Below are 122,414 nucleotides of genomic sequence, written 5' to 3' on the forward strand. Positions count from 1 at the left end.
TTGACAGTAGTGTAGCCCAGAGCTTTAACCATTGCTGTGTTTACTATTCAGCCTGCTGTTCCTTTGAGTGGCTCAGTAAACCGACTTATAATGTAAGACTAAATAGGCTCGGGCAAGTTTGCTAGATATGCCTCAAGCAAATCATAAAGTTGTTTTTGAGATGAACTCAGGACGGTTCTTTTGTCTTATTGTCATTTATTTTATTTTCTACTAAATTTATATTAAAGAAAAATATTAAATGTTATAGGGAATGGGTTTCTTAAGTGAGTAGCTATAATCAGTTTGTAAATTATCCTGACTCGGATCGAATTATTTGCTTTATTGAAAAAAGATTCAACCTAAGTACTAGTAACAGTAATATGAGATGATTCGAGTTCGTCTCACTTTGTTTCAAAAGTTTCTATTTACCGGTACACATTAAAAGTGAGTTTAGAGAACTAGTTTTGAACAAAAGTGTGAGAATGAAACTGATTAAATTTCCCCTTGCACAACACAAGTGATCATAGCGAAATGAAGTACATCAAACATTGAAAAAAACATTTGATTTGTGTTTATAAAACGTAATAATTTCAGGAGTAATTTTTTGAAGTTGTACTGACTGGTCAGGTTGTACACTGAGAAAGTCTCCTGTCACACTCAGATAAACACATCCATCACCGGCTGTCGGTGGAAGAAGTGACATCACCGGGCTGGTCGGCTGATCGGCTCCTGCAGGACGGTGTACAGTGTCACCGCACCAAAACATGCAGCTCACACAATACATATGTATACATATATATATATATACGTGTGTGTGTGTGTGTGTGTGTATATATATATATAAATATACAGACGGGATCTGCACCATGGAGACAGATCCGATCTGCCACAACTTCATCAAAATGCTAAATAATTGTAGCTCTTCGTTCACCACGTCATCGGACAGATCTTTAATTAAATGCAGTTTGAAGTGGAGTTAGATGAAGTCACCGAGGAAGTCTTCACCAGAGAACGTGACTTGAAACTGAAACCTTGGGTTTTAGTTTGCAGGACGTTCCCTGTCTTTACTATACTTTCCTCCTGTGCATCCCCAGTGACAGATCGAATGGCCGCAATTCACTGGCAACTGACACAGAAATTCCGTTCCACTGCTGAGGAGGACGATTAATAGAAAAATAATTTCCAGGTGGACTTTTTGGAGGGGGTGCATAATAACTTATCTTTTTCTTTTTTTACTTGTAATTAAGATAGTGATGAAGGCATCTGATTGGTACTTATATATTATATGTTTGTAAATTTGATCAAGTTAAAGATGCAATCATTGGGATAAGTGTAAATCTTTTATACTTAATGTTTTCAGTAAAGTCTTGTAAGTGATGGAGTGATTTTTCACATTGAATCAAAGATGTGTTATCTAAGTATTTCATCTCAAACTGGAGAAAATCAAGTTCATCTTGAGTTGTTCAGAAGAGAAATGTCATCAGGTGTGGAGGCCTTTCCTGGATTTTTTTTTTCATCAACCATCTACTAAGGTGCAAAAATGACTTGTGTTATATAATAATATAATATATCCTGGTTGACTTAGTTACTGAGGGTCTTTCTTCTCTGTATTTAAAGCTTCATTCTATTCTAGTGGTTGACAGTGGTCATGGGGGTTGTTTTCTGTGTGTGTGTGTGTGTGTGTGTGTGTGTGTGTGTGTGTGTGTGTGTGTGTGTGTGTGTGTGTGTGTGTGTGTACACGGGGAGAGCTTGTTTTTCTGTGGCTTTGTTCTAAAACCTGAATAAAAACATTAAACACAAAAAATGTTGTGATTCTATTCATTCTGTTTTTATTGTCTAAAATTTTCATATTCGCATCTGATACTTTTCCACAGATTACGTTGCATTTATATTCAGCCGGAATTCTCTTTGGATTTGCATTTGTTGTACTTTCCTTACCACTTCCAGGGATTTTTTTAAGTCTGTGATTATTTCCATGGAGCCCTATTACCAGGCTTTTTTCTGTGAGCCGGACCCATCACTCCCAGAACATACATAAATTATATGCAGTTTCTACAATGCATATTTTAACTTGTCCCCCATATAAACTTGTGAATTTAACTCAATCAAAGGTGCATCTTAAGAAAAAAAAATATCAGTTTAAAGAGGGAACTCTTATGAGTATTTTTCTTTTTCCTCTCTGACAGATTTCAGATTCTACCAAGAATACATTTGGAGACAATGGCTGCATTTCAATTGTATTTGCACATGATATTATTCACCTGTGAGCAATGAAAATGAGCCTTTATTAATCTCTATTATGTTCAGTACAGCAATGACTTGAGTTATTACCAGCTACATAAAGCGTGTGATCAGGCAAGGCAAGGCAAGGCAAATTTATTTATAGAGCACCATTCAAACACAGGGCAATTCACAGTGCTTTACAAAGAAATAAAAGAAATGAGAACAATACAGAAAAAACGTTACAAAGACATAAGACATATATTGATAAAAGAAATACATTAGAGCTTTAGAAGAAATGAAATAAATGCATTAAAATGAATAATGAAGAAAAGCAGATGAAATAAGGTAAAAGATTAGTCAGCATATAAGTGTGTAACAATGAGTCGATATTACACTGGCATGCATCTCTGCAGGCCAATGAGCCGGGATTATCGAGCAATATCGTCAATGTCTTTTCTTCACACGACAGTTCTACAATTCTGAATTTTGCTCGTATGAGTTGTTCAAAAATCTTTATGGATTTATTGTTGTTTTCTGAATCAGTTTATTTTTTAATTATTAGATTCTTCTTGATGCCATTTTTATTTTATTTTTTTAGGAAATACTTACTTCAGAAGTCTGGATTGTTTCTGTTGACACTAAGGTGTATAATGAATAGAAAGAAATATATTTTCTGACACTGTCACTCCCCTCAAATCCTGTTTTTCAAGCAGAGTCTTGGACGGTTCCCTTCACTTCTCACCTGCGACACAAACTCAACTCTTGCAAAGACGTTTTGCAAAGTTCCTACGGCACGACAGAAGTAGAAATGGGTTTTTCTTTTGTGTGTTGGTTCCTCATCAGCCACGAGACAGTATGGGCCCTCAGCAGTAACCTATAAGGGGTACTGTTACAGATCAAGTGACAACTCGGGGTTGTGCGTATGAAGTGGGCGGCGCCGTGACATGGAACAGGCCGTATAAAGGAGGTTGACAGTCAAGCCATCAAGGATCACTTTGCCTGACAAGGTGTGTTGGCCGAGGCTATGAAAAGTTCCTACACGGCTGTTCACGGCAAGCCGGACTGGTGGCCGGGTTTGAACTGGAGCAAATCTGGACTACCGGGAGCCAACCGGAGTTGGGAATCGAACATCCAAATGATTACCAGACCAATGCGGTCATTGTCTCAACTCCAAGCTTCTGCAACATTTGACCACTCCGCAAGGTTCAAGAATGCCATGGGTCAGTCCAAGCCGGACCAGGCGGGCTTGAGCATCTCTCTGCCGCCGATAGGTCAAACGAGGACAATCTATGGGAAGGTAGAACCCCCTCGACCGGTGAAGCGAAAGGTGTCAGTCAGACAGAAAGGAAACGGTCCAAACTTACCAGCTTGCCACAAAAACACAGCGCTCCGTGAGTTCAATCATGCACAATGTGGGAAAACGCACCGGAAGAAAATCAGTGTTGCTCCTGCAGCAAGACTCAAAGAGCCCGTCAAGGGTTCGGAGACTTGCAGCAGACTGATTAACCGGGCCTTTGAGGATCAGCCGGCTGCAGCAGTGACTTTAGAACCGGTGGACCCTTGGGAAAAACAAAAGAAGAATGACGCCACTGATTCCGGTGCCGGCGACGGCCGTGCGATGATGCCAGTCAGGGTTGAACATGATGCCAGTCTCTGCGAAGGGACACAACAAAGAGCTTTCTGCTCCGATGACTCGGAGATTGAAACAGTATCTGAGGACTCTGAAGGTTATCCGGAAAGGCTGAGAGACGACAGCGACGAGGAGTTCTACACCGACCAGAGGATCGCGGAGTGGGTCCTCGCAGTCAACTCAAGCTTCTTCTCCACGGAAAATATTGACGTCCAGAGCGTGAAGCCCGCAGGGGAGCCAAATGTGGTGGCGATAAGGATCATCTATAGTGGGGAATGATCTAATCTGTTTATCTCATACGGGACACTATTTTCACTTCTTGCTGTAGCTCCTGTGTGCAAAATCTGTAGTTGTAGCTGTTTTGTGTATAAGCTGCATTCAAACAAGTATCTCAACAATATTTGAGTTATTATTTGCACTCAATCTGAAACAAAGATGTGTTTTATGTCACAAATATATGGGTTTTATTTTTCTTTGTAAAGCACAATCAATAATGCGGAAGATTTTCTTTTTTTAATATTCTCCCAACATGGGTTCAAAATGTGACACAGGTTCACCCAATGCAACAGTACGGTGGAGAAAGGTCGGCGTGGGAAACCTGGCTTCTTTTGTGACAATCTGATACCTAAAATCTCAAGTCAAGGCAGGTTGAATACTCGAATTAAAGCAATGAATTTCTATCGTACGTATAGGAATCTTTACAACTGTCATTGTCACCACTGTATGGTTTAGTTTCACCTATATATCTTACATTTTCTGTATTTAGTCCACCATCATCCAGGGAGCGAGCCTCACACAAACGAACTTGACCTCAAATGAACACGTGAGCTGAAACATGATTTGTGTGTGTGTGTGTGTGTGCGCGCGTGTGTGTGTAGACCAGTGCTTGATAACTTTGCTGCCCCCTTGTGGACACTTTTCTATTTGTGGTTCTGAACTCCTGCTGAGAGTCACGTTATCTCTCCTGGCGGTAAGAACTGACATGAACTTACACCAGGTCATAATCACTGGATGAAAGATATAGTCACGGTAAATATCAACCTCACCAAAGGCCTCCCTCCTCCTCCTCCTCCTCCTCTGCCTCATCTTCCTCCATTAGTAAATTGAATATATTGCATCAGGTTGGTGTCAATCAGACCAAGAAGGTCACGTTTGCAGACCCGCGGTGTATTCCCACCATGATCTTGATTCATCATGAGCTGATTGGCCTGTTTGCGCACCACTGAGTAGATCATACAGGAATTAAAATAAAGACAACAGCGAGAGACCTAAACAACACACTTGTATCTATTGAGTGACGTTAAAACATATAGAAAAATGGGTATTATTCTGTAGTGGAAGTCACTGCCCGGGTCAAGGAGCACTGATTAGTTCATCGCTGCACCTCGATTTGCATCCATCAATCCATTTTCTCCTGCTTATCCTTTTCCGGGTCGCGGGGGTGGCAGTCTGAGCACTGTCTATAAACAAAATATATAAAGGATTGTGAATATATAAGCATAATTTCGACTGTTTTCTTATTTTTATGGGTGTTGATGATATTAGTTGTCATTAATCTGCCAGTGTTTTTGGGGTGAACCTCTCATCTGTTAATTTGTTTACATTTTTTACTGTCATTAGAACACTCCCAAATGGGAAATTTACTAATTGGTAGCTTTTCATGTTCACAAGAGAAATTCCCACTTTATCTGCAGGAAGGTTAACTTCAGAGAGAAAAGGAATATCACTAATTATGGTATTTTATATTGAATGTTCTTAAGATCTTTCTTTTGATTTTGTCATTTGTTTATAAGTTGCACATATTAGGATCGGTATCAACAAGCCACTGGCTTCAGCCTATTCATGCTCTCATGAACAGTATTTGTTGGTGTTCATATTTTCATTCAGTGTGTTAAATAAGATAAAATAAGATAAGATATCCCTTTATTTATATTCATCCAGGGTTCATTCCACCCTTTAGCAAAACGAAGCTTTATTTGTGAAAGCAAATTAAAAGACATCAAATATTTTTAATACAAATAATTTTTTTTCCTCCTTCAAAATCCATGCAGGCAATATAAATGCATTTCTTTTAATGACAGTTTGGGAGAACATAGACTTTTTTTTTTTTTTTTTTGCCTTGTGAGATGCCTTCTTAAAGGAGCACTGACTGACCAGACAATACTGGATGATCATCTGCACAGAGGTCACCTCACTCTTATCCGGGGCTGTCACAACATACCAGACCTGCGGCCGAGGCCCCAAATCTTATTAGTTTTGGAGGACATTTAACACTTAAAGGACACGAGTACACACACACGTACACACACACACACACCCACACACACGCATGCACACACTCCAGCCGTCCTCCAGAGGTGCAGCAGCAGCGGCAGCGGCAGCAGCAGCAGCAGCAGCCCGCACACCACCACCTCCACCTCCACAACACAGTTTCTATGTATGCGCCGTCACAGTGCAGACGGAGGTTGTAAACATGGCGGCGGACGGGATGGTCCTCACCAACCACGACCATCAGACCAGAGTGGGGATACTGACGGGTAAGGCGACCGCCTGACTAAATGCGGCAAAACGCCCGCCGACGGTGCGGGCTCGGTGGCGTTTTGTCGTCGGTTGTTCTGCCGCCGCGTCCGTGTCACGATACCGAGCCGTCTCCGCTGCGGAGCTAGCTGGCGGCTAGCCGCTCCGCTAACCGGCGCTGCTCGCGCCGAGGTGCGGGCAAGAGCGAGGCAGCCGTGACAGGTCGGACAGGTGTGAAGATCACGTCCGAACGCACGTGTGTGCACATATATGTTCATGTTTGACGCTTTTGCATTCTCACACGGGGCACAGCTGTCATAGCCAGGTTGTACTTGTTAGCTATAGGACAGTATAGTGAGATTTTGTTGGACGTCAAGTCAGAGTCGACGGAAGAGGTACCCCGGCGGAGACTTTCAAAATAAGCGTCGAGCCGCACGCCGGTGGCGGAGCTTTCTTGGGATTCGGTGCCACTATTGTGAAAGAAACACCGCCGCGTTTCCGGTCTGGCTTTGCCGCGTTCGCGCGAGCCTGACGCGAAGTTGAACGTTGTATTTTCCAGCAATGTAGCGTTACCGAGCCTACATGAGCTGCATTATTCATTTCCCTTTGCAGGTCCTATATGTTGCCCGCCGTTTCACGGTGTTTCCCGTTACATCGTCTCCCCGAAATGCCCTTAACGGCGGCCGCGTCGTTTCACGCTGAACGCCCCTTGCTCCCGTTTACCGCACATATCAGCATTTATTAATCCTAAATCGTGCGTTTGGTCGCCTCTTTAAAGACATAGAGAGAGAGAGAGAGAGAGAGAGGCGGCAAGGCGCAGCGCCACAGGGCCAGATGATGAAGGGAGCTGTGCGGTTTGTGGGAGCTGCTCCTCGGATTAGCTCGGCTGATGTTTGTCGGTTGAGTCGTGCAGAGGAAGAGGAGGAGGAGGAGGAGGAGGAGGACTGGGACCAGTGTGGCAGCCACCAGTTAGCTCTGCTGTCTTTTTTTTTATTTTTTATTATTTATTTATTTATTTTTCTACCAAAGCAAGGAGGGGAAGACGTGAGGATAATGCTAAAAAGGACCGGAGCCAGCAGCTGGCTGAGCATCCGAGCTGAGAGCAGCTTGACCCCGCAGTCCGTCCAGCAGACAGCAGCGCTCCTGTCTGTCACATGCAAACACACGATACTAATCCATTCATGTGCTGCTGGGATCATCTCTCACACGGACGTCATTTGAGGTCGAGCCAAAGCAACTTTAACCGAAAATTATTGAAGCAATTGAAGCAAGAGGTCCCCCCCCCCCCTACCCCCCTCTCCCAAAAAAACCCAACCAAAAACAATGTTACTGACTAAGATGTTCTTGTCAGTCCAGGTCCCTTGAACATTTGGCGTGAAGTTTCCCCCTCTTCCAATATTAAAGCTTTCATTTTGAATATTGTCAGAATTATGGATGCAGCTAAATGGTTGACCATACGTCCCCTCGACAGTCTGGACCAGAAACATTAGTTGGATAGTGGTTCATCTAAATCAAGGGTGTCATACATGAGGCCAAACCGGCCTGCAAGAGGCTCCTGTGTGGTCTGCCAAACCACCAAGCAAATGGTAAATGGATTTCATAAATATAGCTCTTTTCAACTGCTCGAGCGGTCCCAAAACCCCTCTGTACACCAATGGAGGCGGCCGCCACGCAAGGCCTAATCCATCCATTGGGATCAGTGTCTTGCTCAACTTTGACATGTGGACAAGCAGAAATTGGAATTGAACCTACAACCTTCCGATTGTTGCTCTACTGCTGCTCTACCAACTGATTCCGACTTCAAGAAATCATTAATTTCTTTTTTTCAGATAGATAAATGATAGATAATGCTTTATTGTCAAGCAATTCATAGGCCTGCATACAAGAACGAAATGTTTCTGCTCGAGGATCAAAACTGGGCTTTTTAAAAAATGTCTAAAAAAAACAGGAACTGTAAAAGTATAAATACACACTAAAAGGTATAAAAAAACACAGATTTATGGTTTAAAACACATTTCTTAAGCATAGCGGACATAAAACAATACAAACACATATTGGAAAGCTATCTATCTCGCCTCAAAGCCATGCTGTCGGCGTCGGTTTGTGAAAACATCCATAATGCAACGCCTATAGACGTTTTTAGGACATTTCACTGTGTTCTTCACCAGAATGTATAATCAAAATTGGCTTCATGTTGAGATTGTAGTCATTATTGATAGTTATTTTTGGGTTTTGCGAAAATGTAGACATTAATGTCGCGTATACAACAAAGAAAAACATTTAAATGTTACTTTAACAGTTATTATGGCACTATTTTACATTCAAGATGTAATTGAGCCGTATTTGGCCCTTGAAATTCTGTTGTAAGCAATAGTGGTACCAGATATTATTGCAGGGCTTCATCAGTTGGTCCTTATATGAATAAAGGAAAATATTGGGTTTCTCTACCCTGGTAACTTGGGTATATGTCTTGAAATGATTATAACCCATATTCATCAGTACCTGTCTCTTGAATACACACACACACACACACACACACACACACACACACACACACACACACACACACACACACACACACACACACACACACACACACACACACACACACACACACACACACACACACACACACACACACACACACACACACACAAATTATGGCCTGTGGGCCAACTCATGAACATTTAAGTAAAAATGCATACTTTTTTTTTTGCGTAAGAAAAGTTTTGCGTTTACCTTACAACATTTTGAAAACTAAGTCTGTTTTAACAGAAACGGCAGCAACTCTTAAAACAATGTAGTTAGCCTGTAGGGCCACGAGTGGTTTTCTTTTGATCATACAACCACACACACAGGCAGAGAACCATACACTATAAACATTAAAAATAGCTACTACAGGGACATTTGCATAGACAGATGTTTTGGATCGCTGTTACGGGTGACTCAATTGTAAAACTAACAAGTCCCAGGAGACGATGGACTGGGAGTCATGACACTGGAGGCAAACATTGTTGTTATTGTCCATCTACTTACACATGTGCAGAAGAACTATTTACTGGTGCGCATGCGCAGTAGCGGCTTTTTCGAAAAGTTGCATTTTCAGTGGCTCCAACGACTCCAAAGTTTTCTGTTTTCACTTGAAAACATTTTTAATAAAGATATTGGGGATAGCTGTTGACCTCTGTGAGGTGGCTCATAAACCAATCCGCAGAACTGAACCGTTAAAACCAAATTCTTGTGACACCAACATGCACAATATACATACAGCAAAAAATTGTGTTCATGTGTATTTGTGCTTTGTTTGTCATCCTATTTGGCCCATCAGATGGCGCCCTGCTGCCCGAGATGCCCCCCCCCCTCACCCCCCACCCCCACCCCCACTGGGTAGATGGTGAAGAGAGCTTAGTGAGTGATGTGATTGCAGGAAATGCGGATGCAAGAGAAAGAGCACTGTATTAATGAGAACCAATCTCAAAGCGAGAAGTCATTAACATCATATTTACTACAAGTTATATCACAATTACAATTATGATTTCAGACCGCGCTTTCACTTAATGTCATGCAGCCTGGTAACCCTGGTTGTAATCTGATTAGACTCGATGCCAGATTCCTTCTCGCTTTCATAGCGTCGTGCGTATGTCCCTTCTGCAACGTCGCGCACCTTTTTGAAAAATGGCGACGGCAAAACTTGAGCAGTCGTTTCATAAGGCGATGCTTTTCTTAAAATCAGACGTAACAAGGAGAATGTTTCGCTGCGTTCCATTTCCTGTGTCAGGTTACGTCCCTGCGAGTGCCTGCGGCCGAGTTGTCGAGATGGGAGGTGATGAGATTTTTACGATTCTGATTTCACTTTTGATTCTGCTCAACGGTTTGGTTCTTTAACGATTTTCATTTGGGAAAACAAAGGGGAAACAAACAGGTCAAGTTTGCATCAACTTTGTTTTAGTTTAGAAGTACCATAACGGTACAAACCCAACAGTGAGGCCCACAGCCCGGGGCTGCTCTAAGAGGACGTGGTAATATTGCGCCTTTCTGCAAACAGTCTTGTCTCAAAGAGATTGAGATGGTTCATTCAGGAAATACCAAATCTTTATCGGCCCGAGCGCCTGTCACATGTGGAGGAAAACCAAGGCTTTACAGCGATGGCGTTGCATTAATGAAGAAAGATAGTGACTTATTTTAAGCCTACCTACTTTCACTTTTCAGCAGATATCAGTAAGACTAAATTGATTTTCCATGTCTTATTATCTTGTTCTTGTACAAAATGGCTTTAAAATGGGTAGAAATTGTGTAAAAACCTTCAAGACCCCCCAGAACCTTTAGCTGTGGCCATCCCTGGGTTGTACCCCGCAAGTTTCTGGACTTAAATTGCCGTGGTGGTAAGATGTTGGTTAAATCCAGAGGATACCGTCAGAGTTCGGTCTGGTGTGAAGTGTTGGAGGTGCTCCTTTGGTAGGAATAAGATGGGAATCCCAATACATGTGCTGTTGGTAAATAAGAACTTTCAGGAGTACAGTACTGTCTGAAAATATTCTGGAAGTAGTCTTATTTTTCCAACTACAAATTGTCCCAATACTCACCATGCTTGTCTGTTTGTGGTGCATTGGTGTAAATGGAGAGAGCAACGGACATTTACCCAGATACCAAAGTTCACAGTCGAGAGTGATTGTTCAGTGTTTGTGTCCTTGAGCTCAGTGTACCAGGGTTTACCCAACAAACAAAAAACAAACTGTTTGGAGATTCTTTTGTCACAGCTTAAACAGGCTACAAAATGTTTTACAGAAGTGTGATTTTTAGTTTTGACATCGATTATTAGAACGCAACCGTTTCAATCACTTTCAAATGCACTTTTGTATTTCAGCCTTCTAATCGACACACAACTCAACAGAAACCAGCCTAATTCAATAATTCCATCTTTCTTTCAGTGTTTTCATGTGCCTGGCTAAAAAGCAACTGATGACTTAATCAGAGGAGATTAAACTGTGGACGGAAATCTGTAATGATTAGAAAAGAAAAAGCATGGGAATCTATACAGTATCTTTAAAAGTACCAAATATCCGTGCACCCCAAAAGGCTAATGGAATTAGCCACAATGAACTGCGTAACGGCTGTTTTGGATAATTAAAAGCTTTTTTGAGTCTTTTTCATTCTAAAGTTCTGATTCCCGTTTCATGAATTGTGACTCCTCTGGTTGCTGGAGTCAGTCACGATAACAAACTGTTTATTTTTGTTGAGAGTGGTGGGCTTCAAATAGAATTGTAGCCTTTAATCTCAGGATTGTTAGAACATTTTATTTATTTATTTATTTAAATATGTAATCAAATGCGTCACTTTTTCTCGTCTGCTAACCGGGACCTCTGCCCTCCTCTCAGTCAGTGACAGCTGCTTCAAGAACTTGGCTGAGGACAGAAGTGGCGTCAACCTGAAGGATCTCGTCCACGATCCTTCACTGTGAGTCCGCGGGGAAAGATCAGAGCCTCCACAATGATTCGTACTTCTGAAGGTCTGATCTGGATTAACCGTGACTCTGGACTCTCTTTTGCAGACTAGGAGGGGTCATATCTGCCTACAAGATCGTTCCGGATGAGATCGATGAAATCAAGGTACCCCTTTCTTGGCTTCGGTGGGTCAAGGCACCTGATAGAACGCTGCAGGAACAGTTCAGACTTTTACACACCGTCCCACTGGGCCGAGAAAATCTCCTGTGAAAATCCGAGTCGTGTTGTTTTGACCTATAAATAATAAAACCTTCCCCGGTTAATCAATCTCAAAATAGCTGGCAGCAACCAGTCAACTGTTAGTGAAGAACTGTTCTTTCTTCTTTTTGGTCGTTGTGGAGAGATCAGCTGGAGTTTACATGCAGACGTTTGCCGTTCATCTCGTGAGCTAATGGAACTGAATGTGCTGGTGTGTGCGCAGGAAACACTTTTGGAGTGGTGTGACGAGCAGGAGCTGAATCTCATTCTGACCACTGGAGGAACTGGCTTCGCACCGCGAGATGTGACACCTGAGGTACACGCCTACAATTTCTGGGCTGGACTTAAAGGGGAGCCATTATTCTTTATGATGCACAGTACAAATCAATCTAATGTCTTTTTATATCGCCGCTTAAGTTTACCTTGTTGTTCACGTGTAGGAAGCCATTTTAGCTCCTGTGTTTTAATGGAAAACCCGCTCACCAGATCTCCCGCCTCTTCAAACAGCACTGAGCCTGCTAATCTGCAACATTTCAGCCTTGTAATTTGACATCAACCTCATTGTCTTAAGTGCTACACTCTGTGCGATAATAACAATGTTATAAGTTCGCAGCTTGCCGCGCTTTACGACAGGAATTTGATAAACTTGGGCCACGACGTGGAGTTTGTTGTGTGCAGACTGCACGATGAAAATGCACGTTGAGTCGCGGCCCACGACGACGTGAGTCGACGTGATTGCGCAAGAATAACATGAGACATGAACAGAATCCTCGCCGTTGTGGCATTTATGTGTTTGGAGAGAAATCGCCCAAAAAAAACAGGACTAGAGGGAGAATGTGGTAATGGGCTCGGAAAGAGAGGCCAACTTGGGATCCTAATTTTGGAAAGTGAAGTTAAACTATGTACTAGTTAGCATCTACTCGCAATTTACTGTTTTGGTCTTTCATTTTCCAACAAAACACACTACATGTAAACGTAAGAAACAGGCCGTAGATCTCGGCAGCAGTCACGGTGACCCTAAATTTCTGATGCAGAATTTTATCGCAGGTTGTCTTTAGTCGCAGGAGCATGATGGCGGCCGTCCTTGAATCAATCTGACATTGTGACGTAGAACTGCTGATTTAGAGCCAAGACCAAAGATTGTTATCTTTCCTCTGAGACGGCGTGTATCGCCCTTTACAAGTTGCTGCCGTTGTTGACTTAAGCAAGAAGCTCTCTTAGCAGCTGTGAATCCCCAGCTCTCTCCTCAGTAAACATCCAGCAACGTACACGTGTCATCAGATTAAAAGAAAACAAAAAAAACATGATATGTCCTCTTTTAATCATAGCGAAAGAACATTTTCTCAATCAAAACCACAGCTCTTTGGGACAAACATGTTGGTACATGGTGTTAATCGGCCGGTGATTGTGTCGCAGGCCACCAGAGAGGTGATAGAGCGGGAGGCTCCGGGGATGGCTCTGGCCATGTTGATGGGATCACTCAACGTTACACCGCTCGGCATGCTGTCCAGGTGAGCCCCGGATAATCTCACTGTTCTGTCGGGCTTGAGCCGCAGTGTTAATCCCCTGTTTTCTCACCAGATTAGTGCGTGTGATATCCGCTCCTCTAATCTGCTTTCTCCTCTGTTGTTTCCAGGCCAGTTTGTGGCATTCGCGGGAAAACTCTGATCATCAACCTTCCAGGGAGCAAGAAGGGTTCCCAGGTACAAGTCTTTGACGTTACAGCTGCACTGGTGTGTCCACCAGTGATTCTTAAAGTTAAAGTGATGTAGAAAATAAGTATATATACAGTATTGAGGTACAATACAGTTTTGTTCCTGCTTTCGACAAAGTTGTAACTGAAAAAACAAATGAAAGGTAAGTTCAATTCAAAAGAAAATTCTTTAGTTTTTTCTATTTTATGACACATTATTGGTTACATTTCAGAAACTAAATGACAATAATTATAAATACTGTGCCTCATTGAAGTTACTTTTTTTTTTTAAATATGTATTAGGTTTTTATTACTTTTACATGTCTTTGATATAAAAAACATACATAAACCACTCAATTGAAAGATATGTTGGAAATATTGAATCTGTATAACCAACAACTTGTATGAAACCATTAAAAAGTGGAGTTTAAAGATGAATTGTATTGTGCAGGAGTGTCATCCTTGTTGATGAACTGCCGAAGTTTGATGCGCAGGAGAACCACAGAATATTAGATAAAGTTTAGCAGGAGTAGTCAGCGGTAAGGTAAAGTGACTTTGGGTTAAAAAACCCACGAAAGTCAAGTGTTTGGGTGTCAACGCACTATGATAGTCATGGTTACTGTGAGTACAGAAGTTAGACGACAGTTGAATAAACTTAAACATAGCCATTAAGTGTGGGACTGAGAAATTTGATGTGATCCAAGTCCTTTGTTTGGTGATCCTTTACACCCACGTTGGTGATTGGTGCTTGATTTAAGGAAGTTGGAACAAATCAGTGCTTTTTACGGATCATGTTTCCCGCTTCAAAGTGTTCCTGAACGTGTTTGTTTGTCTCGCAGGAGTGTTTCCAGTTCATTCTGCCCGCCCTGCCTCACGCCATCGACCTGCTGCGCGAGGCCACCGTCAGGATCAAGTCCACGCACGCCGCCCTGGAGCAGCTGCCCTCTCCCACCCCTCTGCTGGCCAACACGCACGCCAACACGCACGCCAACATGCACGCCAACACGCACAGCAACGCGCACACCATGGAGCGTGGCACCCAGTGCGAGGAAGAGGAGGAGGAGGAGGAGGAGGAAGAGGAGGAGGACCGGAGACGAGGGCGACACGCTCACAACCACCACCATCACCACCACCACCAGCATGGCTCTTCCCACATCACTGCAGCCGCCATCGCTGCCAAGGTAACCGGTCCACGGGACGGGCGAACGCCGGCGCCGCTGCCGCCTGAAAGTTAACAGATGAAATTTTAATGATCACTGTGGGGAAAATGGGTCATTGCAGCAGCAGGCTACTGTACTACACACGAGTGCTGCTGCAGGACTCGATACACATGGTGGTAGTAACTGCAAGAAGAGTGGGGGATTTACAGAAAGTAGGGATTTTATCTTCTTTTTTTTTTTTTTAATATGTGAAATAAACAGCGTACGGCAGAGAAGCAACGCACAGCGCGTGTAGTCAGATCAGGGCGGTTAGCGTCCAGATTTACTCTTCGTAATCTATCTGTATTTTGACATGGAACACTTTGCCGACGTAACATGATCAGATAGTTTTGCTTGCACTATTTTAAAGGTCAAGTCAAGTGCATGTGTATTTTTAGACGACCCATCATGTTTGTAGTTTAGAAACAACAAGTCATAATTCACAACTGAAAGAATGTTGAAATCTTTTTTTTTTTTTTTTTTTGTGTAGTTGGTTCTTTGATCACCGCTTAAATTCACTTTTAAGTCTGAAACAAGCCGTTTCTGCTGCAGTATCCTTAACCCTCCTCAGCTGAAAGTCTTCTCTCTAATTGTTGGCAAACTTCCAGATGTTGTTAACCTTCTCACCATGTAGCGTCAGATGCTTGTAATTTGACCCCAGTGTCATGCTCTTCCATTGTAATTTGACACGGTCCTTGCCATTTCATGTTTGTCTCACTGCTGCAAATCAAGGCGATTAAAGTGGTGTCAAATTACAAGGCAACGTGATAACGCTGAAATCAAACTACAATGAGGCATGTGTAGATTTCCAAGGCACCACAGAGAGGCTGGTGTCTAATTACAATTCAAGACGGGAGAGCCTGCTAAAACGCTGCCTAAAAATAGACTTGGAAGCTTGCCAATCAGATGAAATTGGACTTTGAAGCTTGGAAGGCATTAAAGCAGCTTTCAGGCGTCAGATTATTAACTTTAACTCGATGTTTTTTGTAAGTATAAAAAATACTTTTAAATTACCCTTGAATATGAGAAAAATGTTAAGGCAACTTATTCATACCTCTCAGAATACAGTAATCAGATGTGTGTGTATCATAATATGTGCAAAAGTACTGCTCTTTTCTGGCATGGGGATGAAAACACTGGGCATCTAGGATTTCTTTGGAATGTCTTCCTTTTGTGACCTCAAACCATTTCATGACATTTCATGTCTGTGTCAACCTGTCAACGTGTGTGTGTGTGTGTGTGTGTGTGTGTGTGTGTGTGTGTGTGTGTGTGTGTGTGTGTGTGTGTGTGTGTGTGTGTGTGTGTGTGTGTGTGTGTGTGTGTGTGTGTGTGTGTGTGTGTGTGTGTGTGTGTGTGTGTGTGTGTGTGTGTGTGTGTGTGTGTGTGTGTGTGTGTGTGTGTGTGTGTGTGTGTGTGTGTGCATGCCTGCATGCTTGTATCCGTGTCCCATCAGACGAGCCATGCTGTGGTCATGGCTAAGGGCGCCCCCTACCTGCCCGGCAACACGCCCGCCCCTCCCACTCATTTCACCTGCTCCTGTACTCATGACCAGCAGGTGAGGCACTCGCACATACACCCGCCCGTCTCCGCCTCCTTTCATCGGCCAGTTCATCACATCCGTCAGTCACACGCCACTCTGCCTTCGCTCCTCATACTCTGGGATTACCTGATTTTGCAGTTTTGTGGAGAGTTAAGTCGGCTTTTGAGTATTGAGACTGACACTGGTTCTTACATAAATCTCCCTTTAGAGTGGGACGTGAACAGGTTGAATGTTAATCAAACCCATGCTGAAAAAATACACCGGAAACTCTCGAGAAATACTGAAACACATCCTGCTTTAAAGGGAGAGACACCCTCATGTCGCATGCAAATGTGTAGCAGCCCTTTTTAATACAGCTTCCTGGATGAAGTCATTTCAAGATCTACTTTAAGGTTTAGATTTTATAATATGAAACACTTTACCGAAATCTAAATTAGAATATAGATTTTGCACAACATTAATTGTACAGTAAACTTCAACGTATGAATATAAAGTTTTTTATTTGCTTAAAGATTTAGTTAGGCGTCCCAGTTTTCCTCCTACTTCCCACGTATTCATTGTTCATAATCGGCTTGTTTCAGTGGAGCAGGTTGGTGAGGCAAGGTTTGTACTTTTGTCGTGATCTTTCTGGGCGACCATACATTAGTAAAGTTATTAATTCGTGGGCTATTTTAATTGGTTAAACCTACGTACAGGCCTTAACCGCTTAACCAGCAGTATTGCTGAGGATTGAGAGCAGCAGTTTACATATATGATGGGATCTGAGTTTGAAACATACCATCTATGGTTTTCAACACCCTTCCATCTTCTACACCACTTCATTCAATTCACGGTCTCTGGGGGCTTCAGTTACGCCCAGCTGACTATAGCCAGTCCATCACAGCCAATATACACTTACAATCACACCTATGGGGAAATTACAGTGGTCATTTAACCTCAAACTGATGTTTTTTGACTGTGAAGGGAGAACATGCAAACTTCACTCAGAAAGGCCCCCAAAGCTGTGAAGGGACAGTACTCATGACTACTCATGTAGTCATATTTGGAAATGTGAAATCACATAACGAGGGACGAATTGGTTATAATTTAACCCAGTTTCTTTTTCACCGATGGCTTATACGTGTCAAATATTTTCCACATTTGTTTGCTGATTTCGACCTAAAACTTGCTGGAAGCTGATCTTTTAAGCCCGGTTCACATGGGACTAGTGAGATTGATTTCCGTTAAATCCTACCTTAACGTTTCACTGTATGTATGTATGCTGTGTGTCTGCTATACCCGTTCCCGACACAGAGGTTTAAGCTCTTCTCATTTCTGTTTCTTGTTTCGATAATAGGCTGCGGCGAAATCCAATAATGAAAACTTTGATAGTATTTTTTTTTTTTTTTGGGGGGGGTGCCATTGAAAGACCCATTGAAAGAAAGAGAGATCAAATCGTAGCCGGAGATAATCCCTTGGTCGGGGATTTGCTCGGTAAATTTGAGCAAAACACGGGCTTTGTTTACCCCAATGTGAATGTGCCACACACTGATGTGGGGGTGAATTCCTAAATCACATGAAGTCCTTAGTTCCTGGTGTCTGATCTGATGCTTACAAAAGCCATTGTACACACTGTTACTTTGCCTTCACGCCCACCGTAACACATGCTGGTGTCATTCCGGGTCAAGTCAAGCGAGTTGGAAAACTCTTTTCCCCTCACCCAATCTCCTTGGAAGTGCAAAATGTTTTGCTGGAAATAATCTAAACGTCTCCTACAGGTAGTGTGTAAAAATGTCTCTGTAGTGTTTAAAAAAAATGTTAGATTTTTTTTTTAGATGTCTTAATGTATGTCCTTTCTAACTTTCTAAAGTGTGTGGTTTCTAGAAGATGGTGAGGGTGAAGATGCCTTGTTTGCATCAGGTCAGAGGAGAATGCTCGGACTGCTTGGAGACGACAGAAAGTCCACAAACAGCCACTAGTGCAACCAGGATCTGCAGAATACTATCGCTGAATCGCTCATTATGTCGTTGCCATTATATGCCATCAATTATATAAAACTCCATGCATTGGTATAAAGAACTAAAACTCTAAAGTTGAACGTAATATCATGCTTCTTAGTACATTTTTCAAATAGAGTCACACACTCCCTGAAAATATTATTCCTCAAACATGAATTCAAGTATAAACTCATTTTGCAGCCATAAGTGTTATGTGAACTTTCCCAATAGCTTGAGGATATACTGCAATAGGTTGATATCACCTGATAATACTTCTGCTATTATATATATAATTTCTTTTCAGCAACGTTTTTTTTACAGGCCACTCTTTAAAACGTCGGTAGTGTGTAAACCAATGTCCCGTCTGATTTATTCCCGATTTCCTAAAGAAAAACAACAGTGACATTTTCAAGTTGTACACAAACAAAACGAGAATTCTTTGACAAGCATTAAAGTGTGTGTGTGTTGTGTGTGTATGTGTGTGTGTGTGTGTAGATCCCGGACTCGATCATTTCTCGAGGCGTTCAGGTGCTTCCTCGAGACTCTGCCTCTTTAAGCTCCACCCCTTCCGAGTCACCACGGGCAACACAGGCGACATCCCGCCTTTCCACCGCCTCATGCCCGACACCCAAGGTACACACGAACTTTCACGCACGCACAAACAAAATCAGAACCAGCTTGAAATTCGGGCGCCTCTCTGCCAACAAGAATCGATCCAGAAACAAGTGTCACTTCGCTGAAGGGTAACGGTTTCCTCTGTCTACTTTCCAAGATTGATCAAGCATGCCATCGTAAATGTAAGTTCACTGCTAATAGGCATAGACAGCTGCCCCAACAGTTCGCCATCAGTCACATTGGTAATGGACAGTTCCTGCATAATTCGAGTTCCTCCTCTGCTCAGGAGTCCTCCTCCTTTCACCGTCGGTTGTTTTATGCATTTGTAACGTACTCCCAGCGACAAAAAGGCTGCAAATTTGAATTCTCAATGCAAAAAAAAAGCAAGATGTCATCCACTTCCTTGTGAGAGAGCATCGTTGTTACTATACCGATGAGTACGTCAACAATAAAGCATACCTCCCAGTCCTGTCTCAATTCAGCTGTCAAATTCAAGCCCTCAAAGTTTCTAGATGGATGTAGTCATCCTGACTCGGCTTTTCAATACTTAACAGCTGTGTCCCTCCAAGTCACGTTCGAGGTTTACAGTCTCGGGACTTGTGTGTTGTTTGGAATTGAATGGGAGTGAATGGGACTGTGAGATTTGGCGCAAACGTCACAGAACTATCCTCAGTTGTGGTACATTCACAATTAAAGTGGTCCCAACCAAACGTGGACGGTGGGATTCAAAGTGGAAAGTACTCAAATTATGCTGGAATTGTTTTTTTTTTTTTTGTTGGTTTTTTATTAAAAAAATTTTGTGTGTGTGTTCACAGATGGAAGGTTTGGTAGGATTAAGAAAGTCTTTGGCGTGACCAGGTGAAATACAGGTTTTGGTCCAGCACCTGCCACAGCCTGTGAGAGGACAGTTAAGACTTACTGATATGGCTCGGTTAAAGACACAATGCAGAGCAATCGCACCGATTTTCTTTTCGTCAAACCTTGCAAGTGTGAACACAAGAATTTTAATTTGAAGTCTCTCAGAGGGAGTTAGAAAATGTAAAAACTGTATTTCCGAGTTCTGGCTGTCACATAACTGTGTCACTCTGATAAGATGGTCGTGTTGGTTGTTATTGAAAAATCTGCCCCTCTCTGCTCTGGGCCAGCTGTGATTTCTATGATATCGATTTTCCTTTCAATTTGAGGCAACCAGACTCAGGAGTGAATGATTATTCAAAAGTGAACATATGTGATGTATGGAAGATGGTTAGCACACATCAACATCCGAAGCATGTTGGTTAGTTTGAGCTTAACCATTTAAAATAACCTTCCCCCAAAATCAACCATTTTCCTCTGGAATCAGATGAGTAGCCGCTAAAATCCATGTTGTTGTTTTCATCTCTTGCGTATGAGACACTATCACGACTTGAAATAAGGCGCCGGGCTGTCCTGTTGCGAAGGAGCGCCGATTGAATCAACTCCGTACATGCGTTTCCATCGAACGATGACCAAATGCAGAACATGTGTCTGTCTCTCTGCAGGTTCAGTCACGATGTGGCAGTAATGAGAACATTCTGAGAGCCAGTAAGTTCTCTGTGTCTGTTTGTGTCTCATTAACATGCCAAGCTTTTACAAAAAGGCAGTTTGCATCACTGAGGAAAGTGTAGAAGACGCTGTGCGTGTTGTTCACTCAAGTGCATGTCTTCACCGTCTGTCCACTCACGCCCGTCCCTTTCTCGATTGTTTTTTGCCTGTCCAGGCCACAGCGCGGTCGACATCAGCAAAGTGGCGCGTCGTCATCGCATGTCCCCGTTCCCGCTGACGTCAATGGACAAAGCCTTCATCACCGTTCTCGAGATGACGCCTATTCTGGGAATCGAAGTCATTAACTACAGAGGTGAGTCTTCAGAGCAGGACACTGTGTGACTCATGTTTTATTTGATTTATTTTTTTATTCATTTCTTTCATTTGAACAATTGAGAAACATCACTGGTCTGAAGCCGTCTGATGCTTAAAGGTATGATAGGGTGCTTTCACACGTATGTTTAATAGGTAGCGTCACGTTTACATGTTTCGCTTAAGAAGAGTTTTTAGGTTTATAGTGGTGCTAGACACAATGTTTTACATGCAATCCATTACTTTTTTCGCTCAAACTTTTGGATTATGCACGCTATCGGAGTGTAACTGGAATTTGCCGTTAGTGGCTGGTTTGTTATTGTCTTAAATAGTTTATAAATACAAAGTTTGTAAACATGAGAAGTACTAGACCAACTTGAAGAAGCATTAGCAGTTAAGACATAAAGGCTAGAAAGTGATACCGTAATTTTCAGACTATTAAGCGCACATGAATATAAGCTGCACCCACAAAATTTAAAGAGTTGTGATGCACTTGAACACGTCAGCCATGCATCTGTGGCATGAAGCTCGTTAACCCGTAAAAATCCATAAATTAGCCGCGTCACGGTTCAAAGCGGCTTTTAGTCCGGAAATTAAGGTAATCTACTTTAGTGGTATAATGGACCTCTGTTGATTCCCTGCTCCCCCTCAAAGGTTCAGCCACAGACTTTAATTATTTATTTTTTTATTCACCCTTAAAGTAATAAATTCTTAAATCAGAAATTTGAACTTTGGTGAAAGCAGCTACCAGAGACAGTCATAGATCATCAGTCAACTCCTGTGATCCTCGGTTTTTCCTCACTCAACCTGAGCGATGAGTTTCGACTTTGACTTTGTTACACCACTATTATTATATCATTACACGTACGTCACATGTCCATCCATATTTCACAGCTTTCATAACTGTTTTTTTGGCTGGAAACAAAAACTGCTTCATTAAAACTGAAAATTGACACCATGAAGTTCATCATGCACATTAAAGACACGTCTGGATTTGTCCGGTTCCTAATATTGTTCCAGTTTGGTTGATGGATAATAAGCAGGCTGAGACTGAATCATATCTTATAAATGAGCAAAAGTGGCCATATAATGTATTTTTCTGGCACTTTCTCTCCAGCAATATTTAATATTTGGCACAAAACTATTTTAAAATGATAAGCCCCGGTAGAGTAAGTCGCTCTTATAACTCATCAGACCAGAACTTTTTTTTGTTAGAAGGGCATTAAATGAAATTGACAAGCAGCTGTCAAAAGTAGTAATTGAAAAAATGTTGACTCCTTCAGGATCAGCAAAATGCCGGGATTCAGAGAAATGTCACGTATTGCACCTTCTGTTGAGTTGCTGAAAGCTTCAAACATTATTTACAGTTTCTTTTGCAGTGTCATTAATAGCAACTATTGTTTTGTTTGTTTGTTTTTTCCTCATTGGAGCAAGAACATGAAAAACACCATCTTGTAGTGCAAAGTGGTATCACATGGCAGAGCACCATGAGACTAACTGTTAAGCTGTTCCACAGTTCTTTGCAGTCATTTTTTTTAAATTTTTTTTTTTAACCATTGTATATTCCAATGAGATACAGAAGCTCTAAATTGAATTGGTCAGTGCTGCTCTCTGCAGATGGTTTGGGTCGAGTGCTCGCTCAGGACATCTATGCCAAAGACAACCTTCCTCCGTTCCCAGCCTCCGTTAAAGATGGCTACGCTGTACGAGGTGAGATTACCGTTTCCTACGTGAAACTGGGACCCACGACATTAACATCAAACATTTGCTTTCACCTGTTATGAATTCATGGGTTTGCTGGTAAATATTCACAGATGAAACTCGTCACGGAATTCACTACATTAAACGTGTTCTTTGGCGGTCCTTAAACAATTTGAACTGGACCATCGTGATCTAATTTTCATAATTAACACAAACACCATCTCTGTCATTGACCTGTAGCTGCTGACGGCCCAGGGGATCGCTTCATCATGGGAGAGTCCCAGGCTGGACAACAGGTCAGCTCTAATAAACTAACACTGTTAACAACACTGTCAATACCTCAAGTTGTCTTAATTTAACCACTGGTCATCACACTGCTGCCTAAATACTGTGGATCTACGAGCTACGATCAATTCCAATGCTTCTATTAAAAATGCCACTTTTTAATGGTTTGATCAGTATGTGTGCAGAGTGAGAGCTCTTGAATGCACAGTTTCATGCAAGGATCAGAGGGTCACATCTGGATATCATTGATCAGCCATAATTTAGCCATGCTCCATCATATACTTCCTTGCTGTATTCCAGCTATCGGCCACAAAATTGACACACATCGTTTGGACTTAATGTTCAACAGCCCTCATGTTTTGCTTGATAATAACAAAAAAAGAGGAAAGTTTTGAAGTAAATATTGATTTTCCATTGAAACAGCAAACTAAAGAACTTTGTCTTATATTTTCAGAGTGGTGCAAACCAGTATTTTACATAAAAAGACATAAATTCAGGTTCGATTTGATCTCAAGCCAATAAGAAATTTGATAAACCCCCGTAAATATATTTCATGTTGTATAAAGAAGCTGTGGCTAAACACTGAATTGCTAATTGTTCATAGATAATTTGTAAATGAGTAACAAGCTGATCATTCGACAGTCCTTGATGTCTTTACACATAAACCTTGTTGTTTTTTTTTTTGAATGGGTGCTTTCACACATAATGTGACTATTATGTCACTGAGATTTTTTTTCCCCAGCTATTCTGAGCTTTCACACTACAAATCAACACATAACCCAGTCACAGTGAGCAAACAGAAAGACTCGTGACAACAACGATGGGCAACCTGCTCATGGTCCCTGTGTGTCTCCCTCTTCATTTTAACCCAGTGAGCACTTTGCATGTTTGTGTGCACGTACACCTGCAGCCCACCCACACAGTGATGCCGGGTCAAGTGATGAGGGTGACGACCGGGGCTCCGATCCCCTGTGGAGCCGACGCCGTGGTCCAAGTAGAAGATACAGAGCTGCTGAGGGAGTCCGAGGATGTAAGAACACCACGCAGGAAGTCAATGTGTCTTGTTCTAGTTCTTCCTCCACTCACTGACGGGGTTCTTCCGTCACTGCTTTGTGAGGACAGGATGTGTTGTGTTTACAGCTGGGGTTACTTTGAAGGCTTGTTTATTGCAGGGCACGGAGGAACTGGAGGTGAGGATCATGGTCCAGGCCAGGCCCGGCCAGGACATCAGGTACAGGACTAAGTGGCGAATTAACGTTTCAAAGAATGTATTAGAAGGAAAGCCTTCAGTTAAAAAGTGTAATATCTTTGTGTACTTGCACAGGCCGATCGGTCACGACATCCGGCGAGGCGAGTGTGTGTTGGCCAAAGGAACACACATGGGCCCGTCGGAGATCGGCCTGCTGGCCACAGTGGGAGTGACTGAGGTCAGCGTGCACAAGTTCCCCGTGGTGGCCGTCATGTCCACTGGCAACGAGGTAAACGAATGCAAACACATGCAAACTACTTTTGAAACTTTTTGGGGTTACTACTGAATCCATAAACCAGCCACATTTTTAAAGGTTTTGAGTTGGGATTAAATCAGGCGACGTTGACATTATTGTGTTTGTTTGTTTGCCCCTGTGTGTTCACGTGTGTAGCTGTTAAATCCAGAGGACGATCTCCACCCAGGGAAGATCAGAGACTCCAACCGCTCCACCCTTCTAGCCACCATCCAGGAGCATGGATACCCCACCATCAACTTGGGCATTGTGGGAGACAAGTGAGAAACCTCTTTATGGAAAGCGTGGTTTTTGTTTTGGCAGAGGTGTTCCCTCATTTTACTGTCTCTACCTATCACTGGATCAATGCAAAAAAAAAAAAAGGCATAGACCTGTAAAAAAACTAAATTCCTGCAGGATTTAAATTGTCTTGACAGGAAATTACAGGACACAGACCCGCAAAAGTACCATTAATAAGTTTATGCCAATGATTCGCTTTTAGGGCACAAGAACTACAATCCCAGACATTCCAATGCCCAATGAGGAGTCATGATTTAAGGACTCGTCAACATTTGTGTTGCTTCACGTTAGACGATATCCAACAGTAAGTTCTCGCTGTCGCATCGACGGTTGCCGTTTCTCCGAACTCTTTCACTCGTTAGTATTGATCGAGCGTCTTCCCTGTTGAACAGAAACAACTAATCACACAAAAGCAGTCTGTCTGAGCGTACTGCAGACTCAAATATCTTCATTAACAAATAAACTGACACGGAGTGGCTCCTGCAAGTCGATGCACTGCCACTTTGTTTAGATCTCAGTGACCAGAGTTGAACTTCAAAGTGCAAAAAAACAAAAAAGACACTGAATCCTTCACACTTCAGAATGTGTCTGAACACATTATCCATCAACAATGTCCACTTAATATTGTAATTATGATGACATAATGGCTACGGAGACAAAGTGACCTCCTCGGATGTGACCAGTGTCCTTCACAGCCAACAAGGAATTCAAACAGATTGCTTCACTGTGTTGTGTTGCAGCCCCGATGACCTGCTGTCGGCTCTCCATGAGGGAATCAGCCGCGCCGACGTCATCATCACCTCAGGGGGCGTGTCCATGGGAGAGAAGGTAAGCTTCCACTTGCGGCCTCTCACAGCTGACATGTCGAGCTCATGAACTCATTTTCTAATGAGGATTCTTGACATTAGTTCATCAGTACGGGCTTCGTCAGACACGTCGAGCTTTAAAGTGTATTTCCCTGTGTGCTTTTTGCTCATCAGGACTACCTGAAACAGGTGCTGGATATTGACCTTCATGCTCAAATCCACTTTGGACGAGTTTTCATGAAACCAGGGTGAGATGCGGGAGGGAGGCAGCGTCTCCCGACGCTCATGTGCTGCAAGTGTAACTGACGCCAATAGTGCATCCGATACATTATGAAATATTAACTGAGTGATATGGTGGCCGTTACGGTTTCCAAAGCTTGATAGTGGAATCGCGTTTTAAACTGACCTCTTTATGAAAGTAGTTACCCATAATTTTAATATATTGAGTTGAATAAAATGTTGTTGATTTATCATAGTAAGTAAAATCACAATTAATATTATAGTTATTTCTACCATAAAAATATTTGCACTTTGTATATTGAAACCAACAAATAGTTTGTATATATTTGAAATTTTTGCTCCAACATCGTTGCTGTTTTTATTTCTCTATGCCAGTCTATCTTTTTCATGTGTCATGTCATTTGTATGATTGTGTATTTGTGTGCTTTATTTAGTAGTTTTGTTTAGATTTGACTAGTTTTCAACATCAAACAACTTGGTTGAAATCTCTGCTGTTCCCACTGTAAATGTTGTTGCTGCTGAGAAAGTTGTTGGGGTTGCTTGGCGACTACCGAAGCTGCCCGTAACACTGTGAACACTGTGACTCACGACCTCCCCGTCTTTCTGTCTCTCAGTCTTCCTACTACCTTTGCCACTGTCGACATTGATGGGACGCGGAAACTCATCTTTGCTCTGCCAGGTGCTTATGTTTCTGCCCGTGGAGGAGGGGAGATGCAGACTTTAAAAAGACGAGCGCCCCCCGCTCTATTGGGACTTTGACGCCAGACAGTTTTTGTTTGTGTCGTCGGTGGTTTGGAATGTCGATCAAGATGCATTTCCTCACTACGCACAAATGATCACCTCAAATATTTTCACACAGATTTCAGCTGCTAACACACTTTCACACACGCCAGACTTGGATTAGATTCAAGTGTACATTTACAATCTACTAATCTTGAAATTGAATTTTCAGCCGTCAGCTTTCCTTCATACGAGCCCCGTGCTGTGTGGTTTTCCAGGTAACCCCGTGTCTGCAGTGGTGACATGTAACCTGTTTGTGATTCCTGCTCTGAGGAAAATGCAAGGCATTCTGGATCCTAGACCTACAATTATTAAAGCTAGGGTAAGAGATGCACACACTCATGAACACACACGCAATGCTGACTGTTTGCTGGCCACCAACAAATTTCATGAAAAGATTGAAGATTGGTGACAAAAGGCTTGAGAAGTCTCCCAAGCTCTGGTTTACTAAATCAAAATTTGGAGTTTGAATTAGAAATCATCAGTGGTATGTGTACAGCATCTCTTCAAATAAATCCTGTTGTTTCTCTTTGTGTCTTGGTATAGATTTAATGTTAGTGGGTCTTTTTTATTCTTTTTTAATAATACACATATTGTGTGTCTGCGTATTTCAGCTTTCCTGTGATGTTAAGCTGGACCCCAGACCAGAGTACCACCGCTGTATTCTCACCTGGCATCATCAGGAACCACTGCCCTGGGCACAAAGCACAGGTACAAACATGTATTCATTGACATGATGCATTCCCCCACTCTAACCTCCTCTGAGTGAGTATTCTGACCCTTTACCCGGCGATGAAGCATCACAACTAACGGCATTTCATTGTATCCTTACAACTAAAACTGGATACAGGCGTGTGACGGAGGCTTGGCTCAACAAATATGCATTTTAATTGACTTGCACTTGCACGACGCTCCGTTTCCTGTCTTTTCAGGCAACCAGGTATCCAGCAGGCTAATGTCAATGCGTAGCGCCAACGGCCTGCTGATGTTACCTCCCAAAACGGAGCAGTACGTGGAGCTGCACAAGGGAGAGGTGGTGGACGTCATGGTCATCGGACGGCTATGATGCAGGTGTGTTTTGCCGCAGTGTCGCTCCGTCGGCCACGCACAGTTTGGGCTTTACTCACTCGCGTCTGCTTCTCCCTTCCCAGACTTCAATGTCACTCGCTACCGATTAACCGTGGCAGTGCCAGGACTTCTTGTCTGGACAAGGAAAACGGGCGAGGGCAGGAAGTGGTGCATGTCTACCTGGTCGCCATTAGCTGTGATGTCATATGCAACAGCCAATCGGAGCCAGCGCAGGCTGAGTCCTCATTGGTCTGCTCTGAGGAGATCACTGTATTTCAATGAAGAAAAAAAAAACGATGTGAAAAAAATATATAAAATATGAGATTTATTCTGTAATATTATTATTATTATTATCCTGATGATAATGATTATTAATATTCTTAATTAATATTCTATTTATTATTATTATCATGGTTCTGATTGAATATTCTCATCTTAGTAGTATCCATGCCCTCTTCTCTCCTGTTCATTTGCTTTGTGCGTTTGACATTTTTCCCTGGTAGATATAGAAAAATAGAGACTTGCCCCATCCTTCCCCCTCTCCTCCCGACCTTTTTTAGCCCTTTCTTGTCCTCCTCCTCCTCCTTCTTCTTCTTTTTCTACTTCTACCTTTACTGCTACTCTGTTCTGGCGTCGTCTATCCAGATATAGAAAGTCCTTGATAACCCGTCCCTGTCGTATCAGTACTCCCTTTCTCAGATACCACATACCGACCCCTGACATAAGTAGAGACTGAAGGAAAAAAAAAAAAAAGAAAAATAAGCGTTGGGGGAAGGCATTGAAGCTGCTCATATAGTTTGTGCCAGTACAGTCAATATTGCCACATAAAAAAAAAAAGAAAAAAATACAAGGATTATTTGTATTTACTACTTTAAGTTTAGTCTTCACGTATGATGCTTTTAAACCACACTAAATCTCATCATGACTCTCAATGAAAGCCATGAATTTCTTCTTCCTAGCTGGGTCAGCGGGTCACGTTTAGGGAAAAAAAGAAAGCAACAGCTTCATTAGTCCGATATTGAATCAAAAGGAAATACACAAGACTTTTGGGATTGTTTTGTACTGCTGCCAATATTGGTTTAACCCTGCATTCAAGTGGTGTTTTACCTACAAGTCTCAAGTTTACACCATGAAACGACTTTGAAAACACAGTCGAAATATTTAGACTTTGATGAAGGGAAGGTGAGAGTAATGTCCTCTTAGCAGACCACTGGTTCTCCCAGAAAACGACAGTTACTTTAAAAGAAATCATGTGAGATTTCAACAAGTTGCATTTCCGTTGTGGAGCTGAATGATGAGATTAATGTCTCCTGTCTGTGTCTTTAGGGAGACCGAAGAGAGTTACAGAGGCTGTGTCCAAAACTAACCAAATGAAATATTAAAACTGTTTGTTTTACTCGTTTAGTTCCAGATCTGACGTGAATCAGAAAAACTTCAGGTGGACTTTCTTACTGCCAGACAGATATTAACAAAGACTGTTTCATATTGATGTCACAGTGGCATCGATATAAGAAAGTGCTGACTCAAAGCTGTGAAATGTTAATAAACAGTTTACATGTTTAACTGAGTTTTGCGACCAGTTCAAGTAAATTCAAATACGGGCGAGAGTTTTTGTTACGGACTACGACATTAAACTTATGATGATGTAACTACAAATGAAATTTTGAAAATAAAGCAAAAATCTCAACTATAAATCTTGAAAATGTTAATAAATATTGTCGATCAAAGTACAAGAAAAGTTTAAAAATGTGAGCTGTTGAGCTCAAAGTAAAAGCTTTCGATGGACATAATATTTCTGACAAGAAAAAAAAAAATCTTCAGGGAGAAAATGATTGAATTGAAAAATGGCTAAAAGGTTTGGAATATGACAAAAATGTAGAAAAGACCGAAGAACATTACAAATAAAACTGTTTACAGTAAATACAACATGCAAAAACTCATGAGTACAGTTGGGGAAAAATACGCTGGCTAAAATCAGAATGGTCACAAACATTTCAAATCACAACAAAAAGTAATGAATGATAAAGAAAACAACAATGTTTAGATATTAAAATTTAAAAATTCAAGATGTAAATGTGGTCAAGAAACGTGTTGACAATTTAGGCAAAATCAGCTTTTAACTTGAAAGTCATTCTTCAAACTGCAATTCAGTTTTAATCTCAACATTTTTGCACTAAATCATCAAGGAAAGGAACAAAAAATCTGAATAGAATTTCCACCGATAATTGGCTCTCACATGCAACCACATCAATAAAGTCTAACTAACATGTCGAAACGACTAAACCCCCCATTTATGTTGGGATCTTTCCAGCTCTTGATCCATATTTGGTGCTTCAGTGAATATTTCTGGTGACTGGATGGTGTGTGTTGAAGACAAACAAACAAACAAAAAAAAAAAAAATCTAGACTGTCTTAATCTGTTAAGGAGCCAAAGATTATTGTAGTTAGTTTTGAAGGCTAGCTTCTGTTTGGCCAGTCATTGGCCTCCATCTCATTTATTGATTTAAATATTTTTTTTCTTTTTCAATCATAAAACTGCTCCAATCATCCAAGAGTTGTGACATACCTGATTCCCAACTCCAAGGAAGCTCTTGACCCGGCATCACTTGAAAGCAGGGTGTCACATTCAGGTGCTCGTAAAACTGCGCTTATTAGCCACCAACGGCGGTGTTAAGGTGCTCGATCAAAGTCAAAAAGAATCAACACAGTTCAAGGCCGTCGATCAAGGCGTCATGCGACCGCTCGTCTCTCTATGTACTGTACCTAGTCTGAGCGTATAGGAAATCTCGTTTGATATTCAGCCCGCTGCGACTCCAAAGTTTCCTCCCGGCGCGAAGTGAAAACCTGTTTACCGATCAACAGAGGCCATTGGGATGCATTGCGCGCGGTCGCAATGCACCGTGTTAATTCCTCTCATTGCTGTGGTCTCGACACGACTTACTCAACACGGTCAAAGGTCGGATGCTGCGTTCAGGTCGTATCAGATGAAACTGCCACATAAAAATCTCTTTTTTTTTTTCTTTTTTTTAAATTAAATTATACTAAATGAATTATACTAAAAAGACATGAAGATGATAATACCTATATGTTTGATAAATCTCTGACGGTCGTCTTTTGACCGGCAGAGATACGAAGTGGACCGTGTACTCTGCTCACTATCTTCCTCCATGACTTGAACGCAGCATCAGTCAGTAGTTTCGAGCTTTGACCGCTCTCCTGACCGGCCGACACACTCTATACCGCCCCGCCCTTCCTCTTCTTCCTCATTGTCCTCTTTTCCTTCCTCCCCTCTTCTCACTTGCATGCCCATAAAGGGGGGCGTGTCTTCCTCTTTGGGCAGGTGTTATTCTGGACCAGGCTTCCGGATCTGACTTAAAACCTTACGTAATGGAAATGCGATTACCAGTGCCAACAGTTTTTTTTTTTTGTTGTTATTTCTTCATTTTGTTAGGTTCTTAGAAACCAAAAAGAAACCGGTATTTCATCATTGGCTCATGCTGCGTTCATGTGAAGAAAGACTGGAGTAGAAAAAAAAAAACCAGAGTGATATTTTGTAGAGGCAGTCGTTAATGCTGTGAATACCATTAGATTTAAATTAAGAGTATTAAAACATTTCCATCTTCATAGTTTTTTTTTTCTCCCTTCCAAATTTGACAGCTCACATCAGCGATATAACTCGAACGCAGCATCAGAGCGCGTCCCGGCACCTGCCCAAGGAGGACCAATCAAACCCAGATAGATTCATTTGAGTAAGAAGAAGCAGGTTATTGTTAAACTGCCTTTGTACTGAGTGATTCGTAACACTGGACTGAACTCAGTGTCACACTGCACACACTATAAACTATGACCAGCACTTGTAATGAAGCAATGACACAGCATTCTACTACTACTGTATAAATATAATGAAGAGGATGTTTTTTCTGTAATGATATTATTGAAACTGAAGATGAATTAATAAAAATAATCCTGATTATTCTGTAACTCGTGGTTGAGTCTCATTCTTTGTGGCCTTTGTCATGTATGTCATTAGGGCTTCAAAAGTATGAGCAACACTTAAACTACAACAATGTGAGTTTATTCCAGAGTTCATCAAACACAATACGTCTCCTCAAGCTTTTAGAGTTTGCAGTCATTCAGTTTTGTTTTTTTACCCACTTGGAACTCGTAACTTTCCCACTTCCCACTTACTCATTATTACAGCATCAGTACATCTGAAATAGAGGATTACACTATATTATGTATTATAAGTGAGAAATTCAGTTATCACAGCAGCTTCTTTTTGCATTATAATATGAAGAAATAAGAATTTTTAAGAATATATATTGAAATTATGAAATATTTAACATTTTGAAAATGTGTTAATATTAGAAGATAAAAGATTATGGACCATGTACATAGTATAATAAAAACAAGAAAGCAATACAATAATAAGAAATTGCAATAAAAACATGTTCATATTTAGTTGATGATCATCAGGATTGACACTAGAAACATTTTCAAACGGCAAGAAATACATATTTAGGGTAAATTAGAGTATATTATGTTTAGTTTGACAAATATACCCACAAAATAACCAAATGTAGTGTGCTTGTTTTCTACAGGTGTGTATTATTCACTCTGAAGTATATGTAAGCAACATTTGATTGGTGTGTTTTTTTATTTTTTTTATTTGATGTAAAATTTGTAAGACTATCACTGACACACTTGTACACATACAAACCACTCTCTTTTTTTTCTAATATTAATGCAGTCAGATTTGATTTAATTAGATTTTCCTAACCTAAAGTAACTTTAGTAGTCCTTCCAATATACAATTTTTTTTCCAGAACACTTGTGGAATTTACTTTAACAAATGTAAAGTTGTGGTAAAAATGTGGATTTTACTGACATTTATATTTTTTCAAAATCCTAAACATGTTTTTGTTTTTTTGTTGTTTTTTTGCATCTTTTACACGAATTCGCTATCAAACGAACAAATAGTGCCCTCACGTGCACCGTCCCTTGTAGCGACGTCCCCAATTGGCTCAGAGCAGATTCCTTTCACGGCCTCGTCCAATCAGCTGCGGCGTTGCATGGCGCTTGCGGGGCACGCGCTCTCCTCCCCTTGGTGTGGAGCTGGAAGTGACAGTCTGAGCGGAGCGGCCGGAGGAGGAGGAGGGAGAGCTCTCCCGAACGAGCAACAACGTCTGTTCCAGCCAAACTGTGAATTACTCTCCGATTTACGCCTGCTGGGACTAAACTGGGACGCCTCCGTGTGCGCTCCCGGGCGGATGTAGCAGCGCAAGAGGGGCAGGCGGTGAGTCAGTTGTGGGGTTCTCTCGCTCTCTCTGTCTGTCTCTCTCTCTCTCTCTCAGTCTCTCTGAAGTGGCTTTGTCATCAACAGGTGCCGCAGCTAGCAGTTAGCCGCTAACGATAAGAAGCACTCAAATGTGTTTTCCAAACTAAGAGCGTCTTTTTTTGTGCCTTAGATGGGCTGGTATTCATAGAGGGGGACTACTCGCCTGCAGAAGAAGCAGTGGGGTTAGTTGAGTAGTTTATAGCGGCTCAGTTGTTGCTCTTAATGGGACCAAAACAGTCATCATTCCTGTGAGCTAGGCTAGCTCGCTGTCACTCCACCCTGAAACTGCAGCACACTAAACCTCGGGTCAATTTTTAACTATTCCTCATGTTAATAGTTGACGGAGGCTGTGCTTGAAATTCTCTCACGTATCTTGGGTTGAGGTTTTCTTTACTGAAAACTTCCTATGGTTTGGCTGATTGTGTTTTCCTTCATTCCAGCTGTTACGTGAGTTGCTGGATTTTGTTTATTGATAAGTTGACCGTGCCCAGGATCTGCTGCTTAACTCCACGTAAATGAGACATTAAACGTGGTTTCTGTGGTTATTGGAAAAGATTAAAGTATTGTGGTGCTCTCTGTGGTCGGCATGAAGCGGATTAAACATGTTGGACACTAAAGGATCGTTTTTCGTTTCACTTTGTTGCAGACAAACGTTGTAAAAAAGCAAATATGTGCTTGTTATCTCGGTAGAAAATGTGCCCACTTCAGATAACTTCAGAGGTATTGTTGATGGATTGTGTTGTGCCCTGATTTCTGTTTTAAGCTCATTCCTGATTGACAATGTCATTTCAGATTAGTCACAACTTTAAGATAATCTGATGATCCCAGACAGTTTTTTTTTCTTTTCTGGTGTTATCATGGCAGTTTGGTTATAATCAGCAGCTTTTTTTTAATCTAGTTTCTGATGATCAAAAGTAGGATTTGTAGTTGTTTCTGACTTTATTTCGATTTGTTGAATAGGTGTGTGTTTACTGATTCACTCATAATCCCAAATTATACTAAACTAAAACAATACCAGTAAAAATAACTAGCTAGATACAGCTTTATTGTTATTCTTACATGCACACCATAGGCGCATACAAGAATGAAAAATTACTGCGAAAGGCTCAACTTAGGCTTTTAAAAGTGTCTAAAAACAATACAAGTATAAAACCACACAGTAAAATATATAAAATCACACATTTAAAACAGTGATAAAGCTCCAATGATGTGTCACAAAAACTGGAGTTGCACTGAGAAATTATTGCACTGGGTTTATGATCCATTTTATAGATTCTTTCACTAGATTGATAGGTGAAGCTTCAACTCTATATGGTACTCATTGAAGTCCCAAGAAGATCCCATTGAACGCAGTTATTCCAAACTGTAAAGCCAGTGAGGATAAACACCATTATGTGCTATTTTTATATCATGAAGAGTGTTTACAAAAATCATTTGGGCCTTAAAAATTCAAAAGGTTTGTTACGTACTTTTGAATGCTACTGTTCTTCCATGAGTTGTCTTTATTTATAGAGCTAAAGACCATTTTTAGAAACGTCATTTATCATCAAAGTTAATGTTTGTGAATTGTTTAATTTGATGGACAAAGATGTGCAGCTCTTCACATGGATATTAGCGAAATGTTAAGTGTCGGCACATTTCATTGGCCAAGCTTAACTCTGAATTCACTGTGCACCGTGTGTGTTTCACACATAAACAAATAGAGAATGAGGAGTCAGACGGCAAACATGCAGCGCATCGAGAGGTGTGTTGATCTTTACCGATACCGTCGCTGAGATCAGCTCATATCAGGAAATGCGACGTCATGCAGTGTGCCTCAGGCTGTCAGGATAATACTGAACCATGCTGCTGTGGCAGTTTCTTCAACATGTGGTTATACTGTAACTTTTCTTTTTTGAATTTCACCGTATGACAGTGTCAGCAAATGAGATCCCTCAAGGTGAAAAAAAACAACAATCATATGCTAATGCTGACACCATTTTTTTTTTGTTTTGTTGCTGATGATGGGTGAGGGTGGTGCTTTAATGACAGTGGAAAAAATGTGACGACGAGTGAAATTAGTGTGCTAAAGATCGGCCCCTGCAGATTCTCTCTGTTGCTCATGAAGCCAACAAACTAAATGACGAGGTCGAGTAAGTCTATGATGGAAGAGGACGACCGAGAGCTTCAAAGAGTTACTCTGACTTTATTAGATACTGCCAAGCTGGTTCGCTTGCTTATTTGATGTTTTGCTGAACCCCAGCTTTTCGAAAGTCTACTTAAATAAAATGTATTGTTATATCATTGCTATAATCATGCTAATACACGTTGCCCTCTTTGGATAACTTAGTCATTCCAGTATTTGTTTATATTTTGCTTCTGGACGTATTTTGTTGTGACGATGAATACAAATCGTATATCTGCCATTAACAAGTTTGTACCTGACATATTTTTGAGTTTATTTTGATTTAAACGACAGCTGGGGCGAATAATTTATGTAACAGGATTTTGGAGTGAGCATATTCCCCCCCTGATGTATGTGACAATATGAAACAAGCGTGCGAGGAGGATGAAACTAGCCATCTGTAGGTGTACTGAGCTGAGCCATTGAAGCTGCAGGTGCATGCATTTGATTTTAACCCTTTATATGACATTCGCTGTGGATGTTTTAAGACTTAAAGCCAGTTAAACATTGTTTTAGGTGCCATTTGCATAGAGTAGAATTGAAGTACTTTAGTAATCCCAGAAGTAAATTCTTTAAATTGAAATCTTGATATACTTATTTATTATGATATTAGTTGAAAAATAGTATATTAAAATCACATATATTTCACCATTCCTAGCTTCAAAAAGTCTTTGGATAAATTTTTCACTGCGTTTTCCTATAGAATGTTTCCTTAATGACTAATGATGCATCAAAGGGCTAAAACATCATTTAATATGAGTATTATATGATCATCAGCATTGATATTTGAGAATTGCAGGTTTTAGCAGATAAAGGGTTAAAACTGTACTGTATATGTGAAGATAGATGGTATCCCCCGAAACTGTCAGCCGACCTTTAAATGGGCTCTGCTGCCAGGTAAGAGGTCGTGTCACCATGACGACGGGGTCAGAGCCGTGCTTTTACGTCCACTCGGAGTGAGCTGGAGGAGCGGAGAGGTGAGGACAGGCACGTTGGGCCACGGGCCAGTGAAATACAGCAGTCCTCTGTTCTCTGGAATGCTCTCTCTCTCTCTCTCTCTCTCTCTCTCTCTCTCTCTCTCTCTCTCTCTCTCATTTGCTCACTCTGGGTCTCTGACCCGGTTGGAAGCCGAAGTTCAGCAGCTGTCAAATCCAAATGCCACAAAGGCAGGGTTTGCTTTCCCCACGGCTGACTTTTTGCACCAGCAGGGTTTCAGCCTCAGCTTTGGTGAAGGGTCTTTCTGTTTAAGCTCCAGGTAAGGAAGAGGAACTGATCCTTTGGAAAAGATAATGCCAAATGATTTGACGGCTTATTGCAGACATCTGTTGCTGATAATCCACTGGCCTCACCTCAGATTGACAAAGTGCAGCCCAGTCCCGATAATGTGTCGGAGCGATCACAGGGTCGGCTGGTGGAATCAGGCTGGATGGGATCAATCCAGGTTCCTTGCAGAAACTGTCTTCCATTTTCCCGTTCGTCTTTCATCTCTACCTCACCTCACCTACTTCCATCAGTCTTTTGAGCTCTTTCTCTCCCACATATCCACCACCTTTCCTCGGCACATGTACAAGCCATCCCAGCTTGGCCTGTTAAGCTTCAATTCTTAACTAAACCCAATAATTGACTTCTAAAATGCCACTGTTTCAAAACAATACATAAAAGCATCTCCTACTGTGACACATCCGCCCTGCTACTCACCTCCAAAAGAAGGTTGAAAAGCAAAAAAAATAGCTAATGGTCAAAATAGATAAAACTACAAAAAAATAAATTATTGGGGAAAAATGGTCAAACTAAACTTGCTAGAAAAAAGGCAGAAAATTACGGAAAAGGAAAAACTGCTCCAACCATTTGGAAGCGGACAGCGGCTATAAACTGAAGAGGCTAAAATAGCCAAGATGCATAAAATGACTAAAGCGGGAAAATCCATTAAAAAAACCATCTTTAAACCTCGTTTATATGGAGCTGCACAATATATTGAAAATGTGTCTTGATCCCAATATCCACATGCACAATAAATATACTGCAAAACGCTGACTAGAGCGCTGTAAAATCACAATGACAGAAATTTAAGTATCAAAACAAAGCGTAATTAACTTACAAAAATTGTACAATGAACACATTTTAATTTCAATCAATTAGCAGACATACTCAGATGAAACGAGACAGATGGTTTGGTTTCATCCAGCAGTAACAGATAATCAATGGCTCCCTGGCGTCTTACACTGACGTTGGTAAAAACAACTGCAGAGGCTGGAGTAGCTGCTCAAGCTTTCGTCGTACTGGCCTGTGTAAAATTTAAGAATTCATTTTTAAAATGTTTGTGTGACTTGCAATGTCTTGCTGGTGTATCGCTTGAATTCTTAATGTTGGAAAAAGTCATCATAAGATTTGACACTGAGGATAAAACCCTTGGTTTTGTAAAAGACATGCACATTCTGACGGATTGGTACCTTTGACATCCTGTACCCCTTTTCTTCCATTCGGAAATTCCTTGTTTCTATTAGAGTCCACTTCACAGAAATCTTACTGTCATCTAAAGCATAACATTAGGCCTGCCTCCTCTCATCAATCATAGTTTCTCTCTGCACAGTTTTAAGCCACCCTGTTGAAATACTGTCCCTGTCTACCTAATACAATCAGTGCTGGCTTCCTTTAAGCCACAGGAAACTGTTGCACAAGACCTTATTTCTTTAAAAAATAAAAGACATGCTGCTCCTGAGACTTACCCATTAAATAAATAAAAGTGCTGTTATGAAAGTACCAGCTAATGGGTACACTATGCAGCAGAGCAGGCCTGTGTTTCTGTCTGGCCGGAGGGACAAACATTAAATGTATGTCACTAATCAGTCCTCAGACATGCTCCCATTGTTGTTAATTGCAGCATGACTTCACAGTTGAAGGATTAGGCCTCTTTTCGGGATAACTAACATAAAGACATTGAGGAGCAGCTGCTGACTTCCGCTTTTCTTTCTCTCCTACTCTTTTTCATGCTGTTCCTCGTCGTCTGGTACGGAGCGGTACGGCTTTTTTTAGCTGAGGCATGCATGTGTGTGCACGTTGAGTGTGTGTGTGTGTGTGTGTATGTGTGTGTGTGTGTGTGTCTGAGTGAACTGGTGAACGTAAGATAACAGGCCAGCTCTGCTTCTGCTCCCGATGACCGACTTTTGTTTTTTTAACACTTCTTAAGTAGTAGGCCATTTGTGTCAGATGAGTTTTCGTCCGATGTCGGTGAAATGAGAGAGATCCAGTGTGACAAGCTTGTTTTGATATAAATCAGTGGGTGTTTGACAGTTTGTGGCTGTAGTCGTGCCGGAGCTTTGTGCTCAGGAAAATAAAATGCGTCTTGGCTGCAGACGACGTCCCTTCCACCCAGTTTTTTTCCCCTCGTCCTCACTTTCCACTGAGAGTTATGCTGTTTTCCTCTCGCTGATAATGTTTTAGAGGAGGCAGTTTGTGTAAAATAACCTGAGGTTGTCAACTTTGAAATCGGAGATGTGTTATGGAATACATTTTTCAGATTGGAAAAAAAAAATGTTTATATCCCGTTATAAGGTTGTGAACTGTGTGCTGAATTCTGCAGTTAGATTAGTAAACATCCATCCGTCTATTATACCTCTTAATCCAATTTTCAGTCTTTGTAGATTGTGCTGATGATGTTAAAGTTAGACGCTCTTAAAAGGATGAGTTTAGGATTAGGAGCTACATCTTTAATCAGTGCTGATGGCGACTGAGATCATCTACTTCTTTGGTTTCAGATGGTTTACGCTGCTACAAAGCGTATGAACATGTCGTGCGTGACAACACTATTACATTGGTTTCCCCTGCTGTTATAGCCAAGTTAGGTTTATGTATTAAACACAAAGCGCTGTTTGAGGAAGTGTATAAACCCCTCGGCTCTGGTTACATGTGCTTTTTATTTATTTATTTTTATATATATGCTTTTAGCTTGAGCTTTCTCATCGGTTAGCTTTTCCTCCGTTAGAGTTTGGAAGTGCTTACATGTAGCTGAATAGAGTTGATAGCAGTATTCCCAGTGGAATCAAATCAAACATGACTTCATGCCAACAACAACCTTGTTATGACATGGTTATTGTTATTGGCACACAAATCGACTTTTCTCGTCCTCCGCATGTTGACCTGCTGGGAGATAAGTTTTTAAACGTCCTTGCTGTGACTGCGTCTCTGTTGGTAAGAGTTCATTGTCTTCCAATCGCAGTGTTTGTGGCTCGATTCCTTGTCTGTGCCGTGTCCTTGGCCGAGACACTGAACTCTTAAGTTACCCCAAGTTGAGGCTGCGCGACTTGCATGACAGCCACCTCTACCAGTGTGAACGTGACCGGCTGTGACTCAGTGCTTTGAGGCTGTTAAAGCGATAAAAATGTGCTTCATAAGTGAAGTGCGCTTACCGTTGAAGATGAGCTTGCAGATCAGTTTCACGATATGGGTAGGCTAATGTTGAGACTTTATGGGCTAATCATGTCCATTCAGATTGTTACCGAGTTACAGGAACACATTAAACGCAGGCCAGTCGATGCAGGTTCTGGAAGTTCATGGAGGTGAAGAGCTGGATCACATTTACAAATTATCTTAGGGCGTGTTCACATTCTCTTGTTTGGTCCAGATCGGAGTTGTCTTCAGGGAAAAAACGTTTCATTTGGGTGACGTCAACACACCCACAATCTCTAACAACGCTAACAAGCGATCTCTGGTCCCCTTGAAAACATGGGTCTCGGTTCGTTTACAAATGTTCTTTGTAAAGGGTGGGGTGAGAGGATGTGACGTAGTGTGCAATGCATTCTGGGTGGTAAACAAACAAAGCTAGCTGCGCGAATCGGAAGAAGTAGGTGCAGAATGAAAAGGTTGAAAAATATCAGACGTGGAGTAAAGAGGAAGAAGTACAGAGGAAGAAGTAGTGAGAAAGATTCTCATTCATATCTGGTTTGAAGACTATATATCACGGTTGTTTGTGGCTACCCATTAGCCACAAGCTAACTAGCCAAACCACCACGGGCTAAAGTGGCGGGACTTTCGGTTTCGGTCCGGACCAATCAATGAGCCGTGTTTCTTCTTTACTTCCTCTCTGGACAGTGTCTGTTTCAGGCGACTAACCCAAACCAGCAGCTGTTGCAATTGCGTGACATTTTCCAGGGGGTTTGGTCCAGTCTTAAAAGTGAATTTCAACGCCATCCGAACCAAATTAAGGTGTGAAAATGCCCCCTCCTCTGGAGAACCGAGTCCCAAACTATCCCAATGTGGAAGGCCCCTTAGACTCTCGTCTCACCCAGACACACATGCATGTACACATTCTTGCATACTCAGCAGGAGGTAAGCGACGCTGGCAGATGGTGCTGTTGTGTGTTAGGAGGTTGGGTAGGAAAGGCGGGGGTGTCCCATGTTATGTATGTTAAAGCTCATGAACCCTATCTTGAAGTGCCGTCAAGTAGGTTACATGATAAAAGCTTCTATGCAGAAGTTATTGGTGTGGGGGCAGGGGTCCAGGAGGAAACAGCCGCAGAACTTCATCACCCATCACGCAGGCTTTTCTCGTCTAACTGGGTATCTTAGCGCAACCCCCCTTTTCCACTAACACCGATTTGGGTGCCTCTCGCTCACAAATCTCCACCTATTGTTTCTAGCAAAACTAGTAATGAATACAATCCTTGGACTGAAGCTGTGTACCACAAAGACGACATGGTGCCCTGTTTATCGTTTCTGCTCTGATTTGATTTTCGTGAATTCAAAGCAAATGCGCAGCAGCAGTGTCAGACAGCAGTCTGGCCTGTATCCAGCAGGAGACTCAGACCCAAACCTTTTTATTCCTGAGGCGTGTCATTGGGATGTTAATGTAGAATGTGTTAATTTCTGCTCCTGACCATGTTACTCGGGTAACCGCTCATGAGGACCAACAAATCACGGACAGAAAATCTCTGAAAATCGAGTTTTCGAGTTGGAGAGTCAGGCTTCGATTTGCTTTTGTCTCTCGCACTCTCTGCGTCACAGTTTGTCTTCATGTACAAGTTTGTTGTTTAACGCCAATGGCATTTTTCTCTTATTGATTGGGAAAATTAAGTAAAATGGTTCAGAGTTCTGGCTACATACTCTCCCAGGTGGTACCGAATCCAGATGCCGGTTGTAATGAATCTCCTACGTGAGAGACGAGCAACTGTGTTCTCATTTTAACTGACTAACACTTTGAATGTAGTAAAAGTGTTTTTCTTTTCTTAATATTGACTTGAGTTTTTCTCTTTACTTGAATTTTTTGTTGACCTCCTGGAATACTTGTCTCCCGCCTCGTAATCCGTCAGACTGATTTGAGTTTGGGTGGGTGCCGACTCTCGAGTTGAGACTCATAACATAAGAAAAACAAATGTTCTCCTTGCCAGAGGGCTCAGAGAGAGTTTGAACAGCCTAATTTTGATCCTTGACTCGTCCCGTAAACCTCCCAGTGAAGTTCACAGCTTAAGGCTTGTTGTTGCAGGGGGAACCGGAGCCCTCCAAGGGGCAATCTCCAGCACTTCTCCCCACTCTGTTATGTCTGAGCATCACTGACTAACTGCCGTCTTCATGACTCCACTGAACCCCATGAATGCTTGCTGCACCTTAATATTCATGCTAGATGTCACCTGTTTTGAATGAATGAACAAAAACATTTGTAGAATTTTGTTTGAAATGATGCCTTTTAAATTTGTCTCTGAATTACGACAGGTAAGTTTTCTCTAGTTATAGTTCATGACCATTATTTTCAGAACATGTCCTGGTTCTTACTAGATCGGCATGTGCTGCGTTGACTATCCCTGCTCTAAAACTGGTTTTCCAAGTCTTGACACCAAGACGATTTGCTGTTTTCCACCTTCGTCATGTGATTGATTTGTATTTATCAGCACCTTGTCATTACGTAAGTCTTTGTAATGACTGTGTTTGACCGCAGATCAAATATACCTTTGCGAAGTTCATGTGGTTGGTGATTTACTAACCGGGTGAGTACTATGTTGACCGATCGGTCCTTTATGACACATGACCAGTAAAATGCTTGTGTGTCAGTATACCCGAGTTCAGGAGTGTACAAGTAATTTTGTGATTAGTCAGAAGAAAAACTCTGGCTTGTGACGAGGACTGAACTCAGTTCTTTTTTTAAAAACATAATTTACTCAGTTATTTCTCTCTGCATAAAGTTTTTCCTCCTGTGATTCAAAATGTGATAGATCTATTGCTCCACTCACAGCTGTACCTTTAAATTCAGTTTATCTGCACTTAAATATATCCACAACTTGTCAAAAACCCTGATCTTTCTTTCCCCTCATGAAACTTCATTTTGTCAGTAGTGACTGGTAGCTCTTACTGATAAGCTTGGTAAAGATGTACTATTAGTGTTGGTAGGATTCAACACACGGGGGCTGAACAACCCCCTTATATCTTTCTTGTTCATCAATTGGTCACCTTAATTTGCGTTGCGGCAATTTTTGCGTGCTTTTTTAATGCTTCTCAAAGTTCTTGCAGATGCTCTACACATTTCTGTACCATTCAAGCGTTCAGTGGGCGAACATGACAGCTCCACACTGTGTTGTGTGTGGATCATGACTTCAGACTGATCAGGGAATAAAAAATAAATAAAAAAAAAGGTCTGTGTCGACAATCTAAAAAACACAACCAAACAATTTTCTCTATCATTTCAAAGTGGGTTGGATTTTGTTATTATTCACCATTTTTTAAGGTCAGTGCAGATGAACTGAGAAGGCGAGTGGAGTGTATTTTGATTACACACACACACACACACACACACACACACACACACACACACACACACACACACACACACACACACACACACACACACACACCCTTCCCCCATCAGAGGAATTTTGTTCCCAGGACTGCCTGGCATTCCTCACTGCTGCATCATGGGACCTCTGACTGACTCCGTGTGTGTGTGTGTGTGTGTGTGTGTGTGTGTGTGTGTGTGTGTGTGTGTGTGTGTGTGTGTGTGTGTGTGTGTGTGTGTGTGTGTGTGTGTGTGTGTGTGTGTGTGTGTGTGTGTGTGTGTGTGTGTGTGTGTGTGTGTGTGTGTGTGTGTGTGTGTGTGTGTGTGTGTGTGTGTGTGTGTGTGTGTGTGTGTGTGTGTGTGTGTGTACACATGTTTACAGTCCTGCTGGTAAGAGATAACATATCAAACCTGTTGTTGTTATTGTGGCACCGACAGATAAGACATCCATCCATCTTTATCTCTGTGTTTATTTTTACCTTCTCTCTCTTCCTCTCTCCCTTGCTTGCCATCTCTTGTCCCACCCCCTTTATTTTTTTTTACCCACCTACCACCTTCCTGCACCGCATGCAGGACCACCCGGTTGCTAACAAAGTCGTTGCCATGGTTATGTGTGGCGGGTAGGGGGTATCTGTCATGATGTTGTCTTTCAGCTACTGAAGAGAGAGACGTAAATGCGGGAGGAGGGTTTGATACAACATGACCATGTTGTATTTCACATCTCATCCACCTGTCAACTACACAGACAATCACATGCCTCAGTGATAGTAGGGCGGGTACTGACGCCGTCATTCATGTGAGCTGGAAAGTGGCATTGTAGACGACTGGTTAAACTTTGTCAGGTTTTTTTCCGTAGGGTTGGATGTAGCGGACAGGTGCAGGAGGTTTACCGAAAGTCAAGATAAGATTGTTTATGTCGCCTTGATTTGGATTTCATTGTGTTTCTTTTGAGTTTCAGTTCAGTGCAATACTGAATGAATGGAATTCCTTTTTTTTTTTAGTTCCAGATTAGCATCCCACTGCTGTAGGGATTATGCAATTTTGCAGGCTCGACTTGACCTGAGCATTACTCTGGTTTCTTTTTTTAAGAGCTTTAGGCTTTTTTTTATTTTTATTATCATCAGAGTTAAAAGTAATATCTTGCCACACAGTGTATTTTGTTGAATTAGATGTTTTATTGTATTCTAATGCCTGAAAACGTAACTTTGATAATGTGACTTGTACGGTATTACCAGATACCCACTAATAATACCCAGTATTTACATGCGAATGTCATGGTATAACATAAAATGTGGAAATCTGTCGATTTAGGAGGTGAAAATTCACAAATTGGATAATAAATGCAGTGACGGTGGTAATTGAAACTGAATAACAAAGGTGTAACCATTCATTATACGTCATAGACTAATCTCCAACTTTAAGGTCCTGTGCATATATCTTTACACCAAGTAACAATTGACACAGTAATTTCTGACTAAATTAATGTGGCTAAGCGAAGATGGTGAAAGTAATACATACTTTCCCCTGCACTGCCGTAGGATCTGCTCGGACACCAACACTTCAGTGCACCACGTGTGTGCGGGATGACAACCTCCCATCTGAACGGCCACGTCGCCGGGGAGGGAGGAGCAGATGAAGAGCTGAGGGGAGGACAGCAGCATCGGGAAATGGCCGTGGACTGTCCGGGAGAGCTGGGCAGTCGGACGTTACCTGTCCGAAGATCGGCACAGCTGGAAAGGATACGACAGCACCAGGTTTGTGCATACGCACATTCTTTTGGCTTAAATTCATCCAACTCTGGCCTCTGTTAGCGAGTTAGATCTCAGCTATAGACACGGCAAGGAGAGATAACTTTGGTTTTTGATTTAATAGGATACAGAAATATGTTTATTTGTATAGAATGGGGAGAATTTCATGACACAGACTTGAAATTCAGACAAACAATCAACAGACAAATGGTCTTCACAACAAAGACATGTTAGCTGGTATCCGAAAATCCACGTCTCCAACTATACTACCGTTCTCATGCTCATCCACCTCTGATTAATATCATTGTTTATCTCATTTTATTTGGATTATAAAACTTAAATAACATCACATTATCTTTGACCAGGAAAATGTTGTATTGTGTTAGCAGCTAGATTTGTTGACATTATTGCATCATGCTGTTGCACAGCTCCATGATTCAAATCAGTACATTTCAGTTTCATTCATGGAGCGCCAATACAAACACGGTCTTCTAGTTGCAGCTTCAAATCGCCCCAAAATACAGACTTAAACACAACAGTCCGACATGTGCAAGAATTAGTGATGATGGAAAGGAGGAAAAAGAAACGTATACGAGAAAGAAGGCTCCACTGAATCACACCAGCAGCTTTGAGTCGCACTGGTTTGAATGGAGTCATTCTAGGAGAGAAAATGATCCGCCAGAAGCATATTGGAATAAACAATTAACTGGCGGCAGACCTGATGGCGGCAGGAGACACAGGTCAGGACCAGGTCAATTCCACTGTCTGAGATCCTGCGCAGAGAGGAGCAGCGACAGGAGAGAGACAAATAGTTAGGGGAGTGTGTATTGAAGAAGCTCATCCAGCAATCAAAACATAAAGCAGCTTCACTACAAAGTTGTCCAACGTGACCTGATCCAGCTGTAACAGTAAACTTTATGAAATAGGAATTTTATTAAGCCTGAGCCAGAGCTTATGTTAAAATAAGTATTTTAAATTCTGTTCTAGATGTCACAGGAAGCCACTGAAGAGAAATATCGCTCATGCTAGATCCTGTTGGCATTTAAAAGGTTATTGGGACATCCTGATAAAAGGGAATCCTCATCGTTTAGTGTGGAAATAACAAATGCATGTATTTTTTTTCTTCTTCTTCAACGATACTTTGAGCCAACATGTGTTCCTGACTATACACAGGTGAAAGAAAGCAGTCCTGCAGACTTGTTTAACGTGGGAGGAAAGGAAGGCTAAGTCCTGGTCAAAGAAAACTCTCAAGTTCCTCTCAGTAGTGCTGGAGGTCAAAGTCATACCATCAAGAGTGAATATTTTCTCATGTCTGTTTAGTCTGAATTCAGGACGAGAAAATCTCTTTGGGTTGGTGCATCATCTTTGTAAATATGACTGATGATGTACAGCAGCATCAAGTGGGTCTGACTGCTCCTGGGTTGAAAAATCTTTTGCTGGTTTTGGTGTCTTGCTTTTAAACAGTTTAACCAGCATTTAATGTTTGACAAAAGAAAGAAGTAACAAGTTCTCCGAAATGTCATTAATTGTGATGGTGTTGTTTTTATAATTACTTCATAATGATAGTCACTTCCTAAAGTTGTGGTATTGCATTATATCTGAGGCTGCGTGTCGACGATGCCTTCAATCTGTGTGTGTGTTTTAGGAGGACCTCCGGCGGCGTCGAGAGGAAGAGGGCCGCCAACTGGATCTGAACACCTCACTCAGACTCAGGAAGCTCGCCCAGAACCCTCAAATCGGGATCGACAACCCCACATTCCTGCAAGACACATACATACCGCAGCAGCCAGCGCTTGGCAGCCAGCAAACGCACCCACTGCCGGGTAAAGAGAAACACACACATATCAGACAGTTTGATTTTAGGGGAAAAACAAAAAAGTAAGAGGTTCAAGTGCAGGAGTGGGGGGGGGCTTAAGAAATTCAAGAGGAGGAGACTGAAGAGAGAGTGAAAGTGAGGAGATGAGAAGAGGGAGCAAGGAATGTGAGGAGGACATGTCTCCCATGAGGGAGGGAATTCCTCAGGGAGGGAGAGAAACACACGAGAGGAGGCACTCCTAGGCGACTTAATTAAAGCTCTGTTTGCGGGGGTGGCACTGTTGACACACACAAACAGGAAGACACAGTGTAGCGTGAGGAGGAAATGAAAAGCGGAGAGCGAAGACAGGCGGAGCAGGCTGCCTCCCGCTGTCTCCCTCTGAGCATCTGAAATGATTCCCATTTTGAGCCCATTCACTGACTCCTCCCTGGTGTTTTGTGATTTCCGAGCGTGTCCCTGTTTACTGATGCGGCGTGCGTGTGTCTTTGGCAGAGGTGGAGGAGCTGCTGCTGTCGCTGAAGCAGATCCGTGGCTGCCTGACTGACCAGCAGAGTCAGAATGACATAGAGCTGGTTCTTGCACTACTAAACAAGGTAATTTAGAAGGAATTAGATGGAAAGAGCCTCCAGTCACTCTGTAGTATTTTTTTTTTCCTGAAACTCGCCGACCTCTGGAGGTAGAGAAGACTTAAAAAAACAAAAGGCTTCCATGACAACAGGGGCCTCAGAGGCTGCACAGAAACACTGTATTTCACATATACTATGTTATGATGGTGTGGTGGAGGTGAGGTTGCCTTTGCTTTCAATAATAAAAATGATTTAAACACTCTAACAACCAGATTTAACCCAAGCATTTTGACATTATCCGCCATAAAACGATGGCTGCTCCCAGCAGTGCTAACCAGCCACACACACACTGTGATCCTGATAATGACCTCAGAAGATGTGCTTCTACTTAACATTGAAGATAAACCAGGAAGTCCATATGTTGGGCCTGGTAGAGCTCAGATTCTGAGATTTTGTCTGAAATAAGACCACGAATGAGGAATGTGTTGCTCTGCATTTGGTTTGTCATCAGCGTTATCTAGATCACTTTGAGCTCTCTCATTCCGCCATGTCAAGTCTGGGTCTGTCTTTTACTTTCTTATCACCTCATTGTGAGGGAAATGCTAAAAAAAACCCCAAACAAACTTTTTTTTCCATGTATTTTTGTCTCAGTTGTAGCTGTGACTCGGTAACTTTGAAATCCAAACGTTGGCAGGTGCATTTTTTATTAGTTTTATTGCTCTTTCACCATTTTATTATCTATCTGCGTCCATCAATGTACATTTCTCCTCAGGTGTAGAGGAATGGTAGTAAAGATTAATGCGTCAGTATGCACCAGATATCTGAAAACGGGTAGTTTAGTTTTACCCATAAATACTGATTTTGTGATATAAGTGGGCATAAAAATTCACTATTTAGAAGTGCAAATGTAGACCTCTACATGCCAATACTATGACCGTGTGAACTCGATTTCTCTCTCCCATCTCTAGTCTGACTTCCAGTCGGCGCTGAAGATCCATAATGCCGTGGCTGCCAGCATGCACAGGCCCTCTCCCCCATACCCACACACACAGCAGGCACTTCCTCTGGCCATGGAGGTAAAGCGCATTCCCTTTAATTTCATTTTTTTGTTTGTTTTGTTTTTCCTCCTGTCTTGACAATCTGTTGGGTCTCTTTCTAGTCGTCTGACAGAAGTGCAATACACAGAGTGCAACAGTGTGTTTGAATACAGAGCAGCTCTGTTCAGCATCAATTAGGCCTGAAACACTCGTGATCATAGTAACACACTCAGACTCCACTAAGAGTGTGTGCACAACTTTTGTGCAGTGGAGATTTGTTAAAGTGACTGATTTAAAATGTTTCGAGGCAAAAAAAAAAAAAAAAAAGTTGAATTCTGCTGACTGCCCGATGACGAGTTGTGGAAAATAGGCATTTTCCAGTCAAGCTATCGTCCATGATGCTCGTATGATCAGTGCCGCAATTATATCCCCGCTCCTGTGTGGAGTTGGCGAGCTGTCAGAGCTATTCATGGCTCATTTCAGTGGAATCTCATTATAAGCAGCACATTATTTGTGCCCTGCGTCGGCATCTCCGCCCCCTGCCCTGCATTTGGCTTCAAATAGAGAAAAGCTCTGGGTTCACACTGTACTCCTGGAAACACGTCCCTTTGTCACGCTTAATGAAGTGGAAAAGTAATGAGGAGGAATATAAACTGCCACAACGGGCCGGATTACTCGAGGATCTCTCGGTTGCAGATGCAGCTCGCCGCTGCTTCCATCACACTCGTGTGTTTTTTCAGAACTTTCCGGGCCAGGTACCAATTTCAAGAGGACTGAGATCTAACTTTGAATGAGGGGCGTTTTAAGTGAAAAGCGTATTTTATATCTCTTTATCATATCCATTTCTGACATAACAAGAGCAGAAAGTAGCAGTCTCTCTCAAAAGGCTTTTTGTCTAAATACATTGTCATTGAAATAATTGCTGCAATTTGAAATCCCCTTTTGGGCCTGTTTAAGAGGCAACTACAAAATTGGAGTCATTCAGTTAAAGGGATTGTATGAGACTTTTGGATTTAGTCACAAAACAGCAGCAACAGTATAGTTTGGCATTTCATCGTGGGAACATGTTTTTGAGACTCGGCACGTCAGTGCTGGGTGGAGTACATTCACAGTCAGTGGTGAGATCGATGTCAAACTTCAAGAACCTGCTGCGACATGTTGGCAGACAAAGTGCTGCTAAAATCGCATTTTCTGGATGCGAGGCAATCGGGAGGAAGCAGCGTTTACAGGGAGGGAGGAATAAAGGGACATAAATGGAGTAAATTAGTAAAGATTTTTGTTTGCAGGAAACCCAGATCCCCATGAAATCCAGCATTTAGAGCAGGAATATGTTTTGAAATCTTTCAGAAGATTTTCAGAAGATACTTTTTTTTTCCTAATCTGTTAAGAGTTTTAAGCATTCCAGGTTCAAGTTGAACTTCACGTGGCAGAGTTTAACTGGCAAATGCGACTAAGACAATATGTCATGACTGTAACTGCTCTCCTGTAACACCCGTAATGTCATTTGTTGTTGCCATGGTTTCAGGTCAGGAATATCATCCAATCAAGTCACAATAAAGAAGGACTCGAACTCCACAGCCTGCTGTCAGACACGCACATCCAGGTACACACACGCACGCACGCACGCACGCACACACACACACACACACACACACACACACACCTTTCTGACTAAGGAATCCCAAACGTTACCGTTGATCCCTCAGTGGTTACTAGCACATGATCCTATCTTACAGCTGAGCGGTGTGTGTTTGTGTTTGACAGTCACTGCTCCTGGCCCATGACGGCATAGCAGAGACGGAGATGGAGCCGGAGTCGCTGCCCGCCGAAGGAGAAACACTCGCCCAGTGGGGAGGGGAGACGGTGAAGATCGTCCGCATTGAGAAGGCCCAAGACGTTCCACTGGTGAGTCCAACATGAGACTCTGGTCTGTCAAGGCTTCGCTCCAGGCCTCTTCTTCTCCTTGATACCAAAACTGCGACGTCGTTGGATCTCTGTTTCTGTTTTGTCCTTTCTCTAAATATCGGATTCTAGCTAGAGTTTGCATCAAAACACATCTCAGACACAAGGTCCTGACAGGACACTCTGTATATATCAAAGGTTGCAGTGCCCTGCCAGAGTCGAGCTGCTGATAGTTTCCACATGAATGAAGCGTGTGCGCTTTCGTCGTTTATCCTCAATTATTAATTGTCTTCAAACCATGAAAAGCTATCCACTAAGTCTAACTTTGGCAACGGGTTATGTGCTCATATCAGATCTGCGCTCTTGTGTTTGTCCTGCAGGGGGCGACCGTTCGAAACGAGATGGAGAATGTTGTGATCAGCCGAATAGTCCGAGGGGGAGCAGCCGAGCGGAGTGGACTTTTATCTGAAGGAGACGAAATACTGGAGATAAACGGCATCGAGATCAGAGGGAAAGACGTCAACCAAGTCTTTGATATTCTGGTAAATAGAGGGGCGGTGGTTTGGAGAGCTTAATAGTTTCAGTGCCGCACAAGACTTGAGGGAAGCACCTTACGATCATTATTGAAGACGAGTTTGAGCTTTTTTTCTCCACTGGGACACCATTCAGTGTGATGACATACAATGACTCTTCAAGTAGAGGAAAACGTGGGATTTAGGAATTTTTATTTGCTTGTGAAAAGAAGACGCTTGCTGTTTCCAGTCATATGTAAACTGTAAAAGAGCTTCTCTCTTCCTCTGACCTTCTGTGTGTGTGTGTGTGTGTGTGTTTGTATGGATAGGCGGACATGCACGGCCTCCTGACCTTTGTGTTGATTCCCAGCGCCCAGAGCAAACCCCCTCCCGTCAAAGAGTCTGTGGTGAGCGCTCACTTCTCGGCATGTGTAGAGACGGGATAAACAAAACCGGCTCGGTAAAAGCCTTGTGCCTTGTGTGTGTGTGTGACACCCGGTGACTTAAGAACTTCCTTTTGCCTGTTTGTTGTCAATCACTCTTCAGGTGCACGTCAAAGCACATTTCGACTACGACCCCTCGGATGACCCTTACGTCCCGTGCAGAGAGCTGGGCTTATCCTTCCAGAAAGGAGACATTCTCCACATTATCAGCCAGGCAGACCCCAACTGGTGGCAGGCTTTCAGGGACGGGGATGAGGACAACCAGCCGCTGGCTGGACTGGTACCAGGTACGGCTGCTGTCCAAGCATGTGGGGAAAGCTCAGCCGGTCTCCTGTTGGCTGATCGGTGAGCCGATCAGTGGCTGGATGTCACTCTAGAAACACGCGTGAGGAAACAACTGCTGTCTGTCTTTCCTCGTCAGGGAAGAGTTTCCAGCAGCAGAGAGAAGCCATGAAGCAGACGATAGAAGAAGACAAGGAGCCTGAGAAGTCTGGTCAGTTTCACCTCGTGTCACCGACATCTTCACTTTTAATTTAAAGTTACTCTACCAGAACAGTTAAAAATGTAGGACCCAGTTGTTATGCGTCTCTAATACGTTGTCTAAACCTTTCTGAAGGAAATCCTTCATTACACTCCAGCATTTACATTTCACCGAACATACCCGGGTTTGTTGACATCTTAGCGTAACGGAAACTCCCCAAGTTTCTCGAAGCTTTGCGTCTCGATTCACACTTGAAAAATTATCAGTTTGACGACATTTAGACTGTTCTCGTGGCTTGAAAACTCTTCCTTTGAGAAAATCTGGCTTTTTTTCAGGCTGAATCGGTCAAATGTTGATATTTACGCTTGAACTGCCGCAACGCCATCTTTGATATCCCAGAAACCCTTGCGGCAGGTTTACGAAGATGACGTCAGTCAGTGAAACATAAACACAGTTTGATGGCTCCAAATTCCAGTTTGTTTGTAAACATATCGACTTTGGTCTGATGGATTTGGGCCACTGCGCTTTGGAAACTAGTAGAAACGACTGCTGATGGTCTTCTTTTGGCGTATTGGAAGTAAATTTTAAAGATTTTTTTCTGGTGGATTAAAAAGTATCCCGCGTTTGAGTTCACAAATGAATGTCACTGGTCGTGTTGTGTGCAGGGAAGCTGTGGTGTGCAAAGAAGAACAAGAGGAAGAGAAAGAAGCTGCTGTACAACGCTCACAGAAATGATGGTCCGTCCTGTTTGTGATTCTAGCAAACATTGAAAACTGACGTTGCACTTTTCCCCCCCTCTCCTTCCTCTACGTTTTGCGTTACGTTCTCTTTTAATTTCCCCGGTCTAGATCTGGACAACGAGGAGATCCTCACCTACGAGGAGATGGCTCTGTACCACCAGCCAGCCAATAGGAAGCGTCCCATCGCGCTGATCGGCCCGACCGGCTGCGGGCAGGCGGAGCTTCGACAGAGGCTGCTCAATAACCAATCGGATCGTTTCGCCGGGGCCGTACCTCGTAAGCTCACAGAGACACGCGAGAGGACAGATCATTCTGCGAGCTTGTGCGTGAACTAATGTGTTGTGTCGCAGACACCACGCGGAACCGCCGGGAAGGAGAGCTGAGCAGTCGAGACTATCACTTTGTTTCACGTCAGACGTTTGAGGCGGAGCTGGCCGCTGGTGAGACTCGTCATGTCGCTCTGTGTTTTGTCTCGGAGGAGCAATGCGCTCGCCGAGGGAAATACAAACGTCCTTTTGGTTTTGCTGCGTTCCTCTCAGGGAAGCTGATCGAGTCTGGAGAGTTCGAGAAGAACCTGTACGGGACCAGCACGGACTCGGTGAGGCAGGTCATCAACACTGGAAAAATCTGCGTGCTCTGCCTGCACACACAGGTCTGTACACACACACACACACACACACACACACACACACACACACACACACACACACACACACACACACACACACACACACACACACACACACACACACACACACACAGAGTGTGATTACAGTTTCTTTATGTGTGTTTTCAGGCTCTGAAGGTGCTGCGGAGTTCAGACCTGAAACCTTACATCATCTTCATCGCGCCACCATCCCAAGAAAGGCTACGAGCTATGTTGGCTAAAGATAACAAGAATCCCAAGGTTCCCCTCTCTGCCCACCTCTCTGTGTGTGCGTGTGTGTGCGTGTGTGTGTGCGTGTGTGTGCGTGTGTGTGCGTGCGTGCGTGCGTGTGTGCGTGTGTGTGTGTGTGTGTGTGTGGAGACGAGTGTATCGATAATGACATTTGACAGCGTATATGTGCATATATTTGTATTAGTATAAGTGAACAATCGGCTCTGCTTTTACAGAGTTTGCTTCATATGAAACTTTGGGTTTTTAGTTGCCCTCATTGTGGACTGGCAGGTTGATATTTATTTATTTGGTTTGTGCTGTGTCTCGTCAGGTCTACAACCTTTTTTACCACTGGGTAGTAACTGTTACATGCAAAGTATAATAGAACACATAAGCTTGAATGATGTGAGCCTGTGAGTCCAAACTGAGGTTAAACAAGCCCTGCCGTTACGCCTATACCTGCCTCATAGCGAGAGAGTAAATTCACTTTTAGAGATCAGACATTTAACGGAGCACGCACACATTCTGACATGCAGCAACACGTGCAAATCTTTGTGAATATAAATTTTAGGTGAGCACACACAAAGCCCATCATATCTGAAGTGTATATAAATGTGACTACAGACAAAACAAGTCTCACGACAGACACATAAGTGTAGACCCACGCACAGAGATATCAGTTACAAACAAATTATCTCTGCAGACACATAAACATCTATTCACACACATCCATGTATAATTATAGACACACTATAATTAAGCGCCTACACACAATCATACTCACTCTCTTCATTGTTAAACAAAATAGATATCGGAGGCGTTTACGTTGATGTCACTGATGAGTGTGCGTGTTTCTGTGCAGCCCGAAGAGTTGCGTGACATCATCGAGAAGGCGCGGGAGATGGAACAGAGCTGCGGTCACCTGTTCGACTCCGTCATCGTAAACATGGACCAGGACAAAGCCTTCAACGAGCTGCTGCGGCTCATCAACAAACTGGACACTGAGCCTCAGTGGGTTCCCTCCTCCTGGCTGCGCTGAACGTGCCCGACGCACAGTCGCACGCAGCAGCGGTAGAGTAGAGCGACAGAGACCCCGCCCACCCACAGCGAGCACGCCCCTCCACAGGTTAGAGAACCCAGGCGACGAGTCGCAGGTCACAACTGGGAAGGAAAAACGTTCCGATTTTTCAGTATTATTACTAAAAAGATGGAATGTTACGCCTCGTCCTCTGAGAGAAGTATCACAGAATCACAAGAGGATCCAATTTTCTGCAGTAAAGAAGCAGTTTTAATGGAAATGCCTCCAGAATGTCAAGCCGTGAACATTCATTACAATTCTAATATAAAAGAAACCATTGTGGATTCACATCACAGTTGAAAAACGAGTGCTGTCATACGCCTCTGTGACAAAAAAGTAGATTATTATGACCGAGCTTTACTCGTCACTTGGAAAAAAATATACTGAGAGATTCATTATTAACTGGTCTGATCCTGTGACCTTTGACCTTTCTCCTCTGAGTCCACAGTTTGATCGACCTCCCGCCTCAAAACACGTCCGTCAGTTCACTCACACCAGCTTATCGCTTTCATTCCACTAAACTCAAAAATGGCAACTATGCATCCACTTCTTGTGTTTTTAGTTCTCGAAATATGACATCATTTAAAATATATATATATATATTTATCTCTAAGCGTTTGACTTATTTCAATCACAGGATGCAACATTTCATTCCTTGACAAAATGATCAGTTTGATTCACCGTGATTTCTCTCTGAATATTATACTAGAATTACACAAGACGGCCCCGGTTCATCCATGTTGCACTGTGCTTGGTAATTAGACGCCAGGCTCATCGACTCACCCGTTTGCTCGGATGATGTCGCTTGAAGATGATTAAAAACAAACGGACAGAACTTGTGTGAATTACCTCGAGAGAGAGAGAGAAAAAACTTTTAAGACTTTTCTGTGAACAAAAAACTAAAAAAAATCTAGACTCTGTGTCTTACAAATCCACCTTGACTCTCCTTCCATCACTTCCTAAAGTCTCAGAAGTTACACAAACGTGTGTTGTCTTGTCACACACTCCTGTGTCGTGTTCCCACCTGGTGGCGCTGTGCTCGATGACTGTGTGCTCTGTGCCGGATCCTCACGAACAGTGCCCGACTGACCTGTGTCGTTTTAATGTAGCTGTCGGCGTCACAGCTGCGACATTTGGACCTGGATTACTCATCTTTTTCTGTTTTGTTTTTTTTGTTTGTTTGTTTGTTGGTTGTTTTTTTTGAAAGAGTTGTCAGTGACTTTGGGCCTTTTGGGTTTTTAACCCTCTGATCATTTCAACCGTTAGGATTCAATTCTCTTAAAGTTGTTTGCATCTGTGTGGAGCTTTCGTTTAGATCCGGGACTCTTTAATTTAGCTTTTTATGGTGGATCCAACTCCAGTTCCGACTGCATATTCAGACAAACTGGAGCAACACCGAATGCAAAACGCCACAAATAAGAAAAGTCACAACAAGAATCAGCCGCCTTCAGCATTTACCCGTCTGGGCCGCCATGTTTGTCCCAGACGGATGAATTAAAAAAAACAAAAAAAAAGACGTTAGGCCTCTGATGAAGTTAATTCGAGAAGCTCGCACGCTGTATAGTGCACACGTAGATCCACACACACACTGTGCCTGTTTATTCCCATGAACACTCAGTACCACTGTGCTTTAGCAGTAGCCGACTCCCTCCAGCAGGGGGCAGTCTGCTGAAACTACAGACAAATGAACACTACGACAAAGAGAACACCGACCTGCTTCTCTTGGCCGGGCAGGTAAAACACTAGCTGTAGTTTATTATTGTGCTCCTGATGGCCTCTCGATGCTGAATTCATTAAAACTGTGTGAATGGATGTGTGTGTGTTTATGTATGTGTGTAAGTGTGTGTGTGTGTGTGTGTGTGTGTGTGTGTGTGTGTCTTTGAAGACAGCAAAGTATTATTATGACCTGAAGTAGACCTGACACCGTATCACTGTCATCACTGTGTAGAGCATTTATATATTTGTAATATTTAAAATAGATTTATGAAGTCCAGAGTGCACCAATAGAAAGGGGGGAGGGGGATTAACTGCATTGAATGTAAAGTTAATTGATGCCACTTGAAGTCACTTCTTCCTGAGAGAAAACTTCTTTTTGTATGGATATTCACAATGAATAAAGAAATAGATGATTGATAGAAAGTCAGTGACTCTTGTCTTCTGTTTTTGATGAAATGCTGAATATGTGGGAAAAAAAACTCCCAAGAAAAACTTCAAACAATACCATTAAATTGATGCAGGCTTAATGATAATTACATTAAAGATAATCACAATTGATAGTAGAAACATTGAAATATTTTAAATTGCTTCACATCTCTATCGCATGAAATATTGGGAAGAGTTTTGAAAGATTCAGATTTATGATAAATGACAAGAATATTGTCAAATGTCAATAAAAACATCTTATTGCTGAGAATGAGAAATGTGAGGAATAATGACGTATAACAGTAATCATCACAAACTTCCTCCAAATCATTGAGATTAATGAAAGTATATCAGAAATGGCCTAAAATTGTCTTGAATAAAGTTGAAAAAGTTACAGGTGTAACGGATGCCTTTTAAACTGTTTGAGTGTTAAAGTTGAAATGCTTAAAAAAAACCATTGCAATACAGTTTCTACATTTAAATTTTAAATATTCTGGAGAAAAAACAATATACACTTTTGAGAATTAAGATTATTGTGACAAATCTGTTGTATTTCAGGAATGCAGTGTTGGAAGTGAAGTTGAAATTACATTTACTCGGAGGAAATAAAATTTTCCGAAATTACATAAAAATGTTGAATATAAAGGATATTCGCATAGAATATTATTGAACTGTAGAGAATAGAATCAAATTAAAACATTTGCAAATAAAGTCGGAATGTAGCGGATAGATGAGTAAATATAATTCTTATAGTTGCATTATAATGTGAAAAAACACCGTTTATATAAAATTATATGGATTATAAATGTCTCATGTGGATTGGGAATAAGTAAACATAAAATTCATTCATTAAAAAAAAGTCTTTACTTTTTGTTGTGTTCTTGAAGATGTAGTCGGGTAGATGTAGTAACATCCATCAACCACTGAGTGGCGCCCTTCTCCACATTATGAATGCCACATGTGCGATTGAAGAGAAAAGTTTGTACAGTCGTCGTTTTTTTTTTTGTTTGTTTGTTTTGTAGTTTCTTCAAACTTGTGTGTTTAATTGTGATCCTGCAGGTTCGTACCCGTGGAACCTGCGCATGCTGAATCTTTTGCACACTATGGATTTGAAAAGTCAAATAAAGTCATCATTGTTTCAGCACAAACAACGAACTGACACACGTGACGTGGAAAAACGCCACATTTGAACTCCAACTGAATCATGCTTGCGCTTTAAGTGTCAAATGTCCTCTTCATGCCATCAGATCGGTCTCTGCTGCTTTGCATGTGAGCTGATCTTCAGTTTCCCTTTTCAACCTGTTTGAAGAGCGATCAAAGACTATACAGGCGGAGTGAGAGTGTTCCCTGCACCTAACGTCTCTGTTGGCCTTTTTCCAACCACGTTAAGATAACGAGAAAATATGACCCAAAATAATGTTGAGTTTATGTAGAGACGTGAACATCTAGTCACACGCTTATCACAGTTAAATATAAAGCTATCTGTCAACAAAACAGAATTCAAGGGCAGGAATTTCTTAAAACAACTGCCTTGCAATAACCTAGAAATCAACTTTGGCTCGCCTTTAAAGTAATCCCCCATCCCTCCAGCGTTAATGAATAGGAAAAAAAAAAGGTTCATTGCTTTTTAATTTGTCGCTTTATTTTTTGATGAGATATTTGTATTGAACACTATAGAAGGTGTAAGGCCATATAACAAGAAAAAGGCAGCTTGCTCAGATCTTATAGAAAAATAAAGCAACAGTTAAAAGTTATGACTCTTTGTTTATGCTTTGGAAGGTGAAATTGCTCAAATGCAAACATAATTGAGTTAACATTGGGACAAAAACCAAAACATATTACGCTGCACGTGGCAGACTTTCAAGCCACTGAGAATATTGCTGTTGGTGTCATGATCTATCCATGGTTAAACAATTAGGTAGCAATATTTTTGCTTTTTCAAGAAAGTCACTATATTCCAAAATAAAAGCTTTGAAAGAATATGAAAAAAATTTGATTTAATTTAAATTGAGTTATCTGAGCCAAAGTAATAGCTTGTTGGATAAAGTCGTAATCTGAGGGAAACCGAGTATGGCCTTTTGCAGTTTTACTCTTAAGAATTATTCAACCCTTTTCCCACAATTTTGGCCCTAATTTTTAAACATTTTGTCAATATTGTGACTTTATATCTATTTTAAATATGTTTTTGTTTGCCCTACAGTTCATGTTTCAATTTAAACATTCCAAACAGTCAATTTACTTAATATTTTCTAATTTAATATAATTTACTTTAATTTAATCATGGGGATGTCATTATCTTGTCTCTTCTCCCGTCTTTGACTGTCTGTATTTGCACGGTGACGTCACAGGACCCACAGTTCCTGCACCTTGATTGGCCAATTCACATAAAAGGCGGGACCTACGTGTCTGCGGCTCCGGATTGGTCAGTTAATTGTCAGTCATTCGGCTCTTGCACGCCCCCCCCCCCCCCCCCCCCCCCCCCCCTCCCGCCCGCCCGCCCGCCACCACTTCAGTCAGGTTGATGGAGAGCGAAGTAAACGAGGGAGGCGGAGAGACTCTGTGGATGTAACAAATAACGGGCATAACTTTTCTTTTTGGTATATTTTTAATCCCTCTCTGGTGCTTTTTTTTTTTCTTCTTCTCCTGTTTTCTCTTTTTCTTGGCTAATTTCACGGCGGTCTGGCCGCTTTACGGTCCGAGTCGTGTATCCAGTGGCAACACGATCAACTGTCTCTGAGAAGTTTGGATCAAGTGTTGCACCGACAGCCGGAAATTTTCACCGGATATTTACCCGCTTAACTTAACGGAACCGAGTCTGCGGGGGCGAGGCGGCGAATGTGGACGTGATTTTTCTCACTTTAAACTTTTACATTTTTTTTCTTTCCTTCCCACCGGAGTTCACGCCGAGTGGGAAACGGGACAGCGCGAGACAATAGTGGTGCGTGAGGGAGAGCGAGCTCGTGCATAGGAGGAGGAGGAGGAGGAGGAGGAGGAGGGGGGATCGATGCCTCGCGGGGGCTTTGTTCTGTCCCGTGTGGTGACCTCCCGCGAGCCCGCCGCGGATATCCACTCGATCGATTAGATGATCGATTCGTGATCGAGCGGTCCGTCGGAACCTCACAGCATGGACGTGACTGTGTCCGAGTTGCTGGCCTCCTTCATGGAGTCTCCGCTGGTGGTGTGGGTGAGTGCTGGGGGAGGGGGGGGTGGTGTTGGTAGTGTTGGGGGGTGAGGGGGGGGGTGCACACCTCAGGCGCATTAATTCACCTTTCACCCCCCCCCCTGCCCCCCCAAAAAGTTTGATCTCGTGCAGAATGTAAATAAACACTAAATGCAATCATGTGCAAAATATACAAACACCTTCAATGTTGAATCCAGGAAATCACTTATAAAAAATGTTTCCAATTATAAAAATGTAATCCAGCACTAGGGTTGGATTGCAATAAAGACAGACATGCATGTGAAGTGGAATCCACTGCATGGACACAGAAGTACATCGGGAATCCATTGCCAGTGAACACAGTTCATCACAATGTCCACAAGTTCTAAATGCAACTGGAAAGAGAAGCTGTCTGGCCCGGAACATTTTAATATATTTCCACAACGATTCCCATACTTCTTACATACACATTTAATTTACCAAGTTTTTTTTTTTATCCTCTTGACTTCCTAGTAAAGTACGAGGTTGTGAGCATATCATGATATAACATTCTAAAGATCTGATTTGCAGTAAATACAAACACTTGGGTGGGTAATTTCTATTTGTTTTGGGATTTGTTCTTCCAAATAACAGTGTTTTCTATAGTCCGCTGTCACTCTCACTAAGCTCTCCACACACACTGTGACCTCTGACACTCACGTCTGCCTCAGGGGCGGGTATCGACGGCTGATCTCCATCTGATTGGCCAAATATAGAGTTTATTGATCACTGCTCACATGATATCTACAGATAACAGTAGAGAAAATGATTTGTGTTACAACAATAACTTGGGTTCTGTTTTGTGTGTCTAACTGACGGCAGAGTATTACAGTGAAAAGTAGTAGTTATAAAGCGGTTCTAAAGTTAGAAAGCGGCTGCTGCTGTGTCGATTTCAGCCAATCACCTGCTCTTTAGTGCGCATGCAGACAACTCTGGAAAGCCCCGCGAGATTCAACCAGTAACTGGCAACAAGGCCAGAGAACCCGTCTTAATATTTATGTTTACGGTGTGGCTGAAGACGGTTTCACCACGTCTGAAGAAACGTGTCACCGTCACAGATGCCCGCGCCTCCTTATCAGTTCTAACCTTCCCACGACCCGGCGCTGGCGCTCGACGGCTTATCGATCCCGGGCAGCATCCGGTTTCCAGGTGACCTCACATCCCGCGGACCTGAGCAGTTTGGCCTCTCGGGGGCAGCTTTCACTTTTTCTTTTTTTCTTTTTTCTTATTCGTCATTGCGCTTCCAGATCACTCCAAGGTCAGAGGTGCAAAACCTCCGTTGGTCCCTTGAGGCCGATCGGACAAAGCGTCTTGTCTTCGATAAGAGAGGGGGCGGGGGGGGGGGGGTAGAGTTAAGTGCCTTCCAGCCTGTTTGCTGCAGCCGCTGCGGTCGCGCTGGCAGCTTCCAGCTGAGCAGGGCGTTCCTCACCAGAGGAAGAGGGAGAGCACGACTCTCAGAAAAGCCCCTAAGTGGAGGTTAAGGGGAAAAAATAAAATGCTGTCGATGGCATTTTAACTGCAGCATATGTCGAATTTGGCAGGTTTTAATTCGGACTAACGCTCAGTCGAGCATCACAACTGAGCTTCGGTGTCATTAAGACTCGATTCTCAGTCGTGCGACCACGAGCGAGCGTCCCAGCAGACGTGATGTGTTTTTGTCGCTGTGACGGGGAATAAGTAAAATCCGAGGTAGCGGTGAGTGAACCCCTCCCTGGAACACCCACCAGGTACCGGCTCTGAGAGCAAAATATCCGCTGCATTGAAGTGAGGAGTCATCGTCCTCCAGGGTACCTGCTTTTCATCGCTGCTGCCGGATGTTTCTGACTGAAGCTCCACACGGGTTTGAAACCCTAAAGCCCGCCTCTCTCCAAGAACCGGTCCCGCTGCTTTGATCCGCTCATCAGATCCTTTTAGTCTGGCTCGGAGCTCAATGTCACACTGAGTCCGACCAAATGGACCACGACTCTTCTGATTTGTCGTGCAGCGAATCGTTTTTCTCTGAACTAAAGTCTGTTGTTTCTGGAGTGGGGGGGGGGGGGGGGGGGGGGGGGGGGGGGGCTCCTGACATGATCACAGAGGGAGGTCCAAGCTGTTTACTCTTAGAAGAAGCAATTATACCTCAGTTCAGAGTGTCTCTGTTTGTCAAGTCGAACTAGAAGTAGAAATAATCAAATCAAGCATAAGAATTGAAAATAAAGTGACTTTTGTTTCCGTTTCATGCGAGAGGTCATATGGAGATGGTAAGATTGTTTATCGGTGCGTCCGAAAGGAATCAAGCAACCACTTGGTTACAGCCGAGGTCCGTCGGGGGTCAAACTTATTGAAGCTTGAAGCAGATTTCACCTCAGTGGCGGCTGAGATAAGGAAAACTGATGCCACGATATACAGACTCACAAAAAAAAAAAAAACTCTTTGGTCGAAGTTTGGAATTATGTCTCCTGGTGTGGGTTTCTGTTTTCACATTTGTCCCCCGTCCTGGTGAAGACGGGTTTCCGTGCCCCCGGTTCAGAGAAGCGAGGTCACGGTGTGGCTTGTGGGGGGGGCGTGGCCTAGGAATTCGACAGCCTCTTCTCGGAGTCTGAACTCTCCTTTGCTGACGACACAGCCAAACTGTTCTTCCTGTTCTTATGGGTTCTTATGCGAGTCTGCAGGGGGCCTTGAATCTTAACGGGCTTGTTCAGCGTCTTTACACCCGAAAAAACGCTGAAAGTCTGAGGGCATGGACCCACCTCTGCCGTTAACCTGCATGTTGTAACCTTTCTAACCAACAACAGTGGCAGATCGCAGGGTTTTTTGTTCACGCTACAGAAGATAGCGAGGTTCTGCTCCTCTGTCACCAGAGGAACAAGCGGGGACACCAAACGCCCCATGAGAACTCTGTGTTGACTTTCTCTTCATGTCTTCTTCTTCTCTGGTCTTTGGTGTGTTTATAGCTGCGCTACGCCTGCTATAAACACAGCAGAGTTCTCGTCAGACACATTTCTTGACGTGGAGACCCTTTTTCGTCTCGGACTTTCCGGATTGAGTGGAAACGACATGCCAGCATGGATCCATCCTGCAGGATGGATCCATGCTGGCGTGAGGAAGACTTCTGATCAATTTTAAACCCCGCGGCCTCCCCAGTGGTTGTTGTGACTATTTACTACTTCCAGCAGGATGAGTCAGTATGTCAGTGGTGAAGTTAAGGTCGAACGCTACTAGTTACTAGTGTGTTCAGATCACGTCCGACTCCAAAGCAGCCGCTGAATTGCAAGACGGTGACGTTTTGTTGACATCTGCCATTTTGGTTCTGTCTCCAGGTGCGGACGCTGGGCCCGTTGAGCTCGCCCGACGACGCGGCCTCCGGGGACCGGGTCAACATGTTCATGGAGCTGGTGGACGGCGTCTTCCTGCACAAGATCATGGACGCACATGTAAGTGGCGGTGCCGCTTTTTCCATCTGCCTGTGTGTGCTGTCTGGACGGGGTATATAGAGGGAGTGTGTGAGTTAATCCAGTGTTTCCTGTGTGTGTGTGTGTGTGTGTGTGTGTGTGTGTGTGTGTGTGTGTGTGTGTGTGTGTGTGTGTGTGTGTGTGGGTGTGTGGTGTGTGTGTGTGTGTGTGTGTGTGTGTGTGTGTGTGTGTGTGTGTGTGTGTGTGTGTGTGTGTGTGTGTGTGTGTGTGTGTGTGTGTGTGTGTGTGTGTGTGTGTGTGTGTGTGTGAGCTCAACCACATCCTGACTCGCTGGTTTCAGGTCGTAAGCGTCAACACGGCCAGATGTGGCGCTCAAAAGGCGGCGGAGGGTGAAACCGAGCGGGGCAACGCCAGGCAGGGAAAGCAAGAGTCGAAGTCACTTTGTGGTCACGACTGTGTGGAGAAAAGTTTCTGGACTCACCTCGGGAGCTTTGCCGACCTGCAGTTGGTTCCTTTTAGTGTAACCATAGCAACTCCCACTCATTACTTAAGACTTAAGTTTCTGGGAACTTTTGCCCATTTATAAATCAATCATTGCTGTAAAGGTGCTGTGCTGGATCCGTCCACATTTGTCAGACGGTCATCAAGCTGTGGCTCAGGTCATCCAGTGGGTCGTCACGCGGTCTCGTTGCCTGGCAACACGTCACCACCGGCGTGAGAGTGATTGTGTGTGTGTTGCTGACTCAGGCCCTGTTTACACGACAACGGTGCCCGGGGCCGCTGAGAACGCAGCTTTTTTGAAAACTTCTCAGAAGGTGGAACTTTTCGAAAACCCCGTCTCCTTGTAAACGGGGGGGATGGAACTTTTCTGAAACGCTGCTACTGTGCATGCGCACCACAAGTCGTAGTAATAGCTCTTCTGCACATGTGCAAGTAGATGAACAATAACAACACCAGCCTGAAGAGTGTCGTGACTCCCGGTCAGTTTTCCCTTGGAACTTGGTAGTTTTATAGTTTAGAGTCACCCGTCGTAATAATCCAAGTCTGTCCATACGAATGTCCGAGTGCTCCCCATGTTTATAGCGTGTTGTTTCTACGCGTGTGTTTTTTTTGGTTTCGCATACAAAAAAACAGCCAACAGCACACACTGGTGGCCCAAAATTGAAACTCCATATTTTTGCCCTTTCCGTGTGAACGAAATCGTTTTTAAAATGTCCGCAAAACTTCGCTGAAACGAAAACACAAAAACGATGTGTTTTAAACGGGGCCTCAAAGCGACGTCACTTTGCGAGCCTAACATGAGGTTTTTCAGTCGTTGATGTGTTTGTGAATTAATACCAAAGCAAATATCAAGAGGCTGCAAGGCTGAATACTTTTAAGTGGTTTGAAGTGTTCACAGGTTTTCTACAGATATCATGAAAATGTGTTTTAATGGAGGAACTTGGCTCCTTTCAGTCATGCACTTATTCTGGTGAACAAAAGACTGAAAACCGGCAAAAAAACCCTTTTTGTATGGAATGGGCCATGTACAGGAAGTGACGTATGAACATATTTCCTCCCGTTTTGTCTTCATATCCACGATTTTGTTCTCACTTTTTATTTATTTTTTTCTCTCTTTCAAAGAGAGAAATTTCATGCAACATTGTCGGTGCTTATCTCCTAACAAGATAAGAGCCAACATCCTGTTTTCACAGCCCACTGATTGTCCAGAGGAGGAAAACATGACTTTCACATAACGAAACGCAAGAATATCATCCAGTCAAACTTCCATTTCTACATGTTTCACTGTCATTTTAACGATTGGATTATTAAATTACTGAATGAAATGTCTGCTGATTCTAATCAAAATGGTAATTACCTTTTTTTTATCATAGCGTGTGCTTTGCTTTTTCAGCCCCTATGCTGCTGTAGAAGCTTTGTGTGCAGATAATTGAGAGATTATATAGATTTATTTGAAAGTTTTCATGTGCTGTTCCTCCCTGTGCTAACAGCTGCATGTTCTCTCTTCTTTTTTTTGTTTGGGGGGGTCGTATCCCTCCGTAGCTGATTATTGGGCTCGTCCCACCGCACACACCCGCTCTCAGACTGGTTTTCATGTCTGTTACTTGTGATAACAACCGACAGTCTGACTCGTACTTCCAGTCTGCGATAAATCTGAGTTCTTCCAAAGAGGTGGTAACTGAGAGCGAGACTCGTGAAAGGGCAGCTCCTTGACACGGGACGTTCAGAATACATAACAAATTCAATAAAACCCCACGATACGTAGATGATAAAAAAAATTTCCACATTGAAATGGTAAATTCTGACAGATTAGAAGTCCACGCTGTTGCTTGAATTTCCCCAAATGGTTACTGGCATTAGAGCAGCCAAAGCAAGTGATTGCTGAATCGGAAGACATTCAGGAATCAATATAGTAAGTTTTATTCAAATAGTTTTTTTCTCTCGATATAAACATTGTGTAGTAACTACATCCTCAATGGGAAAGACAGGGAGGTCATGCAATCTCTTAAAAATCTGCTTTCTGGCCGCATAGTGACATTTTTCCTCTTTGAGTTTGAGGAATTTTGTCGACAGTGTGAGTCTCTCTAAACTTGTTTTGTTAATAGTAGTTGCACACTATAATGTCACCACACGTTTAGTATTGTTATAGTTAAACAAAACCTTTTCAGGTGGCAACAAATCGGGCCCCATTTCTAACATAAATACGTTGAATCAAGGCTCATCCGCCCTCGACCGCCCCCACCCACCTCCTCCCACCTCCTCCCACCTCCGCGTCCCCAATCAGACCACATGTTCAAATGTTAGTTATTGTCTTCAAAAACAATGATAATCTCGCTATTGTTCTCCATGCTTTGGCTGGCCGAAGTGGAGGGGGTGGGGGGGGGGGGGGTGGGGGGGGGGTGATTAGGACCTGTTTGGGGGTGGTTTTATGGGAAAGTGGGTTACGGAGGAGGAGGTCAGGACAGAAGAGCCATGAGGAATATTGGAGGAAAGCCTCTCAGAGAGCGTTTGCGGAGAAGTCAGTCAGGGAGGCGGTCAGCTGTTAAATCAGCGCGGCCTTCCAACAAGCAGGCATCAAGCCGCTTAGGAATTTGCACTATTTAATGTGGCTGTCCAACTGACTCTTGCATGACATTTTAACTGGGACTGAAACTGGAAAAGACAGACTTTCCTGAAGAAGAAGAAGGAAAAAAAACCCACTGTTCGGCTGACTGCTGGTGTTTTTCTCTGTTCAGGCTTTAGAAACCAGTGAAAAGGTGAATGAGGCACAAAGAGGAAGCTGGAACTGGAGCTAAAGAGCGACAAGAGTACTAGTGGAAAAGTTTTCTTTTTTTGATAAATCTGAACAACTAAACTGCAATGTCAAACATGACAGAGAATAGAACTTTAAACAATGTCTTTTGTATAATAAGTGCCTTTAGTCCAACAAGCGCAACCGTTGACACCAGCAGCTTTTCAGATGTGGAGCTTTTTTTTTTTTTAGAAGAAGAAAATGTCCTTTTTTTTTTGCAAAAATTTTGTGGTTTTTGTCCCTTCAACTCAATCTTCTTTATCTTAAATAAACTTTAATTAGATTTGCTTATTTTACCAGATGCTAGTATCGGCGTCCCCCCCCCACTTCTCATTACCTACTATGTACGAATCAGGGGCCACAGGGCCCGTATGTACTCTGAATTACTCAAATATTTTAATGACTAAGAGCCCGTTTACACGGCATCATTTTCGAGTTAAAACGCAACGTTTCCACGACAACGGTGCTCTGAGCCACTGAGAACACAACTTGTTGAAAACGGCTCCCAAGGTGGAGCTCTTTGAAAACTTTTCTACTCCGTCTCCGTGTACACGGGCGAAAATGACACTTTCTGGAAACGGTCGGTCTCCGTCCCGAGTTGACCACAAACGCTGCCACGACGTACACGGCCGTAGTAAATACATACTGTTCGAGACACGCGTGTGTGTGTGTGTGTGGTTTTGTTGCGGAAAAACAAGCAACAGCGCCAACTTGAGGCCTGGCATGCTAAGTACATGGTTTTCATAGTTTTCCGAACGTTGCCGTGGAAACGTGAAGCTTTTCTGAAACGAAAATGCTAAATCGCTGAATTTTAACACGTTTTTTTAACTTGTAAACGTCATTGTGATGGAAGTTTGAAAGAGGCGAAAGCAGCGACGCGGCCGGTGATCGGTTTGCGTGCGGCTCTGACCTCTGAAAACACGAGTGCTCTTGTTTCACAAAATCAATGAGTTGTGGAAAAAGAAAAAGTTGCTGAGAGCATGCAGGGAATGTCTTTGTGGTGGAACCCCCCCCCCCCCCACCCCCCCAGACATCAAACTGACGTCATGACAGTCACAGTGGGTCGGCCAGACAGCGCAACACACACACACACACACACACACACACACACACACACACACACACACACACACACACACACACACACCTCCTCCTCCTCCTCCTCCCCCCACTGTTCACATGCAAATCAGTCTGGCCCAGGCTGACATGTGGTAATGTGGGCATAAATCCTTCTTATGCACAATAGTGACTCTGAACCAGGACTGTGTGTATGCGTGTGTGTGTGTGTGTGTGTGCGGGTGTGTGTGTGTGCGTGTGTGTGTGTGTGCGTGTGCGTAACGATCGCTGTCCTAAATAGCCTGAAGCATCAAACTAAGCAGTGTGTGTGTGTGTGTGTGTGTGTCTCCATAGTGACCCCAGCCCCGCCAATCAGAGGCTAAACAAGAACATGAACAACGACGTGGCGCTCCGCCTTCACAACCTGACGGTTCTCACCCGACACATCAGAACGTACTACCAGGTATGTACCCACAGTGCCACAACAACAACAACAACAACAACAACAACAACAACAACAATCAATCACCAGCCACCACTACTTTTAAACTCCTGACCACTTGCCCCTTCCGCTGCCGTGTAATTATTGTGGCGAACCGCCGCCAGAGCGTTTGACGAGTGTCTTTGTGTGATGAGGTGTCGCCGTAACCTCAGCTGATACGCTTCGCCTTCGGATGAATGTGTGGCTGTTTTGTCTCTTCGCCGTCCCTGCCGTCATGTGAACGTCTTCACATGACGGTTTGGGCGCCGCGCAGACCCCCGCAGGCCGACACACAACAACACACAGCAACACCGCTGTACATATGCATTCCTGAACCGCTGCAGTTTGAGTGTCACTTTGTGATTAATGGTCGTGGGTGTGCAATAATGTTCTGTAATCAACACTGGCAGGAAGCAACGCAATTCTCATCATGAATCACTACGTCAATTTTTGTGTTCAAAATCATTTGTAGATCATTTTAAATCATTCAGTTTAACAATGTGGACTAAACAAACTTTTTGTTTTTAAAGGAAAAATTATTCGTATGTTTTGATTCAGTTTTTGATTTCTTTTTCTCAATGCACTTAAAAATGACTGCAGCCATCAGATATATAGTCAAAAGTGCTGTGATAAAATGCATAAATCCCAAAATAAAAAGTAAATGAGGCTTTGTCATTCAACAAATTCAAGCTTTAACCCAGGGTTAAGCAAAAGTGCAACAGCAACTACGGAAATCCACAAGGAGTGGCAGAACGGAATACGAAAAATGCAGAATTTACAAAATAAAAATCTTTTTTTTTTTTATCTACAAATTCGATAAATCCAGTAAATCGATTTTTTTTGCCCAGCCCTAACTCGACATTAAAAAAAAACCTTCATTCTTACCAAAAGAGCAAGTTGTTCTGCACTCGGAGTAGTAAAGTTAAACGATGTGGCATTTAAAAAAAGAGAAGAAAGTTGTGCAGCAAACAAACTAAACGCATTATAGCAATTTATATTAAAAGAATGTTAAGAGGTGAAGGTCTCTGGTTGTGGCCTGTGTTGGTCTTTTCTGTGTGGAGTTTGCGTGTGTGTGTGTGTGTGTGTGTGTGTGTGTGTGTGTGTGTGTGTGTGTGTGTGTGTGTGTGTGTGTGTGTGTGTGTGTGTGTGTGTGTGTGTGTGTGGGTGTGTGTGGGTGTGTTACTGTGTGTATGAATCAGAGATAAGGAGCTCAGATGCAGTTGATTTGGCTGAGCTGCTCACACACACACACACACACACACACACACACGTTTCCTGAGCTCTGGCTCCATACACCCCCGATGTATTTACTCGCATGTCAGCCTAGTTGTTGGTACTCAAGGAGGATTAGTTGATATTTAGTTCAATAGACTGTATTTTGTGTTTTTTTTGTGTGTTTTTTTCCAACTGAGTAAGTTCAGGCCAGTTCATGTTTTGCTGCATGCGAGTTTTACACGAGCAAGAGAAAAAGAAATAAAGTGTGAATTTCTTTTTTTGGAGTCACACACACAATCACAGTATACGTACGTCACCAAACACCCTTTATGATTGTAATATGTAATAAATGAAGACATGAAATCCACTATGCTTGTGTCCCGTCCTGACAGCCATTGATGTCATTCTATGGAAGATTTGCTTCTAATTTATTTATTTATTTTTATCACCATTGCCCTCCTGCCATCCACCAACTTCTACACCTACGGCCACATCGTGGCAGCAAATTAGCCCCATTTCATGATGCTTCAGCCACCATACTTTTCCATAAGTTTCATCAGTCAGCCGGTCATTATCGTCTCACTGCTTTTTCATCGCTTTTAATGCTTTCTCTCTGGAATGTTTTGTGTATGATATTCATCATCGATAGATACTTTCTTTGTAAGAAGCTACTGGCAGTTTTTTTTCCCTGATGCCTGTCGCTGCATTATTATCAACGTGATGCCGTTTTAAATGGTCTATTGTTTGTGGCTCACTTGTTGAAGCTCTTGTACGGTGGAGTCTTTTTCAACACAGTGTGGAGACAGCAGGTCATGACCCCGATTCATTCACTCACCCATTTATAGTCCTATGGTGGCGTTCACCAGCAGCTATCGGAGTGTTTTTTTTTTTTTTGCTTTCGAGTTTGATGTAATGTTGTTTGCAGCTGCTGGTTCGTAGATTTTGCAATCTTTGTCTTGAAAATGATTAATTGGTGCTCGATCCAGTGCAGTGTAAGACGTTTTCAGTGGTTTTCAATAAAAGGCTCCAGGTTGTGAGATGGGAACTAGTTGGGGGGGGAAAAATCGTCCAATTTTTAACATTGTTAGACAATCAAATCAATAAAAAACATATTATTGGTTTTAAAAAGCTACAATCAAAGACGGTAATATCATATTTATTATGTGTAGCACGTGGAGGTCACATAGTAAAGATCCTCACTGCTGTTGTGTGTGTGTGTGCGTGTGTGTGTGTGTGTGTGTGTGTGTGTGTGTTTGCGTGCTTTGGGTGAAGTGGGTCAATCTGGGCGGTGGAGAGTTAATCTGTCCACGATGGTTAATCTCCCCAACCTGAACACACACACACACACACACACACACACACACACACACACACACACACACACACACACACACACACACACACACACACACACACACACACACACACACACACACACACACACCTCATGTTTTAACATCAAGTCAGTGAGGTTGGGCTGAGCATGTTGTGGGGTTGGATCGGCTGCAAGGACCGTGTACACGCACACACACACACACACACACACACACACACACACACACACACAACAGCAGACCTCCAGCTGTTCATACGGAGCCAGGCGTTGGCTTTCTCCTAATTAGATGATGTCCCAGCAGACACACAGGCTGGTCTGGTGAATCCTCCCCGTCTCCCTAGTGACAGAGCCCCTGTGTGTGTGTGTGTGTGTGTGTGTGTGTGTGTGTGTGTGTGTGTGTGTGTGTGTGTGTGTGTGTGTGTGTGTGTGTGTGTGTGTGTGTGTGTGTGTGTGTGTGTGTGTGTGTGTGTGTGTGTGTGTGTGTGTGTGTGTGTGTGTGTGTGTGTGTGTGTGTGTGTGTGTGTGTGTTACATATGGGGATAGCGTCTGTCACATCCTCTTGTGTGTCCTTTCTATTGTACAAACCGCTGTAACCTGATCTCACAGGCTTCGACCAGCGAGCTCCGTCTTTCCTCACTCCTGCTGGGTTTCCACGCGGCTCCTCCTCCCCGAGTCGCTAAGTAATTGATGAATTGATCACTTTTTCACTGGGAAATAAAACCAATGGAAACACCATTTATCGGTTGCATAATAGCAGCTTTCCATTGTCCTGCCTCACACGTGCTTTTGGCTGCAGGTTGGACAAAAGACAACTGATGTCACCGTTGAACTTTGGTCACTTAGGACAGACATTTCTATGGGGGTGTTTTGGACCGTTTGAAGAAGAACAGTTGGTTGTTCATTAATTGACGCAGCAGGTCGTTGTGGCCGTTCCTTAAATATCCAGATTTACTTCCTTATTGCTGCTTCTGTGGAGTCTGGAAATGAAACATCTTGACTTTAGGTTTGTTCCGATTTCACTACTACTGAGACACGCAGAAATACCAATACTTTATCCAGCTCAAATCAGATTACTGGTCTCCTTCAGTGTGTGTGTGTGTTTGTGTTTGTGGCACAGCTCTGGGTCTGTAACGTGTTAAAACTCTTGGCTGTTGTCCGAGCAGTTTTGTCGCCGTGCGGTAACTTAAGCGGCGCTCTCCGTCCCGCTCCCCTCTCACTTTACCCCTCCTTGGTTACCGTGGGAACTGCAGAACAAAGCCGACATGGGATGTTTTGAACTTCGTATCCTCTGGCCTACTTTGTACACACACACACACACACACACACACACATACACACTCGCAGACACACACGCATTCATGCCTGTTGTGAACATTGCGTTCACTTACATTAATTTCCTGTGGATAAATTAAGTCTTTACCATAGAGTCCAAGTCTTCACCTAACGAGTTCCTATAGGAGGTTGCTTGTTGTCCCTACAAGTCCCCATCATGTAAGTGTGTAAACAATATCAGTGTACACACACACACACACACACACACACACACACACACACACACACACACACACACACACACACACACACACGTAGACCTATCCTATGTCTTATCATATGTTAGTATGAACACCGGTGTGCTGGTGAAACAAGTCGACGGGGTTTTATTGGATCCGAGGAACCGCCAGTAAAGGCTGTCAGTCGGTGTGTGTGTTTTGAAGGGGTGAGACTGGACTTTAGGTTACCTTTAGATTTTTATCTAACTTCCGTCGGACAAAGTTTTGTGCTTGAACATGGTCGTGTCATGGCGCTTTGTAGTGAGCCTGTTGACTCAATCTCTGTGCGCCGTCTTATCTTCACATTTAACCCTCTGTCATCCATGCAAACGGGTTATCTGCTCCGCTCGCGCGGCCTTTACAACTATAAGAGCAAAATAATTGGTTCTCAATGGTAAACAGGTCATAGCTGGTCTCCCGGGGACTTTTCATTCTCCTTTTCTCAATAAGTTAGACGAAGAGCGGGTCCTTATTCAGTCCTCTCGACTGGTCAACAACCAAGAAGTGTTTTTGTCGCTGAAGTGGTGCCAATAGTCCACGCATGCCTCAGCAGATACTCGTATAGGACAAAGTCTGGTACAAAGGACTGATTTAGCGTGTGAAAAGTGTGTGTAAATGTGATAACTGAATGAAACGTGGATGCAATCGTTTGCAGTTCTCATAGACCTTTAATTGATTCTGTTCCAGCCTCAGTGGAAAAGAAAACATCAGACTCACACTGACCCACCAAAATTAAGGTTGAAGTGACTTAAGGAGTCAAAAAATCTAGTTTACAGAGAGAGAACTACGAGGAAGCATCAATGAAAGGGATAACCGGATGAGCAATTTGTAACCGGTGAGATGAATTGGTAATCTTCGAGATGTAAACAAGCCTGTTGTCGAGTTTGCTTCATTGTCAGCCTTTCATCCGTATACACAAGAGAAAAAGCCTCTCTTTTAAAGATAATTATCATCTTTTCATGCCTCTAACACACCGAATAGAGTCAGGATTTCCTTTTCATGCAGCGAAGGCGGACGACTGTGGGTGAAACGACTCCAGAGTTCCACTTGAAAGCCTTCCAAGGGTACAACAATGCAGCCGCAGCGACGTGTAGGTAGTGAAAGCAGCAAGTAATCAGAAAAGCAAATACCCGGCATCGCTGCTCTCTTTGTTTTGTAGAGTGTTACTCTGCGGGTGTGTGTGTCGCGGATCGCCGAAGGGCTTCACCGTGCAGAGTCGTGGCTCCACCGCATGTGAGCGGATCCAAGGTCTTAGTGCATTCCGGCAATTTTTCTGTTTTTTTTACCATTTATTTTCCCACTGGATGACAAACTGCTGCTGCTTTTTCCCTCGGAAAGTGATAGATTGAATTGATTAGCATTTTACTCATCTGTCATAAAAATGACTTTATTATGAAGTATGAAAACAAGATGCGAGACTAGAAGCCTTTTTTTTTTTTTTTTTTTAAACTTTGTCGTCACTTTGAGTGATCCAGATCAACACTCGGACTGTTTTAACTACCGCAAACAGCTTTTACAAGGTCTTTTTTTATAACTGTTGTGGTCAAAACACATTTTTGTTTTGTTGTGTGAGCTTTTCTTTTTTTCTTCTTTTCAAAATAAAGCTTCCCATAAATAGCTCCCTGGGGTGTAAAAAGTCAGTTTCTTGCATGTTGTTGTTGTTTTTGATTTTTTAAAAGAAAACATAATTTGAAATGAGTAGAGCGAAGTGAAGACAAAGTAAAACTATAAAATAAGACAAAGCGTATGACGATTGGTGGTGCATACCTCAGGATCTGCCTCTTTCCAGAGGAAGCAGAGACGAGAAGACGGGCTTTGTACTGAGGTTTGGAAAGATGGAATTAATTTCTTAGCCTAAAATCCTTTAAACCGAGTCTTTCCGACTCAGCTGAGACTTGTTGCTCCTCCTGATAGCCGCTTTAATCACTCCGCGTTTCAGGCAGACTTCAAGAGCTTGTTTACGCCGCAACGATTTCAAGTTTTTTTTATGTCCGTTTAGAGAACGGTGCTCAGAGCCACTGCAGACGCCAGTTTTTTTGGGGAAAATGTCTCCCAAGGTGGAACTTTTTGAAAAGAAGATTGAAGTGATTGAAGTATTTTTTGGTGGTCTCTGCATTTAGCTTTCTGTATGAACCTCCGGTCCCGGTTGGCGTCATGACAGATTACAGCTGCCGATTGGAATCGCAGTGGTGAGAAAGTTGTGAAACACTCGACCCGGCGCCTCAGTAAAAGTCAGATCTCCTGTGAACTGCCACCACTTTATTGATCCGGGATTAGAAATATGATCCCGCGGTGTTAGTGGGCCATGGATTTATGCCCTGTGTGTGTGTGTGTGTATGTGTGTGTGTGTATCTGGGTCAGTGTAGCAGTGGATATTGATCCCACTTGTCAGTTTTCAGTGTGATGTCCTGCTGGTGACGCTGCTGCAGGATTGATTCGACCTGCCTCTCTACTAATAAACATGCTCTCTCTTATCACTTATCAGAAATCAAAAGAGAGTAGAAGTTCACTTTTACCAATGCTATACTTTGTTAATATCGCATTCCCCTTTTGGGAACGGTACTAAAATGTGTCTTTTGAAAATCTCACATCAATCCAGTCATCCTCGTGTTGTCGTCCATAGCCGAGTTTAACTCATTAAATATATTATTTATTAAAGTAATACTACACATGATCAGTGACAACGTGTTGTAAATAATTAATAAACGATACATTTCACCTGGAAAGGTACAGTACTGTTGTTTTGCTTTTTCAACATGAGGTTTTAAGAGTTTGGTTTCTAATAAGCGACGTACTTTTTCCTCACAAATGCTCCTGCATTGGTGTGTGAGTGTGTGAGTGAATGGGTAAATGTGATGATGTAAAGCGCTTTGGGGCTGCTCACACAGCTGTAAGGCGCTATATCGGCGAAGTCCATTTACCAAATACTGTCAATTTTGCTCATTTTATTAATCATTACTTTCAACAATCTTCTTTTTTTTTGTTAATATTCCCAAAAGATTTACTTTATTAGCATTTTTTTGTGATTGGGTGTGCGTGTGCGTGTCCTTTATGGTTTCAGGACATATTTAGCGTTTACTTTTGAGAGCTGTCTGTTACATTTCTTTAACTCTTCCAGCATCTCGACTATCAAGTGAGTTTCAGGTGGAGCTTCTGCCTCCAAGACATCTGGTAGTCAGCTCAACATGTTTAATTCAAAATGTACAGTGCGTGTGTGTGTGAAGACAAAGAGCGGCTGGCTGGTCTCTCTCGTTACCCTGCGGTGTATAGAGCGGAGTGTAACGTTACCTGCAGGTATTGCACTACCTCTACACTCTACAGTTCTCCTCCGGCGGTCAGATGTAGCCGGGGTAAGACGATCGGGGGCAGTTATTTGCCTGGTTAGCAGATGACACTCCACACCTGAGCCCTGCTCGGGTCTGCTCAAAATGCTGGAAGCTGCATGAATGGGCGTTTCCCAGTCCGATGGGAATTTGGATGTTTCCCTCGTGTGTGTGTGTGTGTGTGTGTGTGTGTGTGTGTGTGTGTGTGTGTGTGTGTGTGTGTGTGTGTGTGTGTGTGTGTGTGTGTGTGTGTATTATTGCGGCCAGCCTTTCCCTGTTGACAGTGACTTCCCTCCCCACAGAACACACACACACACACACTGTGATCAGTGTATTTCCCCCTCCTTAGCCAGAGTTCACTTCAGCCCAGCTCCCTCCCACATGGCCTCTCTCTAACCTCAGTGTCTTCCTACGCGACCTGAACCCCCCCGCCATGTTTCCTCATCCCAGAACTACTTGCCTTGGCAACCAACCGACATGTTTTCATGAAGACGACGCTCGCCTGCCTCGTCTCAGGGCACCAGATTATCAGGATTTTAGGCTGCGTCTGCGCGGTCAGGTGTGTCTGGGGGACGGCAGAGGATATTCAGGAATGGAAAACATTCCCACCTCGTGGGCTTTTTCTTTCCTGACTGACAGTTTGTCGACTGCAGGGTGTGTTTCCTGTTGGCCGTTTGCCTAAACACACACACACACGCACACACACACACACACACACACACACACACACACACACACACACACACACACAGACTCACGAGTCTGGGTCAGTCGCTTGCTGGACTTTGATTGTTTTTTTTGTTTTTTTACAAAAGGTGTTGGGATCAAAGTTGAAAACATAGATCAGCTACAGGCGGCTTGATTTTAAAGGTACATACTATGTAAGATAAGGACATTTAGTTGGGTGGCAGCACTGAGGCACCGTCGTGTCCAGTCTGTCCATGATCCGCTCCGGGAATTGTGTTTTATTTGGCATGAGCAGTGTGAAACTAGGTGAAATCTGAAGGTCAACGAGATAATACTTTTACTGGGTCATATAATAAAGTGGCGCCATATTTTGCTACGAAAGCAGCAGCAAACCAACGACATACTACATGTCTTTCAGAGGATTTTTAATTGACGTTAACATAATTTAGGCCTCAGTGTGCAGATATCCTGCTCGTGGACAAAGTTCCAGCTCAGACAATCAGATCATTTATGTCTCCGTTTGTCTTCTCCACCGGAAAGAAAACCCAACATTCCCAAATTTAGATCCAAACACCTGCAGGACTGTGAGGCTGAATAAACAACTTTATAGACGAGAGACACCAGGAAGGATTTTCTAACACAATAAACTGTCCCGTTGTTTCTATCAGGCTGGAGTGAGCGCAGAAAAAATAAAAGTATTTTTATACCTCCACTCAGGTGTAAAGAAACAAAAGCTTTTGCTGTACTTTGATAGTAGATTTCTTCTACATTTACACATTTTCAGGGTTTTCTGGTCAGTTTTGCTTTTAAAAGTAAATTATGAATCTGTGAGTCTTATTTTTGACGAAATAGAATTATATTTTGAACGTCCCCGTTTGATTTCTCAACATCCAGACTGATTTCAGCCCTAATTGGACGAACGTGCACAAACTCGTCATGTGATTTGATGCACGACAGACGTAAGTAGACAACATCGATGTGACTGTACAGACGAGAAACATGAGCATGAGAATAAAGGCGCCTTTTGAATATGAAATGAGGATAATTAGTCCATCCCTCTAGGATCGTCTGGCTTTTTTTTTTTTTTTTTTTTAATGCAATCCAAAAAGGGATAATGTTACCAATTATCTCCAACATTGCAATGTAATAAACAATTTTATTTATTACATTTATGACTATGGTAACTCATTTTAAGAAGATATTAGATTAGAAACAAATTCCCTACATGAAGTATGAAGCATTTTCTGTGTAACCTGCCCAGTAAGAAACACCAGGATTATTTCTCTGGAGCTTTGTGGGAAATACTAACCTCCTACCAGGAAGCAGTTCTGCACTGTCGCCTTCTGTTATGATCCAACGGTATTTGTATTTGCCGGAGGAGAGCGCGCACGCGATAACAATATATACCCAACAACTTCTGGTCAGCTCGGTTGATGTGGAACGATTGTGGAAATTCCGAATTTGACTGATTACTCTGCCGCCGAATCGTCCATATTGGAAGCAAATATCTAAGAAAATCTAAATCAAGAGTTTGGCTTCACTGTAATGTTGGGTCTTAGTGTATGTCATCCTTTTTCCCCAATATATTCACAACTACATTGTTTGTTGTAGACCACAGGATGATGCTTATGATTAATGTACATTGATAATTAACTGTTTGTCTCTGCTTTGGTTTTTGCTCCAGGAAACCTTACAGCAGCTCATCGTGATGCCGCTTCCCAACATCCTCTGCATCGCCAAGGATCCTCTGTCGGGTAACAGATAGTTCCGCTTCCTTTTCCATCAAACTCTGCTTTCAATTTTTTTTAAAAGATTCACAATGTTTTGGGTCAAGATGATCTCGGATATTGTTCACTCTTGCTCTCTCAAGTCTGTAAAAATGTTTGCTGATGGCTTTGCTTGTTGGGAAATCTAAACAGTTTAGAAGTTTCCCAATGGGGTCGGGATTGAAAGACACTTTTTTCTGTGCGAAACTCCTGGCTCGTTTTATACATTCTTAATGCAGCTACGCCCGAGTGGGGAGGTGGGGGCAATTTAGCTTTTTCCCTTCAGTTCATAATCAAACTAAAAGCAACATTTCACTTCTCCTTGTACGTGTCAGTAAATACAGCAACCTAGAAGAAGACCCAGTTGAAATGACTACGATAATACTAGAATAAGAGAAATAAAAGTTCTCTAAAAATAAACACTTCAGTGCCCTTGGCGGAAATAAATATGTCAAATTGATCTCATGCCAGCAGCGTTAAAGCCTCGGCTTACATTTGTGAGGGGTTTTTCCTGTTATGTGAAGGAAAGTAGTGTCATCAGCATTCAGTTAGTAATTCAGTTAGTAATATGTTCTTGGATACTTTAAGCGCTGCCCGAGGAGGCTGCGGCCGTAATCGCCGCCGGGCTTCAGATCATCCCCAACGTCAAAGACTGACAGTGTGACTTCTTATTGTCACATGAATCCAGCCGTGTCATGATGACTCCAGAGCAGATCCACAGTGTCTCTGTCTTTTGTCCCCTGCAGCCAAGAGCATGGATGAGCTCAAAAGGCTTTTGTTGCTGCTGCTAGGCTGCGCTGTACAGGTAACACACACACACACACACACACACACACACACACACACACACACACACACACACACACACACACACACACACACACACACTCGTGCACACACTGTGCCTCTCCCAGAAAACCTGTGTGCATGTGTCTGTGTCTCTTTTCGTTTTTTTGCATGTCTGAGCATAGCTGTTGATTGTGCCGCCCGACGAGGTGCAGGGTGGGACTGGGTGTAGGTGGGACTTCATAAGAAAAAAAACACATGAGTGATTTAGTGCAGCAATCACTCAACAGTGTTGTACCACAGCGAGTCGAAGGTGTTTGAGCGGCACGATTAGGCCCCTTGAAGCCTGAGGAAATGTTTCCGTGTTTGTGTTCGGGAAGATAAACCGACTGACTTGACAAAACCCTGAATTTCACTGAAGAAGTTCACAGGCGCGGCGAGTGAAGAGTTAATCGGGTAATTGCACAGAAAGTGGCTATTCGCGAGGGAAGCGGGGTCGCAGGTGCTTCCTGTGTGTTTGTTTTCCTTTCTGCCTCTCCCATGGCTCTGAACCCACCAGGTAGTTTTCTTCCTCGTTTCATCCCTCCCCTGCTTTTTTTTTTTTTTAACCTCGGCTCTCCCCTCCTTTCCTCTTTTCCCTCGTTGCATCTCTCTTTCTGTCCCACCTCCTTTTGTGTTACTTTTCCCCAACCTATACTGGTTCGACTGGTTTCTCAAAGAGAGAGAGAAAAAAAAAAAAAACAAGCCACAAGGGAGCCGTGAGTGGGACGACGGAGGGAAAAAGAGAGGGAGGGTTGAATGAAGTAACATGGATCCCTTGCTGATGACTAAATAAAATGATCATATTGAAGATTTTTTTCATATTCCTCTTCTGTTCTAATCACGTGTACAACATAAACAACAGCTTGCAGCTTTTTTTTTTTTTTTTTTGCTGCTAAATAAATGAGTTGTTTGAATGTCTTTCTTTGTGTTTTCAGTGTGAGCGTAAGGAGGAGATGATAGAGAAGATCAAGCTGCTGGACATTGAGACCCAGGCTGCCATTGTCTCCCACATCCAGGAGGTCAGGAAAGCGCCGCCTCTGCAGGGCAACTCATTGTGATCACTATATTTTCTTCAAATCAAAAGCAAAACTGTGAATCAGTGCTGAGAGAGTTATTTCTCTTCGTGCAGCTTCGACTATTTTGCATGTTTCTTTAAGTCTGCCCTTCACAACAGTTTTAAATGTTCCGTGATCGCCTGACACTATGAGAGTTGTTTACCGCCGTGTGGATTGAACCGTAAACTGTCGGCTGCTGTTGCACCACAGCCTGGTGGATCGATTTGCTACATCTATCTCCATTTTGTTGTTCGTGTGGCCTTAAATTAATTTCCGTCAGTTCTTTTTTTTATAAACTGTATGTGACACTAATCAAGCCAAATTATAGCACCATTAAGGATAATGTAAAATTTTGTGTTTAAAGAAGCTCCTGTGCTGCTTTGCTGTCATTTACAACATTACGCTTGGTGTGTGGCCTGCTGCTGCAGGTGACCCACAACCAGATGAACGTTCTGGACCTGTCCTGGCTGGAGGAGGAAACTGAGGTGGCTCATGAAGAGCTGGAGCCTCTGTCCCGAAACATGGCCGTGTCCCTGAAGCAGCTCATCGACCAGCGAGACAAAGCCAGCGAGGTACAGACAAACACAGCAGCCAACCCCGGGCACTTGTCTGGTTACATATTTGAAATCAGTGATCTGTTTTAATGTGTTGTGAAGTTATGGCATTCCAGTTAATCACAACAGCAAGTCAGATAATGATATAGTTGCCTCTAATAGTCATATACAGCCCTCAAAACCAGTAAGAATCCAACATTAACATTTTCCAAAAACAGTCAGAAACGTGACTGCAACGACCACAAACCAGAAAGTTAACCCTATTTGTCTAATAAGGAGATCAGCCCAGTTGTTGGTTACAATCCATACACTGCTTTTTAAATTAATACATTATTGTGAAGTGCAATGTTGCAATAAGTGGATTTTTTTTTCTTTTTTTTTTTGTTCCTCACACTGTCAACTGCTAAATGCTGCTGTAATTTGGCTTCAGTCCTACTATAATTTTCTTCCATCCAATCAAATCTCACAGCTCCTTGCTTGTCCGGGCAGTTCCTTACCACCCATGTAGTATTAGAAGACACAACTCAAAGGCTTTGTTGTTCTCTGGAAACCGGAGTTTAATTATCACTTCTTACAAACTTTTCAGGTTGTACTTTTATTTTATCTGGCATGTCTTTTTTCTTTTCTTTTTTTCTTTTTTTTTTTTTTTTGAAATGACACATGAGTAAATTCCCTGCAGTGTTGATATTATAATAATCACCCTGCATTCCAGGTCATAGTGGATCTCACCCAGGAGAGAGACTACCTCTCCAGTCAACAACCCCAGGAAGGCTGCCGAAACCTGAGCATGGGCAGCCCGGAGCACGGGAAGACCTCCGGTGGCATGGGAGTGAACAACGGCGGCGTGGCCACGACGGCGCTGACCAAAGAGGAGAAGCAGCATCTGTCGGTGGAGCTGGCCGACACCAAGGCCAAGCTCCGCAGATACAGACAAGAACTGTGAGTCTCTCTGCCAAACCAAAATCACGTTTCCAGAAGATGGCGTGTAGAAATCTGCGGATATTTCCAGTGGGAAAGGCCACAGCGTGGTGCTAAAAGTGGCAGCTGGGACTCATTATATAGTCAACATAGCTTATTATGCCGTCTACCTCTGATAAATCTGCAGTGTAATCACACAGTGGAGCCATCTATTTAGGGGATACACCCCCACTTTACTGTCATCCTCTGCAGGACGTGCTCTCTAAAAAGATGTGTAATAGAGATGTATTCAGTTGTTCTGTTGCTGGTGGAGTTGTCCGACTTCACAATTACTAGTGTCAGCCTCTCGAGACGATACATGAGTGGAGTTGGTCACAAAGGCTCATGATGAACAGTAAATTATTTATTTATACTTTGCATGTGGTGTGTGTGTGTTTACAGGGAGGAGAAGACAGAGCAGTTGATGGACTCAAAACACGAGGTGGAGCGTCAGGATCAGGAGCTGCAGAGGCTAAAACAGGAGGTGAGGACCCAAACAAGCGGGACAAGCGCCCCCTGCTGGCTGAGACATCCCAGCAGGCTTGGAAATGCAACACAGATCTCACAAACCTGACTAAAGCACTAAGTTTGATACCATGTTTAGGCCTCATAATGTTAACTTTCTGAAGTACTCCTTTATTGCCAGATGTAGAATATCGACTTAAATGAGATTATTGATTGGAATAATGTGAGTGTGTGTGTGTGTGTGTGTGTGTGTGTGTGTGTGTGTGTGTGTGTGTGTGTGTGTGTGTGTGTGTGTGTGTGTGTGTGTGTGTGTGTGTGTGTGTGTGTGTGTGTGTGTGTGTGTGTGTGTGTGTGTGTGTGTGTGTGTGTGTCTGTGTCTGTGTCTGTGTCTGTGTGTCTGTGTCTGTGTCTGTGTCTGTGTGTCTGTGTGTGTGTGGTTCAGAACCAGTCGCTGTCCTGTGAGGCCCGCTCGGTGCGAGCGTACCGGGACGAGGTGGACTCTCTGAGGGAAAGAGCCTCCCGGGTCGACCGGCTCGAGACCGAACTGGGCCGATGTAAAGAGAAACTGAATGACGTGCATTTCTACAAGACCAGAGTGGAGGTACAGTTCAGATCATCTGACATGAGGGAGTAAGAAAATTCCACTGTTGCTTTGTGTTGAGATGCATTATTGTGCGTGTGGTCTTTCAGGAGCTGCGCGAGGACAACCTGACCCTGATGGAGACCAAGGTGTTGTTGGAGGAGCAGCTGTCGGCCTCCCGGGGGCGCTGCGACAAACTGCACACAATGGAGAAAGACAACCTGCTGCTGAGAGCTAAAATCCACGACCTGGAGATGGTATTCGCCCGCTTTAGCCACAGTGAAGAAACGTCAGTTTTTAGGTTGAAAAGTGTCGTGATATGCTTTGATCTCTCCGTCTCTCCGTGCAGGAGAGAGACAATGAGCGCCGCCGGCTGGAGGAGCTGGTGGAGGAGAACATGCTGCTGGAGATCGGACAGAAACAGAGCATGAACGAGTCGGCTCACCTGGGCTGGGAGCTGGAGCAGCTCACCAAGAACCACGACAACACCAACACCGAGAGTGAGACACACACACACACACTTCTCTGACCTCCAGTGTTTGCTTCAAGAATTATTCTTTTATTTTTTATTATTTTCTTAAAATGTAATGGGCATTATTACCCTCATGCAATATTGTTCTTTGCGCAATCATTCAATCAGGCGCAGAAAGCTTTTTATCCAAGCTGAGATTTAAATCTAATTTATAAATCAATATGTCATAATATTTATATCTGTTGTCACAGCTTGTCTTTTGCCCAATCCAATCTACTGCTCTCCAGTCAGGTACATTAAAGTCTTGCAGTTAGCCTACAAAGAAAAGATGATTATCTGCCAGTTGCAATCAAGATTAATCGTTTAAAGCAACAGCTACTTCACTTGAAAAAAATACCTCAACAAAATTAAATGTAAATAGTTTGTGTTGTTTGTTTGTTCTCCTGCTCGCCAAGGCCTCAAGGAACGATATCTTAAAGTGAAAAGGCTCTTTCACTGTAGACTCGCAAATTAAATGCTGTGAAGTTCTGTTACCCAGAGACACCAAACAAAATAAGGTCTTGGGAGTTTTAACGGTTAACCAATGTCCGTCTCTCTCTGCCCCAGCTCGCAAGTCACTGGTTCACGAGTTAAATGAGTGCGTATCCAGCCGGGTGTTGAAGCTGGAGAAGGAGAACCGGGAGCTGCAGGCCTCCATCGAGAGACTGAAAGAGGAAAACCACGTCCTGCAGGAGCAGCAGCTCCAAGGCCAGGAGCTGGATCGAGAGAACCAGAGTCTCGGCAACAAGGTCGGAGGCCTGAATGTGTCTGAGTGTTTTGACACGGATCATACTTCTTTCATCAGCACAACAAACAACCTTATGGTGTTTGAAATCATAAATGAAACAGTTCAAGATGTTAATCATAATACATTTATTTCATTTCACTTATTCTTACAACAACATTGTGACTCAGTAGAATCTGTGATATTTGCAGATCATCTTGAAATCATTTATCTATTTATCGTTTAATCCAAACTTATACAATCAAGAATTCCTAAATTATTTGATGCCAACACATGATACAAAACACACCATCATACAGACTGATATGTATCACCTGGAAACAGTTCTACATTATCTTTTAACTATTTAGAGAGGATTATTGTCTTTTTTTTTTTCCCTACATCGTGTCGCATTTTTATCAGCAGCAATCGTGGCCAAAGTATCACGCTCAGATTTTTCATTGCTGCTGTGAAATTGCGAGCAAAGATGGGCTTTCAGGAAAATGCTTCTAGATGGAGAAAGGACCAGTATGAGATTATCCTGTGAATCGTTCCAAGTTACTTATGTAGAGCAAAACCTGAACTTGTCACTCAAAACTGCTTTTATCTTCTTGACGTGTCTGTTAGCTGGAGCGTCTGCAGGGATTATTGGATCAGGAGAGACTCACCAATCAGGACATGGAGTCTCTGGGAGACGAAATACTGAAGGAGAAACAGAGTCTGCAGAGAGAAATGCACACCCTGAGGGCGGAGAAGGACCGACAGGTCGGTCACACCCACACCTGCAGCCAGGCATAGTCCAGACCCGAAACCCTTCCTTCAATGACGCCTTCGTCTGTGTTTTTTCTCGATCAGATCTCGGAGCTGGAGAGTGATAAGCAGCACCTCTCCGAGGCGGTGAAGTCCCTTCAGGAGCGCGCTCAGTCCAACAGCGAGGCCAGGGTCCGCGAGGTGGAGGCAAAGAACCGCCTGCTGCACCAGAGCATCACTGACACGAGCTCTCGCCTGGCCAGCCTGGAAACTCAGCTCAAAGTGACCAGCGAGGAGGCGGAGAGGCTGCGGGAGAAGGCCGGGCGCTGCGAGGAGGTGGAGAGGGAGGTGGCGAGGCTGGAGAGGAGCAGGGACGCTCTGAGCAGAGAGGTAATCGCGTTGAAGACTTCGCTAAGCAAGACGCTAAACAAATTTCTGACGTGCCGTTTTTCTTTTTTTTTTTTTCAAGGTGGAATCTCTGCGCGCATGCAGTGAACATGCTGAGGCCCTGGAGAAGGAGGTTTCCTCCTTGGAGCAGGAGGTGCACAGACTGAAGAGGGACACAGAGGAGGCGCAGCGGGAGCAGCAGCGACTGGCGAAGCAGGAGGCGGACAACAGCCTCCTGACGAAAGAAAACCTGGAGCTCCGCTGCTCCATGGAGAACCTGCGCTCCTGCTCCGCCCGCCTGCCCACGCTGCAGGAGGAGCTGAAGGAGGCGCATAGGGAGATGCAGGAGCTGCAGAGCCGACTGGAGGAGGCCAGGGAGGGGGTGCAGGGAGAGAAGAAGAGGGCGGAGAGACTCGAGCTGAGCGTGGCCACCGCGAACCAGGAGAAGCATCGCTTGGAGGAAGAGGTGGAGAGGAGCAAGGAGGAGAGGGCGGAGGTGGAAAGAACGAGGCAGGAGACGCAGAGCAGAGAGGAGGAGCTCAGGAGGGAAGTGGAGGAACTGAAGGAGGAGCGCAGGCGGAGGGAGGAAGGGGACGAGGAGAGGAAGAAGCTCCAGCTGGACCTGGAGCAGTCGGAGAAGGGGAGGAAGAGCATGGAGAAGGAGAGCTGGAGGATCAGGACGCTGCTGGAGGGGAAGGAGACGGAGTTAGAGGAGAGGACCCGGCGTCTGACCACCGTGACCAAGGAGGTCGCGGCTCTGAATAAGGAGGCGGAGAGACTGAAGGAGGTGGCTGTGAGAGCCAAAGAGCTGGAGCGGGAAAACAAAGAGCTGCAGAAACAAGCCACCATTGACAAGAGGACCCTGGCTACACTGAGAGAGGTGAGACCCAATAAAGTGATCTGTCTATCTAGCTCTATCTCTAGCTCTATCTGTCTATCTGCTTCAGATTTTACATGAATAATATCAGTGCATCCAAATACCAGTGTGAAAAAGCTCCATGTGTCTTAAGTGGGTAACTTCTGTTAAAAAGAAGATAAACATCAAACATCTATACTTTTAAAGTACTTATATTAGACCTTTTACCCATTTTCAGGCAAATTGTTTGACAGTACTAGACGTCTTTATCCTTTAAACACAAACTTAATGTTCAAGATGCAACTTAAAAAACCAGCAAAAAAGCTATATATTTGTTGGCTACTTGGACTTTGCATGTGATTCTTCCTCAGTTTGTAGTTGTACTTGTAATTTTTCACTCATGCGTCATGCATGTTCGTGTGTGCAGGAGCTGGTGTCGGAGAAGCTGAGCGTCCAGCAGCAGAACGTGGAGTTGGAGAGGCTGAACGAGGAGCTGGAGAAGATCGGACTGAACAGAGAGAAGCTGCTGCAGCAGGAACACACACTGGAGGACAGGTAGTTGCCTCATATGGCAGGACATATGACACTAGAATTGCTTTAAATGTAGACTTACAGGATGTAATTTCTTCAGCTATGAGATAGACGCCCCCATCTGAGTCTGACTTGACGGGCTTTTTGTGGGGAAATGAGTCTGAGAGCTTTTGTTTGGCGTCTGTGTGTCAGCAGGTACAGGCTGCTGGAGTCCCGGCTGGAGGACACCGTCCAGCAGACGATGAAGGTGAAGGAGGAGAAAATCTCCAGTCTGGAGAGGAAGCTTGAGGAAAGCAGCTCACTCAATGCTACGTTGCGCACCGAGCTGGCCACTGTAAGGACACACACAACATTTTTACTAGAATATAAAATAATTACTAACATTATCATTTGTAGTGTTCAGTATTCACAAGAGTAAAACATGTCACAAGATCAACAAATTAAACGGTGTTAGTTGCTAATTAGTTCCAGTTTGGCTCTTACGGTTGATTTTGTTTTTTTTTATGAAAATCAACATAGTTTTAGTTTGTGAGTTTTTAAACCATTTAAACGACCTACAGCCATTGTGAACTTAGCCGAGCTGTCTTCGAATGATACTGCAGACTAGCATATTGCCATAATTCGATGTTTTTGTTTGGATTATATTAGAAAATTGTATTGCTAATCCCTGGAATGGGATGATATTGCTCCTCGCTGATAGTTGTGGTTAATTGTTTTTGTGTTTTTGTACCTGTTGCAGGCTCGTCAGACTGTTTCTGTGCTGCGTCAGCAGCAGGAGGAAGAAAACTACAGCACCCATCAGCACTCTGGCAGTGAGCGGGGCGCCACGGCTGAACTGCTCCGGATCAAAGATCATCTTATTGATGTAGAAAAGAATGTAAGATTTATTTTTTTGATTCATTTATATTGCTGTAGAATGTTTGTCAGACACTGCAATTTTTCTTTTCCCCGAGTCTTAATGAATTCTGTCTCCGTGTCATGTGATCATTGTTGCTCCTCAAAATTAGGATTTCATTGTGGATTTGTCTCATCACTTTCTGCAGAACGCCTCGCTGAAGACGGAGAGCAGTCTGTTGAAGGAGCAGCTGAAACAGCTGGAGAACCAAAACGCTTCTCTCAACAACCAGATGGTGGCGCTGCAGCGGCACGCCACAACGCTGCAAGAGCAGAATTCAGCCTTACACACACAGACTGCTAAATTACAGGTAGATGGAAACAACAACAAAAAACAGACTTTTAATTTCGAGCAGGGATTTGAACCGTCGGCACCGTTGGCACTTCTGACTACTGACAATGTCAATGAAGAGGGTCAATAGTTGTTTTTTTTCTTTGTCGTAGGTGGAGAGCTCCACACTCTCCTCCCAGAGTGCTTCCCTCATGGCCCAGAATGCAGTGCTGCAGGGTCAAGTCACCGCCCTGGAGACGGAGGCGGAGTCCTGGCAGCGGCAGCGCGAGGAGGCGTGGCGCGCCAGGGAGAGCGTGCTCAGCGACCACGAGCGCCTGCTGAGCGTGCACGAGAGGCAGGCGCACGAGTACGAGCAGCTGATCAGCCAGCACGCCGCGCTGAAGGGCAAGCAGAGGGCGCTGGAGAACGAACAGCGAGCACTGCACGGAAAGTAAGGGAACGTTCACGGCCCCCTACAAACGATCATGTGACTGGCTGAATTGTAAAGCTGCTCTCTTTTTTTTGTTAGTCTGCAACAGCTTTTTAGTAGAGCTCCAAATATGTTTTGTGAAAAAAAGGGGTTAGGGAATCACATTTAGTATAAAATGGACACTGTGTGTCTGCAGGTACTGTGTGCTGCTGCAGCAGAAAGATAAATGGGAGGAACAGGAAGGGCGGGGTCAGAAGGATAAAGAGGAACTCAGCCAGGAAGTTCAGAAGAATCGCCTCCTGCAGCAAGAGAGTCTCCAACTGAAGTCAGAGGTGGACAGGTACTGTAAAAAAAAAAAAACTAGAGCTCGATCCTGAGCGCACCCCGCATACAACTCAACACATCTGTTCAATCGCCGTTGTCACATTCAGGCTGACGGAAAGCAAATCGCAGCATGCCGAGCAAAGCGAAGGCCTCCAGCAGCGCATGAATGAACTGAAAAGCTCTTTGAGCAGCGCCCAGCTGGAAGTCAGTCGGTGGATGGCGCGATACGACTCACTGATGGAGCAGCACCAGGGCCTGGATATCACCATGACCAAACTGGACAACCACCGCGAGGTAAACGATCTGCTCTCTTTCACCACGCGGCGGCAGGAATAAAGAGCGGTTAACTTTTAAAGTCTACAGCTTCCTCCTCTGAAGGCTCGGATTTGGATCGCCTTCCCTCCACGCGGTCGCTAATGTACGTACGTTTGCCTGTGCTCAGCTGTTGAGTCGACTGAAGGGGAACCTGGAGGAGGAGAACCACCACCTGCTGAGTCAGATCAACCTGCTGAGTCAGCAGAACCACACTCTGCTGGAGAGGAGCATGGAGAGCAAGGAGCTGTATCACCAGGAGCAGAAACTCTACATGTACGTACACGTAGTGGAGCCGGTGCTGATAAATGTAAAGCATGGCTTCTAAACATGTTCTCTTGCTTCTTTTCCCTGATTAGAGACAAACTGAATGCTCTCCGCCGTCAGAAAGAGAAACTGGAGGAGAAGATTATGGACCAGTACAAGTTCTACGACCCCACGCCAAAAAAGTACATTCTTACTTATATCTGGATTAATGACAGAATGCTACGACCGCTACGGAGCTGTCGCCGTTATGGCAGAAAGAAAGAAAAGCCTTCGCTACACAATCATGAAAGTGATTTCGTAGCGGCATTGAAAGTCCAGCAACCGTGATAACCTCCAGTGTAACACACAGAATTCATAACCCGTAGATGTGCAGAGCTGTGTCATTCCCCCCCATCCAACTCCAGCTCTGTTTAAACAATGTGCTGTGTCTTGGTGTTAAAAGGGGGTGAAGCTTCTCGCAGGTGAATTTCCACACAGAAATGGTTGATTTCTCCTAAATCCAACTTTTTTTACTTTAATCAGTCACATTTCTTGAAACTTCCCGTATTGTGGCTTTAATGAAAAGGAGGTAACATTAATCATTTTTAATCACAGTTTTACACTGTAAGAAATACTATTAAGAAAAGGTTACATTTGTTTTGTTTCTTCTAAAGGAAGGATTTCTCTGCTCCTTCATGAATTCTATGAATGGAGCACTAATTTATGAGCACTTGTGGCACTTAAAGAAAAAGACGGACGGCACAGTGAAAGATTGGTTCAGTTTTACACCTAAATTAAGTCTATATATATGATCAAAACTTTTGCATCTGATGTTTGATTGTTAATGTGATCGTTGCTCTGGAGTCTTGCACATTATGTTTTAGTTCTTTAGAATAGGGTTGAAGTTTGTTTTGGAAAACGCAACTTCAGAACATTGAGAGGAAGACGCAAGTCGTGCGATTGAGATTGAAACTGTTGTGATGTCATCAGGAGGAGCCAGTGGTCCGGAGCCAAAGCTTTAGCCAAGCTCATCAAACCCCGGAAGGAGAGCAGCAGGGAGAGAGCCGGCGAGCGGGACAAGGAGGCCGTCAAGGAGAGGGAGCGGACGAAGAGTGCCCCGGACATCCCCCTGCCCGCCCCGCCCCCTCTCCTTCCCCCGGAGACCCCGCCCCCGCTCCCCCATAGGAGTGTGAGCGACTCGCACGACGGCGGCGGCGGTGGCCACGCCCACAGTAACCACCACAGCCTCGCCGCCAGCCCCAGCCTGGGACCCAAGAGCCCGGCGCTGACCCCCATCAGCCGAGGTAAACACAGCACACACACTTTACACACAATCTTTAGTCGTATTTTAGCCTGATGACAATAAGCATAGCTTCAGTCTTAGATGGTTGTTTTTTGCATATTATCTGAAATCCAATTTATCTGAATAACCTTGAAAATATTTGAATAAATATATAAAAGTCTTGCTGAGACATAAGTTACATCAACACTCATATATGGAAAAAAGAAAAAGAAAAGCCTTCGTGGGAAACACTTCCAGTGTCACGACTGTAGAGGGCGGTAACGACCAACACGTCACTTCAGACAGAAACCTGGTGAAATAAAATGGTGTTGAATTGTGACCAGTGTGAACTTAACTCTCACAAACTAAGTAAAAAAAAAAAACACCAAACAATAAACATAGTCCTAATCTTAGTTCCTTTTAAAGCTCTTTCACATCGAGTTTTTGGAAATTCAGCATTTTTGCAACATCACAGAAGTATGTGTTGTTTTTTAAGGACTTGTGCTGCTGTAATGGTGACGACTCACGAGCTGAGATACACGCTGCTTCACAAGTTAGCATCTATATATCAGTGAACAACTTTCAGGGATTTTAGTTTGGAAGGCTTATGTACTGGATGTCCACCCGTTTGGCTTCACTGTAACCTTGGACTGGGCGTCTCGGCCTATTCCAGAAGCTTTCTGAAAAAGAAAAAAAACATAGGATATTTGGATATTAACGACAGAATCTGTGTGATGTAGATTACCATGAGACTTCATATTTGCATTAAGGTTTCGGGGGGAAAAAAAATCAACCTGCTGTTATTATTGCCTCATAGTTTAATACTGACAGATCTGTGCAAAAGAACGACAAACATCCAGTTTGTTGCTGTTTTTGGCCGGCCATGTTGCGCTGGACATCACTGGATGTCACCCTCTCCGTCTGGGAGTGATCCGTCACCGAGGACGGCGACACGGGAGGACGAATGCCGGCAGGCTTTTAGAATAACGGCGCAATCTGAAATGACAACAGGAATCGCTGTCAGACTGCCGCTGTTACCGACGTTGAATCTAATATCAACACGAGTCGTGGATGTGCTGGGAATCAAACGACGGCATCGATAATATTTGCTTTGGGTGCAGCGACGGTCACAGTCTGCAGAGAAGTGTCGCAGAAACATGTTGTTGCTTCTCAGCGACGCTTACATTTTTCTGGTGAACAGAGAATCATACTCAAATTCTTCCCAGCCGGTTCCCAGACGTCACTCTAGGACACATTGTATTAAAGAGTCGGAGCCACTCCTTCCGGATTTCAAGCTTTTTACCATAATGCACGAACCTAACTGTGTTTTGATCTCTGGTGTCGGGCTTTCTGTTCATTTGGTTCCTTCTTCTGGCCTTTCTAATCTGCTCACTTCACTTGACTTGCTAAGTTGAATCAGGATTTTGCTGCATCTCAATGCACTCCAAAACTGTGGGCAAGGCAGATAATGAAGCTTTCTCGGGCTAATTTGAGGAGATATTACTGAAACATAATCAGAACAGTGAGATCTACTGTTTTGTCAAGTTTCTCTCAACGGCACGGTGAGTTTCCTCCAATAAAAATATAAACGTGCTATCTCCGCTTGGCCACTAGGTGGGAGTGTTTCAGTCTATTTACGGAGGGGGAAAATGAGCTTCATCCTTCTGGCTTCATTCACTGTTGTATTGAGTGCTTAGTGCTGCTTTATGTACCATTCAAATGTGTAATATTAATAATTTTTTTTAAATGCGATGAAGAAGCAACCCCACTGCTCCGAATATTCTTTGGGTTTTTCTGTTACTGGAGCAAATAAATCAGAATGACAGGAGACGTTTTGGTGCATTTTCACCTCAGTTTACATTATATTTCTCATTCAAAAATCACATAGCAGCAGCTTGAACCTGTGAAGTAGGCAACAAAAGCATCATTCTTATCACGTGGCTTTATCCATCGATGAGCCAGAACATCAGTGAGACTTTTCTTCTGTTACGAAGCTAAACTTCCAGCATCCGTTGCTGAACTTAACTCAGCCCTGATTCTATCTACGTTTTCCTTATACAATCAAATTCTGTTCCCTCATTTGATTTTTATTGTTTTTTTCTTGCATGTCATCTTTTGTTTTTCAGTTTCTGGTGATCATTAACTTCCTCAACAATGTTTTTTTCTATCGTTTACTCACTTTCATATTCTTAATATTCTCCCCCCCACCCCCCCACGTCTCTTTTTCCTTTTTTTTTCTCTCCATTTCAGCTTCAACCACTCCAAAACGCTTCCCTTTCCTTCGCAGTAAAAGTCAAGACAAGCTCCTCTCCATTTCCTCCCCCTCCTCCTCCTCCCCCTCCTCTTCGTCCTTGCCGCCCTCCTCCTCCCGCCCCTCCCTCTCTCTCACCAGACGTCTGCGATTTTGGTCGTCCTCTGACATCGGCACTAACCAGCCCATCTCAGCCGGTGGAGATTTCTAATGCTCCCCTCTTCCACAATCCTCCTCATCATCTTCATCAGCATCATCATCATCGTTCTCATCTCCACCATCAACACCACCATACACCTCATCGCCTCAAAAAATCTTGGGTGCAGAAATTCACAAAAATCCACACACGAACACTAATCCTGTGAAACAGTGCACACACACAGACCAGACCAGCAAACCTCACACGGACAGGCGCATGTCGCTGGACAGTGTTTACTAGTAAGTAGTGTGTGTGAACATGTGTGCGTGTGTGCGCAGCTGCTTCGGTATTTTCAATCGTGTCAGTCAGTGAGAGCTGATGGCCGCGCGCAAGCAGCCGTCCTCTAACTCGGCTTCGTGGCATCTTGAGACGGACGTGTCGGCTCCACAAAGCTTCACACTGAATTTTTGCCAACATCTCCGTCTCAAGCGACCTCCGTCCGCCGCAGGAACTCTTCAGCTCTCCTCAACGGAAGCTGCGTTTTTCTGCTCTTTTAGCTTCACCGTGGCACCTTTTTTTTTCTCTCTCTCTCCTTCCCCTGTTTGTGATGCAGCTCTGCTTACGTTTCCAACAACGAGCCACTTGCAGGTTTCCTGGTGTGTTTTATTACACGGCACCTTGGAAAGTTTTCTCAGCGCTTCGCTGTTCTCCTCATTTTGGAACGAGACTGACAACAAAAATGTGGAAGAAGTAAAGTTTACAACACTTGTGAGCACTTTTGAAAATGGAAACAATAGATAGTAGATAACAAGTCCAGTCCTCCTTTAATAATTTTCATGGGGACTTCTGAAATGTACCAATTCAATTCAACTTTATTGATATAGCGCCACATACAACACAGTTATTTCTGGGTGCTTTTAACAGAGAGAAACCCAACAGTCGGTGTGAATGTGTGTGTGACTCTGTGATGGACCAGCGAGCTGACCAAGATGTAATCTGCCTCCGCTGGTCGGAGCAGCTCCACTACCTTGTTACCCTGATTGAGTTGGATGAAGCCAACATGAATCAAAAGGACAGAGATAGTTGGAGCCGTCACTTCGCTGGACTCGAGTGTGTTTGGTCTTTCTGAGGAAGAACGTGCAACTCCTCTTTTTAAATTTAAGTTAATTTCAAAAGTCGGGCTGTATTTTTGGTTTGTTTGGATCAGTGTTGGATCTTTTGTTGGCCTGTTATTTATGATTCACTGTGACAAAGTGCGTGTGACCTCAGGCTGTCCGTAAGCGTGGGAGGACACTTGGGTGGATGAGTAACAGGAGTGTAAGCTGATCCCTAATAGTCGGCTTTGCTTTCTTGCTTCATTGAGATCACAGATCTCACCTCACCCCTTGTGTTTTTTTGGCCATGGCACTCTCACAGCACGCCGGCTCTTGTATGCCTCGCTCTGTGGATACAGGACGCTCCCTCACCATGTTCTGATTGGTCCACAGGAATGACTGACAGGGGCCGCGGCATTTATTGCAACAGCACTCCGGGGAACAGCAGTGAAAATGTTAACGGAGAAGACGGCCCTGGAACAGGTAACTTATGGACCGGTGATTGAAAATGGCTCAAGTGAAAATCCAAGGACACGTTAATCAGGTGTTTTTTCAACACAATCTTAATAAAGATAACATGTCATGCTGAATCCTCCGTTTCAATCCCAGGTCAGACCCATAAGAGTCATTTGAGCTCCACACCGAACCATCATTCGTCCTCACCGGGGCTCGCCAGCAATTCCAACTCCAGACCGGGACCAGGAGCCAATCGCAGGCCCAGAGGTAGGCCAGGGATTAATCCTCAGCTTTCACCTCCTCCCTGAACATCTTGGCTTTTTCCTTTTTTTCCCACCATGTCGGCAGCAACATTTTCTCTTCTCTAGTTCTCTAGACACATGGAGGCTTTAAACAAGCAAAACATTCCATTTAATTACTCTGTAATCATCCATAAGAGATTTTACTCAGTTATTAGACACAGTTGGGCATCTTCAACTCACAAAAATGCTTCTTCAGTTATTAAAGTGCTGCAGCATGAGTATTGTACCATTAAATTTCAAAGAACCGATTCATTGTGTGTTTGGCAGTGACGCCTTAGTAACTATACTAGAATAAAAATAATTCCAGTTTCTGAACTTTCAGGAAGCTCATAAATCATTTCCATAGTCTCATTCCCTGACTGTTTTAGCGTGATCTGAATCTGCTGAATCCATCGATGAGCAACTCCATCGATTAACCTTCGGTAACATTGTCGCTGACGTAGTAAAAAAATTGGTTTCAGGTTTATTTGATGAAGAGTCTCGCCACAACACGCCTGACTCGGTGTTCGGTCCGCCCGGCCACCCAGGAGGACGCCCCGGCTCGGCAGACTTCAGCCACAACACCTCCAGCTCCAACTCGCCAGTCAACTGCAGAGGTGCCGACACGTTTCACCGCCAGCGTTTTATCTCACATTATGTTTATATTCTCGTGACGTTGAACCGAGCGACGCTCTAAACATGACTGATATTTCTCTCAGACGTCTCCGATCGTCAGACTCGCTCCGCCAGCCTCTCCAGTGATGATGTCATGGGTCTCAGCCAATCACAGCTGACCCTGTCGCGAAGCTCCACCCTCCCATATGACCACGCGCCGCAGAGGGCCCAGCCTCAGCGCGGAGGCGGGGTGAGGAGTAAGACGCGTCCTTCTTCTCCCGGCAGCGAGATGGTGACCCTGGAGGAGTTTCTACAGGAAAGCAACCTGCAGTCTCCCCCCGTGGTACGAAACCCACCCACAGGAAAATGTTTGAGCACAGGAATAGATCGTAGCAAATCTCATGTGTTCACACATATCAACACAGTAAAACACAGGAAAAATGGGCGATCAGACTCGCTCACATTCACAGGAGAACATGCAAACTCCACACACGAAGGCTCTGAGCCCATATTCAACCGGGAAGTCTTCCTTCTCACTGCACAACATTGTGGCGCTACGTATTATCAGCAGAAGACCTCATTCATGATATAAATCACGTTTTTCTGCGGGAGTGCTGTTAAACAATGCCAGAGTCGGCGTTGGAGCGGATTCCCGGCAGGAAAAACACAGATAACAAAGCAGAAGTTATAGCATTTTTCAGGCATGGAGCCATCGGAAGACTTCAGATTAGTGTTGGAATCGACTTTAATTTCCTTTAAATGGTGCAAACGTCTAAAGTAATGTACAGTTTGAGCGATGCAGTAAGAAGTTAGTGATAAGCTCACACTGGAGCAAACGTTGGTTCATCTCGGCCGGTTCCCGTCATCTCAGACACGTAATTTGTATCTCGGACTGAGAAAAAAAAAAAACAAGTAACCTTCCAGATGATCACAACATTGCCTGTTGGAGAACAAAGAGATTGTTCTAGTGTAAAAACATTGCATTCTGTTCGTGGCAACACGGTCCATCCATCTTCTGTATACGCTGGATAGTCGGCCAGTCCATCACAAGGCAAAACACAGAAAGGCAATCTCATTAGTGCCGCGCCACGCTGCTCTGAGCAACGCTACAAGTCACTGAAATGGTGGGAACGACTGCTTGTAAGTACAGATCATATTGTGTGCAGTCGTGTCGACGGAACTATTTTGTCGCCTTTCCGAGGCCGACTCACCGCCGTGAGTCTGCTTCTCATGCAGCCCGTCGTCCGCGCATGAAAGAGCCAGACGTGAAATCAGCGTGGGGATATTGCAAAAATGTCTGTTCAGCTGTCATAGTACGCCCTTAATAATTCTTTTAGATAATCCTGCAGAACGGGAGACTCATTCAAAAAAAGAAAAAAAAAAATCCCTATATACTATATAAACCTGTGAAAACAAGGCGACTGGATGAGGTGAAGTTTAAATCAACTTGATTTACGACGATTCCCACCCTGATTTCAAAGGTTCAGTTATAACCCGCGTCAGACATCTGACTGTAGACCAGACACGACTCCCCAACAAGTACATTGTTGCTCAGAAAATACACAATTTAAGGACAGAATTACACACATGACATATATATTACATATTTCACTGTAACGGCTGCTGGTATTACTGTACCCTAGTGACAAGAGATACCATGAGACATCGACACGACACGACACGAGTCATCAAGTAAATTCTACTACTCACAAAAATGTCTAAAGCTTGAAGCTTTTTCCCTAAAATGTCAGTTTATTTGCATATGTTTGTTTTTTTTCTTAGATTGTTTTTGACGCACTTATATTTACCACTGATTAGCCCTGTTAATACCATCCAAAGTACATAGTCTGAAACTCGATTTTTTTCTTGTTTCACCTTTGCTGTTTATTAGTGTACTTGAATTCATCCTTGGTGTCACCTGTACAGCTCTAATAGCAAGTGGGGAAAAAAGAATTATGAGTCCCAATGATGCTTTTCTTAAGCTCTTATGGACAAACGGGGGTCAAACGCACACATTTACATACAAGTGCATTTGCTGTTGATACAACATTGGCTGAGAATACCAAAGACATATACACCAACGTGTTTGTCACAGTTTTCTGGACCTCTGATCACTCGGATGATAAATCTATAATTCTACTGGGGGTAATCTTTGAACCCGTCTGTCCCCAGGTGTCGACAGGAAGCAGGGAGGACTTGATGGCCGACTACTTCATCAGAAGCCCCGCCCCCTCGGTGCCCAACAGAGACCAGGTGACCCCCACCAGCTACGTCACACCCACGGTCCAGTCGTCCAATCAGAGGCCGGGACAGAGCGTGAAGCCCTCCCCCCGCCAGCCCGTCGGCCAGTCCCCGGCCTCGGCCCCGCCTCTGCCGCACCGCACCGGCCAGTCGCTGAGTCGCGCCTTCAGCCTGGCCTCAGCCGACTTGCTGCGTTCCAACGGACCCGACGGTTTCCGTGGGAACGAGGGCTCCCCCGGCCAAGCCGACGCGGTGGTCCGGCGGCAGGGCGGCGGGAGTAACGGTCGAGAGCGTCCGCTGTCGGCTCGGTTTGCCAGTACGGGCAGTCAGCACGGAGACGGCGTCTTCCTGAGCCCGACCATCCACCACTCGCCCTCGCTCAACCTGCAGACGGAGCGATTCGCCGAGCGAGAGCGAGACAGAGCCCGGACTACCGTCTCCAGGAACGGCCCCTCGGCGTCGTCCTCCCACCACCGAGGAGAGGTCGCCATGGTCACGCCGGTCAGGGCGGTTCCCGCCGCCGCCACCGAGCACGGGGAGGTCCAGAGGGAGGGCCGATCGGGCGACTCCTCCCACTCCAAGAAGGAAAGCGAGAAAGCGAGGTGCGACTCAGCGGAGAGGCCCAAGAGCACGCCGGCCTCCCCCGACCCCAACAACGACCCGCAGACTGTGTGGTATGAGTATGGCTGCGTCTAACCACGTCCCCACCCCCCCAGCCGGGGCCGAGCGCTCGTTTTACAAAGCGACTCTCGCTGTGTTGTGGGTAAACGTCTGGAAGTGGACGGTTACCGTCTGTGGCGGGGGACTTTGTCTGAACCCTGGGAAGCGAAGCCACAGTTTAAACACAACTCGGCTTGAAAGAAGGAACCGTTTCCGGAATAAAAGTTTTGCAAGACGGAACAACTGAGGCCCGATTCTGTGACGACGCCCCGCCGATGCCCCCCGGCTCATGAACTCGTCGAGTCTTTGTCAGGCAGCTGCGACCCGCAGTCACGTGCAAAAATATACGAACATAAACTTAATGAGATGAATTATTTTTGGGGCACAAAGGAATAAATTGTTTTTAGGTTTGAATCACTGATTAGACTCACTTTTGGACTTTGAAGGGAAACTGGAGAAAACTCACTGACGCACCGGGAGAAAAGACTTTGAAGTATGAAGGGAGCTTTCATCAAAGTGCACGTGTCACCAATCAGATAGAAACTGCACTCGTCTTGGCTGTGCAGGAGGACAAATATTCAGTCATTTCTCACACCCTCTTTGGTGCAGCGTTTCAGGGAAGATCACGTTTTTGATGGTCGAGAAAAGCGAAGTTTGTGTTTTGCACGTGACTGGGATGCACCCCATCGTCTTCCACTTGAACTTTATCGGGAGTCTTTGAGTCGTTCAGCTCACGCTGATCCCGCAGGAACAAAAAAAAACAAAAACATGTTGATTGTAAAGTGGATGTTTGGACCAAGTATTGATCCAGATGTTACTCGTCTTCTTTTTAATTCTCGAGGCTTGTTTAAGGACACTCGGAAGGTTGGAGAATTAAAGCTAAACGGATATTTCTAAGGAAGTCGGAGAATCTCCTAAAAACGCTGCAGGGACGGAGGACGAGTGCGACACGCTACAATATGTGTGTGCGACCGATTCGCTGATTCTGGGGTCAAACGACAAAGACGGCACCAGAAACACCAGAGCGACTGAATGTATCAGATTTCTCCTCAACAAAGTGGAGAAGACAGAAAGCGGTGAGATGGAGAGAGCAAGGGGGAATAAATAGATGAATGCTGGAATGAAAGGGAGAGAGAGAGAGAGAGTTGGACAGATGTAGGGACAAAGACAGAGCGGAGAGATAAACAGGACGGAGGTGGAGGGACTCCTCCCAGTTAAATTACAGTCTTTCGCCCTCCAGCTTTAGATTCGGTCCCAGCATGCAACACTCTGACTGACACTTTACTGGAAACATCACTCGACCCAAGCCAACGCTCGTCTCTAACACACACACACACACACACACACACACACACACACACACACACACACACACACACACACACACACACACACACACACACACACACACACACACACATATAGAATGATATATATTCAGACACATAGACATTGTGTCCTTGAAGCGGTTGGTTAGTGGCTTCGCAAACCATTCAGCTGGACCTAATATACACACACACACACACACACACACACACACACACACACACACCCACACACAGGAGGAGAGAGATTCGGGTTGAATTCCGGTGTGAACAAAGTGACTCCTGCAGACGAACAAAACCTGTCACGTGTCTCCGGTGGATTCCTCCGGGGGGGGGGGGGGGGGGGGGGTCATGACACATTTGAAAGCGATCTCTTCTGGTTTGATGATCAACCAACGCTCGTTTCAGTCCGCGGCGTCGAGGCACCAGGACGAGGTGAGGTTTGGGAAAGTTAAGACTGGTTGATTTAAAATACAAAAAAATTAAAAGCCCTTATCAAAGTTGATCCTCCCACATCTGAGAATGAAAGTATCTTCTCTTCCTCCAAACTCCTGCAGTTGCTCGTATTCAACCGCAATATTTAAGGCACTACATAAAATTTCTGCTTATTATTTTCCCAACGCGCCGTATCAAACGCTGAATAAGGTTTCAGTTTTCAAATGTCCTTATTTTGTGTCGATTTCCACTGACTTTTCTTCTAACTCCATTCCTCCGAGTGCAGCGGGTGACGGAATATTTCATGAGAATCTTGATACCAGCATCAGAATTTGAGCTGATATTTTCTGATATGATAGAAAACGATCAGATAAAAGTCCACTGGAACCTAGAAGTATCAAAACTGAGATTTAGACTTCTGCTGAATGTAATCTAGTATATTTCTTATAGAAATTTGCTTTTAACCCTTCGATTGACATAAGTATTTCCTTTTTTTTTTTTTTTTTTTTTTTTTCTCCACTCCTGTTGATTTCAATAATTTCCTTTCAGTTTTTTTTTTTTATTTTAGTTTTAAAGCTGTAGATTTAATTCCTTTAGATTTAATTTCACACCGATTCTGGTGTTCGTATCTTTAGTGCGGGGGTGATTTCAGCCGGAGACACATGAACTGTTTTGACTTCTTTGTACACTTTCTGCAGCCTGTTTTGAGAAAGACGAGTGAAGAGAGAAAGAGTCGAATGAAAGTAGCATTTGAGGGCAACTGGAGAAAGATTCTGCTGAGAAGTGACAAACTTCACACGTTCAACAGCACTACATTGATGGTGATTATGACGATGATGATGATGATGATGATGGGAAAGAGGAAGACGTAACACTGGAGTCACGACAAAAGAGCATTTTCAACAATAATATGCAACCAGATAAATTATTTTTTTTCCTGCAACGTTTGTACATGTTTGGTCGAGTCTATGAACTGGTCACATGGTAGAAGACTTTTCTTTTGAAAATCCTTAAACCAAAAAAAGAACAAAAGATGAATTCCTGTGATGCTTCTGTAGATTTTTATTTTTAAATTGAGAAAAAAAAAAAAATGCTTTACAACCTGGAGTAGTGGTCGGCTTCCTGTCGACAGGAAATCTGTAGGTTGATTCCGTTTTTTGTTGTTGTTGTTTTTTAGAAGCTTTTTGTGCAAAAACAAAAAAAAGTTTCTGTCCTGCTTCTTGTCGTCGTCGACTGGGAAGGAAACGATCCTGCTGTAACTGGAAATACTGCTGCTGTAGCTCACTTTAAGACTGCTATGCTGTGACGTGACTACTGTTTAAAAAGACTGTTTAAAGGCTACTGGTTTGATGGAGCAGAAACCCGGGGATGTTATTCCACACAGCGGCTTTTTGCTAATAAAGATTTTTAAAGTTGAACTGACGGCGTTCACCGTGTAGTCGCATCGTCTTCATCGGTTTCTGACTGAAAAGTGATTTTATTTTATTTTTTTAAATGACATGATCTCTGACTTATACTGTTTAAAAATAGCAGCAAAAGAGTAAAAGGGACAACGGGGAGGAATAATGTAAAAACTGCATGTCGAGTTTATCTGATTTAATCTTCTTTAAATGTTTATGAAATAGAAACACTGTTATAAGCATAACAAGAAAGCTTTTTTTGTTGTTTTGTTTTATAAAATGACATAACTTGGGCTGTAATTGTTACTGATTTTGGACAACATATTGAAAGATTGAGGTTTATTACATCTAAAAAAAACAAAAAAACAAGACACAATGTGTGTAAATTGTGACTTAAACACACTAAATTCATGTAGAAATCTTAAATTGAATGTGAAAATCTGCCATTCAGGGAGCAAATACAGGTGAGCCTCTTTCTGCTTAATTTACTCCACTTTTAAATAAAACATGGCCGCCTATAGTGTAACACCCAATGAGGCACCTGGGCGTTTCCCAATGCAAGGAAAATGTTTCAGGCGACTTAAGTCGGATAATTTAAGAAAGTACAAAATAAACAGAAAAACAAAAGTCAGAGGTGCAAATTAAAGTTCTGTCAGTGCAGGTAGATTCTGAATCCTCAACTAGATGTGAGCAAACTCTGAGTGAATCTTAAAAGTTTGCTGCAAAATGCAATAAAACCCCCACAACATCCACACTTTGATGAGTTACTGTGAATCGGGGAACGTTTGAATGTCGTAAAACTCTGGGAGTTCAGTTCAAATCGGTTTTGCAGATTTTTGCAGGATGGACATGATCCTCACAGACTAACTGGAGGAGACACTGGTATTTTTTTATGTCATTTAAATGTCATAGCCCTGAGCCTTACATCTCACCTCAGTTTCAAGCCGCTTCTCCTGAGGGAGAATACCACAGGAAGTTGTATTAGATTTGATTATGTGCTCACTTCTGCAAAGAAAAGCCACAGCACAAAATAATCTTCATCTGTGGTCTTTGGAATGTCTTCTAATGCATATAATGGTTTTCTTTATTGACGGTCTGCGGAAATCTGCCTCGAAAAAGTATTCACACAATTAGAACTTTACATTTTGTCAGATTACACTCAAAAATGTATTTTATTAAGATTTTATGATGTAGGATGACAAAGTAAAAGCACGGTGGGGGCAGCATCATGCTGTGAGGAAGCAAGTCAAAGTTGATCTCAAGATAAAGAAGAATTGGGCGATCACGACTCTGAACATCCAGCCAGGGCGACAAGACAAAGGTTTGGATTAATGGATAGTCATGTCGGAACGGCCAAGTCAACATCTGGATCAAATCCAAGTAAAACCTCAAGTCTGACATCATTGATGGGATGTAAGGTTTGTTAGCTCCTGACTCTCATGATAAATGGAAGGAAGAAAAAAAAAAAACTCTCCTGAGCTATTTATGGAAGAATAGAACAGCATAGAATAGGCACTTTATCGTCAAACAGAACATACACTAGCTGGTGCACATTTGAATGAAGCTTTACTGTAAAAGGTCACCATCGGACTTGTGCAAAACAAAATTAAAACAAACCAATAAAGTAAAATATAATACAAAATAGAGCAACATTTTTTAATAATATTTAGAGGTGGACTTGGGATGATTTTTCTTTCCCCTAAAAAACTTTTCATATATATATATATATATATATATATATATATATATATAAATATTAATGTTTTTAAATTAAAGAAAAATCTTCTGTCAAGACTTTTTTTCACAGAACTCTAAGGCACAATGCGATGCGCGCCTTCATGCGTGCACGCGCGCAGAGTGCGTCAGCTCGCGAGCTGACGGTCAGTCCGGTGCAGACCCTCGCGGCGCACAGTCAGACCTCCGCTCGGTTCCGATGCTTCAACAGGTCGTCCTCCGCGCGAGGCTCCGAGTCGCTGAACTCCGCTCGGTTCGGTTCTGGACTCTGGAAGTGACCGGACCTGAAGAGTCTCCCGTCCCGACGAGGACCGACCGACATGCGGTGTCAGTTTGAGATGTTTCCTCCACCTGGCGGGAGTCGAGCGGCTGCAGCGGATCCAGATGTTTCTCCTCGCCGGACCGGAGAGCTTCACTAGGAAGAGACGCGGAGCCGCAGAACCCTGGAGCCTCCACCTGCCGCATCACACCTGGTGAGATCTGATCTCTTCCTCTGCGGTCTCCACAATCTAGATCCACCCACGGGCACATCGGAGGGATATTAACATACAGGGCTGGGTGATGATGATGATGATGACTGCCCACTCTTCATCATGAGACTGGCACACCTGCGCTTAAAGCCTCATTAGTTCTATTGTCACATGTAGTTTTGATTTCTACCTGTTTCCCTTGTATTGCTTCAATTACATAACCATGTACTACAAATGTCTGAAATATGATTTAGTGAACGATTGATATGAAGTTAACATACAGATTCTCTGTTTTGCCTCAAGAAAAAAGTCATTATTCCGTGTCGAAGGCTTTACATTCAACAATAACCTAAAATAACAAGTGGAATGAGAAGTGACGTGGTTCAATTTTGGGATTTTCACTGTCGAGTTCAGAGTAAAAAAAAAAGTTCATCCACTCGTGAAATACCAGTTTATACCACAAGGTGGTGCAGTGAGTCAGAGCAGAAGCTTTTCTTACTAGATGGAGGACAGCATAGGAGAGTATTTACATGTAACTTGTCCTTTTAACATCTTTTTTAATGATTAAATTGCACATAAAATATAAATTTTTTTTTACAATATTATTAAATTTCGAGACATTTTGAAGAACTTGCTGTTAGATTTTTTTTTGCACTTTTTATAGTATTGAAAAACTTTAAAATAGCTTTGGATTATATATATATTCTTTAAAGCATATTCGTTGGTTCTTTAGTCATTAAAATCCACGAAGAGTGGTGCTTAAATTTCATATATTGTTAAAGACCAGTAAAAAGAAAAACCGATCAAAATGTCAAATCTCATATCTTGAGCATTCGCCCTCCACTCTTACTTGGAAATCACAGAGATATTTTCAATATGTATCTCAATGTTTTCCTTTTCCAAAACGTAAACACATGAAATATGAATATTTCAAACGTTAAAACACATTAAATATTCATGTTTCCTGCTCGTCAGACTCAGTTTTAGAGCTCCAGATGGCATCATTTCTGTATATAATGGACATCACTGATATTTGTCTTCACGTTCACCAAAACACTGATGACGGCTGCCTGCAAGACGCAGCTTCGTCCACCACGGGGGATGAAGCAGTTCAGCGTCTTTACTGCCGCGGGAAACTGCGAATATGGACGTTGGATTGAAGTGAACCGCCCACCTCGGGGTGCCGCCTTCCATCTAGATGAACTTCACGTTGAAAGTAGCCTGATGTGACGTTTTCAATTCAACTTGAAGGAAGCCGTGACGTGTCTCCGTCTCTGAATGCGGTGCAATTCTGAAGCAAAGGCACAAGAATTGTAGAAAAATAATAGTAAAATTTAATGCACTTTGACATTATATTTTATTAGGAGCACACTGTTGGTATCGGACAGGCTATTACCTATTTTATTTTATAGATTCCACGATCGGGGTAGAAAGCAGCATCAGGTAGCTGCTATAAATATGGCACAGACAGTGAATCCACGGCCAACGCCGCCATTAAATTCACCCGTGTCATTTTTTATTTGTGGGAAAGTCAAAGTTCATTCATAAAGCAGATTTAAAAAAGTGTCTCATACTAAAACAAAGTGCCCTTCAGGTTATTCAGTGAGAGAGTTTGAGTGGGGTGTGACAGTAAATAATGTCTTTAGCTTGTATATCTTTATTTATGTATTGTAGAAAAAGCTAAAAGCCACCAGGAGTGATTTGATGGATAAAACCACTTTCACCCTGGAACTTTAAATCTACATGTTGTCTTTACGCCGTTGTGCTTATTATTAGTTTTTTTTCCTTCCAACAATTGTTTCCCTGAAGCAGAACTTTTTGTTATCGGTACTTTTTACTGCGTGTAATTTGACGTGAACATGAACTTATGGCCATGAGAATAAGACACAGACCAAACAGCTGAGATAAACTACCAAGAGAAAGCAGACAAACAGCTCCTATGAAAAAAGGAAAACAACAATAACCCCCCACCCCCCCTCCCCCCCATGTAATTCAAAAACAATAACAATGGCGGACGAGCTGCAAGAGCTGCTAATGCTATTTGTTTTAATGAGACGAGATGTATTTCTGTGGGAGAGTTACAGCACCACTTAGAGGCCTGGCGGGTATACTGCATCTTTTTGATCCGTGTTCATAGTGACGTGGAGATCTTTTAAGAACGACGGAGTGGGGGAAAAAGATCGTTTTTGCTCGTGTGGACAGGACTGTACTTCAGTTGCTCTTACTCTGGTCAACAAGAGTTTAGTGGAATCGTAACAATGGGCACATGTTTGAACACCAGGTCCACTTTTGGTTACGTCAGATCGACTTCCTCTACCGAGTTTCGCTCAGAGGAGTGCAACAACACAACATTTTCCCCAATTAATATTCCACAAACTCTCTGATCTAATCAAAATAACGATTGAATGAGTGTTTGTTGTCGATGGCACGGATTTAAAAGGCTTAACGGGATCGTTTATTTTTCCCTTGAAACTTCCACTACTTCTGCAGATTCTTTTTTTTTCTTTTTTTTGCCGTACGTCACCAATACTTGGCGTGTTGTCAATACAGACTTCCTGAGCAATCAGGGAGTCACTTTAATTCTCCCATGGATAAAGTTTGACTCTCTGCCATTGCAAACAGAGGCTCCATCCAGCAGCTCTGTTGGGGTTAAAGACGATCACACACGGAGAGAGTCAGTTGGAGGTGTATCGGCACGAGGAAGACGAACAACTCAAGATGAATGACTACAAGAGGAGGCAGTGAAAGCAGTGCGACGTGGTGTGATGCACAGACCACAGGCTGCAGTATAACTCCTGACCACCGTCATATCTGTCAGTTGCCTGGTAATTACTTTTGACTGGTGCTCTTCCCTGACAAACTCGGGCACTCTTTTATAATCTCCTTACGGCTTGGCTTTGGGGCCGGAGCCCAGACGCTGGGCACCAGTTGGACGGAGAGCTGTGGCTCTTTGTGTGCAACGGACCTCATTCATTGGTGAAAGGGCCGGCTCAGCGCTCCACCAACATTAGCAGGAAGGCAGTAAAAAAAAAAAGAAAGAAAAAAAGCCTTCTCCTGTTTGTGATGCCAGTGGCTTTACGTCCGAGTTTCAGCCGAGGAGGTAAAAGTGGAGGCCGGGCGCGGCCGAGGGCGCTTGAGGTCGTCTTGTGGTAGTCTTGGACTTATTCAAGTGAATAGCAGGATGTTCCAGGGACCTGACAGCCCCGTCAAGGTGGCCTTCTAACAAACCCACAACAGGGGGCCGACCGAGGCTCATCGACTCTCCAACAACACGATATCTGGGATTGTTTTACTGGACATGTTTTGCCACCCATCACTACTCAAAGGTTTTATGTATATCACCCCGGGATGTTCATTTCGCGTCGATGAACCTGGTAATCGTCTTCAAAGGCTCTCAGGAGGCTTCGTAATGGTCATGGCAAGTCTAAAGAGTAAAGACTTGATTCTCATGGCGTCTCTAAGGGGCCTTTCACGTTGGGATAGTCCGGGACTCGGTTCACAATGAGGGGAGCCGAGAATTTTCACACCTTCATTTGGTTCGGGTGGTGTTCACATTCAGTTTAGAGACCGGACCAAACCGCCTGGAAAACATCACGCAATTACACCAGCTGCTGGTTTGGGGGCGCTGTCGCCGGAAACAAACACTGACCAGAGAGGAAGTAAAGAAGAAACACGGCTCATTGATTGATAGGGACCGAAGTCCCGGCGCTTTAGTCCGTGGTGGCTAGGCTAGTTAGCTTGTGGCTAATGGGTAGCCACAAACAACTGCGATATATAGTCTTCCTCACTACTTATTCCTCACTGCTCCTTGTTTGCCCGTGAGATTTTTGTGCAACTCTTTCTCTTTCTGCGTCTAATGCTTCTGATTCGCGCGGCCAGCTTTGTTTGTTTACTACCCAGAATGCATTGCGCACTACGTCACGTTCTCTCTCCCCGCCTACTAGAAAGATCGTTTCTAAACGAACCAAGACCCATATTTTCAAGGGGACCAGAGATCCCTCGTTGGCGCCGGTTCAGAGTTGTTGGGAGTGTCGGCGTCGCCCAAACGAAACGGATTGCGTTTTAGTTTTTACCCAAATACGCCTTCAGTTTGTGTGCGATTTGTAGACGATCAACTAAGGATAACACCATGCACACAGGAAACGATGTTCTTATATGGCTAATTTACACCAAAACGATAGTTGGATGTTTTTGTTGGAGGAAGTTATCAAACATATCGGAGCGTTCTGGCTAACAGATCAAAAAAGTCAAAGATATGGAAACGACAGCAATGTAAAACATTGAGAACAAGGCCTAAGAAGATGTACAACGCAGGAAGTACCTCATAAAGTCTGGGAATGCGAGCCACAGAGAGCCGTCGGAGGAAACGTCTCGCCACAAAACTTCAGCGTCTCTACTAAAAACTCGGCCGACATTCACCCCCTTAAAGGAGACATATCATGCTTTTAAATCCTTCCTTTTTACATATAAATCATACAGTTGTGGTCTATACAACGCGAAACTGCAATGCTTGGGTCTGAATTCCTCATTATTAGAGCTCCACAGGCCCCTTTTCAACCCCTTTTCTGATGTGCTTCTGAGAGCAACTCGTTTTGGGGCGGTCTCTTCAAATGCAAATGAGACACTTCATACCCCGCCTCCTCTCCAGGTTGCAGAGGTGACACTCGGTTCAACGTCACCCTGTTCGGCCATCTTTGTAGTTTGATAGAACAGATACAATTATCTAGCGGCGCAGAAACTTTATATTCACACATTATTTACAAAATGTCAACAACGGAAGATTTGTCCATCCAGCCATACATGTTGGAGCCAGAGTCGGACCCGGCGGAGCGAGATGAAAATGACGATGATGCACCTACAGAACAACGTCTTCATATGGATGTAACGCAATGGTGTGTTACTATATTTACACTAACTTCTCCATCCATGCCCACTACTACAATACTGCCTGTATTACAACGACTATTTAACACAGAAGTTACATTATAATCTAAAACGAGCACACAGCGCTAACATATGAAGACGGTGCAACTGCTAATGCTAACAAAACAATGACAGGGACGTCTTATCATCACACTTTTTAGCGTTATATACAGCTTACCGAAGTGCTCTGTTCGTCGTCTCCATAGATAGAAGGAACTGACCGCTCAATCAGACGAAGTCTTTCGGCAAATCCTTCTTTATACTGGCGGAGGTTGCTGAAGCAGTCATCCTTAAAGTGCTTCGCGCACACAAAAATGACCTTACCCACAGATGTGGGTACATTTCTGTGAAAAATAAAACTCAACCAGGCACTTCGAAAAGGTTCTGATGCTGGGAGACGGTGTAACGAAGCTTGTGGGTTACTACATCCAACAACCGAACATTTCGACTTATCCTCTCGTAACTTCGGTTGGACTACAAAATCGCAGCGAGAAACAAAAATGGCGGATTGCTCGAAATGTCGATGTCCTAATTTGGCAGTTCCGCTGAGAATACTGTGACGTCATTGTTCAAAAAACGTAATAGAGAATAGAAAAATCGAAACCGATCGCAAAATATGACCAAAACAGAATATAAAGATATCAACGGAGCACCTGAAGAGACTACTTTGAACTTTTCTGTACTTCTAAACACTCTAAATATACAACAAAATGCATTTAAGGGCTAAAAAAGTGGATTTAGCATGATATGTCCCCTTTAAGTTGTTTTTACCGTGTGAGTCTCTCCTCTCACAGCCAATATCGTCCTGATTGGAGCTTCAGGCTGAAAGGCAGAGTGTGATTATGCTTCCGTCTAAGAACCTCGCTTAGTATTCTGTGTGTGTGTGTTCGGAGGTTGTGGGCGCTATAGCGCAAGTTCTCCTGGACGTGTGTGTCACTATGGATACCGAAGGTGTGGAAGAGGATGGTACGCAGCCTTGTAGAGTTAAGTTTGTTGTTACTGTTCGTATAGCCGAGTCGTTTTTTTCCCTCATTCTGTAGAGGAGATGATGCATGAATAATATATACGCAAGAAAAGCCATATTGACGTGTTGCTCGTTGTCTTTGAGCGCCGAAGTCGCCTCTCGAGGGGTTTCAGAAACTCACGGAGCCTGAAAGCCTCCAGTTCAGCCGGTGTAGTGATGAAGGACTAAGTTATCGTCGCAATTCAAGTTTAAACGTGCATCTCAATAAGAATCCAGCTTGTTGAATGATCTGAATCAACATAATAGTTTCAGTATTGTCATTATTAAGCCGTACAGTTCATTGTGTGGAGTTGTCCCTTCTTCATTAATATATCTTGACATTTTAATCTCTGCAAGCTTTATTCACAACACCAAACCCATTCGATATAAAGTCTGTGATTTGATGTGAGATTTGCAGTTGTTTATAACAAAAAAATTTTCTTTCTTTTTTTCTTTTGTCTTTTCCGAAAGTCGTCCTCATTAGTATAGAGAACTGACAAGCTTGCAGAGTAACTGTGAGCGTTACCATGGATTCCGATTTTTCTACTTCAGTGTTTGGTGTTTGTATTGCTTCAGAAAAGACGCAGTGCCACATGTTTTGTCACATATTTATTTATTACCTTCCACTGAAAGGTTCGGCCTTCAACAGCTGCAAAGTAGGAGCTTTTTCTTTTTTTTTTTTTACCAAAATAAATGCAGTAGTAAAACTTAACAGGGATAAAATACAATGGATTTTTTTAAGTGCTGCTCCTGACATCTATGCACTTTAATACAGCTACTCACCACCCGTTCATTTAAATCTGGAGTTTTAATTAATTTAATCTCGAAAAATACTGTCCATGTGTTCAAATATAGACTTGTTTCTTTTAAATATTCTCAACAAAGGTGTAAGACAAAGTCATCCACAAAACATTATCCCGTTCTTTCCTGTATCTCGGTGTGTTCTCCGTGTGTGACTGCTGGAACGACGGCTTCATTTCTGTCGGCTTTGTTTGGTAAGTCCCTGCAGGCCTCTGTATTGGAAGTATGCTGTGGACAGCATGCACAGAAGTGAATAAAAAATCTGTCCCGAGTTCACGGTCCTCCGCTTAGGAAAGCCAACGATTCATCTTGTATCCTGGTTCCTGATTAGAGAGAGCAGTTGGACTGCACCTGATGTTCTCGGAGGGAACATCTTTGGTTCCAAATGCCGCCGCCGCCGCCTGACGCAGGAATCGAAGTGCAGCAATAAGAGCTTCCTCAAGCTAAGAAAAGGGCACGTATTCAGTTTCAGTTTATTCAGAGTAAACAGCGGAAGTCTGAGGAATGATTCGTAGTTCTGTTGGTCAGAGGAAAACAAAGACCGAAAATATGTCGCAGTGCTGTTTTGTGGGCAGGTGACATCTGGGAACTGCAGCGCGCGACGACCACATCAATTAGCGTTTCTCAGCAAAGACGGAGAGAAAGAGAAGAGACTCTTCTCTTCTCACAAAATCACCACCTTCGAAATGCTGGCAGGGAAAGCTTTTATCACGACTCATCGGAGGAGACCGTTGTGACGTTGGCGAGCCACGCCCGTCCTCTGCACTTCACTGCTACATGCTAATCAGGAGTTTGCATGTTCTGTCTGGCTACTCCAGCGACAATTTACAAACTTTTTAGTCTGTTTAGAAAACTATAAACTTACTGTTTTTACCTTCGCCAGCGAAAGTTGGCCAAGAAGGTTATGCTTTCGTCTGCATGTATTTATTTATTGTTTTGTGTGTGTGTGTGTGTGTGTGTGTGTGTGTGTGTGTGTGTGTGTGTGTGTGTGTGTGTGTGTGTGTGTGTGTGTGTGTGTGTGTGTGTGTGTGTGTGTGTGTGTGTGTGTGTGTGTGTGTGTGCATTTGAACAACTTTTCTCAAAAACTACTCACTTGAGTTACAGGGATGATTTGTCTTCTTCTTCTTCTTCTTCTTCTTCTTTTTCTTCTTCTTCATCTTCTTCTTCTTCCTCCTAATGCTACCTAGTTAGCATTGACCGCTATCATGCCAACAATGCTAACCCATTACACTTGGCGAAGGTCTGCGCTCTACCGAGTGTAGTTCTAGTTGCGAATGTGTTTGTGGGTGATTTTATAAGGTGAGTTTCTCATCTGCGAGGATAAGATCCGCCCCCAGCCAGATAAAGCTGGTGAGGAAGGAGGAGGATGATGAATGCACGGAGGAAGGTTTTCTCATTCGACGTCGACAAAACGGTGCATCCTTCATGTTGTCTCCAGACTTCTAATTGCTCCTAATTGCCACAAGCCGCCCCTCGCTCTGTACATTTGCGGCTCCGCAGTCGTTCTGCTCAGCGAAATGCCGCAAACGGCAAAAAGCAACTTTGTGTGCCCTTGTCTGTGTCAGTGAGTCATTTGTTGACGTTATTGAAAGCGATGGTCTCACCAGCCTCCAAGGCAGTCGTCTGGCTGCACACATTCATCAAACTGTGGTGTGTGTGTGTGTGTGTGTGTGTGTGTGTGTGTGTGTGTGTGTGTGTGTGTGTGTGTGTGTGTGTGTGTGTGTGTGTGTGTGTGTGTGTGTGTGTGTGTGTGTGTGTGTGTGTGTGTGTGTGTGTGGTTAGATAATAGCATGCATCAAATCATATTTTCATCCAAGACGTCGGAGCTCAGTGGGCTATTTGTAGAAAAACATAATTCCTGTTGATTTACCTTTACAGTAAATCATAAACAGGATGTATCCTGATTACTTTTATTGATCAGACAGTAGATTAAAAAGGCGATGTCAGCGGCTGATGTGGATGGTTGGGATCTATGGGACATTATTTCACAGTTTGGGGGATTTATTCGTAAACGGGTAGCCGTTAACTTCCCAAAATCTAACCGATCGGTCCTTGGACGATGACAAATCATCCCTGAAAATTTCATGCAATTCAGGATCAGTAGTTTTTGCGATAAGTTGGTAAAATGCATACAAACCAATAAATAAATACACGCAGATGAAAATAAAACTTTCTCTGCCAACTTTTGTTGGCGAAGGTAATTTAGTCACTCAGTCACAGTTACATGTGCAATTTTAGTGTCCAGCTTTGTACTTTACTGTTACAGTTTCGTTAAACTCCTGTTTAATGAATGAATTTAATGTTAAAGAGCCTCTCACTGATCCCAAACTTTTTTTTTTTTTTTTTTTTCCAACTTACGCTTTAAGTAGAATTGTGGCTCCACTTTGTCTAAATGAATAAAAAGAAATTCTAATAAGTCACTGTCTCCAGTGGTTTAGAAGATGGTCAGATAGAAGACGTAGATGTCTCAACAGACTGAGGATAAAATGGAGTGTTCTCCTTTTTTTTTTAATAAAGACTGGCGACACTCTGGTCATTTAAATTGCTGCGTGTGACAGTGAAATGGGGATAACTCTTGACGCTCAGCCTGCCAGACTGAAGCTCCACGAGATCAAAGCTCAAGAACGATTCACATCCGCCTGTGCGCTCACAAAAACTTCATTCTGGGAATCTTGGGTGCTGATGGGTGCCGTGTGGCGAACGGGAGCAAACAAACACATGCAAACATCCTGTGATTTGGAGGAAACGCGTTTATATGCACATCGTTTGTACACTGTTGGAGCCGATCGTGTTGTATTTGTTGTTTTACACCAATATTTTTTTTCTCACAGATAAATAGAAAGGCTTTTTGTTTTTATTGAGTCTCTCAACCACTCAGATGTTGAGTCGGGAGGACGCGCAGGCCGATTATGTAACGTTGGCGAAGCGTAATACTGGTGGAGATATGACTGGTGATGAGGGGGGTGACAGAAATGCCACCAGCACAAGATTTACAACTTGCTGTTGTTGCCATGGTTACGTCTAAAAGAGCTGCATTGGCATTAGAAATGCCGCAGGGAAATAAGTTAGGAAATCGATCGCAGCCCCCACCCCAGTACAGCCAGCCTGGTGGCAACCACCTTTAACCATTAGAGGCGTACCTCTACCCATTAGTGGCCAGGACTAAGAAACATCCTCTCCTTCATCTCATTTATTTATTTTGTTTTACGTTAACAGCTCAACTCAGGACGGTTTCCCAAACTGTCATGATGTTTACAAACAGTATTGTTTACAGCATGAAATTTCACATTTATTTTGGCTTCCTGGTGACTAACCGGATCCAATCTGCTCCAGTTGGCCTCCTGTTACAGTGAATTACACGATTTGTCATGATCAATGAAGGTTTTCGGTAAGGAGGTGATCAATACGAATTACAAACTATAGTTTGTCAATCTGTATAGATTTTTCAACTGGCCATTGCTACCCGATGTATTCTTATATGCATTCTCTACATGTTTCAAACAAGAGTTTATCCCAAAAAATCATCCGGATTTGAATTTGTGTTTCTGATGTAACACCAAAAACAACTTTATCAAACACAATAAAGTCAACCACTTCCAACCATGCTCTGGACTTTGTATGCACATTATTTACCTGTAAATTTGGACATTTGGACTCCAAAAGTTAGGGATTATTCTTGGAAGAGACCAAAAAAAAAAAAAAAAAGGAAAATGAGGAGTTAGAATTCAACCAAATGGGGAAAAACACACAATCAAACCCGCTGGATGTAGTTAAATAGCATCAGTAGATGCAGGTCCCTCAGTAAGCAGAGGCTGCGGTTGCATGAGGATGAAGGCGGCCGGAGGGTTTCAGAACAAAAGCCCAGGAACTCTGCAGACCACTGGGAGAGACGAGCTGCTGCCAGCCGGGCAGAGATGAAGTACAGACTTACTTTAGCTGCCAAGTGAGTGCCACCAGTTACGTGTTCATTACGTCCAGAGGCACAAAGCATCAGCAATATTTCTCTGCTGTCAGTGACGCTGTGGTGGATGTGAAATGTTGACTTTTGCTGGGTGTGTTTGCTCCTCCATGGATCTGATAGGAAATGTCCAAAAACATTAAAACTCGAGTGTTTGAAAGCCCACACTTGCTTTTATCTAAACGTGTTTATCTCATGATTTTTGTCCAACGTAGAGAAACGTTGGACAAAATGTGATTTATTTTGTCATTAAAAAAAAAAATGTCACAGGGTTTTTGCTGTGTCAGCATTATGCTTCTGTAAACTGACTTTTTACTTTAAATTGAAACTATTTATTGGGAGTCAACTGTGTTTTTCTTTTTAAAATAGATTGTGCTTTCGGAAACTCTTATCATTTCCATGTTTGTTTGCTTGAGTTCATGCTGAGGCTCCACAAGCAGATAATCTAATAATCTAATTTGATAACATGGTGTTAAAAATAGTAAAAAAAAAAAAAAAAAAAAAAAATGCAACAACAGAGACGATCAGTGATCAGGTCAAAAAAAGAGGAGCAACAGTAGAGGTTCTGAAAATATCCTACAATAAAGTGAATGAATGAAAGTTGTGGAGGGCGGCTGAGGAAAATCCTCCGATCACAGTAAGAACAGCATCATAATTAACAACGCCAACATTGTCAGACTTTGTCAACAATACTGAATGACATCATTGATTGTGTGTATTATTACTGCTCGTCTGTCCTCCGTCTCTTTAGTCATCGCCATCAGTGCGTTACTTGAGTAAACTGGCACATCTTGATGAGTTTTGGTGGATAAAATTCAGCATATTAACTTGTTTTGATTGTGTGACGACGTTTCCTTCACCTGACAGCGTCTGACTCTCGTTACTGTACTCCCATCCTCGGACGCCCCGTTATCGTTTAGTGACTCACGTTTCCTCTGAGAATGAGATGAAGGTGGCAGAAATTTGAGGGTGATCTATTAGATTAAAACTCCATTGTCATCATTATCACGTGTCTGCTGGTGTCACAGTCCGTGTTCAGTTTTCACTCTTTGCTTAATTGCCCTCTCTTTCAGAACGGCCTGGACACCTGTGATCCACATCTCAGCTCTCAACCAGCACATTTTATTTAATAAATTGTACATTTACACGGTCAAATTTCAAAATTTTAAATAATATGGTCACAAGCACGAGCAAACAATAGTTCTATTGTTTAGGATAAACGCTCTTCTGATTTTAGATGCAGGTTTACATCCTTATTAAACACGAAACATTAAGATTCTCAGGTGTTTTAAATACTTGCTAATTCAGTCAGATATTCAAAATATCATGTTAATATTAATTTTGAAGGATCACATGTGCCAGCAGATTTATTGTGTTTAGTGTCAGAAGCTCTTTTGCTTTTATTTCAAGGAAAATATCAATGTTTTGTGGGCGATGCCATAAAAAGGCTGAAACAAAATCGATATAGATTCTAAAATGTGACTAGTCGTTTGAGAATATTCAATTTGGTAATATGACGACGAAGCTGGCGCCAAATTACAGGCATTCCACGTTGCATATCAGCGAGGCACGTTTGCTAAAAGAGACGCTTCAACAAAGTTTGGTCGCAGGCCAGTCGGAACAAAAACGGGTAAACCGACCCTGCATTCAATTTTTGATGTGCAGGAATCCAATCCGCACCGTTTATACCACGTCGCATAAGAATAGTGTCGTTCAGGAGACTGTTTCTGATAAGATACGCTGCTGTTGAATTTTTAAAATGTAACTCTATGAAGGGGTGAACTTCGCCGCGACCTCTCGGCACCTCATACCGACTGTAACGCGTTCAGGCCCCATCGATTCAGGCTCTGCTGACTCGGCGCAAACTGAACCGGCCGAGCGTCATCACTTATTCATTCACCGTTTGGTTCTTGCATTCATCTGTTCCTGTCGCCTCATCTGGCGGCTGGAAACCGAGATGCAGAAAATACGTTAAATGCATGTATTTCATGAATTGTAGATTGTTTTTTTTGTTTTTTGGGGTTTCCAGCAGTTTTATTGGTCCGTATTTGTATAGATTGATTCTTGAATCCAGAAGTAACATCAAGCTGTTCATTCATGTCTGCAGACTTTATTGTTTTTGGTCATTTTTCACTGATTTATGTACTTTGTGCTTCTAACTTCTGGCCTGTTTGTTTGGAAACACGATCGGCTTTCTATTGCAGCAGGGCTCCATCTGATTCTCCTTAATATTTTACCACGCAGAGCATGAATGCTCAGTACAGTATATCATTTATGACGGTCAGTCAATTTTCAACATGTGTGTCGCAAATGTTGGAAATCGGCACAACGATAAATTTGCAATACACTGAGTCGTCCCTGCATGAAAGTTGAGGTGACTGACTGGCTCAGTGTGTGCATGCATCTGAGCGTGGATTCACACATGCAGCACATACTGTATGTGGGCAAGTGTGTCCATAAATATGCATGTAAATGTGTATGTTTACCTCCGTTTTTAATGTGAAGCACTTTGGATTACATGTCTGAAAGCGGCTTTGTTGTATATTTAGCTGAGTTCCAGTTTCATTCATTGACTGCATTACTCTGAGTGTAAATCCTGATTTATGTCAGTCTCCTGGCTGATTAAGGGTTAAAAGTTTGGGCTCGTTTGACCTTTGAGGAATGCTCAGTACATCCAGCCATGCTTTTTTTTTTTTTTTTTTTTCCTCTTTTCTTACTGGTCCTTTTAGGAAAACCAGAGAGAGGCAGAGCATTCCAAAAGGGCAGACTAGGAGAGAGAGAGAGAAACCGATACGACACTTGAGGTTTCAACGTGTGGCGTTCTGGTGGCGCTAAACGGTTTTGTGATGTATTATTATGGAGCCATTCTCAAGATGACGGGACGCCAAAGCAAAGAAATGTAGCTGGAGGATTTTACACGGGGAGGCCAGCAGGTTCTCTGTAATACTGGAGTTCACAGAAAAGAAGTGACATTCAGACACTCGTTTTTTTTCGAGGAAGTGGTGTCAGACACAGAGAGCTGCATGAGCGTTAAGCTTTAACTTCATGCTATTAATATCAGACACAGAGAAAATGGGCCGGGCTTTTCAACTATAACTACAGTATCAAGAAAAAATGTGAGGATGATATTTTAACTGTCACGGAAAAAAAGCTGAATCGCTGTTTTTATTACAAAATAGTGTTGGGAATAAATTGTTGTGACGTAATGCATAACTAATGTGAATTTACAAGTAATTCATCACTTTTTCGACATTACAAACATAAGTTACTTAAGTTGTATATTTCAAGATTTTGGAGTGTTTTCAACACTAGCATTAGATTATATTCACAGTTGCTCTGATGCATTATCCTCATTACATTCCAGTTTATCTTCATAAGACATACTTTTTGTTGGTAGTTTAACTAAATTATTTATTTGTGGCCTTTTCAGTTCATAAACGTGTTTCTGTAATAAATCAGTGAATTTCAGCAACATCTTCTCTCAATGAGCCGCCGGCCATAACTGATGAATAAGTCTGGAGTTACTTTTTAAAATGGATTAGTCGTTTCTTATTGTCTGTAAAGTAACTCCAGACTTACTAACTGTGATCAAGTAGTGATTTTCAGCTACTTCTTCTTTTTGTGTTCATGTATTTTGAGTGGGAGGAGTCTTCAGATGAATCATTGGGTCAGCTCCCCCCCCGTTTCTCTGATGTTACAATGCTGGAGGTGGATTTGCAGTTACACTGCACGATTGAGACGCACTAGTCGTCTCTGTTCCCGGTAAGGAGGAAGTATCATCATAAGGGAGGCTGCAGGGAGGCTTACCGGATTACAGTAACCGTTCATGCTGTAGGAGAGTTACGGTGCAATCTGCTGCCGTGCGTGGACAAATCTGACTTTGCTGTGTGGTTTACGACATGAGGTTCAGTTGTGAACTTAATGTAGATTAAAATAAATTATGTAACTCGGTTTTAAAGCAAGATGCATTTTGCTGACTGAAGAATGCGCAGAACTGAAGGATTGTGATAACGTTGCGTCATGCAAACAATTGAAGCTCCTCCCAGAGTTTCGAACATTCAAGTTAAAGTTTGTCTGAAGTTGACTGGAACAGATTTTCTCCTGACCTGAAAAAGCAGATTATGGAAAACCAGCTGTGTCAGCATTAATCCTTTTCAATTGTCCATTGCATTGTTGTATAATGTATTTTAGTATTCGGTATGAATTTTAGGAATTCAGGTGATGAATTTTAATGGTAATTGCTTATGTTACTATTCTTTTACTGTAGGCTATATTTGTAATACGTATTCTAATGTTGTGTTCCTGCCCGGGGACTGCAGACGGCTAAATCTGGTACAAAGCATCTTTTCTTTAAGATTAATGTTTTCTGTACATGGTCCCTGAAAAGTAAACAAGCTAAACTGTTGATGCTGCATCATGTCCCTTGCTTTGGGTTTGGAATAACATTTCATGTCTGAAAGGCTTCATCAGTTCAGAAAAAATAAAAAAAATAAAAAATTCACATTACTTGTGTTTTTCTTTTGTACCACAGAGGCTGATGAGAACCAGACCTGCCGATCTGAGAAGACGAACATTTGATCAGATTTGGAGAAGTTTAATCCCCCCCTCCAACCAAACATGAAGACCTGTGTGTGCTGCACGTCAGCGCCGACTCCTGAGTGCATGTTCAGTGTGAAATAGTGCCGGAGCGGAGTGTGACGGCGTACGCCATGTCTGATGAGGACGTGATGAACTGCACCATCAGCCACGAAATCCACCAGTACCTCTTCTCCTGCGTGTATATCCTCGTCCTGCTGGTGAGTGATCTCCAAAACCACAAGAAAACTGCTGAAGTGCCGTGACACTTCGACATGCTCTGCCAGTAGAAAATGGTTTGTTTCCATGTTGAGGTCAGCGTGGTGCAATGGCGCCAGTTACAAGTTCCGATGAATCTAGAATACGGACCGGGAGTCATACCACTACAGAGGCGCCATGTTTGTTTACAGGCGCCTGAGCAGAACAAACTATTTACAACGTTGGTTAGGTTTTGCAGAATAACCTGATTTGGACCTTGCGGTTCGAGGTGGACCCCGTTCTGAATCCGGCCTTCTTGATTCTAGGTGGGCATTCCCTCCAACCTGTACTCCCTGTATCACGCCGTGCTGCAGCTGAAGCAGAAGAACGAGCTGGGGGTTTATTTGATGAACCTGACTGTGTCCGACCTGTTGTACCTGGCGTCTTTACCTCTGTGGCTTCAGTACATCTTTCAGGTGACGTAGCAATGTCCAGACACAGGGAACCTGTCTGCAGTTTGCAGCAAACCCTTCCAATGAAAAATAGGCTGTCCTCTAAGAAAAATACATTTTCATTAATATTCAATGATTTGTCTTCGTCTGTGGATCCTCTTCTTCATGTTGCTCCGCTCTCATGCCATACGTGCGCTTGCTCCTTTTCAGGATGATGACTGGCGTCACAGAGAATGGTTGTGTCAGCTCTGCGGCTTCCTGCTCTACGAGAACATCTACATCAGCATCGGCTTTCTGTGCTGCATCAGCCTGGACCGCTACCTGGCCGTGGTCCATCCTCTGAGGTACATCTGTGACTCAACTCTCGAAAAAGATGGAGGCCATGCGCTAAACAGAAGAGATTACATTACATAAACTCGGAATTGGAGTTTTTTTTTTTTTAAATGGATTTACCTTACAATGTCTTCAGGTTCACCTCTCTCCGTTCGATGAGTGCGGCGTGGATTGTCAGCGCCATCATCTGGCTGAAGGAGGTCGCAGTAGGCGTGGTTTTCTTCCGACACAAAGAACTCAGCAGAGACCGTAAGAACCAGTCGGTGTGCTTCGAGCACTACCCCATGCAGCCGTGGGAATACCCCATCAACTACTACCGCTTCACCATTGGCTTCTTGTTCCCCTTGGCCATTCTGATGGTGCGGTACCTGTTCCACACGGTGTTCATCTCTCTTGTCGATATAAAAGTAGGTTTTGATTTGTCTGTATTCATTCTTCCGGTGTAGATCAGCTACCTGTGCGTCCTGCGTGCCGTGGGCCGAAGCGCAGGAACACAACCGGACCAGAAGATGAGGATCAGACAGTTGGTCGGCAGCACCATCCTTATCTTCCTCGTCTGCTTCTCGCCGTATCACATCTTCTTGTTAGTGCGCACCCTGCTGGAGCGGGAGTGCAACTTCATCGCAGGTACCGTTCAATCCAGAGCAGTTATCAAGCTTGGATATTGTCTGATTAGTGACAGATTGCAGAACAATTAATAATGAAAGAGCTTTAAGTTTGTCAGCTGTGTTTATCTTGCTTGTTCAATATAGACTCACAACACCACCTTGTGGCACAGAGTGGTATTACAAGAGCGGTGCATAGCTTTCATAAATTTTTTTTGTGTGTGTGTACACTAACATACTGTACATAAAGTCTGATTTATTAAAATCTTGTGTGAAATGTGCTAAATTGCGGGCTCATGCAAATAAATTGTGCTTTTGTTTTGCGTACATTTTGCAGGTCATCATCTAAGAGTGACATCATGTGCATTGTGTGAATTGTTGGCGTAATTGGATGGAAGTTATCAAACATATAAGAGTGTTCCAGAAAACAAGTTTAAATTCGAAGCAAAAAAACAAAAACAAAAACAATCGCAATGTGAAGAATTATCAGTCAAAAGGTAAAAAACATATTTTTGGTTTACAGCCATTTTCAACTACTACCACCTGTCGCTGTTGCTGACCACCCTGAACTGCGTGGCCGATCCCGCCCTCTACTGCTTCGTGAGTGAAAGCGCACGCCGCGGCCTCCACAGAGTCGTGGTCAGACCCATGGCCAGGATACTCTGCTGCTGCTGTCGCCGTGGCAACGCCAGTCCCGGAAACCCGGGCAACGACTCCCACGAGGTCGCCACGGACGAAAACAACGGCCACCCGACAGTGACGTTGCTCACACACACCAGCACGCTGAACAGCGCCAAAACGGACGGCGTGTGTGGAAACACGATCTTAATCACGCAAACTGACGAGAAAACTATCGTACCGCTCATTGTGCCAAACAGCAGACTCTATGACAAACAGGTGGACGTCGATGGGAAGTCCGGCTGTGTGACGGCCGCAGTAGGAAAGAGGCAGACGAAGGGGAGGACTGAGGAGACGGAGAAGTACGCCGGCCACAGTTACCGATCCGGACCCGTTCTGGTGGAGGCCACGGGGGAGCGCAGCAAAACTCAAAAACTGTGCTGAAGTAGAGCGAGAGAGACCGAGGCCCAACCCGCCGTGTTTACATTATTACTGTTTATTAGCATTTGATTGAAAAAAAAAAAAAAGAAGGTTTATTTTTTACTTTTTATCTTTGAGCTCCAAACTGACATTATGATTAGTATTAGGGTGACGAACCCTAAAAGAGACATGGCCGCCTGTGGGCCACATGCAGCCCGTTCCCTTATTTTGATGCACATGAGTTAATTTCCAAGTAAGTGCTGGTAGGGTAATGGTTATTTTAAACACACATGAACCAGCTGAATTTACACCAATACATGCAGGAATTTAAAGAGGTCATATTATGCCAAATTCACTTTATAATCGTTTTCCAACAGTAATATGCCCTCATCATACCTGGAAATGACGCCCCAAATCTTTCATCTCTCTCTCACTGGGTTGATTCAAGTTTTAAAAAGTGTGTTGCTCCAACCAGCCAATCAGAAATCAAACCCTATACAGTGTCATCGGGGGTTTAGCCAATCCCAGTCAAGGTAGGCCCTCCCTTTGACCCTCCCACAATCAGGAAGCTCTGCTCTGGCACATCGCACCACAAGAGGAAGTACTTCCTCCTCTTCCCAAAATGGGCATGTGTGGGCGGAGCCAGTCCAGCTCACACAGACACAGCAGATTCTGAATGCAGCTCCTGTGATCCAATATTGAAATGGCGGAAAAATCAAGGCAAAGCTGGATTTGGGGCAATAAACTCTGAATACAGCGTTTTTGGACTAACGAGACCATGTGAAAGTATTGAAAAGTTTTATAATATAACCTCTTTAAAATCAGAAATATACAATGATAACTGACAATGATAAACTGATGATAATAATAATATCATTTTTGCAGCCCTCACAATAATCAATGTTGCCCCTCTCTGCTCTCAATGGAAACTTTTTTTTTTTTTTTTTTTAATTTAAAAGACTATCATAGTGGGAGTGGGAATAACAACGGGTCTTGTGTTTCCAGTTGTGGGTGAACCTCGGCTGCAGGGTGAGTTTGAGGCAGACACCAGCAGAACCAAAGGTACAACAACAGATCCGGGCTGAAAGCCACACTCCTGCGCTCAGCCACACCGACGGCAGCTTCAGCGTTAGACAAGAGTTAATTTAATGTCAACACGATCATTAACTGACAGATAAAGGACTCGTTAATATCTAAACTGCTTTGTGGGGTGGATTTGATTTCTCCCCGTTGTTGCCTCTGACGCCGTTCTTAAAGGATTGAATCCTTCATCATCAACCAAACTGACTCTTTTTATCTCTGCTCGTTTCATGACTTTAACTCAAACTATCACCATTTCAAAAAGAAGCAAGAAAAGCATATGTTGTTTCGACAAAGTGTTGCTGTTCATTCATCAGTATTGGTGGGAAAAAAATGCGTTATTATGCCGAATGAAGCAGTTTAAAAGTCAGCCAATTACTTGATATTTTAATGTTGGTGACTGTGAATGCAGATTGTTTGATGTTTGCATTTTATAATTTCTTTGTGGGAGGTGGAAATAAGACCTGCTTTTATTGAATACGCTTGTTAACAGTCAAATATATTGAAAAGAAAACTGGTTAAGCTTTTGGGGGGGGGGGGTCTTCCAGTCTGGTAAAGAAGTCTGAATTTAAATTAAATTCAAAATGCTTTTCAGTATTTAATCATGACTCAAAGTTTGAGCAAGACAAATGTTGAGCGTAACACTAAAGGGTGAAGAATGGGCGACTGTAACACCTCCTCTCTCTGTCCTGCCCAGGTCTGCTTCTGTGGCGATAATACCTTGGGAATGCGCAAGTGTTGTGACATGCATGGGAATGCAACGAATTTGTAAAAACTGCATCTAAACTGTGTGCTCGTTTGTTATTGAATGGTGATGCTATGCTTTCTATCTATGGCATATTGTCATACCTATTGAAAAGGAGTGTAATTATGGTCAAAACTG

At 43.3% G+C, this 122,414-nt stretch overlaps 4 protein-coding genes across 8 annotated transcripts; all 4 read left to right on the forward strand.

The window, feature by feature from the left end:
• Positions 1-6,161: 6,161 nt before the first annotated feature.
• On the forward strand, positions 6,162-27,888 carry gphna (gephyrin a; the record flags this gene model as incomplete). 4 transcript variants are annotated; one of them, XM_080480363.1, is made up of 24 exons in its annotated part: positions 6,162-6,369; positions 11,725-11,803; positions 11,898-11,955; positions 12,272-12,364; positions 13,465-13,559; positions 13,685-13,751; positions 14,581-14,922; positions 16,394-16,495; positions 18,952-19,089; positions 20,592-20,634; positions 20,810-20,947; positions 22,564-22,656; positions 22,888-22,943; positions 23,843-23,962; positions 24,105-24,163; positions 24,257-24,410; positions 24,573-24,694; positions 25,454-25,541; positions 25,694-25,767; positions 26,374-26,438; positions 26,758-26,861; positions 27,154-27,250; positions 27,472-27,610; positions 27,691-27,888. In XM_080480363.1, the coding sequence occupies 23 exons, from the start codon at positions 6,162-6,164 to the stop codon at positions 27,603-27,605; spliced, it is 2,529 nt and encodes an 842-aa protein (XP_080336489.1). In that variant the 3' UTR covers positions 27,606-27,610; positions 27,691-27,888. The 4 variants fall into 4 exon arrangements, with proteins under 4 accessions (XP_080336489.1, XP_080336490.1, XP_080336492.1 ...); XM_080480364.1 differs by having other exon boundaries at positions 6,192-6,369; positions 22,549-22,656; XM_080480366.1 differs by lacking the exon at positions 16,394-16,495 and having other exon boundaries at positions 6,285-6,369.
• Positions 27,889-32,727: 4,839 nt separating this feature from the next.
• On the forward strand, positions 32,728-56,198 carry pals1a (protein associated with LIN7 1, MAGUK p55 family member a). Its single transcript, XM_080480868.1, has 17 exons — positions 32,728-32,903; positions 44,407-44,622; positions 46,262-46,439; positions 46,925-47,025; positions 47,967-48,074; positions 49,561-49,638; positions 49,800-49,940; positions 50,318-50,479; positions 50,779-50,856; positions 50,996-51,179; positions 51,314-51,385; positions 52,039-52,110; positions 52,222-52,389; positions 52,464-52,553; positions 52,653-52,765; positions 52,910-53,020; positions 53,853-56,198. Exons 2-17 carry the CDS (start codon positions 44,452-44,454, stop codon positions 54,027-54,029), a joined length of 2,004 nt encoding a protein of 667 aa, XP_080336994.1. The 5' UTR covers positions 32,728-32,903; positions 44,407-44,451; the 3' UTR covers positions 54,030-56,198.
• Positions 56,199-59,293: 3,095 nt separating this feature from the next.
• Positions 59,294-98,314, forward strand: ccdc88c (coiled-coil domain containing 88C). The gene is given in 32 exon segments (XM_080480090.1): positions 59,294-59,394; positions 62,709-62,813; positions 62,815-62,822; positions 67,504-67,612; positions 77,426-77,495; positions 78,254-78,312; positions 79,271-79,354; positions 79,819-79,962; positions 80,657-80,883; positions 81,304-81,385; positions 81,809-81,967; positions 82,057-82,203; positions 82,296-82,446; positions 83,025-83,206; positions 83,809-83,946; positions 84,037-84,321; positions 84,401-85,198; positions 85,602-85,729; positions 85,898-86,039; positions 86,445-86,582; positions 86,749-86,910; positions 87,044-87,321; positions 87,497-87,640; positions 87,732-87,918; positions 88,067-88,212; positions 88,296-88,385; positions 89,173-89,486; positions 93,342-93,431; positions 93,558-93,671; positions 94,168-94,302; positions 94,405-94,643; positions 96,473-98,314. Coding segments are annotated over 32 exon segments (5,880 nt in total). The 5' UTR covers positions 59,294-59,334; the 3' UTR covers positions 97,238-98,314.
• Positions 98,315-102,193: 3,879 nt separating this feature from the next.
• On the forward strand, positions 102,194-120,544 carry gpr68 (G protein-coupled receptor 68). Of its 2 annotated transcripts, none has more exons than XM_080480921.1 (7): positions 102,194-102,568; positions 117,782-118,046; positions 118,350-118,499; positions 118,686-118,819; positions 118,945-119,167; positions 119,255-119,435; positions 119,937-120,544. In XM_080480921.1, the coding sequence occupies exons 2-7, from the start codon at positions 117,960-117,962 to the stop codon at positions 120,473-120,475; spliced, it is 1,314 nt and encodes a 437-aa protein (XP_080337047.1). In that variant the 5' UTR covers positions 102,194-102,568; positions 117,782-117,959; the 3' UTR covers positions 120,476-120,544. The 2 variants fall into 2 exon arrangements, with proteins under 2 accessions (XP_080337047.1, XP_080337048.1); XM_080480922.1 differs by lacking the exon at positions 102,194-102,568 and adding an exon at positions 115,988-116,366.
• Positions 120,545-122,414: the final 1,870 nt, after the last annotated feature.

The sequence above is a fragment of the Lipophrys pholis genome (assembly GCF_963383615.2).
Source record: "Lipophrys pholis genome assembly, chromosome: 14".
NCBI classification, from domain to species: domain Eukaryota; kingdom Metazoa; phylum Chordata; class Actinopteri; order Blenniiformes; family Blenniidae; genus Lipophrys; species Lipophrys pholis.

Excerpts from the sequence above, each read along its gene's own strand:
- pals1a (XM_080480868.1), top strand. The coding sequence starts at position 44,452 with ATGACAACCTCCCATCTGAACGGCCACGTCGCCGGGGAGGGAGGAGCA. Across the intron at positions 48,075-49,560 it reads CACTTCCTCTGGCCATGGAG|GTCAGGAATATCATCCAATC; the intron begins GTAAAGCGCATT and ends CCATGGTTTCAG. Across the intron at positions 52,554-52,652 it reads TGAGGCGGAGCTGGCCGCTG|GGAAGCTGATCGAGTCTGGA; the intron begins GTGAGACTCGTC and ends CGTTCCTCTCAG.
- gpr68 (XM_080480921.1), top strand. The coding sequence starts at position 117,960 with ATGTCTGATGAGGACGTGATGAACTGCACCATCAGCCACGAAATCCAC. Across the intron at positions 118,820-118,944 it reads GCCGTGGTCCATCCTCTGAG|GTTCACCTCTCTCCGTTCGA; the intron begins GTACATCTGTGA and ends CAATGTCTTCAG. Across the intron at positions 119,436-119,936 it reads GGAGTGCAACTTCATCGCAG|CCATTTTCAACTACTACCAC; the intron begins GTACCGTTCAAT and ends TTTGGTTTACAG.